The sequence below is a fragment of the Xenopus tropicalis genome, chromosome 1 (genome assembly GCF_000004195.4).
Source record: "Xenopus tropicalis strain Nigerian chromosome 1, UCB_Xtro_10.0, whole genome shotgun sequence".
Classification (NCBI taxonomy): domain Eukaryota; kingdom Metazoa; phylum Chordata; class Amphibia; order Anura; family Pipidae; genus Xenopus; species Xenopus tropicalis.
In genome coordinates, this window is record NC_030677.2 from 61,763,813 (window position 1) to 61,907,991 (window position 144,179).

General features: G+C 38.1%; 1 protein-coding gene across 2 annotated transcripts; it reads left to right on the top strand.

The window, feature by feature from the left end:
- The first annotated feature begins 14,609 nt into the window (after positions 1-14,609).
- On the top strand, positions 14,610-108,322 carry slc7a11 (solute carrier family 7 member 11). 2 transcript variants are annotated; one of them, XR_001924989.2, is made up of 13 exons: positions 14,610-15,250; positions 25,081-25,207; positions 29,353-29,468; positions 38,825-38,950; positions 40,844-40,943; positions 45,806-45,850; positions 80,755-80,878; positions 82,405-82,508; positions 83,521-83,617; positions 86,904-87,053; positions 87,496-87,673; positions 103,506-106,441; positions 106,486-108,322. XR_001924989.2 is itself a non-coding variant. In XM_002932048.5 (12 exons), the coding sequence occupies exons 1-12, from the start codon at positions 14,980-14,982 to the stop codon at positions 103,568-103,570; spliced, it is 1,503 nt and encodes a 500-aa protein (XP_002932094.2). In that variant the 5' UTR covers positions 14,610-14,979; the 3' UTR covers positions 103,571-108,322. The 2 variants fall into 2 exon arrangements, 1 of the variants encoding a protein (XP_002932094.2); XM_002932048.5 differs by having other exon boundaries at positions 103,506-108,322.
- The last annotated feature ends 35,857 nt before the right edge of the window (positions 108,323-144,179 follow it).

Here is a 144,179-nt window from a genome sequence, read left to right on the forward strand (position 1 = left end):
ATATCTTTTTGGTCACTATGGTCAACTACACATGGGCAAAATGAGTGCCTTTTATTATGTATGGGGGATTTTCAAAAACATATTTATGGAGTAAAATAGGGGAAACAAATGTGCAGAGACTTTGCATGAGATGTTCAGCATCTTTCCGGTTAGCTCTGCCTTTATAGTGTCAGTTGCATTTAGATTTCTAACAATGGCATTGCAGTCTATGAAGAATGCTGAGGCCTAGTTCCCTTTAGGGAAGATGCAGGCTTTCTTTACATGTATTCTGCCAGTTATACCTTTTTTCTAAGTAGAAGGGAGAATATTAATAGAGCTACATGAAAAACAGAATTAAATGGGAATGTAAGACTTTTGCAAAAATGAAACTTCCCTAAGGCCAAAATTACAGGGTTTCTAAAGTCTGTTTCATTGTGTTATTTCAATAGAAATCAAACTAGTTAATGATCAGAGCATGTAATTGGCAGATTTTCCAACATGATGCATGGGATACTAAATAGTGTTATTGGGAAAGACTTGAGTGAACCGATTGCTTTAATTGAATTAAGTTAAAATAATATAACACTGAATAGAATAGAATAAAATAGCATTACAACACTAAAATACCTCTATTCTAACGCATTCTAATGAAGGTAAGATGAAATAATTAACTTCTGCTACCTTGCAGAAATTCCCATAGGGGTAACCTATGCCCTGAGGGGAGGAGGTATTCCCATTGGCCCATGTAAAAAAAGGGAGAAAACAGATAGTTTGACTATGGAGCACCAATGTAGGCACCAATAGTGAGAACCCAGGCTATTATTCTTATCCCTGGAAAGAAGCCACAGTGGAGAGCCATTGCTGGTGAGACCTTACCTTCTTACCTTACCTGCATTCTATCTTATACCCCAACTGGGTTTTGGTGTATAGGTATCTTAAATCTGTCTGGATTTTCAATAAACCCACATTACATGGTTAAGAGCTACTGGTGCCCAGTTTATTTCTCTGTTTATACTGACATTGCATATGAGAGTTGCAGTTCCTCTACAAAACCATTTCTTTCATCATTGGGGGTTCAGCTGAGAAAGAGGGCCTCATGTAACAGATGTTGTACTTGGAAAACAGCTGAGGCAGGAACTGATTCACTTGATAATCTTCAAGATTGTTACATTTATAACATTTTCAGCAGAAAGTAAACAATAGAATTCTATTTAGGCACATTTCTGAAGATTTTCATAGAACATTAGCAAAACTAATTTTTATTTATTATAATATTTTTTTTAAGGTAGCAAACCTCCAAAACTTCACAAAGGTACATAACAAAGGTAGCAAATGGGAAGATAGCTGGATAGGTCAGAAGTGAGAATATCAGACAGGCCATCGGTCAAAACAGAACAGAAGAACGGAAAGAAAAGAGAAAAAAAACTCAGAAAAAGACAATAGACATAATTTACAGATGCATTTGTTTAAACTGACACCATTCATTTAAAAGGGGTAGTTCCCTTATATGTTTCAGCTTTCAAATAGGGGCCACTGACCCCGGCAGCCTAAAAACTATTAATCCGTGAGGCTATTTATGTTTCTATTTAGGGCCTCTCTTCATATTCCAGTCTCTCATTCACATCGCTGCCAAACTAGAGAGTATCTGAACAAAAAGTGAAGTAATTAAAAAAAATAACTAAACATGAAGACCTATTGCTAATTGCCTCAGAATATCACACTCTACTTCATACTTAAAGTCAATGCAGCCTTTTTAGCTCTGTCTAGGCTGAAATGCAGGCTGGGTGTGTCCTTTCATTCTCTTTCAGGAAATAGTCATAACTGTGAGTGACAAACAGAACTCTGCAGCAGCAGCCATAGCCCAAGTCCCACCCCTATGATACCCTCCTATGAAACTGTGGTTAGTGGAGCTGCAAGTTTGTTCCAAACTGTCAAGTTTTACTGTGCCACAATATCAGATGTTAGATCTCATTCCCAGCAATTTTATTTGCACATTGTATAACAGTGTCCATTAAAGCACTAGCTTTTGGTTCCTATGGTGTGGTCCTCCTGCTACTACTAGGGACTCGCTTCAACTTTAGATAATGCAAAGTGTGATTAAATATCAACAGCTAGAGGGCCACCCCCTGATGCATTATTGTTACTAGGTGCACTTCCAGCTGTCATAGAACAACTAAGCAGCTTTAAATAGAAGCATTTGTAGCTTTCTGATAGATGGAGGGCTACCTGCTCTACCTGGAGGAACATTCTTTCTTCTCAGTATTCAATAGCACATATCAGAACTGCCTACTCCCTCGCCTCAAAGTAGGTATTCAGAGACAGCCGGAGGGCTGCTGTCTAATATGTACTATTAGATAATAACATGTTCCTGCATGTGAGCAGTGCCCCATAGTTGTATCAGAACAAGAACCCCTGTGAAGGGGGTTACGGGGGCTCCTCTTGGGGGGGGGGGCTATGGGCGTGGGCACCTGCAGGGCCCCTGGGGCGGGAGAGTTTTTAGTGTATGGAGCATATTTTCAGCAAGCGTTTTTTGGCTTAGTGAAAATATGCGCCATATGCTTCATGTGGCATTAGCCTTAAGTCGCTTGTATGCTGTGCACTGGTGCATCCATCCTACCTCCTGTTCTGAATCACTTGCAAGTGCACTTTTTGACACTGGGGGACACTGGAACTGCCTCCACCATGAAGGTGGCTGTAGCTTCAGTGATCTTATAGCAAGCTGTATCAATACACTGAGCCCCAGAAACGAAGACATATATCACAAATGAATTTGATTCATGTGAAAATACAAGTGCAGTTGCAGTTGCAATTGTTTTGATGCATTGGATGCAATTGTGCTAAATGAAACTCCACCTTGCGGCCACAATTATGCTGAAATTGTGGGAATAACTCTAAAAAGTTGGGAAACTGCATCTGACATTGTACTTTGCACTTTGGACTTGCGTAAGTTAATGACCCTTAGGGCTGCCATCAGAAACTTTGGGGCCCCGTATAAAGTTATTTATATGAGGCAACATGAACACAACATGTTGGCCACGCCCCTTGTGTGTGCCATATAAACAGCTGATGTTACTCTATAATAAGCAGTTCATATAAAGTGTTCCATTGGTTAATGTGCTAATTAACAGTCAGTTCATTGGGGGGTCAGTGGAGTTTGCTCTAAGTTTAAACCCTACATCCTTCTTGCCCCTGCTTTGGCTGTTTTTGCTTGATATATAGAATCTAGAATATAGACTGTGTAAGTTTAGGGGCCCAACATTCTTGCTGTGGGGCCTAATAACTACTCAATAGTAGTTCTTAAAATTAATAAATAAGTCAATATTTTAATTGGGGGTCAGTGGAGTTTATTTGTAAGTTTATTTAAAAGTAACTCAAGTTTTTGCATACGTTTTATAAATTGTGAAAGTGTAGAAGCTCAATGATGTTACTATGGGGCCCAATAACTAGGCAATTCCCCTGCAGGAAAGTTCATGTAAGAGATACTCATATAATTCAGTAAATAGATCCCAGTATAAACAGTTTGCATAACTATCACAATGTGGTTGGGCCCCCTTAGAGAAGAAGATTTCACCAGGCACAATACTACCTTCACTTCCCGTCGTTGGCAGCCCAAATTTTAAAGGAAACAATACACAATGATTCAGCAATGGTTGCTGAATCATTGTGATTTGTTTCCTACGACATGTGTCAGGAAATGTATACATAAAGCAGTGACGCTGATGCAAGAGTTCAACCAATAAGAGGTAGCTAGAGTTTATTACCAGCAAGGAGTTCTCCACTCAACTCCAACAGAAAGCATAGCTATGTGTCTAGGGTCATAGCACCCACCACTACTGCAACCTAGGCATGTGCCTCTGTTGCCAACCCCTAGTTCCAGTACTGTGTTCAGCACAAATATAAATAGATTAGAGGCTATGGGGCAGTTTTTATAATGCATGATTATCACGACTGATACTGTTAAAAGTGTTATTAATACATAAATTACATAACTTCTTTAGAATTAATATTTGGTTAGGGAAATAAGTTATTACTGCTGAAAATTATTTGTGTAATATCGTATAAGTAGCAGATGACTTTAACTTAACTATCAGTAAAACTTTCCGCTTGTAGCCCAGCAGGGTATTGAATGTTGATATTTTGATATAATTCTCTGCACTTTAAATGTTTCAAACCTAGATGGATTTTCAAAGATCAGTGGCTTTTGAGTGACATCATTAAATCTTGTTCACACAGAAAGGTTTATGGAGCTGGTTTGATTCAACCTGAGCATCGTATCTAAAATCAGTTGACAACTCTTTCTAATCCTCTGGGATTAAACTGGAAATATGGTGTATTACAAAGCCATAGTTACGAAGCTCACTTTAGTAGAAATAAATGACAATGTGTGCAAAGTAAAAAAATGGTGTTTAGCAGGGGGTCAATCTTTCTCTTTAGAACCTCTAGGCATCCTTTATTTTGTATATTTGCACAAGTGAGTTGGAGTTGCACTACCTCAGCCTTGATCTTTCCAAATAGCAAAGGCCCATCCTGTGTGTTAGAGGCAAGTGTACCCCATGCTCTATAGCCAATCTTGCTGGTTTTTGTCTGTTTTACAACCAAAAAGGGGTTACAAATAAATGATTACAGTGATGATTTAAGTATATTGTTTATATGTACAGTTTTTTGATTATTTGTTTTAAACATGCATTACCTTCATACTAAGACCTCTCTAGCATCATCAAATATTCAATTTAGTGCTCACTAATGTTGATAAGCCATTAACTGAGAGAGATGCATGATAGGTAATTGTGTCCTTGTATGCAATGATTGTAACTGTGGGGTTTTTTTGTTTGCTGAGGTGACATTTATGCAGTGTCTATGTTTCTCGTTTTGGCTGCATATTTATGTACTTTGTAATGTACAACAAGGTTATTTGCAATCTAATTGTTTTTTGGAGTTCTTCCATTACAAACTCCTCAGCACATACAGTTATATAGTGTATCAGAGAACTCTTCCCCTTGTTCAGCCAACATTTATTTTATGCCAGCAAGCTCCTGTGCCTTAGCTGCCTTTGCCGGTGACATCATCCAGCCCGGTTACAGACAGGGAGCAATCTCATTGGCTGGGAGGTGGGAGAAAGGCCTGAGCCTTGCTGGGAGTCCCACAGGACATTTGAAAAAAGAGAAGGGCCCAGAGCAGAAGGGACAGAGGCTCCATTTTGTATTCCTTTTTGCTCTTCCAGGCTCAACCAGTCTGTTCTATAACTTGCTCCCTGCTCTATAGGGTATGTGATGTGGGGGCAGTTCTGCAGTTGATACTTAAGCTATAACTCTCAGGATATCTTAGGGCTTCTGAGAGTTGTAGTTTAATGCACCCATATGTATATCATGTCTGGGGCTAATACAACATTCTGAACCATCAAGGTGGTGGGATATTGGAAGGAGTACAAATGTATGGCCTATGTTTAAGGACAGATTTTGATTGCCACATGTACCCAATGCAAGACTGCTATTTTTACTAGATGCAATTGCATTCTTCTATTTCTATATAAAGTTTATTATTGCTGCATATCTCTGTGTATTTAATTTGCTAGTGGGACCCCCCCTTCCCCCACCAGGTGTATTCCTCAGTGCCCACTAGATGAAGGCACTGCATTAGTAAATTCCAGTTTCCCAGTATTTTGCACTTACAAGGTGACCAGGTTTGCCGAAATGCTGCAAGTGCACCATGCGGGAATGTGGTTGTATTCTACAGAAGTGTGCCAAGAGAGGGTTACAGTTATATCTTAGTGTTCACTGCTAGCTCTTTGCATGCAAGGAAGAGTCTACTGACCACATTTTTATGCTTGTTATTTCATTGTTGCTGTACCTAGGCTGTGTGCATTCAGATAAGTACATCATTTAATCCAACTATGCAGTTGTTCTCTTGTGGACAGATGGGAAATAGATACTCTTCCTGTATTGTAGGAGGTAACTGCTTCTCTACCTGATGAGCTGAACACCTTCTATGCACGCTTTGATAAACACCTATCTCAGGAGCTTTTGTTGGAAGAGGCCAGTCGCCCTCTTCAGATATCTCAGGCAGACATGTGTAAACACTTCAGAAAAGTAAACACACGGAAAGCTCCTGGACCAGATAACATCCCAGGTCGTGTTTTCAAAGCCTGCGCCCATGAGCTAGCAGATGTCTTCAGAGACATTTTTAACCTTTCCCTGCTCCAGTCTGCTGTCCCAACATGTTTTAAGAGGACCACCATCATCCCTGTCCCTAAGAAAATGAATGTGAGCTGCATAAATGACTATCACCCAGTAGCACTCACCTCCATTGCCATGAAGTGCTTTGAGCATATAGTCAAGGCTCACATCACATCTTTACTCCCTGCTTCACTTGATCCACTCCAGTTTGCCTACAGGTCAAATAGATCTACAGGCGATGCAATAGCAATTGCACTTCACACTGCCCTCTCCCACCTGGACCAGAGAAACACATACGTGCGGATGCTGTATATCGTACCATCCAGACTTGTCATGAAACTCCGTGACCTGAACATTAGTTCCTCCCTGTGCAGCTGGATCCTGGACTTCCTGACAAACAGACCTCAGGTGTTTCAGATCGTCAACATCACCTCATCCACACTGACACTTAGCACGGGTGCCCCCCAGGGATGTGTGGTCAGCCCCCTGCTGTACACCCTGTTCACCCACAACTGTACAGCAACACACAGCTCCAATACTATCATCAAATTTGCAGACGACACCACAATCATCGGCTGCATTTCTGATGGAGATGAGTCAACCTACAGGGCAGAGGTGAGAGCCCTGACATTATGGTGCCAGGACAACAACCTGCTGCTCAACATCAGCATAACTAAGGAGCTCATTGTGGACTACAGGAGACTGCAGGGAGGAGGCCATACCCCCATTCACATTGAGGGAGCAGAGGTGGAGAGAGTCAGCTGCTTCAGATTCCTGGGCATCAATATCAGTGAGGATCTGAGTTGGTCTCACCACGTTGGTGTGATCACAAAAGCGGCAAGACAGCGGCTCTTCCTTCTGCGGTGTCTGAGGAGGTTCGGCATGGACTCCAGAATACTCACAAACTTCTATCGATGCACCATTGAGAGTATTCTGTCTGGCTGTATCACCACCTGGTATGGCAGCTGTAATGCCTTGGACCGCAAAGCTCTGCAGAGGGTGGTGAGATCAGCACAGCGCATCACCAGGACTGAACTGCCGGCCATGCAGGACCTGTACAGACAGCGCTGTAGGAGGAAGATGCAGCGGATCCTCTCTGACCCCAGCCACCCCAGCCACAGTCTTTTCACGCTCCTACCATCAGGCAGGCGGTACAGGAGCATCCAGACCCGCACCAGCAGATACAGAGACAGTTTCTACCCACAAGCCATCAGGCTTCTGAACTGCTGACATTCTGCACAAACCAACACACACTCCCCATAACTACTGGACTCTTCGCAGTGTCACTTTAAGCAAACCCACTTTAAATCCTCACTACACAATTTCAAATAATTAATTGCATTTTTTTTTTATTGTAAATACTTGTACCTTTATTGCTCACTTTTATTATAGTTAATATGTCTATGTAAAGTTGGTAGGAACACGGGTCAAAAAAATTTCATTACAGTAATGATGCTTCATTGTTATTTGTATATGACAATAAAACTTGAAACTTGAGGTGACATAATGTGAGACGCTTTTCATAATGCCCTCCCTTCCTGCGTAGCAATTGCATTCTTATCCTTTTGGTGGCAAAATACTCAACAGGATCACTGTAGCTGCAGATAAGACCACACTAGGGACAGAATTACTAGTATGAGCAGGTCTAAATGCAAAAAACATAAATTACAAGGCAAAGGCAGATGCAAACGCTGCCTTACGAGTGACGCATTGGGAAGCCATTAACACACACTGAAACGGCAGCGTTGGCATCTGTCTTTGCCTAGAATGTGGTTCATGATAGCCACAATTTGAAGCAGGGAAGCGGAACTTGGGCAGCATATTGATGCGACTCTTGATAGCACAATATTTTACTAAAGTGGCAGAGTCCGCGTTTCTCTCCCTTCTGTAATGCGGCTGGTGGTAGCAGCAACAATTTGTGAACTAATCTGAACATGTAAATGCATATAGAGTGTTCTTATATACAAGAGCGACTTTGCTTACATGCTTTTGTCACTTAATCAACCAGTGACATGAATGCACTAGTCACTAAGGTGTGTGTACACAGCCTGGTGGATGGGTTAGCAAGCTGTAGGGCAGCGAATTGGGGCTAGGGAACAGCTGTGCACCACATGTTGTGACTGTTCAACTTAACTTATTCTGGCAGCCAGGTATCTCTGCGTGTATAATATAATGTAATATAGTGTGCATATATATTAACTTTCGCACCTGTTATTGGAATATGCTCCCAGTGTATTGATTTTGATTGAGGTAATAAACTGTAAAGCTCACTGAAGAAACAATGATAACTGCACTAATTAAATGAATTTGTTTTTAATTATTAATGAATTTGATCATGAACTCAGGTCCTGATTTTCTCCAAACTTTTTTTAAAAATTCCTTTCATTTACAGTTAAGTTTTATGTTGAAAGCACTAAATTTCTTGTATTTTCATTTTGATATTAGTGGTAGACACCATGTGCTTAAAGAATTCCACAACAGTTAGTATTGGGTTCTTTTTGTTACTGTATTATTAATATCACTCTAACCTGCAGCACAGCAGTAAAGTGTATCTGAAGTCACATGGCTGTGGCACCCTGGGAAATGAAGAATATGGCTAGCACCATGTGACATTTTAAAATTAAATATAAAAAAACTGTGTGTGCTTTTAAAATGGATTTCAATTCAGGGTTCTGCTGGAGAAGATCTAATAACTGATGCATTAAAAAACAAACAAGCATGTTTTCCCATGACAGTATTCCTTGAAGGTTGCTCATTTAGACTGATATGACCTAAGGAGAAACTTAGGGCAAGGAAAAAGGGTGTACTATGGGATCATACCTTGCTGTTACTGCTGCTGATTGTGATTGACTGAGGATAAAGGAATGTTAAAATTACTGTTTTCTACATGACCAATTGGAATGTAACACAACCATTTGATACAGCCAAATTCTATAAATCTGTCTTTCCAGCCAGTGATTGAGACTTAGCTAACAAGCATATCTGTTATGTGTTTAGTTAAGTGAGTTATCTATGATGTTAAATTTAACTTAGTTTTTCTCTTCCCACATTTTTTTTATTATGAATGCATGTGGTATGGTGAGGGTTCATGAGATATAAACAGTACTCATTACAAAGAGTACTTAAAGTATATCAAAATCATTTATAAGGCAGAAAAAGTAGGTCAGTTCAAAAGTGACTATAGATGTTGCATTCTTAAGAGAAAGAGGAATACGTGGATAAAATGTAAAATGGATACGGTACTTGATTACTTGATTTTCCCAAACAAATAAATAGGGTTGAGGAGACCCATGTAAATGGGATTTTTTTAAGAGTCTGGAATTCATTCCCAGAATTCCTTTTGCTTGATTTTCCCAGAATGCTTTAGCCAAGGAGAAAAGTTGTATGGTAAGTCATAGAACTGACATAGAATACACAGGTCATCCTGTACCTTTTTATTTCAGTTTCTAATGTTCTGCTGGAGTGGGGGGTGTATTGCATTCATCTTTGGGCTTTTATCCTTTTATCGCCTGCAATAAATCTCTGCCACTGCAAGTGAATCATTTCCCCAAAAGCCTTTTCACCAGCAATGAAGGGAATTGCTAGTGGAAAGTCCTGAGCATTGCTTCCGCTTTACTAAAGTCGCGCATAGTTTCCTACTGTTGCGCAGGCCTTTCCAATTTGTATTTATCCATTAATGTAATAACCTCCTGTTGTTTATTGTTCTACTCTACAGTGCTGTGCATATATAAAGATATACATACGTATATACAACTGCACCAGTTTATAACGTTGCTGTAATCAGGCTTAGACTAGGTCCTCTGGTTTCATATTAATATGTACGTAAGGTTGTTACTTGCCAAGGCCAGTATTATAAATTTACCGGCAATGTAGTTGCTGGTAAATTTGAAAATATCCTTAAATTGAGCCCCTGGGCCGTCCTCTAAAGCCCCCAATAGCAACTGTATGTTGTTTATAATAGCTGGTTAGGCAAGTTTTCCCTTGCAAGTGTCCAGTATTCTAATTATCTGTGGTTAAAACCTTCCCCTGTGTCTCATTAAGGTCTCTAACCCACATACATTTATTCATGAGACTGCATACAGTGGTGTTTGTACTGCATAGGAATACATAAGATAAGAAACCCCCATTCTAGTCTAAAGTCAAAGTATCCACTGCGCCGCCATAAACTGCAGAACGCTGGTGAGCAGCCTATGTTATTTCATGTTGCCACGCAGAGTGAGGAGGAACTAAGTTTACAAAATTCAGAAATGGATCATAATGCCTGATGGCATGGAGCAAGTTTGTGGAATTTATAATTGATTATTCATAATATTAAGCACACTCACATCTATACATATTCTTTGTGCTGAGAACTATCCTTTGATCTGTAATTACTATATATTGGCTCTGTTAAAGAGTTTGGAACCTTTTAAATCAATATTTAGTTAAATAGACCTTTTGTGATTCGCTGTTTTATAAATCTGCTCAATGAGTTATTTAATACGATAGGGTTTAAACATCATATTTAAAGGTAATGTTCATGCAAAAAAACTTTTTTTGCATAATAGGATCTGTTATCCAGAATTCTTGGGACCAAGGGTTTTCCAGATAAGGGATCTTTCTATAATTTGGATCTCCATACCTTAATCCTGCTAAACATTAAACAAACCTATTAGCATAGTTTTGCTACCAATATGGATTCACGGCTTAGTAAGAATCAAGTACAAGGTAGTGTTTTATTATTACAGAGAAAAATTAAACCATTTTTAAAAATCAGAATGGTTTGCTTAAAGTGGATGCTATGGGAGATGGCCTTCTTGTAATGTTCTGGATAATGGTTTCTGGATACAAGGGATTCCATACCTGTAATAGAAATGTACTACCAAGCAACTATCCAGTATAGACTGAAAATACAGAAATTGAACATTATCATTCGTAAACATAAATGCTACTGAAAGCAGCATTTGTACCAGACCATGTATAGCATTCACTTACAATTTCATTTACAAATAATTTTTTAAATCATTACAATTTTTAATTAATTAATATTGGAAAGTGGGCACAGTGTACCCCTTGTTTAACATGAGCTCAATGAATACAACTTGTGTTGAACATACTTTTGTCTGTCTTTTTAAAAGAAATATTAAATTATTTTTATTTCTTACACTTATGATACATTTTACTAATAAGGCACCAGTGCACTGTCTATGTTTAGAGCAAACTTTGAACTGATGTCGAAAAGGGGAGTATACTAATGGTTGCATCTGTCTAGTTTTAAATCGGGCAGCCCGGTTTTCGGAATTTTTCGGATTTTTAATTAATTAATATTGGAAAGTGGGCACAGTGTACCCCTTGTTTAACATGAGCTCAATGAATACAACTTGTGTTGAACATACTTTTGTCTGTCTTTTTAAAAGAAATATTAAATTATTTTTATTTCTTACACTTATGATACATTTTACTAATAAGGCACCAGTGCACTGTCTATGTTTAGAGCAAACTTTGAACTGATGTCGAAAAGGGGAGTATACTAATGGTTGCATCTGTCTGGTTTTAAATCGGGCAGCCCGGTTTTCGGAAGGGCTGTCTGGTTTTCTGCGACCTCACTGCCTGCCCCCTGTCCGGTGACAAACGCCGGCAGAGGTGGCAACCCTAAGTAGCCTGCACATATAATGCCAGTTTAGACCCAAAGCTTCTGGTGTCCAAGGCAAGCCCCCATGCCACCTAGGGTTGGCACCTTGCCTGCCTGGGAACTCTGGGCAGGGAGCTGGGGTGTGATTTTTTTTTTTGCGTGTACAATGAAATCACCAGAAGTGTCATCACTGCGCGGTCACTAGGGTTGCCACCTCTGCCTGCTTTCTGAGCCAGGCAGGGGGCGTGGGTGATGTCACAGGAGGGGAGAGGAGGCGGGGCTGTGACATTGTGGGGCGGGAAGGATACATGCCTGCAACGTCACAGGGGCGGGGCGATCGGTCAATTGGCAATGTTACTGCCTGGTTTTCCTCATTTGGGAAACTGGGCAGGAGGTTTTGACCTGGGCAGCCCTTCCAAAAACTGGGCTGTCCGGGTCAAAATCGGACAGGTGGCAACCCTAGCGCTCACACAACCTGGAGTTGTGCTGTGCAGCCTCTGAATACCCCTCTGCGCCCGCAAACAAAGTAAGGATTGTGCCAATAGACACTTATTGCGCATGCTTTCTGGAAAAATCAGCAGAGCGTTGTATAGCTGGGGTAATTAGGCATAATGACTGGAGACCGGGGGCAGGGGGTGAAAATCAGGTTACTCCCAAAATAATTCAGGGGAGTTGACAGCTCTGCCTATATAATGACTAACTATAGCTAACAATGTGACCCGTTCTTCAGATAAATGTTTACAAATAAAGTGGCAGATTACTGACTTCTGACAGCAGGACAGTAACAATACAGGCAGTACAGTATATCTCTACTGGGGACTATGGGGAAGGGTTAAATATTTATTTAAGGGAGGTAAGTAATGGCAGGCTTTCCAGAGAATGTTATGAAACAATCTGTTCACCAGGAAAATTCAGATAAAAAGCATTCCAAATAATTCATCCTAAAACTGTATTAAAGCTGATCTCTGTTTTTGGGACACTTATCAAGAAAGTGGTCAACCATGATTGCAACTTTTTGTCAATTTGTACAAAATTAAGACAAACTTTACAATTCGAAACAATAGTTTTTGCTGCAATTTTGCACTACCCCCCCAAAAGATGTAACATTACGCAACCCCTAAACCTTTCAGCATTCAACTGAGAATCAAGTTTTTTTCAGCAGTTTTGCAGAATCCAACTTTCCCGCCAACATTTCATGATTGTGATTAACTTTTTTGTGATTTTCATAAATATTTCATTGGAAATATGAAATCACAACTAGACTCAAATTTCTCATTAATTTTGATGAATGTTCCTCTAAGTTTCCCTTAACCATGAATTGTTATTGTCTCCATTTAAATAGGGATCCAACATCAGAGGGGGCGACTGTGGTGCCAAGGTATTTTACTGTGTCCGTATATCCATACAAAACATAATAATCAGATTGAGGGGTGTTAAAATGATTTTACTGTTAAAGCCTCGTGTCTTTAAGTTACACCTTTGTGGATAATGGATTTCCGTCAAACAAGCAGGGCTCATTTATCAACAGTGAGCATTGTACCGGGGCAGTAAACCATTACAGCCAACCAAATGTTTGCCTTCATTGTTCTACTTGCAGATGACTGAGAAAAAATAATTATTGGTTGGTTCCTATGGGTTACTGCCCAGATGTAAATTTGCCCAGTGTTAATAAATGAGTCCCTGTGTTACTGCAGTATAAAGACAGACATGACAATCCATGATGTCCATGATGTTGATGTAATATTGTTTGATTGGTGCCCCTGCTTATGTGCAGCACACACTTTGTGATGGTCAGTCACCTCCTTGGGTCCCGTGACAAATTTTTGCAACCATTTTGCAGAAAAATCTGCCAAAATTCGCTGCAAATCCATGCCTGGCAAAAAGTGTCACTCATCACTACCCACCTTAGCACAGTGCAGCTGGGTGTCTGACATGGCAGGTGCGCTTAAAAAAACTCAAATTCCAGTTATGGTTCAAAAACTTGTATGTCTGATATTTATTAAGTGCAAACAACCCAAAAACTCGAATGTAAAAATGTGCCATCTAAAAGCTTGTGAGTTTCTATAGAAGTTAATGGGAGCTGTCCTAGGCAAAGTCAAGTTGTATGTTCGATTCGAGTTTGTTTCGAGTTTGAACCTCAAGTTTTTTTCTTATTTACGTAAGTTTACCACATAAATAAATAAACGAACATTTCATATGATATGCAATTTTAATCAATTTAGAAAAACAAATTTAAAAATTGATTAATAATTGATAAATAAGCCCATAGGTTCTGTGGGACCACAGTAAATTGACCATTGAAGCCAAAGGATTGCTGCTTGCGCATGCACACATTATGCTCAAAATGTTGTTGGCGAATGCTGAGTGCGCTTTCCCACCTGGAATTTAAAGAAAACTTCAGGAGATGGAGGTAAAATTGGGAGAATGCTATCAATGGACAGGGGGGCTGGGGGAGAGAAGGCCAAATTGGGTAACTCCCAGAAAAATATTGGAATTGACAGCTCTGTGTGTTCTTTCGTGGGGCAAACAGGGAAATGGTAAGTGGCAGTGGGTCTGATGACCACGTTCCTTGACACTGCCCTGGTCATGGCTCTATTAAATGTTTAAATGATTTTTGGTAGACAAAGTATGGTGATCCAAATTATGGAAAGATTCTTTATATGGAAAACCTTAGGTCCCGAGGATTCTTCATAACAGGTCCCATACCTGTATTTAGAAAACTTTGCACTTTCCCAGGCAACATTTAATCAGTTCAGCTGCCAAAGATTAAATATCCTTTGTTCCCCAAGCATTCTGCAAGTCACAATGATCTGCTTAAAACAACAGGAGTTCCTGTCACTCCTACAGATTTGTATAAGCAGATCAGGCTTTGCCTTGTGCAACATGCTGTTTGTGGAAGTGCTGAGTAATACAAAAGTTTTCATGTGGCTGATGCAAACCTGTGAGATTTGCATCATCATTAAGCAGCAATAACCCGGCATGACAGGAGCATAATGAAGTAGAAGTGGTCAGAGTCATACGGAAGTTAGGCTGGTCTGTCCCAGTACATAAGGGGAGCACTGGGAAACAACAGGTGCTGCTGAGAAGTAACAGAGAGACCGCTCCTGGAATTGTTCATTGGAAAGTTTGAGCAGTTCTCGCAGCTCACGCCTGTCACAAACCACCTGCACGGCACTTTTTCTGTTGGCAAGGATCCCTGCTACTGTTCAGCTCATCATGTATAGGCAAGCAGCTGATGATGTGTACTCTGTCACCAAAGGAAAGGACTCACGCCGTATGTTGCCCTCAGCTGACAAAAAGATGTCTGAGAAAGGAGAAAAAGTGGTGCTGAAAAAGAAAGTAACTCTGTTGAGAGGGATTTCTATAATCATTGGAACTATTATTGGAGCTGGGATTTTTATTTCTCCCAAAGGAATTCTCCAAAATACAGGGAGTGTAGGAATGTCGCTGGTTGTATGGACAGCCTGTGGCATTCTCTCATTATTTGGTGAGTGAGCAGCTTGCATTTGTACAGTTTGCTATTTATTGATGATTTTAGCCCAGATGTGCGATGTGGGAATCTAGCCGGTTTTATTAAAGGGGTTGTTCACCTTTAAATTAACGTTTAGGATGATGTAGAGTGCTACTCTAAGACGCTAAGCTAGTGGTCTTCATTTATTATTATTTGTGGGTTTTGAATAATTTAGCTTTTTGTTCAGCAGCTCTAAAGATTAAAATTTTAGCAGCTATCTGTTTTCTGGGGTCCATTTTAACCTAGCAACTAGGCAGTGGTGTGAGTGAGAGGCTGGAATATGAATAGATTCTAACATGGAAACATAAGTAATAAAAAGTAACAATATCAATAGGGTTGTAGCCTCACAGAGCAATAGATTTTTTGGCTGCGGTCAGTGACCTTAATTTTAAAACTGGAAAGAGGCAAATAATTCAAAACCTATAAAAAATAAACACCAATTAAAAGGTTGCTTACAATAGGCCATTGTATAACATGCTAAAAGTTAACCTGAAGGTGAACCACCCATTTAAGGTGACTCAGCACAAATGGCAGTTAGGCAAGAAAAGGTCTGCTAATTGCTCTGCCAACAGTAAAATGTAAATGAAAGGTTTTTGTGAAAAGGGAAATGTATAGAATGTTTCTTTATCTAGATTTATATTTTTATTGCATGCATTTATTTTTAATTACAGAATGCAGTTTTAAGGGAAACTTATGTTTCAAATAAACCTTAGACCTTATTCATTTCATTTTTTTCCCATTACTAGTTGCACTCTGCAACTTAAGTTAGAGACCCCCATTTCATTATTCATTTACCCCTGTTTTTGTAACACAATCCTTCTTTCTCCAATCTTTTTCATGCAGGGCTATATTTGCCCATTGAATTCAAGAATGATGAGCTTCAAAAGTTTATAGTGGTATGAGATTTACTATGTGGAGATCTGATGTCCAAAAAACCTTTTGTGATTTTATATTCATGTATTTTTAGTAGCCTTATGACATGGTGCTCCACTTTACCCAAGTATTCTGGATAATAGATATATATATAATTTAGAAACTCCCACAATTAAAAAATAAAGAACAACTGCAAACTTTCTTTAAACACCAATGTCATGTATTAATTAAACGGGAACTATTCCCACAGGCATTGTTGACTGAAAGTATCAGGACATAGTCCCCCCGCCTACACCTAAATCTCATCTGTGTACCTATGCCAGCATCTGGCGTTGCTCCTTAACAGGCACTTTTTATGTAGTGTACTACCAAAGCCCAAATATTGCCCTGTCTGCCCAAAGGCAGAAGGGTCACAGGGAACCTTGCTTACCATGCATTCCTGCAATAAAATAAAAAGGACATTTGGGTCTGTTCCAGCTGGCAATATTTACTGTTTAATGTGCCAACATATGACCATAGATTCAACCCTACTGGATTTAAAATGAACAATTTTTCTTTCATTTATTGGCTATGTATTAGATGTTCTTTTTTTATGGTCATGGAAGTTCAGTAACCACTGTACCAGCAGATGGGTGGATTTACAAATCTATTACACAACTTCAGCTGTTTGTCATGACGTTGATGGGTAAGGGTGTGTACTGCAATACCTAAGCCTCATCAGTGTGCTGGGTATTTGCATTCTGGTTAGGATATATGACTCATTTGGTTTACAGATGAAACATCATTTTAGTTTGGTGTGCTATCGCATACTATCTGGTTACAAATATATGGTTTATTTTAATCAAAACTCACCCTTACTATTAAGGTGGGAATGAAACCTCTACTTACGTTCTGTTAGTAACTGGGATCTAATAATTGTAGTGTAAGTGACAGGTTGGTGCAGCCTTAAGCACAAAATTTATGTACATGACAGGAGTGGTTTATTGCTTCTAAACATGCACAACAAGAATTAGCGGGGGTATAGTGGTGCAAGAGAGGAAAGCCTATAAAAACACAGGCGTTCTTGTACGTACAGTATAAGGACATATTAGGAATGCCTTTGACTGGGTGTGGAATTTGCCTTAGAGGGATATTATCTTACCTGTTTGGAACTCCCTAAATCACTAAAGATTTATGCAACTTTTCTCATTGTGTAAGACTTACTGCATGTCACACAGGTAGAATTGAAGATGGCTAGAAATGGAAATAATTATTTGTAAAAGAACAGTTTGTTAGCTCATTCATATAGGTAAACACATTTGTTGATAAATTAGCATATCCAAGCAGAAGAACCCAACCTTATATGATTTACTAAACAGCTATTAAAAAAATGGTGGGAATATAAATCTCACTTTTAAATAGTGTATAAATATATATATATATTATATGAATCTTTCCAGTTATAAGAAAGGTTTATATTACATTTATTTTGAAAACAGAGAATTACTGACCCATGTGGCCATAAAGTTCTACAGGACAGGTGCAAATGTGCAAAAAAAACCCCCCATTGTTCATGCCCTTTTTTGCCCTGACTCGACTTTGTAAATGACTTCCATAATATTTTTAAAATATAGTCAATAACGTAAAAATTGTCTGATAACAGGAAATATTAATTAAACCAAGTTGTTGTGTTCCCTGGCTTAATTCCATTCTCCCAAGGGAAAATGATCTGAACAGGTATTTAAATGCACTTTAGAAATGTAGCACTTGGCATCACATTTATTTTTCCTTCATCACTTGACAAAATGTTCCTGTTAGCCTCTAACTTTTCACAAGCAAATAAATGCTTTGGTGTTTGTTTTGGTGTTAAGAACCAACAATGCTTTTGCAAACAAACGTGTAAACTATCCAAATTGTATTCAAAGGTGTATTTACCTTGAAACAGAAACACCGTTTTACATTTTATTGTACTTAACCCATGACCACCCAAAGACTTAACTACACACATTTAATATTTTCACATTTAAAGGGATAGTGCAGTGGAGAAACATGTTTTTTTCAATTTGCTCCAATTACTAGTTCTCCTAACACATCGTGTTGTACAGTTATTTAAAAAAACTAATTGTTTTCATTATATTTAAGTTAGAAACTACCCATGCTGTCTGACTTTCACTTTAAGAGATACAGCACATGGGGGTTTTAGACTCCTGCTGCTGTCCAGGGAATACTAGTACAAGTCAAATTCCCCCTGTCAGCCTGTCATTGCTACTAAATGAAAAGCACTGTGGCTAATGCAGAGGTGATGGACCTCCTCATCAAAAAGCTCATGCAATGTTTTTGGAAGGCGAGGTCTGCTTAATGTGCATCATCTAGGGTGCTTTTAATTTAATATTATCAGAAGTGCTGACAGGGGCATTTAAACTGCTACTGACCACTAGAGGACCCTGGTGCCATAGCCCTAGCTGGAAACTGCCTTTCACTGTTAGTAGAGATGTATATGAATTAATTCATAATTTTAGTCCAAGAATCCCTGTACTAGCTGTGTCGGGCTGTTTCAAAGTACATCCATTAGAAGTGTCATGGTTGGCATTACTCTGATACATAGCTTCAGATTCCAAGAATCAGCTTGTAGACTAAAGGACATATATCTGCAGTATCCACTATACAGTGATTTCCAAGAGCAATATCTCAACATCCTAAATATGTTTTACGTAGTGAGGAGTGAGACGAAGAGGGTACTGATATCTCAAATATATTAAATACAGTGAGAGACAATATCGCATCATACATAGCAAGAGGATACTGACACCTCCTTACCCTTCCAAAAAGCAGGGTACTTGAAGGATGTAGTAGGTTTTAGCATTGTACAGATCAAAATTAAGGGGGTTATTTATCCTTAGGCTAATGTCCCACACGGAGATTAGTCGCCCACGTTAAATCTCTGCTACTTGGGGTGACTAATCTCCCCAAAAAGCGTTTCCACTGGCAAAAAAGGGTCTCTGGTGGATAGGCATACGCATTGCTTAATTTTTCCAAAGACGTGCAAAGTTGCCTGCAGGAGGAAACTTTGCGCGGCTTCTGAAAAATAAAACAATGTGTAGGCCTTTGCCGCGGCCATTCCCTTTTTTGCCAGTAGAAAGGCTTTTCAGGGACATTAGTCACCAGCAGTTGCAAAAATTTATTGCAAATGATTAATCTCTTTATAGGACATTAGCCTTAAATTAACTTGATGTAGATAGTGCTATTGGGAAACAATTTGCAATTGGTCTTCACATTTTTTTTTTCATTATTTGTGTTGAGTTATTTAGATTTATATTCAGCAGCTTTCCAGCTATATGGTTGCTAGGGTCCAAATTACCCTAGCAAACAGGCAGTGGTTCGAAACTGAAATATAAATTGTAGATTGTAGTGGGTCTGAATATAAAGGTAGTAATAAAGTAGTAATAAAAAGTAACAATAGCATTAAAATTGTAGCTTCAAAGGGTAATATCTTTTTTTGGCTTCAGGGGTCAGTGACACTCTTTTGAAAGCTGGAAATATATACACCATTGTATAACGTAAATGGTAGATGCAAGAATTGTCCCCTGCAGGAGAATCAGAGGAAAAGCTATGTCATAGGACAGGAAAATAACTGAAGGGCTGAGGAAGTAGCTGCTTAAAGAAAAATGTAAGCTTTTAGTGGGCCTGCTTTTTGTTATATGCTCAAGACACGAGACAGATGTGTATCAACTCTGTGTCCTGCCCTGTGCTTAAACTTGGACTTTGTGGATCTGGGGATTTTGGTAGATAACAAGTTGTCTAATTCCAAGAAGTGTCATTCAGTGGCTACTAAAGCAAATAAAGTGCTGTCTTCCATAAAAAGGATGTTAACTCAATTTTGCCTCTTAGGGCTAAGGACCCAAAGAGCGAGTTAGTTGGCCGAGATATATCGCTGCTGCTGCAGACGACTAAGCGCTCTGAAATGCCTTTCCACAGGCAAAAATAGGAGTCGCTGGTGGAAAGGCGGATGCATCGATTCGGCTTTCTGAAGTTGCGTGAAGTTGCTCACAGGAGGAAACATGCATGAGTTCGGCAAGCCGAATCGATGCATCTGCCTTTCCACCAGCGACTCCTATTTTTGCCTGTGAATAGGCATTTCAGAGCGGTTAGCCGTCTGCGGCAGCAGCGATCTATCTCGGGCGACTAAATCGATCTGTGGGTCCTTAGCCTTAGAGGGGCTTACGTGATTTCTTGAATAAACATAATATCCAAGGCTTTTGTGATACTAAAATCTACAATTAGTATTGATGTTGGTAAATATAGTTTATGTATGTGAGTGTATATATATGTCAGTATAGGTTTATGTGAGTACTGGTTTCACTTGGAAGGGTTGAACTTGATGGACTTCAGCCTTTTTTTAACCCAACTTAACTATGTAGCTAGGTTGCTATGGACAACTGCACTGGAAAAATTTTGCACCAGTACAACCTGATCCAGATGGCCTTGTAGCAGTCATATTATCAAGGTGCAGCATAGCAAAAAGGAAAGCCAAGGAAAGGGGTTAGCCAGTGTTGCTCAGGAAACCCAGATTTCAGCACTTCCCAGTAATTGGCTTAAGGTGGCCATAAAAAAGTGCCAATCGAGCGGATTTTACCCTATAAGCCCAACTAAGGAGTGCAATATTGGGCTAATTCACTAATTCCCTAGGGCCAAACAATCGAATTACAACAGCAGCATAGGCGCTGTCAAACCAAGGAAAATCAAACTTACCTGATCTAGGTCGCCAATGAGCGGATGTTTCCCCTAATATGCCCACTTAAGGTGAAAGATATAGTTGTAATGTGATCATTTGGCCTTAGGACCATCAGAGAAAGGTCTGCACCAATAAGCTGATGTGGTCCACTGAAAATCAAGCCTGCCTGATCGACATCTGGCCGATATCAGTCAGTAGGCCCATCAGAGTGCCTGTAACATGGACAGATAAGCTTCAGAATCAGTTTGAAAGACTAGAGTCCTTTAGCACAGTTCTTCATTGTCTTATTTCTGGTCCCATTATTCATGATGGTTGTTAATTACCAAATGGGCTTCCTTATTTAACACTTCTAATGAATTGCTTTTGTTTATGAATCTGCAAGAATAAAGCATTTTGGAAACTGATTTATGCTCATGGCTCAAATACTACAGAGCACCTTCTTTGCATTCTTCATTTCTCTGGTAATAAAGATCAAATGCTGTAGGCAATGCATTGTTTTTATTTTTACAAAGGACTTTAATTACTGGCATCTCATTACTAATCTCAGAGGGAAGGATTCTAATGTAGCAAATAATCTAATGCTATCATTTATTCTTCTTTTATTGCTTTTAGTACAAAATAATTGACTCTTATTTGTAACTAAATGTAATATCTGCAATGGTTTTTCCTAATGGAATGCACACATTAGTAAATCTACATCAACATCAAAACATGGTTGTGACAGTATACTGTATGTATAAAGGAGATAATAATTTGGAGCAGCAGAGTGTAAATAACTAGCTTGCTTGGTATTATTCTATTGTCATCGCTTATGGAAGCACAAGTTCGTTTATGGTTGTTTCTGCCTATGTTTGCAACATGGTGCAGTCCATCATGAGAATGAGAGTTATTCTGCAATTACCTTGAAGGGATTCAGTCATTTTTGGACCAAAAACAAGTAAACAGTATATAATTCTAATTCTTTTCTAAAGCTTGTTTACATGTGGATTGGGATTGTTGTAACAGAAAGAGCATGAAAGTGATGTATAAAGGTGTATAAAAGAGTGGTCATATTAAAAAAATATATTTATATATAGTATATTTTATAAATCATTCTTTTACTGAAAGATTGTTTGTAACCAAGGATCATCCTTTCCAATGAAATGGAAAATTAGATGGGTCTTCCTCCCATTTCATTTATATGTGAGAAGAATTAAAATCTTCACTGAAAGTGTATCATACGGTTGTGGTTACTTTACCAGTAGCCCCCAAGCTCACTTCATACACTTAGGGGCAGAGTTATCAAAATGTGAGTTTAGAGCTCAATACATAAAAACTCACCCACGTTCTATTCATTCCTATGGGATTTTTAGAAGCATATTTATCAAATTGTGAGTTCTAAATTTCACCCATTAATAAATACCCTTCTAAAAATCCCATAGCAATGAATAGAACATGGGTGAGTTTTTATGTATTGAGCTCTAAACTCACATTTTGATAAATCTGCCCCCAAATGACACAATGGGCGTCAATGTTTTTAAATTTATGTTTTAATCAGATTAAACACATGCTTTTGAATTCATACAATAGATCCCTGCTTTTATTTACCCGGAATTTACGCCATTTATTTGCAGTTCAGTGCAAGTAAGCAGTGTGGTTTTCTTCTGTTTTTCTGAATAAAAGCGGGTTTCTACTATATTTTGTTAATTGTGTAGAATAAGCATAGTCCTAAAATCCTTAAATGGATGAAAAGTTGCTCTTTAAATATTCAGTAAATATACAATGAACTTGCTGTTTATTCCTGAAAGACAAAAGCTTTTTCACTGGGTAAATGAGTGTTTTATGTGCAAGTAATAAAAAAAACAGTTGGAATCCATTCCTATTGCAAACCTACAATATTTTTAAAAGAAAAGAGTGCAAGGCTTTCTTCAAGCCTTATTTCTAATCTACATTAATCTGTTCAGGTACTAAGGGTCTCTACCTAATCCTTTGGAAAGTTTTACTTTTCAAGTAGTGCCTTAATGGCATTTGCACAGTAATTTCAAGCTTTGTTAGAGACATAACATCAACAACGTTTAGGCCCTCTTATGCTTATTTAAATTCTACACATCTTTTAGATATTCCGAAATTCAGGACAAGGCAGAAAATGTGAAATGTGACAATGAAAATATTATCTGCTCATCCTGCTTAGGTACAGGCTGGTACAGGCTTTTTACAGAAATACATTAGGCTGGGGAAACATTAGTCTAAATGGGAGGCAGGAATGAAGGAAATCCCATTTTAAATGTTGCACAGCAAGTTATCAAGCAGAATGAACATATGAAAAAGGCCAATGTGAATGTGATACTCTGTTATTACGGCATCTCTAGCTTGCAGTGATGGGGAATTAGTTTTACTTTCTTATTAAAGGTATGTCATTGATATTAATAGGAAACATCATCAATTTGTCTCAGTAAACTGTAAGGATCTTTGATGGTTTATGCCTGTTAATTTTGTTTCCATTGCTAAGTGTTTTGGTTCCCCACTCTTAAAAATAATATACGACTGCCATGTGTTTCTTGTCTGTTAATCTATAAACAGCCTCTGCTGGCTTCTTGCAAAGAGATTACAGCACTCATGAGGGATATGGGAGGTGAAGTTTCTTAGCATATGCGCCTTGCACTTCGGTATAGATGCTTAAAGAGCAGTTGCATACATTCTGCCACTGCTGTATTGTGTGCAAATGCAACTATTAAATACCCAAAAGCTACTGCCACTGGCAGTAATTCCAAATTCCAATTCCGCAGCAGTTTGCATTAATAGGCACAGCTAATGTGCTCCAAAAGAATCACATGCTAATGTTGTTTTAAAGGCAATCCCCATTCTAAAAATCATAGCTGCAACTTGCATTGTAACATTCGCTGCATTGTGGGTGAAAAAACCTGGTTTTCACATGCAGTCATTGGGACAATGGTACCAGAACACTAGAAATGGTCAAATACTTGCTAATGACTTCAGTGATAATCACAATTAAACTAGTTTTAAGCTGGCCACACACGTGGTGATTTTCAATCTCAGATGGTCGCATGAAAGATCGTTCCAACCCTCCACTGACATTCAGGGCTGAATCGGCAGATATGGATGTAGAAACAATAGAAATTCTACCTCCTTCTGTTGATTCAGTCTTGAAGGCAGATTTTGCTCAGGCGCCGATCTTTTAACCCGTCCAATCGGCGAGTCGACCAATATCAGCAGCCTTCTGTGATATTGGTCACCTCGCCAAGTTGCCATACACACACCGAATATCATACGAAAGAAGATTTCGTACGATATTATTGGTGCGTGTATGGCCAGCTTAAATGTCTGAAAACCTGTCTATCTGCATCTTTAGCAGTGATTGTGGTAGAATGCGTTGGGTACTTCCCTAGTACTTCCCTAGTGCATCCCTAGTACTTGTACCAGTTTCTACTAAAGTCAATGGAAAGAATAAATTATTTTTCTTGTTATATTCTTGTCAGAGCTACTATATCTAGAATATGTAGTGACCACAAATTGCCCCTGTATGTCCTGTCCTTCAAAGTAAATAAGGAATGAATAGTGAAATAAAATAATAAAGAATAATACCTTCTATGTAGATTATTAGTGTTTGCATAGAATACTGCTTGCTGTACATGTCATATCTAACATTTAATCTTCCAAGTTCTGAGCACATATCCTTACTATAAGTCAGTAAATATTTCATTGAAAGAATTGTTACCAATGGTATAGACTTTGGTAAAACATTTAACACCCAGCAGATACAGTAGGTATCTTCAATATTATGAGACATTCCACTTATTATGCTGAATTTTGGTTCGTTGAACTTTCTTAATGGTCACATAATAGAGCTTAAGCTGCAGGTAATGATACCCTGCCTACTGAATGGCTGGATCTTCTCTATTTCATGCATTTTGCCTGAAACCTACTCAGAGATCAATGCTTCTTGCATTCTGCTGGATTGCACACTCCATTATATGATCAGAGGTTCAGTTGCTTGAGCAACCAGTCAAATGTAGTCTACAGGAACATCATAAGTCACCTCGTGAATGTTGATCTGCCAGGTTGCCACCCACGGCTAATGACTCAGCATTACTTGCTCATAGCAGAGGCAACTGAGTGTTTAATAACACTATCACTTTTAACCCACTCTGTGATATAAGCCATTGGTTTGCTTTCCTTCTGTTGTCTAGCAAATATAAATTGCCCTTTCTTTCTCCCTAAACAGGTGCTCTCTGCTATGCAGAGCTTGGAACGTGTATAAAAAAATCTGGAGGCCATTATACATATATTCTGGAAGCTTTTGGCCCATTGCCTGCATTCATAAGAGTATGGGTAGAACTCTTGGTTATTCGGTGAGTAACTAGCATCCTTATTAAATGTATAGTCTATGGTAATATGTTATAAAAAATCCTTTTAATGATTAAGTCAGATGTATAACTATTCTTTAACAAAAAAATCTTCCTAACTAGTGTGATAAGATGCACAAATCACTTGATATATTTGATCATTCTTTAGTTGAGCATTTGAGAATCACAACTTTTGGGATGACACAGACAGGGGTGTATTTATATATAGGCACCCAAGGCCTAGGGATGTATTTATATATAGACACCCATGGGCCTGTGCCTAGGGTGGCAGCTTTAGGGGGGGTGTCCCATGGGTGCCTATATAATTGGACAAAACATTTTTTAGATGAAACCTATGGAAATCCGGTGATGCAGCTGGGGGGGGGGGAGAACGGTGAGTGAAGTCTAAGTGAATAAGTTCATGTCATAGTATGGGCTGGTGCAAGTGTGGTACATAGCTGGTTCCCTTAAGCTCCTGCTACATGGGGGGGGAGCTTATATCAGTTAGATTTTTTTAAGCCTAGGGCTGAATTTTAGGCCTGTGGTACCCAAAGGCTGAGAATCTTCTCCATGTTCCATGAGTCTTAGAGCACTGTACACACACATTAACAAACATATGCAGCTGCATTGTATAATAAATAGGTGTACACAGTGAACATACAGATTACATACAAAAATACAACAAATACAAGAGGTAAAGTAGTCCCTGCCCAAACCAGCTTACATTCTAATTGAGTAAAAAATAAATATGAAGACTACGAACTGTCACATATAGTCACTGCAAGCAGAGGTGCCCCTGGTAGAGAGCACCTGACTAACTGTAACAAGCCGCATAGATAGGGCCATGCTGAGTCACTCCGCAACTATATTTCAGATGATTTTCCTTGAAGATGTTGTTTACATTTGAATTAACTTTTAGTATGATGTAGGCAGAGAAATTGTAGACAATTAACAATAGGTCTTTATTTTTTGTGGTTTTTCAGTTATTTAGTGTTTTGTTTAGCAGCTAGCATCTAATTCATAGGGTTTTGTTTACCTTAGCAAACAGGCAGTGGTTTAAATGAAAGCCTGAATATGAATAGGTGAGGGACTAAGCAGAAAGATAAGTAATAAAAAGTAATAATAATAAAATTGTAAGCTCTAAAAGCAATTGTTTTTGGCTGTTGGGGTCAGTGATCCCCCATTTGAAAGCTGTAAAGAAAAGTAGAAGGCAAATAATCTGAAAACTATAAATAATAAAGACAAGTTTATATATATATATATATATTATATATATTATATATTAGACTAGCACACCCTTTTTAAAAAGCTTTATGCCTTTTTAAAGCACTCCTTTAACTCAAACTGGCCACACACGAGCCTACACTGATGTCCAGATTGCTCACTCATGTATGGGGCCAAAAGGATGGTGTGTCTGACCCATTGTTGGGCAGATTGACCAGCTTTATGATGGCTTTTTGTACGTCTAGTTCCTTAACAACTGAAGGGCTACAGTTTCCCTGCTGTTAAATATTTAGCCACAAGTAATTTAAGAATTTCTTATTTTTGTATGAAATAGCTTAATTTGCATCACTGCCCTAATAAGGTGACTTACAAACAAGCAGCAAACTTTCTAAATGGCTGTTTAATTACAGAAAGGCCTGGCAGTGCCTGTGTTCTGAGTAAACAAACTCACTGCTCTGCAAATCACAGAAGACTAACAAACTACCTACACTTGATCATTTTTCTTGTTCTAATGTCAGCCAAGTTTTAATAAGAAACTTGCAGATTGTCTACTACTTCATGCCAAAATAATAATCCATCCTAAAATGTGTCCTTGGAATGAAAATGTGATTAATGGACAAATACTTAGTTCTGGTCCAGGATTGTGCCACTGTATACTCATTAGGCATCCAGTGCCTGCAGTCAAGTAGCACATTAATGACCATGGGAGTTACTCTGTATACACCAAGGCAAGGCAGTTGCAGTTTCTTTAAATACTGGTTCAAAAACAACTGCGCCAATTTGCTGTCTGTGAATCTTCTTATTCTATTTTGTATTAATTAACATAACTTTTTATATTAGTCCTCATGTGAATAACTCTGGTACATAGAGCTCTTCTCGCTTGCTTTCCCCACAATCTATCTTAGCCTTGCTTGAGAGTTTTTATTCTAACTATTGTCAGTACAGGTATGGGATCCTTTATCTGGAAACTCATTATTCAGAAAGCTTCAAATTACAAGAAGGCCATCTCCCATGGACTCCATTTTATAGAATTATTCAGATTTTTTAAAAATATTTCCCTTTTCTCTGTAATAATAAAACAGTACCTTCTACTTAAACCTAACTAAGATATAAAGCATTCTTATTGGAGGTAAAACAATCCTTTTAGGTTTAATGAATGTTTAAAATGATTAATTTTTAAAATGATTTTTAGTAGAGTTAAGCTACGGGGATGCAAATTTTGGAAAAACCCCTTATCCAGAAGCAAGGCCCTTCTTTGTCAACACTGAAATCAGTGATCCCCAACCAGTGGCTCGGGGGCAACATGTTGCTCACCAACTCCTTGGATGTTGCTCTCAGTGCCCCCAAACCAGGTAGTTATTTTTGAATTCCTGACTTGGGGGCAAGTTTTGGTTGAATAAAAACAAGATTTACTACCAAATAAAGCCCCTGTAAGCTGATAGGGTGCATAGAGGCTACCTAATAGCCAATCTTAGCCCTTATTTGGCACCTCCATGGACTTTTATGATGCTTGTGTTGCTCTCCAAGTCTTTTTACATTTGACTGTGGCTCACGAGTAAGAAAAGTTGGGGACCCCTGCTTTAGATCTTGTTAAATTATGCTATAGAACTGCAAGCAGGGCATACTGTTACACACTTGCTCTGCTATATAGTTATCCCCTAGCCACATTCTATGATGCCCACAACAGCTGTAGGGCCATAGCTTAGATCAGTGCTGTCCAACTTATAACATGTAGTGGGCTGATTATTCCTCATACATTGTGTTCAATTGCTGGATGATATTTAATATTATGATGTCAAACAGTGAGATCTGTAAAGCGTCTAAGCAGACTGAAGGATGTAAAAATCCTTTAGAGAGGACCACATCCAGTTGGAGAGCCCTGGGTTACATGAACCTACTTCATATAAATGCCAGGCCCCTAAAGCCTTTTTGGCCTGGTCCCTCTACCATTATAGATTGTACTACATTCGCAGAAGGGTTAGTATTTTATTACATAGGGTTGCTGCACAACATAAAATGAGTAACAACCATATATAATTACAACAATACAAAGCCACATAATATTTCATGGAGGTTAGTGGTCCGTTAAAGGAAAATAATTTCACAAAAGGTTTACAATAGAAAGGTTTACCATTGATGGACATGGGATGTGATTTTTACACATCATAAAGTTTCTTACAATACCAATACATAATTTAAGGGTCACTGAAATGTTTATTTAAACTAGCAATGCGAAGTCAATTTAGATGCCTCAGAGGCAATCCTTGCTCAGATCTAAACCTGTTATTTTTACACTGGTGTGGCTGCATAAGCAAATCCTCAGAAGGCTGAGAAGTGGATGAATGCAGAGTGTCTACAGAGCTCGCTGCATGACTGATCTTGTCCTCGCTAATTGCCCTAATACACATCAGTAATTCATATATTCGCCTTTCTCACCCTGTCTCCTGAGGGATATGAGATTACTGACAGTTTCCTTCTGTTTCTGAAGCCAAAAGGCAAATTTTACACCAAAGAATTAGTTTCAACATCATTTCATTTCCCCTACGTGGACAGTTTCAGATTTACATTCTGTCGAGTACAATATTCTTTAAATCTATGGCACTAATCAGCAACTTATGACCATGAAACTGCAGCTACAACTACCGCCATCTTATTGTAGCTAACAGCTGGTCTTTAAAAATCCCATTCCAGTACAAATTGGTTTAGTTTTAATAATTAAATTGCTATAAATATGCATAAAGAACAGCACAATGAAAAAAAAGTTGTATAATCTGCATAATGACAAATATGTACTAAACCCAGGTCCCTATTAGCATTTTTGCTATTGCAAAATAAAATGCATTAATAAACTTATCTTTGACTTTCAGTGAACAGAACTTTTATTCTAATTTCATTGGAATGATTGTCTTTTTTTCCTTTCTTTTCAGCCCAGCTGCTACAGCAGTGATATCACTGGCATTTGGACGGTATATCCTGGAGCCTTTCTTTATACAATGTGAAATACCAGATCTTGCTATCAAGTTAGTGACAGCTTTGGGCATCAGTAAGTGGCAATATTGTATACAACATACACAGCATTTGTTCTTGTTTATACCAGGTAGAGAAATGATAAAAAGAAAAGGCAACAAAACAAATAGATGGCTTCCCAATATATAAAGATGTGTTTGAGTTGAGAAATCACTATTTATATTGTTTATAGGAAATCTTATTGTCGGAATACAGCCTTTCCCTTTGCTTGTGTAGTTTTCCTCTGGGTACTCTGGTTTCCTTCCACACTCCAAAATCACTTCCCCAGCACTTCTGCTTTGCAGTGCTGGGGACGTAAATTCAGTCCTAGCTAGGGCACTATTTGCAAGGAGTTTGTATGTTCCCCGTGTCTGTGTGGGTTTCCTCCCACACTCCAGAACATACAGGCAGGTTAATTGGTTTCTTACTAAATTGGCCATAGTGTGCATGAATGTGATTGGGGCCTTTCCTCTGCTGTGGAAATGTGTCAGTGCTATATAAATAACAGGAAATAAATAAGGGCTATTAAAAATTAAAACCAATAAGACGTTACTAAGAATAGGCCATTCTGAAACATACAACTGTATAAAGCCCATTTTTGTATTTTAACTGACACCAAGTTAATCTTTCTACTTTTTAATCTTACTACATGTACTCTGGAAAGACCTACTTGTGAATAAGGAATCAGGGAGTTTAGTGTTTGTCATGGCCTTTATAAATCCAATTATGCACCTCTTTAAAATTCCAGCTTAGATAGCCTTTGTGCATAAAATTCTTCATAACCTTAGCTTAGTTATTCTTTTCTCTTTTTAATAATCATTTGAGTAACAGAGCCCAAAACTGAACTGCATATTTTTTGGGGCCTTACCAGTGCTTTACAAAGGGAATGAATGACCCTCTTTCCTATTTGATCCATACCTTTTTTTTAATACAGAAGAGTTTCTTGCTGATGGCTGGCTTTGCTTGTTAAAACAATGAAGGCTATGTAATAAATGGTCTAAAGGGGGAAGTTTACAAATTTTATATAAGCTTTTATATATATATTATATAATTTTATATAATTATATATTATTTCATGGAAATAATTTAAAAAATAATCAAGTTACTCTTTAATAACCCTTCTCAACAATGAGAAAGACAGATTGCTGAGGGAGGTATTGTGAAGAATAACTTGAGTATTTAGACAATTTCTCTGTAAGTGTACTGTCTAAACCTTGTGCCCTTCATCCTCATATCTGGCCATTTACAAATAACTTGAAGACCAGCATTTATTATTTTATAAAGCAAAACTTTATATGGCACTGTATCTTAACCAGTAGCAATATCTAAATGGACAACATGTAAAGGTCCCCATACACGGGCAGACTATAGCTGCCGATATCAGTCCCTTGGACCGATTCGGCAGCTAATCGGCCCGTGTATGGGGAGAGCAGAGCGGCCTGGCCGACCGATATCTGGCCTGAAATTGGCCAGATCTCGATCGGCCAGGTTAGAAAATCCGGTCGGATCGGGGACCGCATCGGCTCGTTGATGCGGTCCCCGAACCGACTGCCCCATTGCTGCCCACATAATCCGATCGTTTGGCCCCAGGGCCAAACGATCGGATTTTTTTTTTTTTTACCTAAATTCTACCCGATATCGCCCACCCGTAGGTGGGGATATCGGGTGAAGATCCGCTCGCTTGGCGACATCGCCAAGCGAGCGGATCTGCTCGTGTATGGCCACCTTTAGTGACAAATGTATTGTCTTTTTATCTACCACATCCTAAAAGGTGTCCTGGTAGGGTACCAGACTTTTTCTGTTCCCTGATTAGCATACAGTATTTTCAGTTCAGTATACTTGTATACATCGCCGGATTTCATATCTGGGCGCCCCTAGGCCTCCCCCACCCCCCGCCGTGAGCACGCATGCGCGAACAATCCAACCCCAAACCACACTGCCACGAGTGCGCATGCGCGGACATTTAAACTTCCAGACGGAGCAGTGGGGAGAAGTCCCCATTGCTCCCTATTTGAGGTAAGTTTCTAAATTTTGTTGCGGCGGGGCGGCATGCCGCCCCTAAATTTGTGCCGCCCTAGGCCCGGGCCTTTGCGGCCTTGCCACTAATCCGGGCCTGCTTGTATATGAAGAAATAATTGGTAATAAATTAACCACTTAGTACAGGACAATTAAAGGAAGACCAGCATTAGATTTTAAATAAGTATTTTAAAGTTCTTAAATGTTGTGCAATAGTTAAACTAGATAAATATGCTCTTCCATTTTTGGGGGGATTGTTTCTGTCTGAAAATTTGAGTTGTTTTTTATGCAGCAATCCATGGTGATAGCCTCATCCACAACAATCATCACAAACATATACCCTTAAATACTCTTAATTTTTCCTTTATGTTATCTCGATGTTTAGGCTAAGAATACTTAAAGATGTGTCTCTGCTATAATGACTAAAATGGCATGACGCTGCTATGTTTAATGTATTCATATCATGGTATTATAACATTATAGCAAGACTGAGGGTGGGGATAAGGAAGCAGGTGCCCTGCTACCAGCAGACAGTAAGCACAAAGGCAAATCAATATATGGTAATCTCTTAATATTTATATTACACAGAAATGAAGTTATAGTAGCTCTTTAATTTACTGAAAGCTTTACAATCTGTAATTTGTGTTATCATGCTTTATTTTTGTGAATAAATACAACAACAAGTCTAATGCAGTTATAATAAAATAGGTAATTCTGTTTTTTGATGCGATTGGCAAATAGAGCACATTCTGTCTTTATATATTCAGATTTGTAAGAGTAGTAGTTACTGTCTTTAGCCTCTAGGTGGTCCTTAAGAGCTTTAAAGGAGAAGGAAAGGCTAATAAAGAGTTAATCTCAAGCTGCAGGCATACCTTCAGTTCTCTCAATAGTGCCCTTAAGTCTCCCCATATTTCACCTGTTCAGATGATCAGAAGCCAAACAGGAAGAAAAACCGCTGAGCTGTGTAAAGAAAGTTCCCATAATGCCTCACTCCTGCACCAAGACCGAGACCAAGTGTCCATGCTCAGTTTGTAAGACTATGAGGAAGCTGCCTGCTGATTGGCTCAGATCCTAAGGGGGGGGAGTTCTTAGCATTCTTGAGGGAGGGGGGAACAGGAGAGAGGAGAGAGCAGAGAGCTGTGTGTCACTGGCACAGGAATTACAGACACAAGAAATCTTTTGACAGAGAACTCAGTGCAGTGTCTCTGTGAGTGCTTATGGCTGTATTTACATAGACCTTTCTGATAAAGCTTACTTAGTTTTTACCTTTCTTTCTCCTTTAATGGCTCTTTAAAAAAAAACTCACTAACTACTGGAATTCATGTTACTCTGCACTTATCATTACTATACTTACCAACAGGAATTTTGCAGCCACACTGGTTACCCTCACCATATGTCTCGCTTCCTCTCCCTCTTAGAATGTAAGCTCTTGCAAGCAGGGTCCTCCTTCTGTTGTCTCCTAAAAATTTCCAGTGATAACTGTAAATCAATATTGGAGAAATATTTGTGTGTATATGTAAACCATTCAGTCTTGTATTTGCATCCCTGTACAGGTATGGGATCCCTTATCCGGAAACCCATTATCCAGAAAGTTCTTAATTATGGAAAGGCCATCTCCCATAGACTCCATTATAAGCAAATAATTCTAATTTTTAGAAATGATTTCCTTTTTCTCTGTAATTATAAAAGAGTACCTTTTACATGATCCCAACTAAGATATAATTAATCCTTATTGGAATTAAAACAAGCCTATTGGGTTTATTCAATGTTTAATTTTTTTTTAGCAGACTTAAATTATGGAGATCCAAATTACAGAAAGATCCCTTATCCTGAAAACCCCAGGTCCCAAGCATTCTGGATAACAGGTCCCATACCTGTACTCTGTAAAGGCACATGGAAAACGAAGGTGCTATATAAATAAAAATATTAATATAAGCCATAACAGCTGAAAGCAAGTCTGAGCAAGGCAGATTTGCCTATTACTTTAGACACGGCTTATGAGAAATCAAATCAGAACAAATAACTGTGTTCAATTTTTTTTTTTTTAAAGAAACTTCTGCAGCTGCCAGGTGTATGGTTTGTTTATGCCGATATGTTGACTATGCAAACCAGAAAAGCACAGTAAAAACCAGGTGTACATACATATATTTGTCATCAAACTCAGCTCTCAAAACTCAATTTCAGCCCCTAATGTCCTATGCCGTAAAAACAGCTTTCTGAGATTTCAGCACTTTCTATACTTCTCTGGGAGAAGGCTGCAGTTTAATTCTGTTCCAATGTTTCAAGCCTCAAAGTACGTGAGAATAAAAACTAAAGTAATGCTTCTGAGGAATGTAACTTGTAGATTGGAAGTTATACCCGGACTCGATGTGAAAACTGCATCATATCTAAATAACAGCTTTGCTCACTGTTCAAACTGAGGACTGGGAAATGTGTAGTTCAGAAGAGATGAAGGTTGCTTTTACTGTGGGGCAGTGTGTGTTAAAAGAGGTAAACAGAGTTAATAAAAGGGTTGTTCTCACAGTTAGGCTGATGTCGCATGGAGAGATCTAGTTGCCCGCGGTAGATCTCTGTTGTTTCGCGCAACTTCGGAAAGCCAAAACAAGAGTCAGTTGCCTTTTTTCTCTGTTTTTTTCTTGCGCCAAATGCATTGGTGTAAGTGGCTGTTTTTCTTATTCCTAGAACCAAACACCAATGGCAGTGTTTTATCTTGTATTAAATGCAAAATAAACAGTGGCTGTTTTTTTTCTTCTCAACAAATGCATTGGACTCAATGGCCGTCCTTTTTTCTTTGCATTATTTTCTCCATTTAATCTCCATTTTTGTTTTCTGGTGAAAAAACATGAATAGCAAAATTCTAGTGCAGATTTGTGAAAATTTTACTCAATCTTGAAACTGAATTTCACTGCAAATCTTTATCAGGCCAAAAAAAGTGCTCATCCCTACTCACAATCAAATTTTGCAATGTAAAAATGTTTATTAGACAGTTTATGACATTAGAGACTTTTTTTGTGCAAAATAGCGGCTATGTATTTTCTTTTTGCTACATACGCTGCACACTGAGCACACATTGTTTTTTTACAAAACATAAATTACCAATTTAGCAAAGGATCAATTATATGCAGGGAATAAAAATGGTCTCCATTGTGCATAATTTTTCCGTTAATGCAATTTGATACATTCCCTTTATAGAGAGGAGGTGATTTCTTAAATAACCTTCTTTTTAAAGAACTCAATCCTCCATTTGTAATAAAAGGCACTAAGTTTGCCCAGGTGCATTAAGTCATAGCAACCAATGCAGGTGACCAGTAAATGCTTCATGCTGATAGGAACCCAACTGGACATGCAGCATATGCACAGCAAGTCTGCACCAATCATTAGCTAGGTTTTATTAACCCAGTGCATTTCAAATGAAGAGGCGATGTGTTTGTATGTAACTGGCATATTTATACTAATATTCAGTGGCGTAACTTGGTCACACCGGGCCCCCCAGCAGAAAAACCTTCTGAGGGGGCTTAGTGCGACCAGTTCCGCCTCTCCTGCCCCCCTTCCCTACCGTACTGCACCCTCTCATGCTGCCCCTCTTGTGCTGCTATATTTAAAGATAGGATAGGAACCAGGGATGGGGGCTACGGTACAGCAGACCCCGCAGTACGGGCCCTTTAATTGCCTGGACTCCCTGTGGGGTCTGCTGTATACATAGTTACACCACTTCTAATATTAGTAAATTAGCTCTATTGTATACCATACTGCACTCAGTCCTACTTTTGCATATTCCTCTAAATGATTGCGCAATATTTCCTTTGTGTCAGACGACTTCTTAATTAGATATGTCTTACATATGACATAAGCTGTGGCCTCTAGTTAGGTTTAAAATAACCTCGACAACAACTGTAGTTTTAGAGTCTTTGCATTAAGAACCCTAGTGAATTCGCAAGATATTTGTCATGCAAGCAGTGGCATAAATGCTAATTATGTCATCATGTTAAAACAAAGGGTCAGAGAGCATTATGCATGAATACCTGACTGCATATTAAATAAATATTATTAAGAGATGTGAATATTTTATCTCCATGTTATTCTAGATTGACAATTAATTAACTGGAAAACTAAAGTCTATTTCCCTTAAGAATCGTATGCCCAAATGTAGCAAATTATTTTTTTTTCCATAATGATTTTTTTTTCACAATTTTCCTTTTTCCGATTCTAAATAATATAATATCTAAATTAGCTGACTGACCACCTGTTACAAGAAAAAATTTTACGAACGCAGGGGCATTAGTAATTAAATGGTGGCTGAAATGCCAGATTGAGTTTTAGAGGTTAATTAATTTTTTCATACTTCTTCTTAAAAAAAAAGAGAGAGAAAATTGGAATGAAGCAGATGTTGTGAAACATCAAGGTCACTGGGATCACAGGAGTGTGAGAAAGCAGCTCCTCCGGCGTAGCTTTACTGCTTGTAAATTCATGACAGAGGGTGACCACATTTGATAGATCTCATAGCAATAATCCAAGGCTGGTGGTGGTAATTAATGAGAAATGAAATGCCAGGGAGGGTGGAGATGCCAAGCAGTGCATCCTTGTGGCAACTGAGAGGAAATGACTCGGACTTAGTGTTATTATAGCAGCGTCATGACTTCCTCTTTCATAGAAATATTTCATCACTATGTGTCTCGTCAGCTAAGGAATCTATGACACAATTTAAGCTGTAAATTCTTTATACGGAGCCTTATGGGAAACAGACTAATGTTACCTCTGTTTTCATCTGTAATCCTGCAATACTCCTTGAGGGTATTTTCACAGCAGCGTTTTAAAGAACAGGCAATTATTCGAACTCTTTGTAAGCAGCAACGGTAAACGGTATCGGTAAAAGCAGCCAGGAACCAAGAGGGACCATACCTGTCTTTATAAATGCTGGATTACAGAAAATGATCCTTTTTTGTTATGCTATAAATTTTGCTTGCCTGACACTTCAAACTTCCAAATCACAGATTTGCTGAAATCTGAAAAGGAGTGTGAAGACATTGCTTTTTTATTATTAATACCATGTCTTTGAACTAAAGTTATTAAATCTCATATCAGAATGGCTAGAAAAAATATCTACAGCTCCTTGACCTTATAACATCCCATGAGTTCGATCTTAGAATGCTGAGTTGGCAGCAAAATAGCGAAGGATATAAACAGAATAGAAAAAGAAGGGAAAAGGGAATAAGAAAATGAACCCACATTAACTACAACAGACCTTGTAATGTAGAAAAGGCAAAAAGAGATTCAAAAGGTCACCAGCATATTCAAGCTATATAAGAGTAAAGCACACTAGCACTATTTATAAAGGAATCTGTTATTTATGCTTGTTAAAATGAATTTTTTTTTATATGTCCTAAATATGATAAAAAAAGCACAATGAAATATCTGTACTGTTATAGCACACAGTTGTTTTGCTATCAGCATAGGATTTATCACTTGATTCCAAATTTATTTAATTATTGATGTTTGGGAACTTGAATTGTGTGTAAACCTATGCAAATCTGCATTATTGTTCACATCATCCTTGTATTTATATATAGACATATTTTTCACCATATAGTGCCTGCCCCTGTGCAGCTTGGAATATCATTTACAAGCAGGAAGACAGTGTGCAAAGTTAAAACAAAACAACAGGCTCAGTCCACCATTTTTTTGCATTTTCCACCTTGACTAAATGAGTTTGTGCAGATTTTGCTGTATGTGGTCTAAAAAATGTATATATACTTTATGTTTCTATAAAGATATATTTGGAAGTTAAAATAGCATTGAAATACATTCTTTACTGCCTGCTGCCTGCTCTATAGACCGGTAAGGACAGTGCCATCTTGCAGGCTGCACCTCCTAATGATGCAAAGTCTAAAGGTGGCCATACACGCACCGAAACCTCGTTTCGTACGATAATCAGTGCGTGTATGGCATGTCGGCGAGTCGACCGATATCGCAGGAAGCTGCTGATATCGGACGACTCGCCGATCGGACCAGTTTGAAAATTTTGATCGGGCGCCATAGAAGGCGCCTGACCAAAAATCTCCCTTCAGAGCTGAATCGGCAGAAGGAGGTAGAAATCCTATTGTTTCTACCTCCTTACCTGCCGATTCAGCCCTGAATGGTGTGTGGCGGATCTTACGATGTTTCGTGCGACCGATGGTCGTACGAAACATCGTCAGATCGCCACGTGTATGGCCACCTTAAGGCAGTGTGCAAAAAATGGCTGCTTGCATCCTTTTTTGCACATTTCACAATGTCTTAAGCTTCACAAATGATCCCTATGGTGTTTTTTAATGCTGCGACGGTCTCAGGGGGGATCATTTATAAACTTTGCCCAGGGCACATTAATTCGCATATGGTTGCTTTGCACATCTTCTTCCCTAAACATTTCAATAATGTACTGTTGTGCCCTTCTTTCCTTATTATGAAAATAGCAGTTAGTAAATATATTCACAATATATCCACCAAAGTTGTGGAAACAGAGGGTGCACATAAATATTCCCAATTTGCGATTATGCCATATTTAAAAACAAATTAAGGACAATCACAGGAAAACAACTATGTTTGCATATTAGATACACTAGTCTTGCCCAGCTTTATAAGTATAAACATGTGCAGGACAAATATGTTCACTGCACAAAATATTCAGTAGTTCGGTAGGAGTTTTATGAATGAGCATAGAGAGAGCATAACGCCCTTAATCTCCTGTCACAGCTGGAAGCTGAAAGGTGCGGAATAAGCCCTTAGTCTGTTGGTATATAATTTTTTTTTATAATATCAGGTCAAGGTGTGTGGTCTAATGACTAGTGATTTGGTCTAATGAAACTTGGGTGTGGTTAGATCATTCACACATTTTTTTTTATTGCCAGTGTAACTATGTATCATATGCATACCCCTGTATGAAGCACAATTAAAGGCCCAATAATATTTTTTCCTGCTAAATGAAAAATATTTGCATGGTTCCTGCACAGGCTATGAACACATTGCACGCTAATATATACAAATTCAGCCTGTGATCACTGCATCAGTACCATACTATTGTGTGTCTCCATTTAACTGTTTACAGGATGCAGCTAGTTGTAGCTCAACCACTGACAGAAGGATGCTAATTGTTCTAATAACCTATACATATACGTAACGGTCATCAATCATATAGATATGTGAGCTAGAACTCCTGGAATGCTCTGCAACACAATGACATTGAGCCATGGCCATTCTCTTTACACCACTTTTGTACAAAGTTTAATTTGGTTCAGTGTGTTTTGTTGTACAATCTACTTGTTTTTCTATGCATGTTAAAAACATACTGCTTGTACAATAATTTCATTATAAAGAAACCTAATCATCTTTTTTTCATTTTAGCTATAGTTATGGTCTTGAACAGTGTGAGTGTCAGCTGGAGCGCTCGGATACAGATTTTCTTGACCTTTTGCAAGCTTATAGCAATTCTGATAATTATAGTCCCTGGAGTTCTACAGCTAATTAAAGGTATGAACTAACATTTAGTTACAGTCATAGACATTAACTTCCATTATCATATGCTTCTGTGAGTCATCATCCTTTTGTTTCAATTTAACTTTTTACCATGTCACAATACACAAGTATAAAATAATATAAGATAAAGTATAGCGCATTTGGAGAACATTGTTAATGCCTGTGGAGACTCTGTGAAATATTACAATCAGTGATCAAAGAGTTTGTTTGTAGTGCTTTTTTCCAGCTTCACTGGATATAAACAGATGTGAATCATTATACTTCACAGTAGGTGGATTGAAGCAAATTGAAGTAAAAACAAAAACAACAGTCTCCATTTCATGTAAAGAAGAGTTTTTGTTGCACCGAAGAAATTTAGAGAAATTTAGGTGCACCAAAATGCACTGAGAAATTTAGGGGCACCAAAATGCACTGAGAAATTTAGGGCAAATTTATCAAAGTGTGATATAAAAGCTCATGATAGAAAAACATACCCTCTTTCTATTTATCAATAGGTAAAAGCTAGAGTTTACCATTTTATACATATGCTTCTAATCCCATAGGAATTAAAAGAAAGTGCCTGATTTTTTTTGTATGGAGCTACTGCCCCACAGTCTTAAGGCTATGATAATCCAGTCAAAATGCCCCTAACTGCAGCAGACTGCATTTAGCAGACGTTGTCATCAGTGGGGACAGTGTGAGTTGGCCCATAGTAGCAATTGTTTCCCTAAAACATACACTATAGAGCTGGGAAACCATAATAGCTCCCATTAATGTGTAAGGAGTAGCAGATGTTTTGATACCTTCTAGTAGTAATCAAACTTTTTACCGTAAAGGAACAGTAACACCAAAAAATTAAAGAGTTTTAAAGTAAAAGAAATATAATGTACTGTTGCCCTGCATTGGTAAAAGTTGTGTGTTTGCTACAGTAACACTACTATAATTTATATAATAAGCTGCTGTGTAGCCCTGGGGGCAGCCATTCAAGCTGGAAAAAAGGAGAAAAGGCACAGGTTACATAGCAGATAATGGATAAGCTCTGTAGAATACAATAGTGTTTTATCTGTTATCTGCTAAGTGCCAGTACCTTTTCTCCTTTGAATGGCTGCCCCCATGGCTACACAGCTGCATTCTTTATATAAACCATAGTAGTGTTTCTAAGGCAAACACCCCAGTTGTACCAGTGCAGGGCAGCAGTACATTATATTGGAATTTCTTTTATACACTTGAATTTTTTGGTGTTACTGTTCCTTTAACAGTTAAATTAAAAAAAAGACAGTATATGGCATCTTCGTAGAATTCGTAGATTGCCAGTCCAGGTCTGGGCTGACCATCCAGACCTTTGCTTCTATTTTCTAACTTGTAGTCAACTGATCTAACCAAATCAGGTATTGGTTGCCATGGTAACTTAATCAATGCAGTAGTTAATGAGTGCCAGTATGTCTTTGTCCATGTTTAGAGAAAAACCCCTTTACCATACTATATCTGATTAACAATTACAAACCTTGCATCAAGATACTGTATCTAATCAGTGTTATCAGGTATCTTGCTGCTCTGATCTATTTCAGATAAGAGAGGAACACAAAACCAACTGGTTTGCTACACTGATTTATTGATTGATTGGCAAGTACATTTAGTGCAGGTGTTGCTTAAGATAGATGTTTCTTTTTCCCTGAAAATGTTAACACTTTATGACTTCCTTTTCGTTATATATTCTTTATATAAGGGTTTTTTCAGAGTTTTATCAGAAGCAAGATCAACACTTCTTTTCATGGTCTTTGACAGCTACATCTTAAATCTTGACTCATGCCATACTTTATAAAATAAGTGGTTCTGTGTAAACAAGACCAACTGACATGATGTATTAAATCATATCAAAACAAACCAAGTCTGAAATCTGCATTGCAGGAGAGACACAGAACTTCAAAGATGCCTTTATTGGAAAAGACGTCAGTGTTATGGGGTTACCCTTGGCATTCTATTCTGGAATGTATGCATATGCTGGATGGTAAGTAAATTTGCTTATGTTTAACAACATTTGCAACATTCACGTGAGAAAACAAACTAAATCTCTTTACAGAAATATATATTTAGTGGTCCTTGACATTTGATTATCACTTCATACAGTATGTGCCATAGTCCTTACCAATGTGTCCCTACATCTGTAACTGCAATTTGAATTTCTATCCACATGGTTAAGGGACATTTAGTACACATTAAATATTAGAAAACTGTACATTTTGCATATCATATCATCTCTATGACAGATATAAAAGGGAGAAGCTTTTCATGGATGTGCCGCATACTTTCTTAGGAAAGGAAAGACCATAGTTCTTGCATAGTTTCCTTAGTTAACTGAAAGCTGTATAACCAAGTTTCATTTATAAGGTAGTAATTTTATGATCTTAAATGGCACCAAGACTCTGACTCCTACATCTCTCCCCTACAATCAATCTTAAACTCTGCAGCTAGAATCCTCCTGCTCTCTCTTAAGAGGGAAACTCTTTATCCACTGGTAAAATCCTTGTCATGGTTGCCTGTTAACCAAAGGGTAGCATACAAAATCCTTCCGCTAACATCCAAAGCCCTTAATTCCTCTGATTCTTTAGACTCCTGTACTTTCCTGGACGTCTCCTCTGCTCATCTCAGAGCCACCATTGTTTTACACCACCTATATTCATCTCTTGTCTTAAACATTTCTACCTTGCGGCTCTTACCTCAAAAATTCTATCCCTGGATTCCTCCTTACTCAGTCTTTGTCAAACGAAAGTTAAATCCTACCTTCAAGAGCACTGGAACATATTTTGTCATCTGGTCCAGTCCTGGCATTTAGAGGCCAATGCCCAAGCCTCTGTGCACTCTTTCCCTTCAATTGGTGTACGTATGTTTTCCATTCCTTAGCTTATAAGCTCTATATGGTAGGGACCTATTTCTTACAGTTTCTTTTTACATGGCACTCTGTATGTTTATACTGATTTATTTTGATGTTTGTTACTTTTTTACTATTTATTATTATGCTTGTACTCCCTGTATGTATTTTTCTGCTCTGCAAAAATGAACTGTGTATGAATGCAGCACTTTATAAATACATTTATACATACATACCAATTTACACTAAAACCCCTATCCTCCATTTTATATTCCCACATTAAAAGTTTGCCTGCATTTTACACCATTTTTTTGTAATCTCACCAATTCATAATGCTTTCGACTGGGTGCTTTTCTTGGAGTTGGCACCATGTTTTCCCACAGTTTACACTAAAATTGTGGTCTGGTTTCCCAAAAAAGCCTGTTTGTCCTCTGTGAATGTTAATTTTTAGACAGATTAAGCTGTTTAGAAAAACAGGCACATTTTACTTATATAAGTTATAAATGTTTTAAAAGTCTTAGCTTCCAACCATATTTTGCCTGACGCAAGCAGTTACTGTTATTTTCCGCTTTGCACTTCCTAGATATCAGTGAATTTCTCTAATTCCCCCTCCCTCCTCAATGTCTATAACTGTGTATTCTGTGAATGTATATGTGTATCAGGTCCCCCATTCTGGCACAGAAACAAGATTTTGGGATGCTGCAAATCAACACATTTATTTTGGCCTTTTTTCAGTATAGGTGTTTTGGAATTGTTCCTTTAATCTTAAACTATTATTTCTTTAGAAGCTACTTAAGTAAAATTTCAATTGTAGCCATTCAGAATAATATATATATAACAGTGAATAAGCCTTTAGTGTTATATTATCCTGACACTTCTAAAATGCTCTTGTGACATAGATTCATTTGTGCTTATCCATCCTGAAAGCAACTTGTATAATATGAGAATTCAAAGTAAAACACACATCCAAGCTTTGCATCTCTATACTATTTAGGATGCAAATCTCTTTAAATTCTCCTCTTTATTCCTCTTGCGTACTCTTTAAATCAAGTGTGCTGCTGACTATTGAACTAGCTATCAAGCTGTCTGCATTCATCTCATGTAATCTATCAGAAGCTTAGTACTCCGTTTCTTAATAACGCAAAAAATGTAATAAATTTGTTTTCAAATTTGATGGATTTGATGCTACATCCAAAGACAGTGCAAGGTTAGCAAACATTAGATAGCTGATGACGAATTAAAAGAAAATGAAGTTTTTATTTAAGCAAATGAACAAACCAAGCTCTTGTTTTCATCACTTGCAATCACACACTGAAATGATCATTTTATTCGGTAGGATGGAAGCAGTGGTCTAGTTTGAAATATGATGCCTAAGTCAATTGATTTTCAGCTTGTAGTGTGCAATAATGAGCAAATTTAGCCTTACCTGAAATTTTCCTTTTTTGTAGTCCAAAAGGCAGCACATAAACTAAGGTTAACATGGTCTGGTACACCCCTGGCAGGACAAAATAAAGGAGTGCCTATTATAAGGACAGCATACACCTTTGCTAAAAATGGAAATAAGAAATTTCATTCTGCCTAAAGTTTTTATTAATTAAAAAACATATTTTTCAATTTCTTTGCTGCCATATAGCACTAATTTAAAAGTTGGGCTATTTTCACTGAACTTTCCCCCCCCAACCCCTTCTATCATAAACAGGCCAGTTTATTCAGAGCTTCCTATCTACCTTTTAATAAGCAAATCCCTCCCTTTATACAGTTCATTATCAGGGACTTTGCATTGGACTGGTAGTTTTTTTTTCAGCTTCTCTGATATTCTGCGGAATCTGGAAGAGCCAGGAAGTACTAAAATTCTTGTTTCATGCCAGGAAAAACAGAACCATAGATATTTCATAATTAAAACAATAGGCAAAAAATATGCTCAGCACAAACCTATTCATTGCGCTCATGTTGAAAAGCAAATAACAACAAGACACCACCACCCCCCAGTGTTGGTTTTCAAGCTGACCAATATGGAGATCACACTGATAATGCCTAGAAATTTTGTGCCTGTTTCTCTAAATAAATCCATCAATGGCAAATGCAGAATTTTGCCGTAGAACCATGTCTGGTGAAAAATTTCTCCCCTCAATGCTGTTACTATTTTGCAGATTTTTAAAGATTTTTCAAATCTTATAGCTCTCAATGTAAACAGAAGGCATCTATGCACACCTGGATTGTGCAATTTTTTCTTAATGTATATATGTTATATTGTTTATGAAGCGCTACAGGGATACACAGCGTTGTACAATCTTATACGGTATGAAGGCTGTCTATCGACCTGCCAGAGACTTAAGTTCTCTGACTCGTATAGCTGATGTAATGGCACCTAAAAAGGCAGTTTTTCATGATAAATGTTTAAATGGAATCAGTGGCAAAGGCTCACAAAGAGTAGCTATTATGATATTCAAATCCTAAAGAGAAAGGAGCAATATCCCTGGTCTCAGGGTGACTCTGATGAACACCTAATTAGAGGGTTGGCAGCTACATCCTTGTGAAAAGTTAAAGGCAAAGCAGGACTGTGAACCTTAAGGCAGTTTGGTCTAAATGTGGACATTTAGGGACTGTTAGGTCTTGAAGAAAATCAACATCTTAAATGTCAAGGATTTCCTGGAACATTGTAGAGTCTGGACTACTACACTAGACAGACTTTATTTTTAGCAAGCAATCCCTGTCAAGTTTCCAGCTTTCTGATTCAGCTTCCTGAACTACATTTTGGTCAGATTAATCAGATTCCAATACCTTCGGTCCACAATGAAGCAACCATAATCACTGCTGCTTCATCTTTCCTTAAGATCAAGGATATTCATGGACATAAGCTAGACTGTAGTTCCAGGGAATTGCCATGGCATCCAGATTTGCATTATTGCCCTGCCTTCTTCAACAACAAAACATCTGAACTTTCATGTTCTACTGGGAAGTATTTGAAGTAGTCCCCATTAATCCACCAATTGATTGTGGGTATAATTCCCTTTCTCCTTGATATAAGGAATGTCAGCTTAAGGCAACCGCCAAAGAATTGTTTACACCTTTAATAGGAACTGCTCTGAAAAGAAGAAGAATGTGCTGTGCCCAGAACATGATCTTTTAGCATACCTTCATCGATGCCCTTTAAGCTGAAGTGATCCCAAAGAAAATGACTTTAATGTGCAGATGATGGAGAGAAGAGTTAAGAAACAAAGTCATCCTGAAAAACTTCCTGCTAGCTGGCAACATGCAAATATATGTCTTTTAGGTTTAAGGTCTTCATAAAGATCTCTATCAAGTTATCCAGTGCCTCAGAACAACATTAATAATAAAAACCAAAATATAAATTCATAGTGGTCCTGCCTTGCCTTGCTTTTATCTTTCCCATTTCCTTTACATGGAGAATTTATGCGGTTTATATATTATTTATCACAACATGTTTTAGACTTCCATTGCCACTCCCAAGACTTCACTGACAGTGATATCTTTCTAGCATCATAGCAAGATGCAATATTCAAGACGACCCATTCCCTTTTTGATGTATCAATTGAAATGTCATGTAAAATGCATCCTGATAAATGGTGCTTAGTGATGTCATCAGTTATAATTGTGACCCATTTATATTGGTTAATATAATATAAATTCTGTTTGTCTGCAGTGTTGTGCCTCTTCCTAATATACAGGATTGCTACATTACGGTTATACTGGTGTACTGTTACTATAAATCAGCAAATAAATGTGTTTTTTTTTTTTTACTAAAATCTACTCACAGCAGTTCATAAAATGAAATTTTACCACCGTTTCACAATAGTTCCTGAGTTGGAATTTCTGAACCTAATAAGCCAGAAACATCATTTTTTGTGTTGATGGGTACAGCAACTTAGGCATTGGACACAAACACTGTATCATATAAAAATCATTGTAAACACATTGTTTACTTATTATAGTTATTGTTCCTAGTGACAGTGATGGGTTTTTTTTACACTCGCTTACAGGTTTTACCTCAACTTTGTGACTGAAGAAGTCGAAAACCCAGAAAAGTAAGTAAATATATTCTGATGATACTTGGTGACTGTCTCTTCTGATTTTACGAGGGCATGTAAACGAAGTATAATACTTTACACAGAACTGACAATTTTAAAGGGGTACCATTGCTATATATTATGATGTGTTCTAGTAGTGTATTGTAAATTGCGGAGTCATGCCAGAATCAGCAAGTTAGAGAAGGTAGAATCTGTCAAAATATTAGGTTGTATAATTCACTAAAAAATCATTACATTCATACATTTTAATTTATAAATAAGTTTTAGAAAACCCTTATTAAAAGTAACTGTAAAAAAAAAAAGATTTATTAAACATTCACTACTCTTTTGTGGGTTTATTTTATAGTAATGACACCACTTTTGGATATTCTGGTAGCTACTCTTTGGTGGGTTCTTTTATAATAATCACACCACTTTTGGAATTTTGGTAGCTACTCTTTTGTGGGTTTGTTGGTGTTTTTGTTTATAATAATGACACCACTTTTGGATATTCTGGTACCTACTCTTTGGTGGGTTCTTTTATAATAACGACACCACTTTTGGATATTCTGGTACCTACTCTTTGGTGGGTTCTTTTATAATAACGACACCACTTTTGGATATTCTGGTAGCTGTTTGAAAACATTTCTCATTTATTCATTCCTTTTTTGGATGAATCCATTAATCAGACAAAGGTCAAACACAGAAGTCAGCAGAAGCACACAAGTCACCACCACCAGCAAGGCTCATAACCAAGCAATGACTGCTTTCTTCAGCGTCCTTTTAAACCCTAGTTTTGGTGCCAAAATGTGCACAGTGGCGTGTGCATGCTGCCATGAGCAACGTTGTGCATGTGGGCATATACCATCTGGAAAGGACCATATTGGGCTGAATACCAAATAAACAGATCAGTTGCTATTGGGCCACTACCTGGTGTGCATGGCTAGCTTTACTTGCTGCTCTTGAATGTACTTGACATGTCAGAAGGAAGTTAAAATGCCAAGATGGTTAATTAAGAAATATGAAATTAAAAACTGTAATTACATGTGTATGTTTGTGTGTGTCTGTGTATGTCCATAAACAAAGTTTTGCAAATAGTAAACATTATTTTACTGCACATTCAGTAAACTCTAAAAAGTGTAAAAGTAATTTTCTGAGCATATGCGCCCAGTGCTAACATTATCTCTCTTGCTGATCACAATGCAAGTTCCAGAGCATTGTTTCTACACTCCAACCACCTGCACATAATAATGAAAATGAGAACAAATAATCATAATGAAGCTTGATAAATATCTTTATCAAGCATATCGTCTTTTGTACAAGAAAATTAAGGTCTATGCCTTCTCTTTGCTCACCAGCCCATACAGAACATGTTTATTTAATTTTTCCCAGAGAGTGTGATTGTTCACTAATCACTGAATTGTTTGCAGGAGTTTTAACTTTGTTGCTATTGTAGTTTTTACATTAATTGCTTAAATGCACAGATGCTATTATTGTGCTTCTTCCAGCTGCTGCCACTTGGAGCAATCTGCCTGTATTATTGTCAAGCTCTTTGGCAGTATTTTTCTTCCTGAAGAAGACATTTAACTGTAACACCATAACCGAAATTATTCATTTTCCCTGACATACAAGTTTTTCCTCGCTGTATTTGTGAAAGTATTTACTTGGTGCAGTGAATAGTTGGGCTCAATTTGGGCTCAATTACTGAAGAGCAGTTTGCAAAGGGCAATTTTGGACACAAATCACTATGTTGTTTATTCACTGCAGCATTGTAATAATTCCAAAGTCACTGTGTCCACCATGGAGAGCTGTGTTTGACATGATTGTGTTTGATGTGTTAAAACACGTGCAGTTTTACTTGTCTTATAATGTAAATTGGTCCAGTTGAAACCCAATTCGTTAATCACTTTTTCGTTGTGCACTTTGAAACAGTGCCATGGGAACCATGGAGCTACTGTTACTTTTAAGAATTGTGTCAATTCAGGTAACAACTGCACAAACATTGTGCACCTGTACTTGCGCTTAGTAATGAGCCATAGTAGGTTTTCTGGATAGGATTGCTTACCCAGTAAACATTATTTGTACATATTTTTCCATCCAAATATGAAATGAAATGGAACTGTATCTTACATCAGCCTCTGTGGCTGATGTAAAAGTTTAAGAAATTGGCTATCTCAGCCTGGTAATCAGTGAAAAACCTTGTATTTACATTGTCCATTGCATACAGGTGGAAAGGGCCTACAATGGTGGACCATTGTAGGTAGGGTTCATTTATAAACACTTGGCAAATTTGCACCTGGGCAGTAACCCATGGCAACCTTGCCTACAGCTGTCTGAATAAAGCTAATCACTGATTGGTTGCTTACCTACAGAGTTTTTAGATAAGTAGTAGAATTATTTAGCATGGTAAAGGTGGCCATACATTGGCCAATTTGAGTCCTTTAGACTGATTGCTCAGCTTATCTGCTAGTGTATGGGGCCCCATGGTTGATATCTGGTGGAAAATTGGCCGATCGGGAAAGTTTGATTTTCTTATCGAATCAGGAACCAGCTCATTGATGTGGTCCTCAGTCCGACGGTGCCTATGCCTGCCCTTGTAATTCAATCATATGGCCATAGTGCCAAACTATTGAATTAGCCTGATATCGCATATAGGGAAAAGATCTGCTCGTCTGGCGATCTCAACATGTATGGCCACCTTAACTGAGACAAGAAAGCTTTAAAAGGCAAATGAAAACTCCACAAAATTTTAAAATGTTAAATTAATCAGGGCCAGAACTAGGGGTAGGCAGAAGAGGCACCTGTCTAGGGCCCAACAGTGAGGGGGCGCTAGGCAGGTACCTCTGTTGCCGGATCTCTTACGCCAGTGCTGTCCAACTTCTGTTGTACCGAGGGCCGGAGTTTTTCCGAACTACGTGGTGGAGGGCCGATAATGGAAGCCAGTTTTGACCACTCCCCTTTTTGAAACCGCACCCACTTGAAACCACACCCATGTTATCACATGACCATACCCATATTAATGGTTGTAGTACAGCAAAAACCTTCCATACTCTGCCTGCCCTACCCTGCCTGTGTGTGCCATACTCTGCCTTCCCTACCCTGCCTGTGTGTGCCAAACTCTGCCTTCCCTACCCTGCCTGTGTGTGCCAAACTCTGCCTTCCCTACCCTGCCTGTGTGTGCCATACTCTGCCTTCCCTACCCTGCCTGTGTGTGCCAAACTCTGTCTTCCCTACCCTGCCTGTGTGTGCCAAAATCTGCCTTCCCTACCCTGCCTGTGTGTGCCATACTCTGCCTTCCCTACCCTGCCTGAGTGTGCCATACTGTGCCTTCCCTACCCTGCCTGTGTGTGCCATACTCTGCCTTCCCTACCCTTCCTGTGTGCCATACTTTCACTGTGTGTGCCATTCTTGGCTGGTTTGTGCCATACTTGGACTGTGTGTGCCATACTCTGCCTTCCCTACCCTTCCTGTGTGCCATACTTTCACTGTGTTTGCCATTCTTGGCTGGTTTGTGCCATACTTGGACTGTGTGTCCCATACTCTGCCTGTGTGTGCCATACTCTGCCTTCCCTACCCTTCCTGTGTGCCATACTTTCACTGTGTTTGCCATTCTTGGCTGGTTTGTGCCATACTTGGACTGTGTGTCCCATACTCTGCCTGTGTGTGCCATACTCTGCCTTCCCTACCCTGCCTGTGTGTGCCATACTGGCACACACAGGCAGCCTACAGTGACACAATGCTGGCACTGCTCCTACTGTCTGCACAATAACTATATATTAAAAAACTTTTTAATTGCAGTACCACTTCAGTATATGTCCTTTTTGTAGTGTGTAGGGATTATTTGTGGGTTTCTACTGCTCTTGAGGTGTGAACAGGGGAACAATGTGGGTGATTACAGCCTGAGCCTGAGGTGTGAACACTGCAGGGGGTGAACAATGCATAGATTAAAAGGTGTGAACAGTACAGGGGATTACATATTTAAACAATACAGGGGGATTACAGCCTGAATCTGAGGTGAGAACCATGCAGGGGGGGCAGTTAATCTCAGTACTGATACCATTTAAAGCTTACACAAGAGTAAGCCATCAAAGCAGCCAGACAGGTGGGGGGCCACACAGAGGGGGGTCGCGGGCCGCATGCGGCCCGCGGGCCGCCAGTTGGACAGCACTGTCTTACGCCAACAGCGGATTTCCCGGCACTCCCCACCTGCATTGGGTCACCAAGGGTAACAGGCCGACTTGGTCCGCCTCTGATATTAATGCTTAACCACCTACAATAATGGATTTGTGTGTCCATTCATTCCTCATAGTTTTTGTTCAAGTCCATAAATAAACTCTAAGGATTTCTGTAAGAAAAAGATATTTATGCCTAAATCAGAGAATTAAAATGTATGGCATTGATTTAGCTCTTTTCTTTTTAAACCATTGGCCATGATAAGTTTTCTCATGCAAAGTCCCCAAGTTAAAAGAAAGTCAAGCTGATTAGTGGCATGCATGTTTAGATATGCACCATAATTCATTTATATATAAGCCATTAACAATCTGGCCATCTGACCAGTGGTGGATGTTATGGCATTAAGATGTCCAGTGTAAGTGTAGTTTCACATAGTCCTAGTGATCCTGTTTCCACCGGTGCTGCCCCCTCAGAAAACCATAAATTAGCCACTACCTAAACAAATATATTTTCTGGTGGGTGAATCCCCTGAACAATTTTTACAGTTCTCTGTGAAAATATTGTTTTCCTGTTTATCAGTATAGTATTGAATAATATGAGTAACAGACATGCATTCCCACAGGATCAATTTGAATAACACTGACTGAGAATGATTTGTTCTGAAATGGTAGTAAGTTATTTTGGGCAAACCCTCTTTACCTTTTTTATTGGTGAATGGATGCTTTGTACATAAATCTGTTTAATATATATACCCATTATTGTACAGTGCTGCAGAACATGTTGGCACTTTGTAAATACTTGATAATATTATTGATCTAATTCAACCATGATTTTCTTAATAGATCCAAATATTTTTATAAATAGGTCAGAACTGGTCAATGCATAACCCCTAAATCATACAGCCCTACAGCTTTTCATATGAGGTCTAGCTAATGACATTATTATTTTTTAGCTGTTCTATATCTCTCTCATATTCTTCATGATATGAATTTGCATTCATATTTTACAAATATATTCTATACACAGTACTCTTTAAAGGCTTTGTTCTTATTAACATTTTCTCCACCCGTCAGGTTTTTGAAAAGAACAAATAATCCTTTGTTTGGGTAATTCACATACCTAGTTCACAGTGAAAAGGGTTTGTCGCTCTAAATTGTTCTTCTGTTCTCCCACTAAACATTAATTTCCAATTTTGCTTTTGTTCCTACAATAGCAACAACCCTTAATGATGTGACAGTGACCATTTAAATGACATACTAGTATTAAAAAATACAATAGCACTAAAAAAAAAGATCAATCTAAAATCTATCTCATATATAGTCATCCACTGAAAAATGAATGCTCTGAGATACCTTTCAACTGGGCTTATGTGTTCATTAATAAAAATAACAATGCTATAGAATGTATGAATTATGAAATACAGACACTGCCAAGAGGCATGCACTTCCTTGCTCATTATTAACAGCCACTATCATGAACTGGAGATAGCAGTTGCAAATCAATTTTTTCTATTGAATTGCATTTTGTGAGATCATCAGTGAGCACAGTTGCGCAACAAAATTTATCGTGGAATCAGTGCTGGCTACAATACAAGTAACAAACAATGCAGAAAAAAGAGATAAGAAAAAAAACCCCCCAGGGCTTTTCAGTGCCAACAATTAAGTTGCTTCCAAAGACAGAAATGAATCATATAACAACTTGACTACAAAGGAGATCAGTTGTAATTTTGACAGTAGGTTGCAGTCAATGCCATATTTAGTAATAATTCTGGTTGATTTAGACCATAAGTTATTGGCCCAAGTCAGTTACTGAGATCAGGAGACCTCATTTATGGCTTTCGTTAAATTGGCAGTCCTTTACTGAGAGGGAACATAAAAACATCTACAAAGCCTGCCATAAGCAAACAGTAAGTTTTTTTTTTTGCACCTCCAGCGCTCTCAATAAATAACATAAAAACTAGGGGTCTTATCGGGTACACCCATGTGTGATGAGCAAAATGCAGAAAACACGCACTTAAAAAATCAGCCATTAACTTCAATGCATTTTGCATAAAAAATGTATTAAAAGACTCCCATTGATACATTTTGCTGTAAAAAAAACACCCATTGACTTCACTGCATTTTGCAAATATTTCACTGTTTTGTAAATTTTTCAGTAGTATCCATCTCCTTAGATAAAGCGGCATTATATTATATGAAAATTAAATAGCTGAAATTTTTCAGTGAAGCAAAAATGGGAAAGATTCACTTATGACTAGTCTCTAACCTACTGCTCTCCTGTACGCAGAGATAGCACAAGAAGTAAATAAAAGGGAGGGCAGAGAGAAAATGAAATGTGTTGCTATGTCGTTAATTAGCTAAAATTCCAAAATACAGGAGCACATCCCAAAGACATTAGAGCTTATTGATTAAACACAACCATAGTTGTGATCATACCACATTTGCTGAAGTCATTGCATTAATTTACAGCATTCATTAAAAGGAACATATGGTGTTAAAGTCTTCTTTTCCACCATATGTTCCCTTTAATAAATGGTGCAAATGTGCCAGTGCATTATATTATAGAAGGTGCTTTAAAAAAAGTTGTGTTTTGTGTGGATTTATTGACAATTTATCCAAAAATTCTGCCCTTCTGTTCCACTTCTTGCTGTCTACTTTCCCGGGCCGTGCAGAGGAGCTGGTGGCGCTGTAGAGTAGGAATCAATCAGCAGCTAGACGGACCTGTCTTTGCTTGTGTGACTGTGAAGATTTAAGCTATGAGGTTAGACTGTCGAGGTTGGGGTTGTTTTCTCTGGAAAAGAGGCGCTTGCGAGGGGACATGATTACTCTGTACAAGTACATTAGAGGGGATTATAGGCAGTTGGGGGATGTTCTTTTTTCCCATAAAAACAATCAGCGCACCAGAGGTCACCCCTATAGATTAGAGGAACAGAGCTTCCATTTGAAGCAGCGTAGGTGGTTTTTCACGGTGAGGACAGTGAGGTTGGGGAATGCCCTTCCTAGTGATGTGGTAATGGCAGACTCTGTTAATGCCTTTAAGAGGGGCCTGGATGAGTTTTTGAACAAGCAGAATATCCAAGGCTATTGTGATACTAATATCTACAGTTAGTATTACTGGTTGTATATATATAGTTTAAGTATGTGAGTGTATAGATTGGTTAGTATAGGTTGTGTGCTGGGTTTACTCGGATGGGTTGAACTTGATGGACAATGGTCTTTTTTCAACCCTATGTAACTATGTGACTGGCTATCTCTCCTTAGAACACACCCACCCCTCATTTAAAACGTTAACAGGGATCGGAGCAAATATATAGGGAGCTCCAAGGGGCCATTTTAAAGATAATTGTAGTTTTTATTGGAGATTAAAAGCTAACTTTTATTATGTTTTATTGACTACAATAGTAGGGGGTTTTCAGTTATGTATCTAAAGACATTATTCGGACTTGTGCACTTTTGTGCCCCACCAGACTGCTCTGATGAATTACACACAGTGTGGTTATTGATGAAGGGGAGCTTTCTTCCACCTTGATGCATTGTGTGTCAAAAAATTGGGATTTGCACCCAAAATTGCACACTGCACTTGAGGTCATAAATGTGCACTCTTATTTTTGGCAAAATTAATGAAAAAGTTTACTAAAACATTCATACTTTAAGGGGGGAATTCACAAAAGTGATGATATTGAGACAAAATAAAAGTGGAGATTTTTCGGATTTTCCAGCTAATTCACAAACATCTATCTCCACTTTTGTGAATTTGTCTTTTAAACAGACAGTTTTCAGATTTTGTCATTTTCCCGACATTTTATTTATGAATTTGCCTTTAGCTGTTAGTAAATCTGTTGGTGCCATCAAACCCAGTCCCACAGCTCCATGAGCCTTGGGGTAAGGATTTTACCAGCAGGATTTTGCATTTCATAGGCCCTTTGTCATTTCACTTTGGGGGTACTTCCTGAAGGGTCATTTTATTTTGCCCAGGGAAACTATACATCATTCTTTTCAGGACAAGCTGGGCTTTCTAATGTTTTCTATATTTCTGTGTAATTCCACTTCTGTAACAAGATTTAAGGGTCTGAATACCGTCTTCTCTAGCCCCTACTCATTACTGGGCAGCAGCAATCCGGCCCCCACACCTACATGCCCAGTGAAAACAGGTCCAACAGGACTAGGACCCATCGGGTTTTTATCCAGTGCCCTGTTTGGCCAGTCCAACCCTGTACCCCAATATCCCAGTTTGGATGCCAGTTAGCATGTGCTGTTTGCTGATCACCAAGATGGCTGCTGGGAACAGGTGGGGACCAATGCTGTCAGGCAGCTCTGTAGTTATGGACATGCTATGGGGGCACAGATAAGTTGGGGCAAAAGTCAGTGAAGTAATTAAAGAGGGGGCACTGCTGCTGCTGCTAAAACTAAAAATTTGCCTGGGAGGCTTTACTTTTCCTTTAAACAAAAATGTTTACAATATATTCACACAAAATGTTATTATTGCCTCATTCATTAAGCTAAAACTAGCACAATCATGCAAATGTGAGGCAAAAACTTTTTCTACATAAATTACAGTTACAATTTTCCAGTGTTTTACTTGTTTATAAAATGTTAATGAGGCTTTTTGCACCTAACAATAGTCTGCTAATCCCCATTAATGTCTTAATGATCCCCCCAATGGGGCCCCTACCAGAGGTGGGAAATGGAGACTGGGTGAAACAAAACTGAAGAGCTTAGAATTGATCTGACAATTACACTGAGCTTTACTCCATTTTGTGAATCTGGAGAAAGTGTTTTCCACCAGATTTTCCACCACTTTTACTCCAAAAAGTGGCTTTCCCCACTTTTTTGAATCCCCCCCTAAGTGTATCTATGTAAATGAAGTAGAATTAGCATGTCCAGCTGGAGGGCTTGCTACTCTTGTTAAGTACAATTAATGTAGTCTTTATAAATCGTTGGGCCAGAAATGTCACTGAATCTGGAGAGTCTACTGGGGTTGATAATAAAAGCCATTCAAATCATAGATTGACTGTACTTTGCTATTAGTAAAGGTGATAATCATTTCCATTACACTGTTTACCTTGTATTTAATATAATGCACTGCCCGCTGAACACTTTATCTTAAAGAGATGGTTAGAAACACTGAATGGTTTTCCCTTCCTTTTGTGATCCTGATCATGCGTTTAAGAATAATCTGTGGCCATACACAATAAGATTTGCTCGTAAAGAGGATCTTTCTGCTGATATTCCCACCTAAGGTGGCCGATATTGGGCTAATTGGATCATTTGACGCTAGGGCAACACAATCAAATTACCTGTACATAGCAAGGGCTGGATCAATGATGCAATCCTTGATCCAATGGGAAAATCAAGCCCATCCGATCTACATTTGCCAATCTTCACCCAGATATTGGTCGGGGGTGCTAAGCTGCCGAATTGGTCTAGAACTGACATAGACATAGATTGATATAGAATTTTTATGAGTGTATTTATCAAATTATGAACTCTTTCACCCATTGATAAATATGCTTCTAAAAATCCCATAGTAATGAATTAAAAGGGGGTGAATCCCTCTGTAGTGAGGGATTAAATCTGCCCCTTAGTTATTACTTGTGTATGTCAATTACAGTACTGTATAGGCATAATAACTTGGTGTCAAGAGCAGGGAAAGTTTTTCTGAATTTATATCAATTTAATTTAACAGAATGGAGTTGTAGCTGTAACCTATGTGTAAGAATCTGTATTTAAAATTCCTGTTAGAGTAGGCTATAAACTCCTATCACTGCCAAAATCTAGTATAATTGAATATATTCCACTGTGCAAACACTTAGGGGGATATTTATTACAATTTGATCATCTGTTCAGGATAATTGCTGCTAAAAATGCAAATTAGTTCCTTACCTGTATTTTTGACATTGATAGCTTGTTTTATTTTGGGCAGGATTTTTTTGCACTAGGTTTAAAACAATAAAAAAGCTCACCCTCAAAACCCACCAGTTTTTTTTTTTTTTTAAATCCATCGGAGATTGCACTGCTTCATATTAGATCTCCTGAGCCTGACCCTCGAAGGTAATAAATATGTGTTGTTATCCTTAACTTACCATACTAAAAAATCATATATATATAAAAAACTTACTTGACGGCAAGCCTGCCTGGGCAGTACAAAAGTTGTCTAGAAACACAGCAGCTAGGCCTTTTATGTGCATTCTCCTGCCATACACACCCTCAGGTCACGCTGCAACCTAAAGAGGTCTATGGTGTCAGTTTGCTCCAGGGTATTTTTGCTTATTTAAAAGGTAGAAATAAAAATGTCAAAAAGATTCAATGTTTCCTTGTGCCTTTGAACCAGAGCCTTTTATCTAAGGATTTTAGCAGAGAATTTGATCTCTGAGTCCAGAATCTGTATTAATATGATATTGCATATTCATTTATTATGAATATTATATTATAAATTGCATGAATAAAAAGTCAGTGAAAAAAATAAAAGTGATTGTGTACCTTAAAGGAGATGTCAACGCAAATTTTTATTTTAATTGTAACGCATAGGTTGCTTTACCCCCACCTAAACCGCATTAGTTGCACTCCCACAATCTCCTTGTACAGCCTGCACCGCCACATTCTCCGTTTTGTTTGCTTCGCATTTCATCCAGCGGCCATTTTGCTGAGGTGACGTCATCAAGCGCTCGTATCTCTTGCAAATGTGCATGTGTGCCTAGCCCCTCCTGCCTGATGACCTCTTGAAGAGGTTTTTTTTTTTAACAAACCTTATTAAAACAAAATAATAAATAATAATAAACATTAAAAATGGAGTAGAAGTACACATGTGCCCTACACCAAGAGACAGAACATGCAGGTACAGGAGCTCCTGCTCTCCCCTTTGAGGTTTGCAGCTCTCTTACAGCAGGGGGGCCCGGCTAATCAAGTAAGTGCAGCACAGCCAGGCCTCTCTTAGGGAGGGGTTCCTAACTGGGGGGCCCCTGAGGTGACAGGCCCAGACACCCCAGTCCGACACTGACTGCTCTAGTCACCAGATCTCAGCGCAACCCTTCAACCCATGTGCAGTACAGAAGTGGCGTACCCCCGAAATTCCCCAACTTAGGCACATGCCATCATGCCTATATGTTAAACACGGCCCTGCTCTTAACATCTGTAGGGCCAGTCACCATATGTAGTAAAGCTCAGAGATTCAGTGGACATTGCCATTCTCCACTTCCATTAATAAAAGGTAATAATATGTTTTCCCTGCTGCTTACAAGCTTTTTTCCCACTATTATAGAATGTTATAGAATGTTCACTGTGAAGTCTTAAGCTATGAAGTTATTATTGCTACACCTGTATTTTTTCTATTTTTGTGCTTTGTATCGACACTTATTCACTTCTCAGAGGAATGTAGCACATTTATCAAGAGTATTAACCTAGTGATTAGCATGGGTAGCTGTATGGGGTTATTTATAAAGTGATACAAGGATACGCAGTGCTGTACAATCTTACAATATTCAAAATTACACACATAAAGGACAAGTGTTGAAATTAGTGATGAGCGAATCTGTCCTGTTTTGCTTCTCCATAAAATTTGTGAAATGGCAAAAAATTTGTGAAACGCATTTGTTGCATTTTTTTTGTCGCTCGCGTTTTTTGACGTGACCGCGTCCGTTTTTTGATGCGACAGCACCCTTTTTGCCACACAACAAAAAAAATTTGCCAATGGCGAAATGCGAAAATTCGCTGCGAATCCATGCGTGCCGAAAAAAAACGCTCATCACTAGTTGTAATAAATACGATAAATAAGTATAAATACACAGGGAGTAAGTGCCATGTTGTATGAGACACAGTAGGAAGGAGGTCCCTGCCCCGTAGAGCTTACAATCCAAGTGGTTGGGTAACATACAGCCACAAATTGGAAGGTAAGAGTGCACTAGGTATTTGATTCAAGTCTTGCTTTGGAAAAACGCTTTACACATTGTGTTAGGAGACAGGACACTTGTTCTTATGTTTTTAGTGTGGACCAAAAGAAGGCAGAAACTAGGGCAAAGGGGGGGGGGAGTATTTCTATATGGAGCACCCTTTTTACCAAAGGCACTGGTAGGTTAACAAGGCAGGAAGATATGCACAGGAAGTGATCAAGGCAGGGTCAGGAAACATGCCAAAAACTATACCAGGACTAATAATCAGAAGTGTAAAGAGTAAATTTACAGGCTTAACAACTGACCCAACAAGAAAGCAGCATCCACTGGTGACAATGCTTTAGACAAGCCATAGATATTTGAATTCTCTGCCATTCTGTGACATGCTGATATCACAACCAGCACAGACTGACTGATCCTAGAAATGACACTGAGCAGTGGAGCTCACTGGTACCTCACTGAATAGATTATGAGTTGAGTTTTATGACATAAAAATTATCTAAAAATAAAGCCCACAAGTCCTATGATTTCCAATCTGATTGTAACACACCACAGTGGTACTGAAAGTACTTTAGAGAACTATGTTTTTAATTCTGCCTTGCTGCTTTTTTATGGAAACTCGAAGAGCATTTGACCATCTAGCATCTAAAGTGAGCAATAGATGACCTTTGTTCTATGATACAATTCTAGTCCTTGACATACCATTAGTTTTTCTAAATGTTCCTAATTGATTTGATTTGCTGATGCTCTCTGCATTATTGTGAAAGAACAGAAGACTTCATTTTGAGTAGTGCCATTTGATAAAATAAAAGAATCACGGGTGCAAAAGAATTAAAGTGGCATCAATGAAAGTAGTCTTCTCTGAAAAATCAATTCCTTTGGGTGCAATTATCCTTTGTAGGCCCCTCTATACATTAATGGCCTGTTATCTTTCTAGCAGCAGGTTGAGCATAATTTCTGTCTTTATTCCCCCTCCTCCTACCTCTTTGTGTTTTTTTAACCATTTTCTAATATGTTATTTTCTGGGGTACAGAGGTTTATGTGCATGCAGCTAATGGTGGGGGAAAGGAACAGGTTTGTATGCACTGGGGAATAGCAAATAAATAGATTTAATGCTGAGTTTGCAGGCATTAATCTTTAACTTTGTTTCAGACAGTTTTATTGTGTATAGAAGAATGGCACAAAAAAGGAATAGGTAACAAGCTAGGCAAACAGCACATATAAGAATATGAATTGCTTGCCTGTGTAGATTGTAATCAGTGGTAGGTTGTACTATATTAGGGACATTTTTTCTACTTTTAAAGTACTTTCTTCCTGAAAACAATATCTCATTGCTCAAAATGTTAAGGTACATAGTGCAAGGAATATATTATTGAAATACATAGTCTTTCCAGCATCAGCACTGATAAATCACGTTTGATGCGACTGTGAAGCTGCAAATGAATTACCTCTCTGTGACCTTGAGTGTGAGAGCTGAGCTTTTTTGCTTTCTTTTTCCACTTCTACTCTTTTCCCCTTTAATTTGTTATTGATGTGTTGGGCAATTCGCTATTTGGTGTTTTCTTTTTAAAGGAAAACTATACCCCAAACAATGTAGGTCTCTATAAAATATATTGTATATACAAGCTCATATGTAGAACCAGGGTTTTACATATGAGCTTGTTTATGCAATATATTTTTATAGAGATCTACATCTAAATAAATCATTTTCATAAAATATACTTTTTAGTACTATGTGCTATTGGGTACTCCTAAATAGAAAACTGCCATTTTAAGAATTAAGGGCCACCTCCTGGGATCATAGGATTCACAGTGCACATTGTTGGTTAATATTCATTCTGGGGTATAGTTTTCTTTTAAATGTTATGTTATAGGTACATATTGACATTGTGAATGAGAACAGTGGCTTAAACATATGCTTGCTAATTATTGTGTTCACAGATCTAAATAGGGAGGATTGCAAAACATATAAAATCTGGTTAATAAGTATCATAGGTGAATGTATAGTGTCATTGGCTAACCAGGGAAATTGGATATTGATAATGCTGCATTGTAATCAATGAGATCAGCCCAATTTGTGTTGTTGCATCAAATAAAAAATAGCTGTCTATAGCTACAAGTTTCCCTAAGCTTTCTATGGTTTAAGAAGGTAAGGGGCCCATTCATGAAACCATAACTTTTTTTAGAACTTTTTGTTACGACCACGATAATATTGTTAAAATGGCGCAACTTTTACGTGGTTCGTTAACTTCCACAAAAAAGTCGTATTTTCGCAAAGCCTACGACCATTTCATTCAAGCTTCGGTATTGTGACTTTCCTTGGACCAGGTTGGAGCTGCAGAGTGCCATTGAGTCCTATGGGAGACTTTCCTTGGGCCAGGTTGGAGCTGCAGAGTGCCATTGAGTCCTATGGGAGACTTTCCTTGGGCCAGGTTGGAGCTGCAGAGTGCCATTGAGCCCTATGGGAGACTTTCCTTGGGCCGGGTTGGAGCTGCAGAGTGCCATTGAGCCCTATGGGAGACTTTCCTTGGGCCAGGTTGGAGCTGCAGAGTGCCATTGAGCCCTATGGGAGACTTTCCTTGGGCCCGGTTGGAGCTGCAGAGTGCCATTGAGTCCTATGGGAGACTTTCCTTGGGCCGGGTTGGAGCTGCAGAGTGCCATTGAGCCCTATGGGAGACTTTCCTTGGGCCGGGTTGGAGCTGCAGAGTGCCATTGAGTCCTATGGGAGACTTTCCTTGGGCCAGGTTGGAGCTGCAGAGTGCCATTGAGTCCTATGGGAGACTTTCCTTGGGCCGGGTTGGAGCTGCAGAGTGCCATTGAGTCCTATGGGAGACTTTCCTTGGGCCAGGTTGGAGCTGCAGAGTGCCATTGAGTCCTATGGGAGACTTTCCTTGGGCCAGGTTGGAGCTGCAGAGTGCCATTGAGTCCTATGGGAGACTTTCCTTGGGCCGGGTTGGAGCTGCAGAGTGCCATTGAGCCCTATGGGAGACTTTCCTTGGGCCGGGTTGGAGCTGCAGAGTGCCATTGAGCCCTATGGGAGACTTTCCTTGGGCCGGGTTGGAGCTGCAGAGTGCCATTGAGCCCTATGGGAGACTTTCCTTGGGCCAGGTTGGAGCTGCAGAGTGCCATTGAGTCCTATGGGAGGCTTCCAAAATCATGCATTGAAGTTTTAAAGCCAGAAAGGTTTTCACATCATTTACGATTGTTCAGATCTGAAAATTTTGTGACTTTGGGATTTCAATTACAATATTTTCGTACATCCAAGAAAATAATTTTTGTGACATTTTCGAACATCAGAAATTATTGTGGTTACTCCAAAGTTTTCCAATCGGGCTTTTAACTAGTGAAAATTTGTGCTTTAATGAATGGGCCCCTATGAGTCATTTACATTTCCTCTGGGCAGATGTTCAAGAGTAGTGATGAGCAAATCTGTCCCGTTTCACTTCGCCGAAAAATTCTCGAATCTTTCAAAAGATTTGCGAAACGGTGGAAAATTCACGAAACGGCGAAAAAGTCGCGCATCAATAAAAATTGTCGCCCGCGACTATTCTTTTGTCGCGCTGCTATTCTTTTGTCGCCCGCGGCTATTCTTTCGTCGCGCAGCTATTCTTTTGTCGCCCGCGGCTATTATTTTGTCGCACGGCTATTATTTTGTTGCCAGCGGCTATTATTTTGTTGCGCCGCAAATCCATGCCCGCGAAACATTTTGCCCATCACTATTCAAGAGCACTGAGAGACACAAGTGTGTGCCCCTTAATTCTAGGCAGTAGGTGCAACTGTGCAGGCCAGACTTGTCCTTACTGCCTATCATTTGGCCGTCCCCAACTTGCATGTCTATCTGGCAGCTGCCAAATATGATAGAAGCATATACAAAAAAAATACTTTCATATTCTGCAAACTATTGTTGTTACTGTTCTATTATTCCCTGTGACTAATGCTATCCTTTGCCTACTGCTGATTTCTTGCCTAAATCAATCTTTTATGGGGAAGAAAGCAATTTAAATATAAGTTCTTGTGACTGGTTAAGAAATGCATTTGTGAAAGATGTTTCCTAGGATTAAATAAATATTTCATTTCTGTGCTCTCTTAGTATCATTATCTAACCCTGCTCTTTTTTTTGTTGCTTTGGGGAAAATAAAATGAGCACTATTCAGTGAATTCTGTTCCAGTCCCATCAATTGTGGGACAACATCACCATGACATTCCACAGATGATTGTTACAGATGTCATCCTACTGTAGGCAATGTGTCACTATACCCTAAACTTGAACTTCTGACTTGAACTTAATACAAGGTAATTGGAATGCTGGTATTTATGATGCTTAAAGTGGTTCATTCCCTGTATTTGTTGTTAGTAGCAGGGCACTGTTATGTCTATTGTTAAGATAGTCCACAACATATTGAGGCGGCAAACAGCTTTAGGTTTGTATCATCCACAAGTTGTGGATGCAAAAAGTGATGGCGTGGTCCTTTTGTTAGACAAGATACAATTACTTATTCACCAAAGTTTTATATTAAAGCTGTATGGGATCTCTTATCTGAGAACCCCATGTCCAGAAACCTCTGAATTATGGGAAGGCAATTTCCCATAGGTTCCATTTGAATCCCATAATTACCTCCATTTTAATCCAATCCATATTTCCGTTTTTCTCTGTAATAATAAAACAGTGATTGATCCTAACTATAATAGCATATTCACATACAGATATCTTAATAACTTGGGTGCAAGTAGTTTTTAAAACAAAAGTTAATGGTTTACAGGCCGGTTACAGGTTACTTCATGATGTAAAAAATGTAATCACTCTGTTCAAATTTGTATTTGTCTTAACTATATTTTGCACAGAAAGAATAGTTTTTCCAACTTGGGCATGCTACCTACTTGATGCCCCAGACTGTTCAATTGACAACCCTTAGCCTATATTTTACACATGATACCCATGTCCAGTAGAGGAGCTACCAGGGAAACTTCACCCCGGAAAGAGATTCACACATGAAAGAACAGACTGGCACTCCGGACCACCAAAATGTAGATTGGTGGTTTACATTAAAAACATTCTAAGTTTTATTAAATCCATGCACAATTTTCAAAAAGCCTTATGCGTTTTGTGCCACAAGGGGCACTTAATCATAGGCAATCAAAGAAATTTCTTAAAGGAACAGTAACACCAAAAAATGAAAGTGTATAAAAGTAATTACAATATAATGTACTGTTGCCATGCATTGCTACAACTGGTGTGTTTGCCTCAGAAAGACTACTATAGTTTATATAAGTAAGCTGCTGTGTAGTCATGGGGGCAGCCATTCAAGCTGGAAAAAAGGAGAAAAGGCACAGGTTACTTAGCAGATAACAGATAAACCCCCATTATATGTGGCTTATCTACTAGTTATCTGCTATGTAACCTGTGCCTTTTCTCCTTTTTTCCAGCTTGAATGGCTGCCCCTATGGCTACACAGCAGCTTATTTATATAGTAGCTTTTCTGTAGCAAAAACACCAATTTTTTGCAGAGCAACAGCACATTATATTTTAATTACTTTAAAACACTTGATTTTTTGATGTTACTGTTCCTTTAATAGAAAAAAGCAACAACAGGGAACAAAAATATCCATACATATCCATATTCTATATTTGTAACAGTAGAAATAGATATCAAACAATCACTTCAGCCAAACACATTTGAGTAACCAAAAACATTAGTTAAACTGCCCCTATTCTCTAAGATATCATTGCATTTTAATCATAACATTAACTTTCCTACTCAATTAAAAAATCAGTTTTGATAATGTATGCAGTAGCTCCGGAAACATCAGAATAAAAACTTCAGAACCTTACTTTTGTCCTTATAGAATTGCAACATTTATTTCCATATTACCTGTAATTCTTTTTTGCAAGCATGTAATGAAGGCATCATGTCAATTCAGTTATCTGAGAACAAAAAGTAGACGTATAATATTGGGCAGATATTGAATATTTTACAAGTAAGCAGAACAGGGCTTTGAATGCCATTCTGTCTGATCAGCTCATGTTAAAAAAAATCTTGGCTCTTGATCAGATATGTGACTAAATTCTTCTGGGTGCACATCCAGACAAAACTGTACTGTAGAAAATGTGAGTGGAGAAATAAAAGATCTACAATAATTCCAGCAGGGGAATCAGAGGAATAGAGTTTAGAGTAAGGTATGGAGGAAGTTTAATGGTTAAAATGCAACTTTTACTCCTACCTATTTATTTGTCCTAAATGTGTTTCACATGCAAACCTTCTGTAGATTTATAATTAAAATACAACTAAAGTTGCTGCTAATAAAATGCAAAATAAGGATTCTTACATTTGAAATCATTGGCGTACATATACACCTTGGGGCTGATTTACTAAGACACAAATTCCGACCGAATTGGAAAAATTCCGATTGGAAAACGAACATTTTGCGACTTTTTCGTATTTTTTGCGATTTTTTCGGCGCCTTTACGACTTTTCGGAAATTATCGCGACTTTTTCGTTACCAATACGATTTGCACGAAAAAACACGATTTTTTCGTAGCCATTCCGAAAGATGCGATTCTTTCGTAGCGTTAAAACTTGCGCGAAAAGTTGCGCTTTTTTCGTAGCGTTAAAACTTAAAAGGCGCGACGTTTTGCGCAAGTTTCAACACTACGAAAAAAATCGCAACTTTTTGCGCAAGTTTTAACGCTACTAAAAAATCGCAACTTTCGGAATGGCTACGAAAAACTCACGTTTTTCCGAAAAAATCGTATTGGTAATGAAAAAGTCGCGATAATTTTCCGAAAAAATCGCAAAATACCGATCATTACGAAAAAAACGCAATCGGATGCATTCGGCCCGTTCGTGAGTAAGTAAATGGGCCCCCTTGTGTCCTGCCTTGTATTGGAACATTTGTAAGAAGCCGCACACACTCAATTTATATGGACATTTATTGTGACCACCTGTGCACATTTCAGACGGTGCAACTCTCCCTTTATCAGGATGAGCATGCAATTGCAAACAACACCTTATTTTAACAAATCTACCTTGTTTTGGCACATTAGCAGCAGGATAAAGCTTATAGCCCTTGTGTGTCTGTCAAGAGATAAAAACTTGATTGCATTCATACATGGAGCAAACTCAGATACATAGAAGATCACATTTTTCGATTCATGTTTATAAATTTGGCTGTTAAAGAAAACTCATTAAAATTTTTGAGATTTTTTTTTATTGAAAACTCATGTTGAAAAAAATGTTATTATTGAATGAGTTGGGGTAATTATGAGCATACATGCTTATAATTATCAAGCCATAATTGTTGAACAAGAATTGAAAAATATTAAAATATATATTTTTTTTCTGTAAATCCACCAGCATACATCATAATAATTCTTTAAACCAAGTGTTCTAATGTTATCATACCTTAAATAAAATAGAGTTTGTACTATTTTATAATTATCTTTAGCTTGACCCACCATTATATCAATGTGTATACTTAAGCTCCAAATTATGGGCAGACCATCTCCCACAGAGTCAATTTTAAGCAAATAATTCACATTTTTAAAAATTATTTCCTTTTTCTTTGTTATAAAAATATGTATCTTGTGCTTGATCCCAACTAAACTATACATAATCCTTATTAGAGACAAAACAACCCCCCTGGGTTATTTAATGTTTAGATGATTTCTTTTTTATTGAAAGTATAGTGATCCAGATAATGGAAAGACCACTTAATCGGAAAACCCCAGGTCCCACACATTCTGGATAACAGGTCCCATACCTGAATTAATTAAATTAGGAAACTAGTTCATGAAAATGGTACAAATGCAAATCTAAATCATATTTCCTATTAATACCACAAAAGAAAGGCAAAGAGTCCTATGAGCTGGGATATTTCTGTGCTATTCTCCCTGATGCTTAGGATACATAGCTAAATCTTTCAATATCAGAAGCTACATGGGTGTCCTATTGTAATCCAGTTTTGCTCAATTCTCGAGTTGCTTTGTGTCATATTGGAAGCTCAAGACTTAGCAGAGGTTCATTTACTGTCACACTATGGCAAAGGAAAAAGAAATTACATGCAGTTTAGACCTTAGTAATTTCTGCCACTGGAGGCTTCTTTCTGACAATTTATATGACCTAGAATTGGATTTCTCAGAAGTGCCAGCTGTCTGTTCTTTAGAAGTAGATGTCTTTTCTATCATGCTGTTGGATACCTCTACAGTATTGTCTCTGTCTTAATGTGAAAGAGACAGAAGTGTGAAGCTCTGCGGTTGTATTGGCAAATTGGAAACCATAAGAGACAGATGATTTTAATAACATACCAGGGTTTAGATTCCACAAGTTCCTTAGAATTTGATAGCCCTGTTGAAGCTAATAACAGAATACAGTGGGAATAAAGGAATCCAAGGAATATAGCAACAGTGTGACTATCAAAGTAAATTAAATTATCACAGGGGGCTTGCTCTCTATGTATAGCTTATATAATAAAACATTTTATAACTGAACTGTAAATGCCTTATCGGTAAAAGAAGACAGGAGCAAGAAAACTTTGGCCCACCTGCCGATATCTCTGAGCAACTGAAGGCTTTGTTATTAAATAAGGTTAAAAGGGCAATATCAATCTGTGTTCTGTACAAAACTAAAAATGGAGCTTGCGCATTAAATACATTTTGCTTCTTTTAACCATTAAAATCTGTCATCTTGATTAAATCAGTGTCCACATGTTGATTTTTAATTCTTTGCTAGTACTGAAGATATTCATGATGATATCTGCCCACCTAGATACATATTGTAGTAACATAAAATTAAAGATAATGTTTTCTGGGTTATTAGTTACTTTACAGTTACAACCATATATATTAGTCTATGCTTGTGTATAGGGATTGTCTGAAGCAACACACTGCTTAAGTTTCTTCAACATTGTATCTCTTATTGGAACCAAAAGCTCTAGGGTTATATGTCTAGGAAGAAATAATGATGATTTCACTGAATCAACCTGTTACTGCAAATCTTTTTAAATGTCAGGCGATAAACAGTGTATAGGTACACCTGTCCAATGTCAAAAAAGTCAATCATAAAGTCCAAGTGACTGTAGCACACCAAGCTGTTAATGAAATTGCATAAAGTGGTTTCTTAGCTCAAAAAGGTAGATACCAAATCATGGCAATATTTTGGGTCAAATTGGGCTCTTAATTAAAGAGGAAATTATGATGATGACCAAAGGGACAAATAACTGTTGCAGGGATAGCCTTCTCCCATTGTTATTTGGCACTGGAATGACCAAATAGTCAACGGAAGTCAAATGCCTGTCTACATATAACTGTATACAACTTGTTATATCTTGTTTTCTGTATATTTCCAAGCAAGGCTCCCACCCTTGTAAGCTCATGTTATACTTTTGTCTCTAAAAAAATATTTCAGTCTTCTTAGACTACAAAATGCTTTTACATGTAAATAGATAGAAAAGATGTAATGTCATAGGTGATATCCAATTCAGTGGTTGGTAGACTAATCAAAGCCTGGATAGAATTTTGTCCATATTATGTATGCACCACATTTACTTTTCTTTTTCTGGTACTTATATAACATCTCATCCCAACGAATGCCTTCCTGTGAGTCTATGGAAATATTATATATGAAAATACTTGCATGGCCCCTAACACAAGGATGAGTGTGTCAGAGCTTGAATGCATATGCAAAAGGGCTCCAAATGCACCGGACACAGCGGCTTGCTTAAAACTCGATTTTTATTACTCCATTTAAAAACAATACGCCTGACGCGTTTCGTGTAAATATACACTTAATCATAGGCATTGGTCTATGCTTGAGCTTGAAGACCAAATGTAACTTCTGCTAAAACCTACATTTTCTAACTATAGCTACTTTCTAATACTGCCTTCTATTGCAAGCACAATACAAAGAAACAGACTCGTTAATAATGACCTGTCAAAAAGGCAATGTTATTCATATTAAGTAAAAAAGGTATTTTTAATGCATAAGAAGTGCTTTGTTCCAAAGGTATTTTTGGGATATTCACTTATGTGTTGTATTATTTTTATTATAACAAATTTTACTGGAGTCTTTGAGGATAATCATTATTATATTAGAAAAATACAGTAAGTAGTAGGTTTTGGTTATTATTCACATACACAAACTCATCAGTGAATTATTTTCTTTGTTTATAGAATTATCATGAATCCCTTTTGAATTCTATTACCTACTAGAACTAAAGCATGTAAATAGGTGCTACCTAACAACTGAGGATGCAGAAATTTAAAGGGTTAATTATGCCAAATCATTTAACTGCATTAACAAGAATCTGAATATTTTGCTATAGAGCATGTTATGCCATTGCTTGTGTGTCCTGCAACAATAAAGTTGACAAATCTCAATGACAATGCTGAGGTATACATCCTTTGTGCATTAGAAAGATTCTGAGAAATCAGAAAAATACTTGACATACTGTGGGCAGAAAGTAGCAGTTGTCATTCCTTTCACACTTTCTCTATATGCACAGCCCATTCATCAACAGCCATATACGATATATGACCTAACTGTACATAATCAAAACCTGTGGCCAAATGAATACCGATCTAGGCTTATTTGTGACAAGCTTTATATATATAACCCAATAACTAAGATTACCTTGATTTAAAGCTTGATTTAAGTATTTTAAATTACGGCTCTATGGCAGAGACATTATGATCACAGCAGTACCCTCAGCCTTTCGCTGACCATAGCGGTCCACAGCCTAATGCAATAGAGGAAGAAGATGCTGTTAACAGCTTGGGAAGCATTGGTAATAGACAAGCCAACAAAACACAGTTGTTTTGCATAATGTAAAACGCTCTTTTCTTCTTCAAGTACTTAGTAAATTACACTACTTACTATGTAGACTATTTTGTAAATTACACTTCTTCAAATGTAGACTACTTTGTAAATTACGCTACTTAAACAGTAGAATACTGTCTGATTTGTGGGAGGTATTGACGATATGCTCCCTTTTGGATGATTTGAGTAGATCTACAATACGTATTAAAAATACCAACGACACATATAAAAAGATTTGCTAACATTTAAAAAAGGAAAGTTATTCAAAAATGAAGTACTGAAATTTGCTCTATTTTTCATTGCTTCTTAACATAATTAAGAGAGGACAAAACACCCTCCTAAACGCTACTGCTACTACCAGACTGATTTAATAAAGGACTGTTTGCCCATTGTACAAAAACAACCTAGAGCAGGTGATTTATATAATCACTGCACTCAACTAATGTTGTTTTAAAAACAATTATAAACCGTGCGTTGCCCTGGAAACACATTCATAGGATAATTTAATTGATTTGCTAAACTTTCTGCGTTGCCTGCAAATGTATCATTCCAAAAGCATCTGTTTTCACTTATGACTTTCTTTTACTATCGCCTTTGTCGGTTAATGATATTCTGGTTTCCATGGTGTTGCAGTGGATACAAGTAGCTCTATTCATCAGTGAATGGTGCAATTCCTATTATTACTGTAATATCATTGGTAGCATACATCAGCAAACTGTTCCTTTATGATCTTTGACGTTGTTAAAATTCTCCCTTTAGAAATTAAATGTCAAAGATTCTTGATAGTATTAAAACCTGAGCTGAGTCTCATGCTCTTATGAACTTTTGTAAATCATGTTTTCTTATTAAAGTTCTTATACAACTTCACTAGACAAAAATTAAATAGTTTACAGGCACATTTTTTTTCTATTTCTAGATGTTTATTACACAAAACAGAACTGACTCATACATTTCTTCTCCCTTTGCATAATTAAGCAATTATAACAGCTTCTATTTTTTCTCTCCTGCTGTCTGATGCAAATATTAACAGTTTGATGTATACCTAACTATATTTCTTTTGGGAAGCTTCCCAAGCTCATATAAAGGTATTGCTGATTGTAATATAATGTAATATGGATTCTTCTTTAACTTGTAGCTCTGCCATTTGCTACATTTTAACTGCTTATTCATGGAGTGTCACAGATATACTAAGGTATATGTGTTTGCTTCCTGCCATTCTTTCCAGCCATTGCCACACTAATGACTAAAGTTGGCCAAGTACTTTAAGATCTGGCCATGTGGTAAGGTTACAATCAGGCAAAACGTATTAGAGACTAAAGAGTCTCCTGTTAAAAACTATCCTCTATGGGGCCCATACTAACAATGAAGTTGAGACTGTATGGCTAAAATCAGACATTTTGCTCATTTAGTCCTTAAGTAAATCTGCCTGATTTGCTCATTTGACATTTTGTAACGTACTAGTAAAACTGAATCTTTTATCTTGTACATTTCTTTCTTTGCCAGATGGTGAAACAGATCTATAAATTGTAAATCACAACGACAAGGGTGTGCAGCAGATTTGATATAATGTTTGGCTATATACTCACTAAACAATAACCCAATAGAAACATGAATTTAGACCTGCAGCCTAAATTACATTTGTTGTGCTCTCAGGGACAAGCAAGCTTTCCAAACTAGTCCCCACCTTTACTTACTTCCAATGTCCGCCAAACGTTTTAGTAGGAGGCAGTGACAGGCAAGAAAGGACTTTTGACCACCATAACTTTTCCCCAATTTTTCCCCATTGCAGTAGTCAGGAGAGGAGCAGTCTAGACTCAGGTCTTTGTGGCCTTTCTGTAAATCTTGGCCTGGTATGTGTCAAATGCTCTGGTGGTGTGCGTTAGCACTTATAGAGAAGCAATGGGATGTAATAGGAAACTGATCATTCACTTTCTTCTAAAAGCAAGAAAATTTCTATCCTTCAAATTCATATCAATTTGACCACATAAAAGATTGTTTAAAAAAATGGGTCAAGGTACAGTACAAAATGCAACAAAAAAGAGCTACTTATGGCAGATGATTATATATCAGCCTAATGAGTCCCTGCCACAGTAAAGCTTCCAATCTAAGGTCGCTATGACATTTGCACACTATGGTCAATTTTAGGAAGAGCTTCCTGTATATTCAAAACTACAACCTTAGTGCTGCAAGGTAAAGCTAACACTGCATGACCATACTATCTACTTAAGTGCAGCCTAAAGTTAATACTTTTTGGGCAATTTTTAAAACCTGCAAATGTCAGCTTGACAGACATTCTCTGCTTGTTTTCCAGGACACAATTTTTTACTTCCAGTGCTTCAATCCTTTAGTCCTCTAAAAGAGGGTTGATGGATTTGCCACATTATTATTTTTTTTTTCTGATTGGTTGTACTCAAGTGGGGTAATGTAAACAATGACATATTAAAACATTTTCAGTTGTTCGGTTTGTATAAACAGATAGTTGTTACATGTATTTCATGGCATTGAGTTGGTCATGTAGAGAATCTAATTTTTATTCTGATGGCCAAAGACTTTAAAAATCCAATTTGAATTTGAGTCTAATTAATTTGGTTACCTTATTAAAAGCTTAAGTTCTCCTGTATCTTATGATCATATCACATATTACTAGTTTTGAATCCTTGTTTTGTTCCTAAAACACTTAATTAGTATTTCATTATTTTACAGTCCATACTTATTTAGACAAACAACTTGAATTAAAATGCATTATCAAATTGAAAAGCATCATTAAATTGGATCTTAATTACTGACTATCCACTATGTACTACATCAAATGGGATTTGAGGTAGTTTTCAAAATACGCTTCCAAGATGAAATCAGTGAACTGTATATACCGACAGTGCAGGCATTTTCAGTATTATATTATATTGTAAATGAACTTCGGGAGGTCTGTCTTGTTTTATTAGAAATGATTTGGGCTTAGGGCAGTATTATCCAGCTCATAAATCAGGTATTCAGAGAAATTCAATAATTCATTCGTATGAGAACCTACTGGGATAACATACATATATTCTGCTGTGGCTTAAAATATCTTTCAAATATACACTGAAATAAATAAAGTCACATAAAGTGAATCTTCTATACGGAACCTGTCAGAATGGAAAGACTCGTTCTGACAACTAGGTGGTGATGCCGTTCTGGAATTGAAGTAATTTCTGAGCCATCCTCAATTAAATATATTGTGTACTCTGTCTGTATATGTTATTTTGTATTTATATGTTTATAAATAAAAATGTTACATCATTTATTTACACGGTGGTGATTTAGATCAAAATGATAAAAAACAGTAATAGTTCTACCACAGAGATATCAGTTTACAACAGTAAAAGGGGAATAAATAGTGCAGGCTATCAGTCATTAATAAGCCCAATAATAATTTAAGTTCAAGGAAGATGTAAATGCTTTTGTAAAGTCCGACCCATACTCAGTCAGTTGTTAAACTAATTTGGTTGTTTTTGGCCAGATCTATGGGACCAAGTGGACCATATTCCCAGTTAATTATTATCATAGTTTTTACAGATATCAATAGGTCTGAATGGAAAGCCCTGTCCACCAAGAACTATATTCATTCATTTGTACAATTCATGGCAGAGGGTATTTCCCTGGCACCCACCAACTTGTACACCAACTTGTTGCATGAGGGCTGTATTTTAATATTAGCCTGTTAGGATAGGATTGTTTTGCCTCCAATAATGATTAATTATACCTTAGTTGGGATCAAGTACAAGGTGCTGTTTTATTAATACAGAGAAAAAGGAAACAATTTTAAAAAATTAGAATTAATTGCTTACAATAGAGTCTATGGTAGATGGGTTTCTGTAATTCGGAACTCTCTGGATAACGGGTTTCCGGATAAGGGATTCAATATTGAAATCATTGTTATGCTATTTTTTAAATTTTTTCCTGTACACCGTAAATTTCACTGATTTCACTCAGATGCTCTCTAATCTGCAGATATCTCCGATACATGATACTGTATATGCACACTGCACTTACATTTTCCCAGTTTCTGACTGATATTGGTTTGTGCTTATATTCTGTATACTATTCAAAGTTCCTCTGGAATTAGGTTTTATACATGAGAATTTGTCCCATGAAGGCACTCTTGCCCTTGTAAGTTTCAGTTAAAAGACAACAGAAAACAATGACATAACCACAAAAAACACAGCAATAGTTACTGTATGTAATATTTTAATAAAGGTAATGGATTAATTATCCATAATGGTTAGGACCTATGGTTTTAAGTCTGCTAAAAATCATTTAACCGCTAAATAAACCCAATTGGATTAATTTGCCACCAATATGGATTTATTCAGCTAGTTACCATCATGTACAAGCAACTGTTTTACCATTGAGAAAAAGGAAATAATTTTTAAAAATTAGAATTATTTTCTTACAATGAAAAATTCAGCTCTGCTGAAAGAAGCCATAGAACTGAACAGAGATGCTTCAAGAGATGCTTCCTGAATCAGTAGCTTAACTGGCAGATGGGTGGGCCTAAAATATTACAACGTGGAAACTGAATACATATGCAAGCAACCTGCTTATTTGTTAAATGTTGTTTCCTAACATAAAACAACTATACAATAAAAACCATTGCTTTAAACTAATGTCACAGAGAAAATTATATTTAGAGAAGGGTTTGTACAATGAGAAATGGTCTTTTGCAAGGCACTGCATTTACAGTTGTCCTGAAAAAAGTTTGGCAGAATTTTTTTACATATGAAATGATAATATGTCAGGCCCAATGGCAGTAAGTACAGCATAAACAGATTTTGGAGAAAAAAAGAAAACACTTCTGTACATAAAAACGTTTAATGGCTGCGATGTTTAGTGCACTGTTAGTGTTGCATTATCTAGAAAAGAAAAGAATTCATAGCTTTTACAAAACAATTTCTTTTACAATAGCTGAGTGTCTCAATGGAACCTACACCAAGGACATGCATAGACAAGGTAAAAGTAATGAAAATTGATTTAGTAAAACACATTGCATAAATAACCTTGATTGTTACCTGTTCTCTGCTGACGATTAGGTACAGTGGATGCATACTTACACAAAAGAAACTTGAGGCATGAATAGCATGTTTACACAAACAATACGGTATTACTTTAACTCTGAAAGTATGCATTCACAAAGCCATTTCTAAAATTTTAGAATTCTTTTTAATATCAATCCTTAAGGCACATCCATTTATTCATAAATTAATGCTGTGTTTCATTGTATTAAAACGATTACTTATTTTCCACATAAGCCCAAGGGAGGTCAAATTCCTGAGTTTCTATGTTGATTAACAAATTCTATAGAATTAAACCATTCCTTTTTAAAAAGGCTTTTTCAGAATAGTTTTGACTGTAATAAAGTTGTTTAATCCTTTTGTCACTTAGATGCCCAGTAAAGTGGCTGCCTGCCAACAACATTACACCTATGTATACAGGTCTTTGTTTACCTTGCTCAGAATAGACTAATTGTATATAATTAATTGTATAACAAAAAAGAAATTGTATATTTATTTTTGTTTGTAAAGGTTCTCATTCATCCAGGTCATGGTATTTCTGTAGTAATAAGTCAAATCAACTGGACTTGCTGTGGTTGTCTTGAAGACATTTCAACAGTCATCAGGTTTTCTCAGTTCAAAAATTCAGATTGTGAAATGTCTTTAAGAAAAACACAGCAAGTCCAGTTGATTTGACTTATTACTACAGATATATTTCTTTTTGTTAATTTGCAGAGGTGTCCAACTTAAGAACTATAACAATACAGACCTTTTCAAATATCAACATCAAAGACTGATGTCAACATGAGTAAACATGTCAACATGTAATTCCTTCCATGTTGCATCCATGCAATCCACTCCACATTGTTGTGTTTAAATCTAATGTAATATCTGACTAAAATCTTTGTTTACTTTCTCTGAAGATCCAAGGGGTGGGATCAAATATAACATTGAAATGTTCTTTATTTACATTATTAATAACAAAATGACGTGAGTGTATTTGAACCAGCGTCATTTTATGTTAAACCCTTTATACTACTACAGTGTAAACTCTCAGACATGGGCTCATTTTCTTTTCTGCATGAGAAAGAAAATGTACCTCATAGTCCGCATCTTTCTGTTTCTAATGAACTCTCAGTACCTTTATTTTTTTTGTGTTTGCATTTTGCCCCAAAGATTTTTATATTTTTTATTAGTTTCATTAGAGACTACTGCTGATCATTGTTCACAGAAATCAGAAAACTGTCTCACTTCCAGTTTCTGATCAGAGAATATATCTTCCTAATCCACGTGTCTGTGTGTTGAAGCAATGTTCTTCGAAATGTAAGACCTGCCTTCTTGAAGATTGTCATCGCTATTGATCCAATTTATCTTTTTTTTGCAATATATATCAAATTAGACAGTTACCAAGGCATTTCATTACTTGAACACTTGTAATGCTTTCTGTGTTGTTACAGATCACCACCTACAACAGACTATCATTTCTGCTTAGTGCCTCCTGTCATGAGACATGAAATGTTTAGGCATCAAATGTAAAAACCTTGTTTTCTGTTACTGTGGTGGCAGTGAGAGATTTATTGCTGAAGGGACATTAACGTATTAAGATAATGCCCAACACATTTCAACCCCTGCTGGGGTTAATAAACAAAGCACTAAAAATATAAATAATGTATGGTAACAGTTCCATGCTGATGGCCGCAGTACTGCAGAAAACTATGGTGTTTTACCAAGCGTACCCAAAGCAGATAGTCTAGGAGGAAGCTGATGCCACCATACAGGTCATAATAGCATGCAGAAAGGAAGTGCCCAGTGGGTACAAGCCAGAGAATTACTAGCCCCCCTAACCAGTAATAGCAATAACATAAATATACAGTGTAATATGACAGTGTGTATAATAATTCATAGAGAGAAAAAAAGCAGACTGTATAGGAAACAGCAACATGTGAAATTTTAGCCATAAACAGGTAAAATTCCTCAAATGTGGTCATTTATGTCTTTATTTTTTTAGTGTGTCATGCTTTTTCAACATATGCAGAGGAGGGTTAAAAGGAAGTTGACTAGGACAAGGTGAAACCATTTTAACATTGTTTTTCAAGACTCATCTAACACCGAGAAGCTTGTAAATGTACTTTATAGCATGGTTTGGATAGAAAAACTTCTCCCACCTGTGCTAGGATTTTCTCTATAAATGCAAACAAAATTATTATTATTGGTGGCATGCAGGAAATATTATTAGGATAAATAAACTTTAGAGCCAGGACTGGTGTAAAACACACAAAGCATAGTACCTTACCCAAAGCAAACACAGTAACAGTTAAAAACAAATCAGTATGCTGCCCTGGATGTGTACACTGGTATCCGTTAATGAGCCTAATGGCACACAGTCATTCTCTGCTGGCTTAGAAAAGTAGATCTTCTGCCTTTTGCACCTTCTATGTATGTCCACTGACAGTCAAGGGAGAAGCAGAATGGATTTGGGCACAAATTCACCAAAGTATGCATTTTTTGCACCAAACCTTGCTCTGTCTGCAACCTGTTACTACTACCACTACGGCAGAATGGAGCAAACCATCAGGATAATAAGGATAAGGTGGATAAGGAAAATAACACATATGGGGTAGCTGTCTAGCATTGGTAAATACAAATCTACTGGACTTGGTAAGCAATGTTAAAAACTTGAGTCATGAGCGTGGCATCTAAACTACGAAAGCTGTTATGAGTGGTGAAATACCAATATTAAGATACATTGATTGGTTAACTGTTAATACACTTTGTGCCAACATTGGCAATGGCTGAAGCCATTGTATCACTCTGGGAATGCTGTCCTGCAATTTTGACAGATGACACATTTATTAAGGAATACTGCAACCACATTCTCACCTTACAGATCTATTGAATGCCATTATGTATCTTGCTTCAAATAAGTTCTATGTGAGAAGTTGTGATGCTATAATAAAACACAATAAACCGCTTCCAAGTAGGAAGGAGTACAGTATTCTGGCAGCACTACCATTATCATAAAGGTTGCCTCATGTTTTTGTTTTCATAAAACCGTCATAAAGCCTTTTTAATGAATCTTCAGGGAGATGCTCAGATAGATTGAGATTAGTCCTGCATTTGGAAAAGCAAACAGGAACACATGAACTCAAGTAAAAATGTGTATCACTAAAGAGGTGCTGATACAGTGCGGAGAAATGGCCAACTACCAAGTACATAGCCAGGGAAGATGTGTGTCTAAACTTACATTATATCAGATATAATACATACACTCACTGAACGTGAGTGGATGTATTCTAGGTTGGTTCCCAACTTTGTTACTGTCACTGTCCTTACTCTTTTTATTCCCACCATACTAAAGGGTCACATGTTGCATTGCCACTTCTTAACTAAACAAACTGCATGCTGAATCTCCTGTAACATTTTAAACCTCGGAAGTGTCATGCTGACATTTCCGGCTGATATAACCCATGTCATTTATCACAAACAAAGAATGCCATACTTTTGGATAGATGCTATTTGCAATTAATTTATAGCCCACAATCTTGTTAATCTTCTCTTAACTAACACATTAACATCAGGAAATAACTGAAAGCTGCAGGAGTTTAACTTATTGCAGAACTACAGCTTCCAGCTGTGACTATAACTTCACACACTCACATCCATTGTGTGTCCACAAGTTACAAAGCCTTGTATTAGGATGACCTGTACGGCTAGTGCAAATAGGAGACATGAGGTGGAAACTTAGAAAGTCTAAGGACATTCTCTGTTTATAATGAATGAGTTAATGCTTTTGTTCGCAATGCAAAAGGCGTGCTTCTTTAGCAGCGCTTGTCAATTTCAGACTTTTGGCTAACATGTTTCTGATCAAAGCGCTTGGAAACAGTATGATCTGTTGCCTTATCAAGCCTCCAGACTCCAGGTGAATGCCAGCTAACTGATGCTTTCAGCTATTAGCAGGGGTTAGTCCTTCTCAGCATACATAATAGATAAAAGCACAGCTGGCTAAATACATCCGTGTTTGAAAATGGTATTTTATTTTTTTTCCCCTTCAATTTCACTTTTTTTCAAGGAAGCCGGATGGGTAAGTACTTACAGAAATGGTACTCCCTCGGGGAGCTTATAGTCTGCAGCTAGAATATCTAACCCAAGTTTTCTTGTAATCACAAAGGTCACTTGCTTAACAGCTTTCTGTGCTGCGTTACTTAATAGTCCCGCACTTACTAATATTATTCTTTATTTTTCTAGCTCTTTCATAAAAGGCATTATTACTAAAAAAGTGTTATTTAACACAAAAGCATTATTAAACCCTTCTCATCCACCAGCTGCAATTTAATTCAGAGTAGGTTTGACAAAGGGTAAGAACATTGCATCAGCATTTTAAATGTCATACGCCTGGCCTAAAGAAGTTCTTTCTCTGAGTTCGATGGGGCTCATTTTTAAAGGTTATATTCCTTCTTGTTCCCCTTTCAAAACTGTACAGATATCAAGGAGTAAAATATTAACTGGTACAATTTCATCTCTCAATACCTTCAATACGTTTTTGTATAAATAGATATAGATATATATTGTAATTATATGTCTTTAAACATTTTCGTATTCATTGTATTATGCTGATTTCAGAAATCCTATGGTTTTCTTTGTTGCTATAGTACAATAGGCAAGCAGCCTAATCCCATCGGGGACAATGTAAAGTAGATTTAATTGATGCAATGGCTAATGACATTACAGCAATATATTTATTGAAAGTAATTTAACTTAGCAGCCATGTTAAATCACTGTTAATGGCTCAATGACATGCGTGTGAGCAGCAATGTGTTGTTATATTGTACATCCTTGTAAATAATGGAATTGTTTTGACTGCTTTATTAAAACGCCTGCAACTGGCCTGCATTATTGGGGTTTTGTTTGCTAACTGCCATTAATGTGTTTGGATAAATACCGAATAATAGAGAATAACAAAATGCTAAACTACAATGCCATGAAAGCAGTGTAACAACAAGGGCCGGCATAAACCTTTCTGCAGTATAAAAAATTATTTTTTTTCCGATGCCTTCCTTAAATGAACAACTACAATCAAAGTTTTCTTGCTGTGGGTGTTCTACTACCCTGTGGGTGTTCTATTACTACCTGTTGGAATTCGCTTTAAATAACAGAAGAGGTAATACTTGTTCTAAAGAAGGAGATAGTGACAACATATGTAGCTTTATGCAGGCATGCTTGTATTGTATTCATAGCAGGGTTATCCTTATCATAGGGCATTTTTTTATTCAGACTGTTGGCAGACTATATACATTAGCAACATGCTTTTGGCTACTAATAGCGCCATTTACATATGAATATTTGCTTATAAATTTCCCCCTCAGTTTTGCACAGTTGCATTAACTAAACTCACTTCCTACTTCATGAGAAGGGGGTTCACCCATAGTCACTTCCATTTTCCCAGGTGGTGGATTTATGCCAGCACATGCACTGGTTCCCCAAGCCCAAATGAACATAGTCCGTTATTCTCCCTATCTGCTGTGTCTCATAGAACATTCTGAGAAAACATCCCTTCCTTCTAGGGGTTTTCCCAGTCCCGATGCCACATGCTGGCATGCATGGTACAAGAACACTAACAAGAAACATCGCAATCTGATAAAATACACAATAGTTAATAAACGTTTTATTACAAGGGAACGGTATGCCCCTGTTTAAGGATATAGTCCCCAAAAAAACTCCAAATAGGCAATAATAAATGTAGTTGTCCCACCCTGAGTTCTTATTAGTCAAGGTTATGCTACCTTCCCCAAATTTTTTTAAGGAATAATGGCATCTAATTCCACAAAGCAGGTACTATATAAGATATGTCCCATTAATTACCATTATGGTGAGTAATAAACCTGTACAATGCCAGGGCCACCCTCTTGGGTACTGATATAGATCATCTCTCTGACATGGTTCCTCTGGGTGGGTTCTTTCAACATCGGTCACCTCCTGGGCTTCAAACAAGATCAGTGTGAGCTCTCCTCCTTCAAGCTCAGCAGTTTCTCCTTGAGGTTACTTTCTATGTCTATACAGTGGGCTATGGTTTTCAGCAGGCACCTACCTGTCAAAACCTTACACCTATGCTTGTGGCAGTATCCAGTTGCAAGTAGGAAGGTGACTTCTGCAGACTCTCATTATGTCCCTGCAAAACTTTGCCACAAAATAAGTTGTGGGTATGAAAAACATGATGATAATGCCAGGGGACATTGGTTAAGCTCCAGGGTGATTTGTAGTACAGCTAATTTCATCTCTACAATTTTTATTTTCATAAAACTTTACAGCATTCATTCCTGATTAGAATAATGTTTAAAACAGGTATTTATCTTGGGATATTATGCACAGCTATAATTTGCAAAGCAAAATAATTCTGAAAGTTAACTGACTACACATCTAATCAGTTTGATCAAAATCATGGCAAAAGTGTAATAAATGTGATTTGTACTAAGTTATAATGGTTTCAAGAAATTGCTCACTGCTGTTAAGGATAATATTGGGCAATTTATTTTATATGCATATATGGCCAGGCAACTGGGAGATACATTTTCAAGCCCTTATAATTTATTGTTCTGAGATCACGATTCTATTTATAGGTATTCCAAATTAGCGGATGTGTTGTATATACATGCTGTCACATAGAAAGTATTATAATTCAATATTTACTTTGATACTTTTCATAACTGCATTTACAGAAGATCACTAACAAAGCTAACATAGCTTGCAACTAGGATCGCTTTCTGTAATCAGCTAATCCAAATATTTTGCACTTTTTTGTGAAGCAGCAGTTATTAACACACTGTTATGGAGAATACATAGTTCACTCGTTTAGAAGAAAAGAGGGATGTTATTTTAAAGACTTTTGAATCAACCCTGTAATGGTTTGTTGTTTCACTTGGACACATATCAACATCCTCAATTACTTATTAAAGATATTAAGCATATATTAAAGATATGTTTGAAAACTTCATAAAAATATTTCACTAGTGACTTTTTCTCTTTCAGAAACGTGCCTCTTGCTATATGCATCTCAATGGCCATTGTTACAGTTGGCTATGTCTTAACCAATGTGGCATACTACACAACAATAAGTGCAGAAGAACTAGTTCTCTCCAGTGCTGTTGCTGTGGTAAGAAAGATAAGAGTTAACTTGGTCACAGTTGCTCTTTCAATTTTTCTCTAAAATAATTTGATTTGGGAGATTGATATGGTATGCTGGGCTCAGAAATATAAGCAGTGATCACAAGAACAGTAAGGATATTATTATAAGTGTAATCTCTCAATCAGTTTAAAAGCTTAACTACCTATTTGGTCTATTGCCTTGGAAATCAGATTACATTTTTATGACATACCTTCAATTGCTTTTCAATGAATGAGTAATATTTAATATAAACCTTAATATTAAAAAAAAGTTAAATAAGTAGAGCAAGTAAAAAATGTTATCACAAAATATTTCTCTCCAACTTTAGGATAACTATACGTCTGACATGTTTCTTTTTTTAGGTTTGATTTTTTTTTTTTTTTTTTAAATCCTCTCAAAATTTTACGGTATGGAGCCATACATTTTAGTAAGGCCTGGATATTGGTGTAACCTTGAAGGAAGGCCAGCATGACTGGGGGATTGGGTAGTATGTATGATACTGGGATTAGCAGAAAAGGAGGGAAAGGGGTCTCTTAGGTTAGGTATAGTTATGGATGAAATCTTTCATCATTATCCAACTGATAAAGGTTTACCACCCGCCCTCCCTTAGGCTGGGGGAGGTGGTTTGTTATTTTAATTAATTTGTAATTTGTTACACATGTGGCCTTGAGGGCTGGGATACAGTAATCCAAAGATAGTTTTAGTTAGCTTTGGGGTGGCAGTGATAGTCCCACACCATTCACTTTAGTCACAGGTCTTTTGGAAGGTTCCCTGGCAGTCTGCTGCGTGTTGTGGTGTGGTCAGGGTATCAGTAGTTATGGGTAACCCCTATGGTGGGTGACCAGTGGTGCTCAATTGTGCTTGGGCTTCATTATGGGCTTGATACCTTGGAAATTGTCTGCTAATAGCAGTGGAGTTGATAAAGGACAGTGACATGCACCTACACTGAGCAAGGTGTAACCGGCTTGTGAATGTAGCTGGCAACTGGGAGGGCAGACCATCAGAAGGCACCCTAAAGATTCAAGGAATTATTTCTGTTGTAATGTTATATGTTATCCAGGGTATAATAATATACATCATATGTTGTTAAACCAGGTTCTATGAGACATTTGTTCCTTGCATGTCACAGGACAGGTCATGATATCATGTGCATTTTAGAATAATTTCCTTATTGGGAAAAAGGTAGAAAGAATGTATTTTCTAATGGTAGTGTTTAAAAAAAACAAACAAACATAAAACAACTTTCTTCCAACAAACTTTTGTAATATACTGTACTGCAAAGACAGTTTAGTGATTAAAAAATGCTCTTTTTAACACATATAATTATCTTCTCAAATACCATTGGGGCGTTAGACCAGACACTGTAATGCTAGTAAAATTTGACTTTTTAATTTTTCTTTGACCCTAAAATTTCCTTAAAATGTATAGTTATTCTAGTATATAAGTATTGTTGCTTTAGAAATTTTATTTATCATGTATTATTAATGATGTTTGATAATGATTCTATTTTGCAGACGTATGCTGAGCGTCTCTTTGGGAGCTTTTCCCTTGCAGTCCCAATCTTTGTCGCTTTGTCTTGCTTTGGCTCTATGAATGGTGGTGTTTTTGCAGTTTCCAGGTAACTCATTTTGCTTAGATACGGTAAAAAAAATGTTTTTGCTCCAGCTGTAGCAACTTCAAGAACTGTCAGTAGGTACCATTTACTGGTTTCTATGCACAGCTATAACGGTACGGGTGTGCTTACAAGAATACCTTGCTGGCTGTGGGCTAGAATAGGGGGCTACATTACAGTTGAACTTGTCCTTCACCCTGATATTTATGTAAATCAAGTTCTGATACCAAGTCCATGACTGAGAAGGCTCACAACATAAACACATATTCTCATTTTATTTCTTGATTAGCTGAATGTCATTATGGGGCATTGACAATGACCCATGCAGTGTGCAAAGTGCAATAAAAATCGCAAATCAACGTTTTTTGCACTTTGGCAATTGTGCAAATAGCTGCAGGCCTCTGGGCTCTATCAGCAGGTGGGGGTAGCACATAGCCTGCCCCACCCCTTAACCGCGCAGACGCCCAAGGTAAGGGTCAACAGCAAGCAGAGGCCAAATAAGGACAGTATAGCACACCCCTGGGGCTTTGGAAATGATCTCTATTAATATTCCTTGTTTTAATTTCACAAACAATGGCACAAACCTTGCATCTAACAGTAACATACTGCAAAAAAAGTTTTATAAGGATATCAGACTCTTCTGACTTACCCATAAATAACACGGGCCACACACAATAGCCAGTATAGTGCAAAAATCAATACGGGAAAAACCACTTCAGAAACAGGTTACTCACATAGATATAGGTTGCACTTCTTTAGGTTAGTACCACCTTTCAGCCTCACCCCATGCTGACTTATTTGTCAGCTCTAATAGTGTTATAATTGCCATATAAGAAACAGAAAGGGAGTGTGCACTAGTAACCAATGGTATGTATGATATAATTAGGTCATGACTAGATAAATGGGGCTGTAATTAGTAGTTTGCAGCATTTAATTAAATGAATTGCATGTGTGTGCCAGTTAAACAATGATAGATAACACTAACTCATTGGAAACACAATGTTTTTTACACCACCAGAATGTTTTATGTTGCGTCCCGAGAGGGTCACCTTCCTGAAATTCTCTCTATGATTCATGTGCGCAAACATACTCCATTGCCAGCTGTCATTGTTTTGGTAAGCCAAACATTTATTGTGAATTCATATTGTGCTCATATAGGAATCATTTCTTTTTTTGCAGGTTCTGAAGAGAGGTTCTATTTACATGGCTCATTATTTTTATTTATTTCACGTTACACCAAGATAAATAATTTTTCCAATTATCAAAATAATTTCACAGATGCTCACAGAGGAGAACAGGCTGCTCTATAATGAGGTGTTCATAATTTAATTGACTGTACATGTCCATGTCACAGCTATAATTTGAACAAAAGCATGCACATCATAGCTGAACACACAAGCGCTCACTGCTCCAATTTGAAGTGCTTTGTATCATACAGGCACATTTCTACTACAAAATCACTTTACAATAGTTGCATTTGTTTTCACTGTTCCTTATAAGACAGCAGTGTTATTTAAAAGGCAACTTTCCAAAGATGCAAAGGAGAAAGCTATTCGCGGGAGGGCACTGTACATTACACCAGATATTAGTGAAAATGATAAAACACAGCTCATAGATTTCAGGTAATTCTTATACTCTAAGGGGCTGATTTACTAAGACGCGAATTCGAATCCGAATTGGAAAAATTCCGATTGGAAAACGAACATTTTGCGACTTTACGACTTTTCGGAAATTATCACGACTTTTTCGTTACCAATACGATTTGCGCGAAAAAACGCGAGTTTTTCGTAGCCATTCCGAAAGTTGCGCAAAATCTGGCGATTTTTTCGTAGCGTTAAAACTTGCGCGAAAAGTCGCACCTTTCTTCGTAGCGTTAAAACTTGCGCGAAAAGTCGCGATTTTGCGCAACTTTCGGAATGGCTATGAAAAACGTGCGTTTTTTCGCGCAAATCGTAATGGTAACTAAAAAGTCGCGACAATTTTCCGAAAAAAATCGCAAAATACCAATCATTACGAAAAAAACGCAATCAGACGCATTCGGCCCGTTCGTGGGTTAGTAAATGTGCCCCTAAGGGTCACAAAGTGCAGGGCAGGGTGCAAAGTGAAAAAAAAAAACAGTTGCATGGAACAATGTTTTCGGCACATTTGCACCCTGCCTCACTACAGAATGGAGCACAAGGACGTGAGCTTACTGAATGCAGCCCCATGTTCATGAGAAGTGAGCTGGGGGCGTCAGATATAGTAGGTGTCTTCCATCATGCCTCCTAAGCACTTAATTTGCACGTATTTCAGAAGCACAAGTTAGGGAGAGCTGGTAGGCACATAGTGCTGTCCTTTGCTTCAGTCCTGCACTCTGTTCCTGCCATGTAATAAATGCCCCTTCCATGCCTTCCCTATGTAATTGCAATCATAGCAGTCCAAGCTGTTTATATGGTCAGTGAGTGCAACATTTGAAGGCACCTCACTTAATAGGATTCCAATTCTGTATACTGAGAAAGGAGATCAGGCGAAATGCAGACTTAATAAAATGTGCAGCTGTACTCATGCCCTTGGATTTTGCAAGATGCCACCAAATGTGTAATGTGGGTCTAGTGTTTTTATGAGCACGTACCATTTTACTGACTGGGTTGCAGTTAGTTGCTTTGGGCATGGGTTTGTGATGCCCTTAAATGCAGCATAACTTAATCATATATTAAAAGAGTGCTCATATGTACATAGACAATTTTTATTTTTTTTACCCTAAGATAATTTCATAGCATATATATATATATACACACCGTATATGTTTTATGGCTCATATATTTGGTGTTGGAAATAGTTATAGGCTATTCAAAAGAGGAGAGGGATATATTGTCGCCTTTTTATATAATCTTTTTCATGTGTTCAAGATAAAAATTAATTAAACACACACTATGCTTCCCATGTGCCAAGCATTTCTTTATTCATGTTTTGAACATGACCATATATCTTATAAGCAAAAAGATACATCATTATTATGAACAGCATTTCTTTTATAATTCTGTTCCTTTGCAGTGCATTATGTGTTTCACTAGAAAATTTGTGAACTTGCTTCTGGTATTTAACTCTCTAAGGCAGAAGAGTAAATCATTTCTTATTAGACTGTATTTCCTGGGAGTGTGTGGATGGAAAGGGACTGATTATTTCAGCCTCTTCCTCAGACATGAAGTCTTTTGAAACAGAGGTATGACTAATAAAAGCTAAATTTGCTTAATTGGAAGTGAAGTAAAACTCTGTCGTCTCAGAATTCACAGCGGACTCATCACAGGCACCACTGTAATGAAGGACACAAACAAGTGTACACATTTATAATGGAAAAAGACTAGTCAGTAAATTGATTCTCTGGTTAAAAAGCTGTTTTACAGGGGATAAAAACAAAGAATGACAATAAACAGTGAGCTATGGCAACCACATGAAACAGTTTAACACCTTCTGGGTAAAAGATACAGTTCTACACTAAAATGCACTTGTCACATGAAAAACTTGTTCAGCAGTTATGCCGACTGCATATTCTAAAGATTCATGTGCAACTTAATGACCATACATCAGAATTAGATTTTTTAAAAATAAGGAGACCCTCAAGCAGGAGAACTTAAATGTGTTAATAAATAAAGTAATAGCCTTGACTAGCCATGAGATCCAGGTGTGCTGGCCTGAATGCAAGCAGGTGATCCATAAGCACAAACAGCAGCATTTCATTTAAAGAAAAATCCCTAAGGAACATTTGCTCTTATATAAGTAAATAGAAATAAATTAAAGTAGATATATATAAGGTAGTTATATTTAGTGTAAGTCAAAAGTTATAGCAGTTGAAAGTTTGGATTGTGGGCCCCCAGTCCTGGTGGGTCCTGGGCAATTGCCACTTTTGCCCATTTAGTAAAATGGCCCAGCATAACACTTCCCTATTGGTGTCATGCAAGGTGTGTACTGTAGTTATTAAGTGTTTAGCAAAAGATAGTGAATGATTTTCTGGCTCAATGTTCAGACCTGTCACACCTAAGGTCATCCAGCCACTTCTACTGCCTGTACTTTCTGACTCTTAAAGGCTCTTGAAGCTCAGGAGAGATGGAGAATCCTAGGCTTAATAGTCCTGCTACAGTCTATTGTAGTCTTGGTTTCTGACACATGCAGTTTCCCATATTCCATTAATGGATACAGACCCCCTGTGTTTCCCATCGCAGCATTAAAGAAAGAGATCTGAAAAAAGCTCTCACAAGACAACTCTCAGTCATTCTCTAGAGCTTTTACAATGGGCACATTTCAAGTGTCTGTATTAATGCATCTTGTATAGAAAGTACACACGATAATGTATTTTAACAAAGGCATTTAGCAGAATTCTACCCTGGCAGAGAATATGGATCACAAAATCCTTTTCTTTTACAGCTTCCACTAACAATGGTAATGCTTTTCACCGGGGACATCTACAGCCTCCTGAATTTTTTCAGTTTCGTTAGGTGGCTTTTTATTGGCCTGGCTGTGGCTGGACTCATTTATCTGAGATACAAACGACCCGAGATGCATCGCCCTTTCAAGGTACATTCACCTCTGTGTCTGTTTACCATTAATCATTATATGTTGCAATGAACCTCTCAGTGTCAAGACATATTGAGGGAAATGCTTTATTACAAGCTCATAACAATTACTTGTAACTGTACTAAGTAAAAATAGATGACTGCCCCTTTTTGCTTTAGTAAATGCAGCACTACTAGAAAATTTTAAGGCACTGACTGAAATATTTATTTCAAGCATATTATACTTACCGTAACTCATTTTATTTCTTTGCATAATTAATTCAGGTTTGCTAATGTATTATGAAAAAAACTTATGTAGAATTGATACATTCATGGTTTATGGCTTGTCCTAAAACATCATGGATGCTTGATGCACTTGTATTAACATACTCACTGACATATTTCTTTCCTGGAAAACAATAGCCCAGAGAATACAAATGTTGACCATCTTTTTCCTGTTTCAGGTGCCAATATTTATACCAGCTTTATTTTCTTTCACCTGCCTCTTCATGGTCGCATTGTCACTTTACTCAGACCCCATCAATACAGGAATTGGATTTGCCATCACATTGACTGGAGTGCCTGCATATTACCTGTTTGTCATATGGGATAACAAACCAGAGTGGTTTCGGACATTCACAGGTATCATACAATATTTCATAATTTAAGAAAAATGTCTTCCTTCCCTGATGTGGATACATGTGTGTATTTATTTCTTCCATTACAGTATCTATACTACATTGAATAAATCAGACCGAACCTTGGTTGTTTGAGAATGTAACAGCTCTGTTATTGTTCAGAGTTACTGAGATTATAAGTCAATTACTTTCATCTCTACTGCACCTTTATGGTTAGAGCACATCATTCATTCCAGCTAGATTTCCCTTAATGGGATTACACATCAGAAGATCTGTACAATGCTTAAAGCGAATTTTAGCTATATTTGCTTTACATCTTTAGCTGTAGGGTTATATTAATCACAATACAAAATGTGCAAATATACACACATTCATTCATGTATGCATGGACGTTTCTTTTTGGAATTTTTTTACCCTTTTTACCAGGGTCTATAAGGGCTTTTAACTAGACATTAATGACAACAGATATATATATGTGTGTGTGTATATTTGTATATATTGCTTAGAAATATAAGCAAAAAAAAAATATATATTTTTGTTGCACCTGGTAAAATACCAGCTATTTACCACCAGTTGCCAGTAAATTTGTAATACCTTGTTCTCCACCCCCAGCACGCCTCCTATACCCTCTCCCAGCTCCCTTTCTAGTCCACCCTCAAATTGTTTTTCCCAAAAACATAAAATAATAATTTTGCAAGTACTGTCAAGATTTTCTCTGCTGGATACAGCTTGCTCCAGCCAGTAAAAGTTAATTTTTTAATTTTACTCTTCAAGTTTAAGTATCTTTTGCAGCTTTTTGTTAGCAATTGTTGAATTCATAAATTGATCCTTTTCAATGCAACATTTTTTCACCTGCTCAGGTGGTTGAATAGTGAGGGGTTATGTGTAATAACATTGCCTTCAGTTAGGTTCTGGACTAAGCTAGAGGATAGTCCAGGCCAAGGTCACAGAGGGACAGAAGTAATATGCGTTATTGTTCTTCCTGTTTAGCCATTGTGAAAAGAAGTAACATCAAGCATTTGATTAAGAAGAACAGGGGGTTACTTTGATTAGCCAAGATAAGAAGTTATTGGGGTGGGGGGCAAAATGCATGCATACAGGGTTGGACTGGGGCTACTGCCCCAGGGGCCCTGCATCCCCAAGTTTCCCCCGCTGGCCACCGCCCTAACATCCTCCCCTAAGTGTTCATAAGTGAAACACATCAGGAGAGGCCAAAATAATGAAGGGTAAATCCAAGCGCACCGGACAGCAGGAGATTCTCTTAAAACTTAGTCTTTATCCATCCATTTAAAAACAAGCCACGTCTAACGCGTTTCGTGCACAGATGCACTTAATCATAGGCAGGAAATGCACAGACATCACAAAGAATTTAAGCAAAAAATAATGATTGACAGAACTACAAGTCACACCCCTAGGGATAAGATTAAAGGAGGGGCCCAGTTTGACCCTGCATGCATATTACAAGCCTAATTCTGAGGCAGAATACCAAATACCACAAGTCATAAGACATGTGTGACCAGCACTAATGATGGGCGATTTTTCCCACCAGACATGCATTAGCTGCCAAATTCTACATTTTGCCATTGGCAATTTTTTTCACCTTGGTGCGAAAATTCACAGAGATGAAAAATTTGCAGGTAAAAATTTCCATTGACTTTAGTGTATTTGGTGTGAGAAAAAGTTGCACGCATCAAAAAAAAGTCACGATTGCATAAAAAAAGTTGTCCCGTTTTTGGCGTAGTCAAACTGGACAGATTCACTCATCACTAACCAGCACCAGGCCTATGTGTGGCCATCTTATATCAACTAATGTCACAAGGTTAGTCCCAAATCTTGTCAGTATCCAAAGTAATCTGTTATAAGGACACCTGAAGTTTTGATAATTTTACTACCCAAGCACCCAAACAGGGACAATGTACTGTATATTGGAGAGAGGTTAATTTTGCAGTTCTTACAGTGCACTTATTGTAAAATATCAGAAAAGCCACAATCTATACATATTCAGTATTGTTTGGTGTTTTGCATTTGGCAAGCATGAACCCTAGTAAAGTTCTATCTCATAAATAGTTAAATGAAAAAAGAAAAAAAAAAAGAATTGTGCAGCACATAGATATTACCACTATTTACAAATAAGCATGAATCTTGCAAAATCAATAGATGAATCAGTGAGTATGAGCAGACGACCCTTATTTGTTATCAGAAGCATCATTAAAGACAATAAAGAAAGTGACAAATTAGTCATGCAAAGCCTGTTATCCAATAGCTGTAGTCAAGTTCAAAGTAGTTGGTTTGTTGTCACTGCGGCTCATATACATTTGTGTAACTGAGCATTGGGAATTATATTTACTAACACTATTATGAACAACAACCTAAGGTTAACTAGCAGAAAGGTTGAATTTATACAAATGTAAGGCATACACAGTATATTGCTGTAGGAAGCCTGATTTATAAAACAAGCCACGTCTAACGCGTTTCGTGCACAGATGCACTTAATCATAGGCAGGAAATGCACAGACATCACAAAGAATTTAAGCAAAAAATAATGATTGACAGAACTACAAGTCACACCCCTAGGGATAAGATTAAAGGAGGGGCCCAGTTTGACCCTGCATGCATATTACAAGCCTAATTCTGAGGCAGAATACCAAATACCACAAGTCATAAGACATGTGTGACCAGCACTAATGATGGGCGATTTTTCCCACCAGACATGCATTAGCTGCCAAATTCTACATTTTGCCATTGGCAATTTTTTTCACCTTGGTGCGAAAATTCACAGAGATGAAAAATTTGCAGGTAAAAATTTCCATTGACTTTAGTGTATTTGGTGTGAGAAAAAGTTGCACGCATCAAAAAAAAGTCACGATTGCATAAAAAAAGTTGTCCCGTTTTTGGCGTAGTCAAACTGGACAGATTCACTCATCACTAACCAGCACCAGGCCTATGTGTGGCCATCTTATATCAACTAATGTCACAAGGTTAGTCCCAAATCTTGTCAGTATCCAAAGTAATCTGTTATAAGGACACCTGAAGTTTTGATAATTTTACTACCCAAGCACCCAAACAGGGACAATGTACTGTATATTGGAGAGAGGTTAATTTTGCAGTTCTTGCAGTGCACTTATTGTAAAATATCAGAAAAGCCACAATCTATACATATTCAGTATTGTTTGGTGTTTTGCATTTGGCAAGCATGAACCCTAGTAAAGTTCTATCTCATAAATAGTTAAATGAAAAAAGAAAAAAAAAAAGATTTGTGCAGCACATAGATATTACCACTATTTACAAATAAGCATGAATCTTGCAAAATCAATAGATGAATCAGTGAGTATGAGCAGACGACCCTTATTTGTTATCAGAAGCATCATTAAAGACAATAAAGAAAGTGACAAATTAGTCATGCAAAGCCTGTTATCCAATAGCTGTAGTCAAGTTCAAAGTAGTTGGTTTGTTGTCACTGCGGCTCATATACATTTGTGTAACTGAGCATTGGGAATTATATTTACTAACACTATTATGAACAACAACCTAAGGTTAACTAGCAGAAAGGTTGAATTTATACAAATGTAAGGCATACACAGTATATTGCTGTAGGAAGCCTGATTTATAGGGTAGTACTGAATTTAGCATTAGGCTTGGGATTTAACCTAATCTCAGCAGTTAGATAGCACAAATTCTGAGTGTCTTTGGCACTAAAGGTGACAATTATTTGTGATGATGGTAATTTTTAAAAATATTTTTTTGGATTGATTCAAACCTTTTTTTTAAGGATTAAATATCTGCTTAAATCCAAATATTTTAGATTCAGTTCATTCCTGATATACAGTATATTAGAAATATGTCCAATCTTAACCATAGTTTGCTTTACTCATTCTAACAAATTTAGCGTTAAACAGCAGACAGGTTAGATTTCTTTAAATCAATGTTGTTGGCCCATTTTTGGGCAAAGGTAAAAAAATATTTAAGGCCACCCCCCTGGATTACTGCCCTCAAAATGTACCTCAGTTTCCAAAACCTTTCATGCAAGTGACTGCAGGCTGCAATATAGTTCAATGGCCCTGTCCAACCTGACCCCCAAAAATATACATGGCTATTACCCACTCCCCCAAAAATGCATCATGTTGAAAAAGCCCACTATCACCCAATGCATATGAAACAAAGGCAAACACGTCCTCTCCTTAAGAAGCATCAGTTACTTCTAAACCACGTGTTTGCAGTCCTTCAGACCAATTCAGCAGCTTATCTGCCCATGTATGGAGACCCCCAATAGGCCTCCTTGACCAATATCTGGCCAAAACCTGCCCAGGTGTTGATTGGGCAGGTTTGATTTTCCTGTTGGATCGGGGACTGCTTCGGCTCCTTCACTCTTCATTTGGCCCTAGGGCCTTAGGTAGGCATACAGTAGAAGGATCACCAACAGTGGATCTTAATGTGTATGGGCACCTTTACTCCAGGAGAATCATTTTGATCACTGTGTACAGACAATAAAGTATAACAATATAGGTGTGTAAGAATTAATAAAAAGATAATTGTGTTCTTTAAGAAGCACATGTCTGAACATGTGTAATTAGGAATAAAGAGTATTTATTGTTAATAGCAGTTGGAGTGCCCTAAGTATTCCTGTTTTATATAATAAAACCCAGGGCAACCTGAACAACTTTTTAACCCCTGTTTTGTTTCCTGTTCCTGGAGAACGCTTTTTGCATTCTTTTTTAGTACTGGTTATGCCCCTACAATAGTCTTAACTATGATTGTTCATGGATATTTCCTTTTTTTTATTCTAATCATACACAGTTTTTTCACGGTTTACCTCTCCTACCATAGAGCGCCATCAAGCAGACAAATTAGTATCACATACGATTTACACTAGAGCTTTGCAAGGAGGAAAGAATATGTTCTCTACAGTGGCCCCTACAAATACAGATATAAAGAGATAGAAACCTTTCAACGGGAAAAATATGCATTTATCTCTAAACCATATCAAATGAAAAAGGGCAATTGAAAGTGTCAGTGTGCCTTTAAGCATCAGAAGCCATTGTTAGCCTTATGGAACATTTCTTTCAATCCATATATTATGAAGAATCCGAAGCCTTACATTTAAATGATTCCTTGGTTTAATGACCCAGAGACTCTGTTGCAAGTGACCACAAGTTCAAGACTTAGAAATCTATAAACTTTGAAAGCTAGAAAATACATAGACCTTAAACTCTATAAAAATGATCTCATGCATTGCACAAAAGATGCCTATTGGCAGCCAAAAGAAATAAACGTTTGCCTAAAAATACTGGTAAATAGTATAAACGTTATTGGAAGCATTTATTAGGAAGACTTAGCACCACAAGTAGGCTGATGTGGCTCATTACCATGGTTTTCCATGCGTGGTACATATTACATCCTGCAGAGGTGCCTGAGAGGTGCCCGACACCCAAGGAAAAATTGTCTTTGCCCCCCTGACCGCTCACTACCCACCTCTGCATCTGCTGCCCGCTAACCACAATACCACTCCTTCAACTCACAAACCCCAAACTACCTATATTGGTCCTGAAACATAGTGGAGTATTTTGGAGTCATTTTTCCCACCAAATTTCACCCCTGACTGTTATGCCCTAGATAGCTGCCAATTTTGTCTACCCCTATTCCAGACCCCCACATCATGCCATTCTGTGGTGGTAGCTCTGGATATGTGTCATGCAGAAGTGGTATGGTCTGCAAAGGTAATTTCTTTACACACATATTGGGGTGGGTTCTCTATTGGATTAGAGCACCCCCTTTTGAGTAGGAGCACCCCCTTCTTTGTGCACATCTTGGTGTGTACAATTGTTTGTCCTTGAGTGGCAACCTTAAGGACTGTGCTGGAGTGGTGCACAGTTTAATGGTTCTGAATGTGTTGATCGCTATGACACCGATCAGAGGCACAGTAGTAGATGAACCCATTGTAATCGAGCCTCCTTAAGGTAGAACCTTTAGGACTACTAAAAGCCGAGCAATTAAAACATCTAAAACTGACCTATGTGCTATTGCCATTAAGCATTCCTGGGCCAATATATTCTTTGTGTGCAAGACTCCATTTGTAATTCACACATAGCATAGAATCTAAGGTATAAATGAAGATGTACACTTAGGCAAAGTGCAGGCACATTTCAGTTCTCGTAGTCCTTGGGCACAAGTGCCATAAAAGCATTTTAGTAATCAAAATGCGAAATAATATTTTTCTTCAAATGCCTCTTAGAGATAAGTGCTGGAGAAAGTTTTGCTTAGTATTGTAATTCAGCTGTGATTTTATTGCAGTAAACATCATCACAAAGCATCATTAGATGTGAATTTAACAACCACTGCAGACCAAAGCAATGTTTGGCACACAGGATTAACTATAATTAAAACTCATCTAATTAAAATATGTTTTTCTAGCAAGCTGTTCTTTCTATACAGGTCAGAACACTATTGAACCCTGTCAGCAAGGGAGGAAGGGGCACCTTAAAAGAACAGCTTGCATCTTTTAGCAAGATTTCCATTGACTTGCATTATGCCTTCCAGCTTGTTAGTACACACAATGAGAGTACCTCTGCACTAAATGCTTTTTATTGCCGCAGCATTGTATGCTTATATTGTAACAGACAATGCACTCTAGCGTGCACTATGTTCTGCCTGATTAATGTATACAATATACACTTATTGGGTTTTACTTTCCATTTTGTGGCTTTGAAAGCAATGCGAAAGGATCAAAGAGGTGGTTTTATTTAGAAAGGGTGATGCACAATTTTGCCTGCCTTTAAGTGTTGGGCAGTATGCTTAGGTTGGGAATGGCATTTAAAATAGGTCCTGGCATTTCAGGTACACAGAGGCTCAAACAGACTCCCACCAGCCCCTTCAATAGTGACTGTCTATCTATGGCATCTTACAGCAGCCCCTCAGCCCCACAGATTGCCAGTCAGGGCCTGAGTATGCTATAACTGGTTTTAAAGATCACAACCTTCAAGTGTTTACTGGCTGAAAAGCCCTATTAGAGCTGTGTATTATATTCTAGTGCTGTTGTCAGGCAGTCCCCATGAGGTTAGGTTACTGCTAAGTTACCTGTATGTTCATGAGAATAGAAAGGATTGACTTTTCCGTATGGTTCTACCAGCTAAGCTTTATGTTTTCTGCCTTGTAGCTTAAAACTCAAGCAGCTCCACTGGGTATTAAGTAAATTGAGTGGAATATACTGGTGGTATAGAAATAGTCCATTAGATGGATTTTCCAACCACTGCTAGGCTTACGCACTGGACAAGAGATACACTATTTTTTGCCGTGTAGAGTAAAAAAGAAAGCATTTTCTACAGTGAAGAGAATACAAACTGACACACATTTTAAAATCCAAATCAGTGAAACCCAGTTAGGTTTAACTCTGCTGCATTAGAGGATTTTAAAGGGGTCCCTTTTGTCTAGAGAAAAGATATAGAAGGAAAACTATAACCCCAGAATGAATACATAACCAGCAGATAGTTTATATCATATTAAGTAGCCTCTTAAAGAATCTTCCCTAACTGGAATATTGCCCTTTTACATCTTTTTCCTTGATCCACCATTTAGTGATGGGCTGTGAGATCACCCAACAGGAAATAATGCAACTCTAATTGTAACAGGAAGAAGTGTGGGAGCAAAAGTGTGCCCATTAATTGGTTGGTATGTATGTATGTATGTATGTATGTATGTATGTATGTGTGCCTTGGCTTGTTTGTGTGCGCTGTGAATTGTATGATCCCAGGAGGAGGCCCTGGGGTGTAGTTTTCCTTTGAGCAACTTGCTAATATCAATTGGTTAAAATGAATTTGTAAATATAAATGCAATGAAAAGCAGTATCTGGCTGTTTGTTTCTCTCTACACGACTTGGTTCATTTAGGGGAGAGAGCTTATGATTACAGAGGGTGAATTGGATTATTTTAAGAGATGTATAAAATTAAAACTTTGTTTTATCATTAGGATCATTAGGATCTCTTGGCCATGTGCTAAGGGCAGGTTCAAACATTTCTAATAAGCTTGTGATCCAACATTACACACTCCAGGAGGTGTCCGACTGAGCCACTGATTGTTCAGCATGAAGTGATTGGTCATGTTACTCAGCAGGGGGCTTTGTACAGTACTATGGTCAGCATTAGCCTTCAAGCCTGCTGTATAGCAAGACTAGAAATTGCTATAGTGTGGCTGAGAAGAACAGGAGATCCTACCCGCACACCCTTAGCTCTCCAAAAAATTACCGCTCGGTGCACACTGCTTGGAGGGATCGGTACCCTCCCGAATTCCAATAGCCACAAAAAAAGCACTGGCACTCAAAGCTGCAAAAATGGGACAAGCCCTATAAAAATCTTTAATGCGGAGGTGCATTATAGGGCTTGTCCCATTTTTGCAGCTTTGAGTGCCAGTGCTTTTTTTGTGGCTATAGTGTGGCTGAGTACAGCAGCATTGGTAGATTTTAAAAATGGAAGACAAGAATGTCTTGTACATGTTATTGCAATATTATGCACAAAACTCCTGTCTCCTGGTACAGGATAGCCAAAATGGTCCCATTTTGAATGATTGTGACCCTGAACCTCAGACTGCATCCTGGGGAAAGTTGTTTTAGCTGTTTTAGGGGTACTACAGGGCTGTAACTGCAGATCTAAGGAGTGTGGTATCCTCTGCCTTTATCTATCACTTGGCAGTATATAACTACTCCTCACTGATATGTCCAAAAGTCAATGGAAATGAAAATATCCCCAGTGCTAGATGTATGTAAGCAGCAGTGCAACACTGTGGATGCTGTTGGACTACATGGCATCCGGTAGCCTTCTTGCTATCAGTGAAATGTGCTTTAGATGTGCTTGCCTGCTTTAGGAACGGTTTTGCTGTTACACTATTCAGCGTCTCTTAAATCCGCAGCATAACGTTTTTTTGTTTTGAAAGGTATTTTCTACAATTCTTTTCCTTTTTTCATGTTTTTCCTGTCCTTTAAATAAATATGGGGTTCTGAAAGCAAGCATTTTTTAAGAATTAGTTTGTGCATAATATCATTGGTGTAACACAGAGAAGATGCATAGTTGTTCTCTTTCCTCTCAGAATGCAGAAGGCTCACTGTATCAAGCTAGCGTGCATTTCCAAGCTGTGTGTTTGGCCTCTAGATGGCAGTGTTAAACCAGCTTTGTTGCATATTGCTTCTCTGGCAAATAGTAAGCCTTACCCTTAAAGGAGCTTTCACAATTTTTACAGCTATAGATTTGAAACTATCAGCTGCGTTGTATTTTTTTTCTAAATGATAAAAGATTAATTTAAGCTAATGAGTCACTAAGCTTTTATGAACTGTCTTCTAGGTCTAACTAAACATTTTCCATCCCCAGACTTGACGTAAAGAAAATGTTGCTTTGTTAGAGGTCATCTCACATGGCATGTGTCAGTTACATAATGTGTATTTTAGCACACAAAAGTATGAGTTTGGAGCGCTTTGCAAGCACAGGCATTACATATGGACATATTTACATTTTTACAATGGGGTAGGTGTTGGGGAACAGATTTCATTAATAGAGATAAGAGTAAACACCTCTTCATAGGGAACAACAGGGTCAGACTGGGGGGTGCAGGATGCCCCCGCCGGCCATGTGTGTAAATTTAACGCATCAGGGGAGGAACAGGCTGAGAATCTTGAAAGTTTTGGCTAATGCCACACAGGGATGGTGTGCGCTAAACAGGGTGAATATGGAAACTGAAGCTATTCCGTGTTTAATTCTTGTAAAGTAGATAATTATATGCACAGGTAATCCCCTTGCTTAATAGACCTCTGCTATACATTTCTAGACATAGAGTAGCTTCTGTTAAGCTCAAGAAGTAACATAGATGTTTTTGTGACAACAGGCAAAAAGTATGTTCAGCACAAAACCCTATTTATTGAATTCATGTTGAACAAGGGGATATAATTCTCCTTTTAAATCCTTGTTAATCAAACTTTATAGTATCCTGTACCTGGCTAAATACTGTAAATAGGGAAAACTTTTCCCATTTGTACGTTGTAAATATTTGTAAGAGTGCTTCCTTGGGTTTTCTCGTATTCGTTCTAACTGATTCACACTTTAGACCAGTGCTGTCCAACTGACCCCCCTCTGTGTGGCCCCCCACCTGCCTGGCTGCTTTGATGGCTTACTCTTGTGTAAGCTTTAAATGGTATCAGTACTGAGATTAACTGCCCCCCCTGCATGGTTCTCACCTCAGATTCAGGCTGTAATCAGGCTGTATTGTTTAAATATGTAATCCCCTGTGTTGTTCACACCTTTTAATCTCTGTATTGTTCACCCCCTGCAGTGTTCACACCTCAGGCTCAGGCTGTAATCACCCACATTGTTCCCCTGTTCACACCTCAGGAGCAGTAGAAACCCACAAATAAACCCTGCACACTACAAAAAGAACATATACTGAGGTGGTACTTCAATTAAAAAGTTTTTTAATTTTTAGTTATTGTGCAGACTGTAGGAGCAGTGCCAGCATTGTGTCACTGAAGGCTGCCTGTGTGTGCCATACACACAGGCATCATAGGGCAAGCAGAGTATGGCACACACAGGCAGGGTAGGGAAGGCAGAGTATGGCACACACAGAAAGAGTATGGCACAGGCAGAGTATGGCACACACAGGCCAAGTATGGCACAAACCAGCCAAGAATGGCAAACACAGTGAAAGTATGGCACACGCAGGCAGGGTAGGGAAGGCAGAGTATGGCACACACAGGCAGGGTAGGGCAGGGAGAGTATGGCGCACACACAGGCCAAGTATGGCACAAACCAGCCAAGAATGGCACACACAGTGAAAGTATGGCACACAGGCAGGGTAGGGAAGGCAGAGTATGGCACACACAGGCAGGGTAGGGAAGGCAGAGTATGGCACACACAGGCAGGGTAGGGCAGGCAGAGTATGGCAGGTTTTTGCTGTACTACAACAATTAATATGGGTATGGTCATGTGATAACATGGGTGTGGTTTCAAGTGGGTGCGGTTTCAAAAAGGGGAGTGGTCAAAACTGGCTTCCATTATCGGCCCTCCACCACGTAGGTCGGAAAAATTCCGGCCCTCGGTACAACAGAAGTTGGACAGCACTGCTTTAGACCATAACATTATCTCTTAATTTGTATCCAATATTTTTCCAGCTTATATTGTGGTCTTTATTGCAGCTACGACTTCAATCTCTATATTCCTAATACGAAATAGGTGACAGTTTTGTCACCCTGCTTTCTGTACTATTAGCAGAATGTAGTGGAGTGTATGTCATTGCTTGACCCAAACTAGCATATATTGGGACAGTTTACACTGGGCCCCAGACACTGAAGGTTAACTATCACAGACAGACCTGGGCAACTCTAATAAATCATCAAAAGAGTCATTTACCCAGGGACAGTGTGTCTTTCCTCTATAGAAATGTAGTGCATTTCCTCCTTGCAATGGCACAACACCACACGGCACCCTGTGTAAATAAAAAGCAATGAAAGAGCTGTAACCTCATTTGAGCAAGCCCTAAGCAACAGGCTGGGATTTGTGGCAAGGCAACAAAGGCCCGCCCTAGGAGGGCAAAAATTTTGCTTACATGCGGAGCAATGGGGACAGAACGTGCAGAAAACTTCAGCACGTCCTAACCCCAGTGCTCCATATGTGAGTGGAAAGGGGAATGGGGGCGGCCTTGGGGGTGCCAAATAAGGGCTGTGATTAGCTATTTGGAAGCTCAATGTAGATTGACAACATACAGGAGGCTCTGTTTGCCAGTACATCTGTTTTTTATGAAATCAAAACTTGCCTTTAAGCCATTAATGCCACTGGGAGAAACATCCAAGGGGTTGGTGAGCAACATGTAGCTCATGAGCCACTGCTTGGGGATCACTGCCTTAAGTCAACATTAAATTAACCCAATTGGATTGTTTTGCCATCAATATGGATTGGTGCAACGTAGTTACCAAGCTACTGTTTTATTATTACAGAGAAAAAGGAAATCATTTTAAAACATTAGAATTATTTGCTGAAAGTGGCTTTATGGGGGGTGGCCTTCTTGAAATTCAGAGCTTTCTGGATAAGGGATTCCATACTTGTCTTATGGCACAATGTTTCTATCTACTACATATGTATTATTAATAGCATCCTTCTTCTATTAACATTTCTTCTTTTTTCTTCTTATGCTTTTCCCCCACCTTAGCTTTTGCCTAAAACTCTTTGGAAACATTTTAAGGACTTTGCATGTGGCCCTCAAAAGGAAACAGATTATTATGAGTGAATGGCCCAATATCTGCACACTGCTTACAATCTAATTTCCTGTTGCACTTGCAGTCAGTTCCAAGCACATGAAAAAGTGGGTTACAGATGTCTGTCCCCATACAAGATATATAGCATTTATTAAGGCTAACCCATAGCTGTAGCTTATACACATGATTCTTTATTCCATACAGTGCACAGGGACATCACATAATGAGGATACAATATGGGGGCCAGAGGAACTGTGCAGCCCCAAGTTCTTTCTTTTTAATTATGTCTGTCTGCCTTTCCATTTGTGTCAGAAGTAGTGAGAAAACTCAAGTTTTTCTATCTGATATACTAGGACATCCAAAAATGTAATTATTCTCAGGAACCATTTGGGTAACAAGCAATGTACACTGCTGTTCTTGAGAATTTATTTTCCAATAAATTCCTTGCACTCAAGTGCCGATTACCGTCAGCTCTAAAATAATAAAGTCTGTTCTTAAGAAAACAGTATCTCTATCATATTAGGGTGGTTGATGGGCTCCTTTGAAAAATGTTCTCCACTTCACTGTCAAGTTCACTTAGGCTGAATCTTGCTGATCTCAAGTACAATGTTTCACTTATTGCAGGCAACTCTTGCTGTCTTTTTGGAAACTAATTGAGCAACTGATAGATGTGCAGTTGTATATGATTTGCTTTACATGCTTTTTTCTTTTTGAGTCATTCAAAAACGGAACCCAGTTAGAAATCAATCCCCTGCCTTGTACTAAGCTCACAAAGGAATAGGACCTCTTGGAAGTTAGATTATAAAAACTGATGTTTTAGGTGAAAATACATGTCACATTTATACCTATGCTTTTAAATACATTGTTCATCATAAAGTGTCCAACTGACTGGCAGACAGAAGTACCTCAATAAGGACTTTTTTTGATTGTTCACTGGGAAATCTTTCCTGAGCCCTTCTAAATAGAAATCAGATTTCTCCATGGACATTCATAATTGGACTAAGAACTGTAACTCTGTATACCCTTGGGAGCGATAAAAATGCCCAGTCAGTACTGTAACTTGACTGAACCTGGCAAAACGAACTTTAGGTTAGTGAAGTTAACATTTTCACTTCTCTTTAAATTCCTGTGTTCCACATGGAGCCTCCTTAGTGCTAATGTTAGTGTAAATGCAGATGTAGTTGCAGCATGAAGTGTAGTCCCTGTATGAAGTGCCTTCCAAACATCCTTTACAGTGTCTTTGAATGCATGTATCTAATCTCAAACTAGAGGTCCACAGGCCACATCCAGCCTCCAGGTGCTATGTTTTCACAGTTTTTAAGCAATATTGATTCCTCTGCAGCTAATTCTGTGCTTAAGATATTCAAAGTTACCACAGCTTACTTATAAACAGCCAAACAAAGGTGGGTGGCACATGAGGACTACATAAAGGGTGAGATTTTTAAAGACCTGTTATTATACCCTGTGTAGCTACCTCATGTAGTGCTGGCACTAGAACATAGAACAAAGAATGAGCTGTGGAAGGGGGCAGGGAAATGTGGATGGGGCAGGAAATGGGTGGGTTATGGGTGTAGCAGAGGTGGGCCCATAGTTATAAAGGGTGATCGTCAGCGAGAGGGTCAAGGAAGGGAGGGATTTATAGGCATTACTAATTTATCGGCAAGTACTTTGGTAAAATTGTAATGCAAGTGCCTACCAGTAATTTACCATCTAGGCCAGTCAAATACCTGCCAGGTGGCAACCGTAGAACATGGCGGTATTAGAGGAAAGTAGCAAAAAACATGAATGATTTGATAAAAGTGGAATGATGAAAAAAAGGGAAAGAAGTTGAGGACCAGGAAAGAGAGGTGGGGGGTATTATAAAAGGGGAGAGAATGAGAGATTAGAAGTAAAGAGGATAAATGGAAGCAGAACAAGAATGGGTCTGAAAGAGTTTGGGCATCTACAGAAATCAGGAATTTAGGTTAAATCAAATATTGTGCAATTCTCAGGTCACCTTTCATATGCCATTTCCGACCCTTTTTACCCTTTGCATGTACCATTATGTTCCTGTTTAGTCTCTTTCCCATATGCCCTTCTCTTTAAACGTACCCCTTTCAATTATGTATGTATGTATATCCTTATTTATAAAGCGCTATTTATGTATGCAGCGCTGTACAGTAGAATACATTAATACAAACAGGGGGTTATTAATATAATAACAGATAAATACAAAGTATAACAATAAATACAATTAAGTACAAGATACAGTTACAGTTGCAATAAGTTAAGAGTCAAAGACACAAGAGGATGGAGGTCCCTGCCCCGTAGAGCTTTCAATCTATATGGGAGGGTAACTTACAGACACTAATAGGCAAATATAAGTGCTGTAGGTCACAATGGGTGACACTACAATATAAGTGCTAGTTCCCAGATCAGGTGATGTGTGAGTGCTCAAAAAGTTAGTCTATAAGTTTAGTTTTAAAAAGACTGAGGGAGGATTCTCACCGGAGGAAATCAGGGAGGGCATTCCAAATGTAGGGGGCAGCAAGGCAGAAAGGTTTAAGGCTGGAAACAGCAGTAGTAGTGGGGGGGGTGCAAACCAAGTGGTTGCTCTACAAAGAACGAAGGAGTCGGCCAGGAACGTACGGAGACACGAAAGGATGATGTAGTGAGGAACAGAGGAATGGAGGGCTTTGAAGGTTAAGAGAAGGAGTTTGTAAGATGTTCTTTGTTTAATAGGAAGCCACGATAAGGACTTTAGCAGGAGAAGGGCCTGAACTCTCCTGGATGAGAGGAGGAGAATTCTGGCAGCAGTATTTAATGTAGACTCTAGGGGAAAATATGGGAGTTAGGGAGGCAAAAGCAGCCCTAAATTTATTTCTAACTAATATTGTAGCTGATAATTTAACCTGACAATAAAAAACCCTTTGTCAGTCTTACCAGATACCCAGTTAGGGCTGTTGCCTGTTTAGCTTAGCATGTGAGCTTATTTCATTAAACAAAGAAGGGACGGGCCGACACAGTGCCCTATGTAGCCTGTGAAGAGAGATTGAATACAAAACTATGGATTGCACTATCCACTAAGACCACAATAATGATATTTTCTTCCACAACAGCATATATTCTGCAGAATTTGGAAATTTCCAGGAAAGACCATTATTTCTATTATAATCCAAATCCCCATATCTAACATTCATCTATAAAGACCACTTTCTTGTTCAGGTATTTTGCTGATTATGGTTGTGTTGTGAATTCATGGGCTTTAGAGCCTAGGCCACACAATAAATGCAAATGAATCTGCAGTAATAATTATGCATCATTCTGCTGTGATGTGGTGTCTAAGGCTTTACATCTAATGCATTTCAGAAGCCCCTTCTTAGCATCAGGCTTTGATTTTCTGTTTCGTTGGTAGTCAGTTGCAATGAGAGCATTGATTTGACCTTCCTTGTTATTGAAATAAAACATTTCATGGCTGGTGAATGTCATTGAGAGATGGCATGTAAAATAAAAATGCATTATGTATATTACTCCTATGACAGGTAAAAAGCTTTACTTGATGATGAATACTGACCTATAAATCCTTCCACAAGTCCCTCCTTTGCTACTTTTCATACTGTTTTATTTCTTTTTACAGACAGAACAACTTTGATGCTGCAAATACTCCTGGAAGTTGCACCTACAGACAAGAATATTTCTTGAATGGAACCTCTAAAGTGTTGCCACAACAAATATTTTGTTCTTTAAGTTTTGAATTTAGTTTCCTAATATATGAATTCCAGAAGATGTGCCAGAAGACTTTACAGTGCACTGCCGGAATGTGTGTTGCACCCCTTTAATACTTGATGGATAGAATTTATCAAAATGAAAGAGGGGTGTGATACTTTGTAAATATGCTAGAATTTTTATATTATTGACAGGGCAATGCAGTCAGCTAGTTTATCCAATCCAATACAACTATTTTACTTAAAATAATGTTTCTTTCTTTATTAGGCCATTTTGGCAGGTGAGCCAAGAGGTGGGCAATATCTCGCTCAATGCAATAGACTTCATGCAAAATGATGTACTGTGGTGAGTGTAGCTGAAGGAAACATATTCAAGCATCTCAGCTTATACTTGCCCATGTGGATTCAGCCAAAGGAGGCCATTAAAAGTATTTTGCTCACTTTATTGTTACATTTAAGTTTAACGATGATAATGATGAGTGCTATGGCCTTGCTACAGCCAATAGTAAGTGTCACACTGCTGAATACATCAATCATTATAATCCTATTAAATGTAGCTTACTTCTATGGGCAATAGTGCTATAGTAGCACCTGGCTTGTACAGGTTCTTTGTTCCAGATGCTCAAATGGACTGATAAGACACTTTGATTTCACCGATGACATGCCCTTGATGCTTGAAATACAGGATGGCACCTTATAGTATTAAGGTGGAAAGTATCTAACAATTCATAGATGTCAAAGGCAATAGAGAGCTTTCTATTTTCCTTGTGACTAATGAATGTCAATGGCGTACCAAACCCTTCAGCATTTTGTGCCGGAAGTCACTAGTTTTGGCTGCAGGCTGGTGTCAGTAACGGTAAACCATTTATAGTATTTTTGGATTCTGGCCAAACACACAAGAGTGCCTTCTATATTTGCTACTAATGGGAGGGATAGCAAGAGTCAGTCAACTTAGGAAAGCATGGCCTTGCACACCCTCTGGCTTAAAGACAATCTCCCTGTGTTACTGAATGAGGGAAAAAAGAATGTGTTACAAGTGGCCTCTTTTAATAAATGGAGCTGAGCCAGGAGTGTGAGGATGGTCAGACACAAAGTGGCTTGCTTATAGCTACAATGGCAGTAATCAAATTGGGTCAGAATGTTATTATAGGCCCTTGCAGTAATTAAATACAAACCTGGATGGGGGGGGGGGGATGGTTTTATCTTTTGTCATAATTATATGCCACCCAACAGCCTGTCTGGTGATGCAGTAGTTATGTTTACTCTCAGCATTCTGTGCAAGTTATACAACTCCAACTCTGCATCTAGCATTGACAAGATTACAGCCATTTTACTAAAAGAGCACTTGGAACTTAGGTGTTGCTCAGTTCTTTATGAAACTGAATTTATAATTATGAGAGGATGTGCCTTATTGATTATACTTGCTGAAATAATTCCTATAGATTTAGAATAATCCAAATGCTTTCTGGCTGGGGTATATGGCAATCCCTCTGCAATGAAAATAATGATAGCCGTAAGTAAGAACACAAGTGTGCAGAGTTAGGGTGTTCTTTTATAACATTATAGTTTACAGTGCATTTCAGGGAAAAAGAATTCAAGCGGGCAATTTCTAATGTAAACTTTTAATATGGCAAAATTAAATACACAAAGATCAAATGGGCACAAATATGGTGCAAAACTAAAGCACTCTTGTTGCATTCAGCAAAAAAATTTCTGAAAACAAATTTTTGAAATGTTTAAAGTTTTGAACTGCATAGCAAATCGTTATTATTATGCCTATTGTATTGCGTTCTTATTTTATGTACAGTTGAATAATGTAATATTTCTGTTATCCATTATTTGTATTCATTTCTGCTAAGATGGACATACTGTATCACTACCCCTCAGATTTTAAGTAGCACAATCAATAATGTTGCTTCTTTCTGTTGTAATGTAAGGAACTGGGTTCAAAAAGGCTTTCACAGTTGGCTCAGTATCATTCAACATTGTTGTGTTTTTCTTCCTTCAGTTATAGTTCCTCGGTTTTATATTACACTTTGACCCAGGTTTAGCTTGTCGATAAACAAGATGGAAGTAATTCTGTATTTGGATAAAAAAAAGGACTCTGTATTCATAAACTTGTGTATCCATTCAGCTGCTCTGTGGTGTTTGTTGCACAAAAAAATCCAGGTTCTCAATGTGCCAATCTTACTTTTTTCCTCTTTTTGATTCTGTATTACTCCAACACCCTATTGACACAAAATAATGTCAATTATAAAATAAATCAAAGAGAAGGGCACACTCCCTGGTATAGTATTAATTCAAGTCAATCTTTGATGAAATGCATTGGGCATTGCTACAATAATGTTCAAGAGCGAGCTTAAAACTTTAGTTTTGTAAGTGCAATTCTAACTATGGAATAAATTCTTTTAAATGTACTATGAATGGGATTGTGCCCTTCTTTTTGATTTCTCTTGTAGATTTTGCCTGGTTTAACCAACCTTTGAAGTGACACCTACTGGTTTAGGCAGCTGAGATTGGGACTTGGACATTATCTCCTACTGGATATTATTCAATTGTAACATTCATACATTTAGTACTTCTCTATAACATGTGAATTATCTAAAGCTCTCCCACTTGCTCTGATATTATTATTATTACATGCATTAATTAGCAACAGATTGATACATTAGGTAATGAGGGTCCTGCCCACAGGCTTATAATCTATTGGGTGGGGATAGTTGACTCACAGGGTACAAAATGATGTGGCTGTGGGGAAAGTATATTTTGAGAAAACATTGACAATGATATTACAGTGTTAGTGAAGAGGTAGTGTTTAATGTGCTATGGGATATCCCATATCTGCTTGGTTAGCAAGTTAGTGTGTATGCTTCATGGAAGAGGTTAGTTAAGGGAACATTTAAACTAGGGCAGAAGAAAGTTTAAGATTATTAGAGTAGCAAAGTGGTCAAGTTGGAGTTGAGCCTTGAAATATAAGGTGTTATTAAGGGCTTTGTAGGTGAGTGTTAGATGTTTACATTTGATTTGGGATTGTATTGGTAATTGGTGGGATAAGTAAAGCCCATATTGTTGTATTTAAGATATATTTGTAAATTCTTAGATTTCTCTAATCTTACATGGATGACATTTCATAACTCTAATTAATATCATTATATAAAATAAATGAATACCCATTTTACTTCGTAGTTATTTCGCTCTCTTTAAATTATCTTCCTAGGCTTAGTTTCCCAAGCTTACTTTTTGCTTCAAATAGGTTCTAGTTAAGAACTACCAAAGTGCCTAGTGTGGTGGTTTTGCTGAGCCTTGTATTTAAATAAATGTACACAGGAAACGATGGATCATTACCCAAATGATTTAATCTGGGTTTACATATCATAGATGGACTTCCTTAAATAAAGAAATTATTCCATATCCCTTTCTATCATGTTAGCTGAGCAAAATAACTTTATTTACACTATATAAATTATTTAAATTTTGTTCCATTTAGTCTTGGAATTCGCAATCACAACAAGCAGGCAGGTGCCATTTTGTGGACACTGTTATTAAGGCACGTTTTGCCCCCCAAAACCTTGTTTATATGCCAAAATGGGGACACAATTACAGATTTTAAGGAGGGAGGGGAAATGTGAGAAGTGCAGCGACAATCTACAACTAAATAGAAAGTGTCTATAAATGAGCTCATGTCATGTTGAAGAACCTGGTCTCAGATTAAAATAAAATAACTCATTAAAAAAGGAAAACTACTAGTACCTGGAGATTTTCCCTAGCCCTGCCAAGAATCAACAAAAATGTTAATTCATACTGTGTGAATATACTTACATTAAATGAGCGAAGATTAAGCAGAGGCCGCTTAATCAGCCTTTGATCTGCTGGTGGTCCACAAGGAGTGGAATTTGCTTTACATTTAGTACATGGTTGCCTTAGTGACCATCAGTGAAGATGAAACTTTAATGTAGTTTATAAGACACTCCATTCTTGATTAAGAACACTCTCACTGCATATTGTGGGTAATATAAAAGAACTATAGAAGAGCATGATGTCCAGCAATTCAGCAGATCAATCAGTACAAAGGTATCATATTTAGATATAAGGTCATCTTATAGATTCTCCATAAATGTATTCTTCACATCCCCTGCTGTGGAACCCATTTTCTTCTATGAAAATGTCAGTATTTTTTATACTTTTATGAACATTTCAAACACCGCACAGAGGCTGAATATTTTAAAGATAATACTATATACATGTATTCCATTTTATACTTTATATTCTCGTGTAAATGACAGTAATTAATAGACACGTTACTGCACTCTCAGTATTTCGCTGTCATATGCTCTGAATGTTTGAAACATAAGGAAGCTGTACCATTCTGCTGTATAATGCAATATTTTGTGCTATTTAGGGTAAATTGTGTCTGCAAAACCAGTAATTGTTTTTTTACAGCTCCATAATAGCGAATGTCCAAAATAATTCCGTTCATTTTTTACATGATTTGCAGTTTAGAGCGCTTCATTAGGACTTTTGTGTATCACACAGAACAGCATATACTATATGGGGATGTTCTTTGCTGTTGTGGATTCATTTATTGTTAACAATTCATTAGACTGCGTGTTGGGAGCTGAAATGTCACCGTAGCATAAAATAAAAGCTGCCGGTTTAAATCAAAGTGCAATAAAAGGAATCAACACTGCATATTTGGTATCATGCAATAAACTATGATACATTGAACTAACTCGTGCAATTTTGAATTTTCAATTGCGATAATTGAACAATGGATAAAGAAAAATGGGAATAAAAAAAGACAGCTGCAAAGTTATTTTGTAGAACAAAACTGGTGCGTAACATTTGTTACACATTTATGATTCTTAAATCATGACTATATGTGATTCATTTGGGATTTTCAATTAGTCAGGGAAGCATATAAGTAAATCAGACTGTCAGATTTTCACTTTTAGCATTTATTTGCTTATCGAGACATGATAGCCAACCGCAGAAGTTGATGAAGTAAATGAACGGCACTAATAAGCTGGGGTAGCAGGAGGGGAAGCTGTTGGAGTGCTTGCACAGTTGGTGCAGATTTTCACTGTTAGAGTTTGACAGCCATACCACTGGAGGCAATAGCACGCTATTTATGATATTGCTGGTAGCAAAGGAACACTGCTTGGGAGAGTGAAGAATCGAAGCAATTATATACTGTTGGTGGAACCATGATGCTGCTGGAGGGAATAGCGCCCTGATTATGGGAAAGGCATACTGCTGAAGGCAATCATTCAGTGCTTGTAGTGCTATAATAATGCTGGACATACTCCTGGTAGGACAGACAGATTTCTGAAAGCAGTAACAGTTTGAAACAGTACTTTGACTCACAAGCAATGCTGCCAGAGATTTGCCTTTTAAAGGACAAAGAAAGGTTAATATAAATTAAAAGTAAGTCTAAAGGCATTCTTTTTAAGTACTTACTACATATGTAAATTCCCATGTAGTGCATGTAGATGGGGATCTGTAGAGACATGAGACTAGTCTTCAGTTTCAGTAGATAGGAATAGCTTGTTGGTGCCAATATAATTTGAACACAAAAATGTTGTGTGCAGTGTAGAAGATTTCTTCACATACAATCATATGAACATAAGCTACTGCTATGTCTCTGGGTATCCTGGAACCAACAAGAACTATAGCTATTAATAGACACAGCAACCCTAGAAGCTGCTGCGGGACCATTAGTGTTAATGGCCAAATAGTGGGGGATCTTGGTGCCCTTTCAATATGTGTTTATTTCATAAAGCTTGTGATATAGGGATCCTTTAAAATGTGTAACTTAACTAGAACCAGTGGCCTCTTTTTATAGGGTATACTACTAAGACCATTTATTACAGCAAGTATCTCCCACCAGTAGTGATGGGTGAAATAATTCGCCAAACATGGATTTGGGGCGCTATCGGCGGCTTATTTCGCAAAACAGGCAGAAAAATTTGGCACGTGCAACAAAAAATTGTTCCCTGCATCAAAACATTGTTTCTGCATGTGTAAGAAAATGACACACAGCAAAAGAAATTGTCGCGCATTTCACAAAATTAACACAGGACAATTTTTTTTCTTCACAACATTTTCGCTGTTCCGCAAATCTTTTCAAACATTCGCAAATTTTCCAGCGAAGCGAACTGGGACTGATTCGCTCATCACTACCCACCAGTGCATTTGTAACTGTTGTTTTTCATTGCCCGCTGCCTGTTTTAAAATGTACATACTATTTTATGTTTGATATGCTTAATTAATCACTTTAAAGGTGAAAGTTCTGCTTGCAAGATGACAGTGAACTCTACAGTGCTGTTGATTCAGTGCTGACCTCCTATTGAAAACAAGGTGAAATCTGTCTGGAGTTGTCGATAAGAAGGAGTCTGAGATATGCAAATGTCTGAACTTTTCTCCTCCACTTGCTGTCGCTGATGCCAATAGAAGTCAACAAGATCTAAAGTATAGAGATAATTGATTCAAAGATGATAAGTACAATGAGAGCGTGTCAATAATATAGGAAGAGGAATATATTAGAAGAATGGCTTTAGACAGTGAAGTACATCTAATCAATCTGAACCAGAGAAGTTCAGAATACAAACACTGAAGGCTGAACCTTATCAAACCATTTGGTCTCCTATTAACTCATTCACCGTGGCAAGGGTTCAAAACAGGTATTCTTGCAATGCAGGTTATTTAGACATTACTTTTCTTATACTGTAGGTAGAAAGTATAAAACAGCTATGGGATCTATTATTCAGAATGCATGGGACCTAGGGTTTGTGGATAATCAGTCTTTGCATAATTTGGATTACCTACCATAAATCTGCTTAAAATCATTAAATAAACTCAGTACGATTGTGTTGCCACCAATATGGATTCCTGCAACTTAAAGTCAAGTACAAAAAGAAAATTAATGTTTTAAAAAATTTGAATTTGTTTAAAACAGACTGTTGTAGATAGCCTTCCCATAATTTGTAGCTTTTTGGATACCGGGTTTCCAAATAAGAGATCTCATATTTGTACAATGAAGACTTCACAGTCCATTAAATATACATCTGTGTGTCATAATAGGGCAAAGGGCAACATAGGTGTGTATTTTCCATATTGTCCATGAACTAGCTGTAATAAATACTTTTTTTGTGAATTCAGAATGTCTTAAAGTACCCCCTTGTGAAATTCAGGACATTTCCCAAACAAAATTTTACACTGAAGCTTACATTTACATTGAAGGTAAAAAGTGCACATCTGCCACATATAGCCATGATGTTATACTCGTGGGCAGTGGGATCCAATGAAGAAGGAATGGACAGCTAGAGTTTGTAAAAAGTTCTTTATTAGCAGAAGATAATTAGGCTTGTGTAGCCAGAATCTTAAGCTCTACCAAAGAGACTTAGTAGAGTAGTACCCCAGTGATATCTACCAGCCTTAAGGTGGCCAAGTTGTCATCTCTCTGCCCGTTTATGGCCCCTTCCCAACAGCCTCACTGATGGATATCTGGCTAAAACTCACTAACAGTTATAAACCTCCATGCTTACACAAATATGAGCCATTCAGTGTACATGAGTAATAAATTATACAGATAAGTGAAATAATGCCAGTATGCATTTGTTTAGATTGATGAAAATATATTTTCTTCACGCAAAGTTTTTTTTTTGCTTTGCAGATTTAAAAATATATCACCAGCGTTTGTCTTTTCTATTTTTATTCTTAATTCAACAATGAAGGTTCCATTACCCTGCAAAGAGCAGGTGCCCATCTGCTTATGATAGCTAATGGCTTTGTGATTGATAATTCACATGCAAAAGCAGCCTCCAAATGTGGCCTCTTGCCGACGGGAAACTTCATCTTTTTTCCATTAGCAATAGTACAATTGTGCAAGGTCCTGTTCTTTAGCATTTCAGGTCTCTCATGCCGATGATCAGGGCACTTGCTCTGGCAAAACAGACGCTTTTAAGGATACTGTATAATGCCGTTGAAAGAGAAAGAATGCAATAACAATATATATAGATATTCTGAATATGGTAAATAGGATTCAAGCTCTACAGCTGTTGTTGAACAGCTAACCGAGTTAGTATCCCACTGATAGCTAAAGGACAGCATCAATAATACAATACTAGTATGGGATCCATTATCCAAAAAGCTCCGAATTATGTGAAGGCCATCTCCCATAGACTCCATTTTAATGAAATAATCGATTTTTTTTAAAATACATTTTTCTTTTTCTCTAGAATAATATAACAGTATCTTGTACTTGATCCCAACTAAGATATAATTAATTCTTATTGAAGACAAAACAAAGTGGGTTTATTGAATGTTTAAATTATTTTTTGATAGACAAAGTATAGGGATCCAAATAACTGAATATGCTTATTTGCTTATAGAAAACTCCAGGTGCTGTGCATTCTGAGTAATAGACAACACATATGCATGAAGATAATACACAGACACCCACACTGCATGTATGGAATTCTGCTGTTCATTCATTACAGTCTGGTTGGAATTAGAGCATTTAGACAATGACAAGGGGACTCCTAAATTGACCCTTCGCCTTGAGGCACCCCACTGAACCCCTTTGTTACATACCTTAATGAAACACCAGGAGATAAAGGTGGAGAAAAAGGCCACAGCATTTATTCACATTTTATCAAATAAATAGGACCTTGCAAGCTAACCCATGGCAATATTCAAAGCCATATTTCCATAAGAGATCGCTACTATGCTCTGCTGTTCCTTGCTGAAGACTTGAATGAGTATTAGACTGCCTCTACCTACAGAGAGGATGGCCCCAAACTACCAGCAGATGCTGCATTACCAACCATGAGTGAAGTTCCGCAGCCCTGCTGCCTGTCCTGGATCTGCAGTGTCTCGATGATAGGAAATCCAAGCAGGCTGTCACCTAGCACAAGCAGTAGTAGCGTCTGTATCTATCAATACACCAAGCAGTCACAGGAGAGATCCTCCCTTTTCCCTCTGCTAAAATTACCTGTGCAGTACTCTGGCAAGGTCCTACCACTGCTGTGACAAATAAAACTTAAAATATATTATCATTTATCCACTGGTTTGATCCAGAGGAAGGCAAAAAAACCCAACCTGAAGCTACTGCCAATTATGCCTCAAGAGGGAAAAAATTCCTTTCTGATCCCCTTGGGGATTGGAAACATTCCCTGAATCAAGTAAGCGTAGTTAACATGAATTAAGTACAATGCTGACTCTTAAGTTTATACCGTATAAAGATACAGAAAGCACAATATAGCAATGCATTCAGGAAAACATCCACATTCAGTTATTAATAGATAAAATGAAAACAAAAAGAAGAGAAAACTCCTGACATTTTGCAAAATATGCAAAATATGCAAAAAGGGGGAGGGTGGGTGGGATGTTTCTGCCCTCTCAGACGATAAGGAAGTTAGTGCTTCTTTTTCTGACATCACATCCTTCTTTTTCTCCGCCCCCCCAGGCCAGCCTTCTCCTGCCTTAACTCTTTCCCTCTCACTTAATCACAGTTGCACCTAGTTCTGCCAATCTCTAAACATAAACCAGTGTAATTTGGCTGCTGGTTATTCGTATCCCTTGTCATGCAGCCCCTGTGCTTATAGCTCCAGGGCTTTCCTTTCTGTGGGGCAAGTAACCAAACTACAGTACATCAAGACTTTTTCCACCCAAAAATGTATTAATTGTTTTACCAAAATAAAGGTTAGGAAGCAGACTCTAAGGGCTCTGGCACACGGGGAGATTAGTCGCCCGCGACAAATCTCCCTTGTCACAGTCGACTAATTTTCCCGAACTACCATCCCATCGGCGAACATGTAAGTCAGCGGTGGGATGGTACACGCTGCGCAGGCGATTTTGGCAAATCGGCGAAGTTGCCTCGCAAGGCATTTTCGTCGATTTGGCGAAATCAAGCCGCCGCGTGTGCCATCCCACCGGTGACTTACATGCTCGCTGGTGGGATGGCAGGTGATGGCAACTCGGGGAGATTAGTCAAATATTGACTTTTTCCACATGCAGTTTAAAAAAAAAATGTCTAAAATTAACATTGTAAAAAATAAACTGATATCCATCTTTGATGGACTGATCATTGATTGCCTAAACTATTAAAAACTTGTCAGCAACTGAGGAATCGATTTATAACAGCTGCTCTCTGTACCCAAGCAAAGACTTGTGCCGAACATACTGAAATATGCAATAGCTATGGTGTTTGTTATTTATTGCACTAAACAAGAAAATGAAACCACTTTCACTTCTTGAAATTTTTGGTTCTGCTGAGTCACTGTTTCAGAGGAGAAACAAGGAAAACAAATTACCAGTCCACAGACCAGCCCTTTATATAATGAACTTCCCCACATCGCAAAGCCAAACGCAGGTTTCAGCTTAGGGTTTGTTAAGCAGAGATTATTTTCTCCCATTAAACAAATTACTTACTGCACAGGGAATTGTGTTGGTTTATGGAACAACAACATTTCCATTAGCACTTTATAATGACAAAAAAAAAAATTAAAAATATAGATTTTTTTTAGATTTTTAATGTAAAGGATAGTCAGAATATATTTTCAATACTAGCTCTATTTATGTGACCCTATGTGTATATTAAGGTTACAACATCATTTGATATTTGGCTAGAGTGCACTGATTGGACATTGATTGTAATCAATAATGAAAAGCACACAAACTTAAATGTAAATCTATATATAACTCTACACTGCTGGAGTATAGTGCTTTTCACTGTACATTACAACATTGTTGGTAGAATTTTCCTTATACAATTATTCCTCCTCTACCAAACTATTGTTGGCATTATGCATTCAGGTTAGTTGCATTCTCCTGATATCAGCCAAACCAAGACTTTTCTGTCAGATGATGAAATTCCATTTATCACCTGAGGGATCCCCAACCTTTCTTACTTGTGAGCCATAGTCAAATGTTAAAAGGCTTGGAGAGCAACACAAGCATCATAAAAGTTCATGGAGGAGCCAAATAAGGGCTAAGATTGGCTATTAGGCAGCCTGAATGCACACTATCAGATTACAGGGGGCTTTATTTGGTAGTAAATCTTGTTTTTATTTAACCAAAACTTGCCACCAAGTCAGAAATTCAAAAATAACTACCTGGTTTGGGGCCACCGAGAGCAACGTCCAAGGGGTTGGTGAGCAACATGTTGCTCACGAGCCACTGGTTGGGGATCGCTGCCTGAGAGGATGCATTTCCATTAGCAGGGATCCTTTACACCAATTCAGCCCATGCTTGGCATTGCCTACGGTAATGTTAGCTTTGTTTAACTCTGATCCTCTATAAAAACCTCATGCTACCTATGAATAGTTCTTGTGCTAACCAAGGCTAACTAAAGAAAAGTGTCAAAAGCCAAAGGAAATTGTGAAAGATCTGGCAAAAAAAGCAGATTAATTCATGAACACAGATGGCGTGATGGGTGACCATTTGTATGACCATAAACTACCTAAAAAAACTCGTTTTTGAGAATGTATGTACTTATTAAGAAAATATTACACGTAAAACATGGGGCTTAAATATATGCTTTGTGGGTTACACGTAAGGAGAGGTTGGGTAATTACTTTCTCCCCTGTGTACAAGTGTCTAACCAAGTGTAAGAAAAAAATGAGCTTTAAAGTCACTCAGTTTAGCTGGGACAGCTAAAACTTTTATTAGGTTAAAGGAGGCCAATAATGAATGGTAAAAAAAAATCAGACAAACTACAAAAAGGAAAAGTGAAGGGTATTGCAGTGAGGAGTAAATTAATCCAAGATTATTTTTTAAATATGTGAAGAGTAACGAAAAATAAAATAAGAAGGGGTGGGATAGAGCAGTGTAGGTGGTTTTTCACGGTGAGGGCAGTGAGGTTGGGGAATACCCTTCCTAGTGGTGTTGTAATGCCTTTAAAAGGAGCTTGAATAATATTATAATATCAAAGGCTATTGTGATACTTAAATTTCCATTCTTTAAGGGGTTGGTATATAAAGTTAAATATGTGAGTGTATATATATTCAGTATATATATATGTACACTTGGATTCATTTGGAGGGGTTGAACTTGATAGATTTTGGTCTTTTTTCAACCCAACTTTACTATGTAAGTGCAGACAGAAACTGGTTCCAGCTTCACTGTTCTGCACTACTGTACTGCTCAGTGCAACAAATTATATTAAAACAACAAGCAGAATATTTGGTAGAATTACCCTAATCCCTGGCTGATGTTAAACAGAGGTGTATTAGTGCTGTCAGGCACACATCTACTGATGCCTACTGGGAAATATGGAATAGTCTCAGTTTTTGTATTACTGGAGCTGCTCTGAAATGTTTCCATGGGATAAGTATATTTCAAACGTAGTGGACACCAAGCGCTACGGACTCCGGGGTCTCTCATAAAATCAAATCTTTATTGTTACATTAAAAGAAGGAACGCCTAACGCGTTTAAGCCTAAAAAGCCTATGAGTAAGTGTGCTTCGCACACAAAACGCGTTAGGCGTTCCTTCTTTTAATGTAACAATAAAGATTTGATTTTATGAGAGACCCCGGAGTCCGGAGCGCTTGGTGTCCACTACGTTTGAAATTGGCTTTTTTCCCCTTTAGCTACGGGTTCGGGGCCCCGAGCACCCGGACCAGCCAGGGATACCGGTGAGCTATTTTGACTTGCACTGACTATACTTGACTATACTTGACAGCATTTGCGATCCGGACCTCACTGTTTAGATTGGTACGGATTGTATTTTGTGAATTGGAGCACTTATTATCATATGTAGAGAAATTTAATTTTGTTTTTCGTTTTACTTTATATGATATATTATCTTACCTTTTTTTCTTTCATGGGATAAGTTTAGTTACATATAGTTGCATAGGGCTATTCTAACTGTATTATTTAGTATCACAGTAGCCTAGCAAGGAATTGCTAGGAGCTATATGAACTGTTGTTCTTTCATTTCCACAAAGCAAGTTTTTGTTTAGTTTCCCTTTGTATTGGTCCAGACTTTAATTTTAAACCTTTCTTTAAAAGTCAAGCAAATCCACTTAGGTGCAGATAAGATATAAGAGAAAGTAGTACACAGTGATAATGCTGCCGTTCCGTGAGATCTGACATTTTTCATGGCTGTCACCAAGCAGCTGGAGCTATGTTTGATTGTACAAATGTATGTCTCAGATAAAAGTGCTCAAAGAGTTTATTTAGGATACACCACTATTCCATTTATCAAAACACACTGCAAGCTCATTGTTTTAGCTCCCTTCACATCAGAGACTGGATTCCTTTTATGAATGAAACATATGGTGTACATGCGACTCTTGAGAAGTCTCTTCCCATTTCTTTTGCTGGTAGAAGGCTCTTGAGTGTTACTGAAAATACAAAGGATGAAATGTGTATCAACACAGACATCATTTGTTGACTTTTCAGCTTCTTTACACCTCAAAGGTTACCTGACAAAGCTTTATCTTGCATATAATTCTACCTGGCTAAAAGCACAGGCATTTTTCTTGTTTTTACTGTCAGTTTGCATGAAAGTAGTTTTGTAATAAAGAAAAGGAGGAAATGTTATTGCACCCTACAAAATGCTGATTTGGACAAGGACTGACATTTCCTCAGCTGTTGTATTTACAGAAAATACATTAGGGGGCCATTACCAAGAGCAGGACAGGGTGCAATGTGTAAAAAAAAGAAACAAAACAAACAAACAAACAAAAAAAACCAGGAGCAAACAGCATGGTTTTTGCATACTTTCCCCTCTGCGCTTTTCTGAATTGCTGTAGGTCTCTGTGCTCCAATATAGAGTGCATGTCCCACATAAATACATCGATGTCTGCATATTCTTTAGGGGTGGGCAAATTTAAGGAGTGCTGGGTGATACAGTCCACATCAGAGCCCTGTATTCACCTGCCCCATGGCAAGTTGTAAGGAGAGGGCTGCCTCACGTCACTTTGCACTGCTCTCTCCCCATAGCATCTCCAGACCAGTGGTAGGTGCAGGGTGCAGTCAGACCCCACACACATGTACTTTATAAACAAGCACATTTTTGTGCCCCTTAGTGCTATAGCACTTGCAATGTCTTCTCTTGTGTTCTTATTGACCTTAATGTGAAAGACCAATGGGTGTTCAGAGAACACACTGAAATATGTTCTTATTAATCAGAGTAGTTAGCTGGTTTTGAAAATAAAATAGTGTTTTAAATAGCAGATCTGCTTAACTATGAATAAACATTTATGTGAAACAGAATTTTAGAGGATGTGTAGCTTTTTGCATATGCTGTACCTTTTGGAAATCATTTGAAAGAACTAGAAATGAACATGTACTTGCTCTAGTTATAGTTGAACAATAGTGGAAGGATTGAAGGCCTGCTATGAAGCATGAAAACTATAACTTTAAGCTATAATACAGTATTATATCAATATCAAACCATCACGGAAAACATCAAACACATCTGTGTTAACAGTTTGCTACCCAAAGACCATTTGATATTTAAACAATTATGATTTATTGCAATGAAATCCATATAGGAAAATGGGATTGCAAAAACTATGAAAATGCAATTTACTTTATTATACTTGAATGTCTGATTCTCTCTGACCTTAACATTTAAGAAACGTTGAAAGCAAATGTCACTCCAAGCACGTTTACAATAAACATTAATTATACATTTTCAGTGGACTTAAAGCTATTTGTAAATGTAATTGTAATCGAAAAGTAGTATTTGTCTGTTCCTTTCTGCTCTGTTGGTTCTGACTCTGAAATAAGTGTAGCAGAAGTCAGCAGTCTTTCAGCCAAGACTCCATTTCCCACAATGCACCTTCACAAGTCAATCAATGGCAATTACATTTACTTTGAAAACATTGTAAATGTGTAGTTAATGTATTACTGTAAATTTGCATTTTCTGTCACTAGATAAAATGTTATAGTTTGGCTTTACAGCCCTTTAAACAAATTTTAGATGAGCAGAGCTGGGCTAACCCAGAGGGGCATGCAAGGCAAGCCCCTGTAGTGATGTGTGGGTCAAGAAAAACTCGACCCGCACCCGACCACTCTCAACCCGAACCTTCCTGACCCTTCTCCCCTCTATCTATAGACCCGCCCCTCCCCGCAATGGCACAACAAAAGAAGTGGGCGTGTCTGGCATGAGGGGGTGTGTTGGGCACGCTTCTATAAATACAGAAGCTGGAAGAGGAAGTCGGCAATATAAGGTTGCGGGTATGGAGGACAAGAAGAAGAGCTCAACCCGAATCTGCCTGCAACCTGCAAGTGATGTGCTGAGGTTGGCCTGAACCTGCCTGACACGCGGGTATCGGGCCGGCCTGCACATCACTAAGTCCCCTGGCCTCATCTGTGCCCCCCAACTCCTCTTTCTCCATTTGGCAAATTCCTCTCTTCTCCTCTACCCCCACTGCTTTTGCGACCTATATAGCATAATAGACCCTATAGCCCAGATGGAAGAAAAAAAGTTTGCCCAGATGGCTCAAACATTAACTTTAAACTGGTGGCTGCTAACTGCTTAATGGTTGCTATTGGTGATTAGACTTTTAACACACTTTTTCACCTTTAATTGCATAAACCTAGGGGAATAATTATAGAGGAAACTGACCCTGAAACTGCTGAGGGACCCAGGATGTATAAAGGCCCAGTTGGACGCTCAGCAGTTTCAATACATCTTTAGGGAGCCTAAAAGTGATTTTGCATTGGGGCCCAGTAACTCCCAGGTACTTCCATTAGACTCAACTAAACTCAGAGCATATTGTATTTCAAGGGTAACTTTGAATGTAGATAGTGTGTGGCCAGAGTTGCATTTTGATCAGTGAGACAAGAACTGGAGGTTCATGCGAGAGTAAACAGAAATCTTTAGTTGTTGTGGCATAGGGGCGCTCATGTACCAGAGCTAGCATTAAACAGCAGGATTTGCATTTATATGAGTTCTGTGCTCCACTGATGTACTTTCAGTTTTCCGGGAAAATAACATGAGGACCTTTAAGGAAATTAAAAAGAAACTAATGACAATGATACAGCGTGGTTATAATTTTCCCTTTAGATTGCATTATTATTCTATTAATATTATTTCCTACTCAGTTAGAAAAATGGTGTTCATTTTGGCTCTGACTAATATACATGATGTGGGCATTGCTCTGAGACAAACTTTATGTTGTGGATATTGACTTATGCTTACAGTGTGGAGCAAAGGTTTGCAGCTCAGGCTTCACTATGGATTTTATATTATCTCATCCCATAAGCCCTCCTTTGTCTTCATTACCAATAGCAGTCCTTCATTATATGTTTTCTGTGATTTTGATTTATGATTCTGTTATGTACAAAATTGATTACAGTTAGCCTTAGACTTTTGCTGGCCAAACAAATACTTTTTGGTTTAATGAATGCGAGGCTACTATTTGAATAAATGCCATAAGATTTTATTTTCACCTTTGTTATGTCTGAATCCCTGTTATAAAACTGGGGGGAAGGAACCCAAAAATTCAGTTTCTCCTAATAAGTCATTTTAATCCTAGTTTGCAATATACAATAATTAAACATTTTCAGTGTTACTTTTTACAGTTTACTTTTTGAAATGTAACTGTACTCCTGGGTCCAATGATTAAAAAAAAATGTAGCAGCTTTTAAGGATGCTAACATCCCCCCCCAGCAGGAGAAATGTTGGTGAAATTTATGGAATATATATAAAAGGAAGTAACAACAACACCTAGGGACATGTTTTTCCCTGTGTTATTCACAGCAGGGCTTACTACACTTCAGATTTAAACAGCATATGCCAGAACAGACTGAGCCACCGTTAGTCTCTATACAGAGGAAGTTCTGGTAATGAAATGCATCAGGCGTGACATCACTCCTGGTAGCGAGTGGGTGGAACGCAAGGTGAGTAGAGATGCTGGCAACTCCATTACTCTAAAGCAAGAGAAATTTCCACTGCATTGTGGGCTATACCAAACTGCTAAGTGACTTTATAATGTGCTCAAGACACTTGTAAGAGGAGTTTTGGCACATGCTGGTCGGGATTGATCTGAAATACCTTTCCTTTGCCAGGTGTCACTAAGTAGGCATTTCTGCTATACAATAAAGAATTAATTTTTTATTACAAAAAATCCAATAATTTGAGCAGAAACAGTGCTCTTCCTCAGGTTTGTCCCTGAGGAAGAGCACTGTTTGTGCTCGCAACATGGTATTTGTCCTTCTCTCTGTAGTCTTTGCCACTGATCATTGTTGTCTGAAAGTATGAGTGACTATATATAGGAAACCTGCTCTTTGTATTGTGCCTCAGACATTGTTAGGGCAACTTTAGCCATCTAATCTAAAGTCTACGACCCAGCTCTTTTCAAGCTGCCACAACTTGGTTCCCCCACTTTTTGCTTCTCATTTCCTGAACAGAGAGCTCACTGCTAACCCCATCCCTGTATCACAGGTGATCATTAAACGAAGAACCTGTACTGGCATTTCAGCCTTAGTGAACACAGTCCCTATTATTCTTCACATCTGCTTTCTGGGAGAGAAATACTTGTTCTCTAGTGTATCTGTGTTTACTTATAACATTATGTGGAACGATGTGCATGATGCTCTGTTATAAAGTGCTCTGTACAGTAATGTAAAGTGCTATACAGGTATTTATTTTTATGCCAAAGGGAGTTATATAATATCGTTGGGTAAGAAAGGATAAAATTATTTGGATATTTGAAAAAGGCACAACGGCCTTTACTTTGCTTCCTGTTTATTTCCTATATTTGCGTGCATCTGCATGCAGAGCTATACAAAAAGCACTGTTTGTATTGATGTTCAGCTTTGTTTTTTAGACAAACCGCTTGTTTTAGTTTTTATTGTGCAATTATATATGTTAATGTGACCTAGATAATAAGAGGAGCTGTTCAGAAAAGAACAACAAATTTCGTTCTTGAGAGAGAAATCTTGGAGAAGTGACTTATTTGAGATGAAAAAGAGATGGAGCTGAAAGCATTTCATTGCAATCATGCGCTAGTACTTTCAGAAGTACAGAGAATTGCTATCTTGTTTTTAGAGTACATTTGTTTGGTAACATATTGCATCATTTTCATCTTCCCTACCGAGCGAGCACTAAGCAGGCTCATATTATTTGCTCTGGAACCCTACTTTGAATTAATCTTATATTAGACTTTCAATGAACTGCAAAATCAATAGGCAGTTTGGTTCATTTTCTTTGTAGATTCAGAGAGCAGAGGCATTACAGACTTTTATTTCTTTGGAGAATTGAGAGCAGAACTCTCCGTCATGGATGTTAATCTGTGATGTTATATTAAAAGAAATTGATTGGAGGCATCACTCAAACTAATTTTCTTTTAGACTAAGATTGAATGCAGGATTGACAAGTAATCTGTTTATTCAATGGGTCCAGATTGTTTGGATGCTATGACTATTTCTCTTAGGAGTGAAGTTGGAAACTGCCGAAGTTGTCTTATTGCTGGAATGTGATATATATGGTTATTAAGGGCTTATGAGGATTATGATGGCAGTGTCTCTGAAGCAGCAGAAGTATGTAAGTGAGTTCTAGACAATCAATCTGTATAAAAAATGACTAGTTTATAAGGATTATAGAATCAAATTCAAAGAAATATTTATATTATGCAGTATATAATATTAGTATAATATAAATGTATCTTCTTTTCATTTCATTATTCAACACCAGTGCTGGGCCAAAGTTTGCGAGGAATGCAACGCGTGTCTAATATTCTCTATAAAAATGTGCATTCTGGCAAGAGTCTTGATGTAATATCTTTTTCCCACTCTGGTTGTTGTAAGAAGAATAAAGTAGCAGCCATACTTGTAGCAAGTTCTCAGTAAATAATGTGACTATAAAATAAAAGTGCTGCTAATCAGTGAAGGAAGTGTATACAGGAGGTCAGACCAGCCCAGCCCACAGGTGATTGGCTAGAGAAAGATCAGAAGGCATCATCTCTCTTAGCATAGACCAGGGATCCCCAACCTTTTATACCTGTGAGCCACATTCAAATGTGTTGGGGAGCAACACAAGCATAAGAATGGTTCCTGATGGTGCCAATAAGAGCAGTAATTGGCTATTGGACTATAGCCAACTATTGGACTGTCAGCCTACAGGAGGCTCTGTTTGGCATTATATTAGGTTTTAATGCAACTAAAACTTGCCTCCAAACCAGGAATTCAAAAATAAACACCTGCTTTGAGGCCACTGGGAGCAACATCCAAGGGGTTGGTGAGCAACATGTTGCTCACGAGCCACTGGTTGGGGATCACCGGCATAGACAATGATCAATCAGGTTGTATATATGTACAACTTTAACATAGCAAAAGAAATGTGGGAGGAGCTAGAGCACACAAGGACGCAAATCTTAGCAATAACTCGTACCTAATTAGCCTAAGCCAATGAAAGGCCAGCATAGGCAGGATCACATAAGGTGCACCATAGAAACACCTATGTGGTATAGGACAGGAAATAAAAAACATTTTAAAAACACTGCACTGCTGATCAGCAGTCGTCCAGTTATGAAACACTTTTTACAGAACTAGATGCATGCCCAGATGATGAGGTTTCACTGGAGTATGAAAACATCAAGCTTGTGGATAAATACAAGCATGAGGAGTGATGACAAAAATGCTACAAAAACAGATACTGTATTAAGAACTGAGGAACAAGCTAAAAAATCCAAGGTTCAGCATTAAACATTGTAGTTTTCAAAAAGGCAGGTCATTTAAAGGCAAACTGCAAAGGCTGTAAAGTTAGAATGAAGCAATTAAAGAGACAAGTTAGCCAGCTTAAGGATAAATGGAAGACAAAGGAAAACAATCATTACAAGAACAAAGTGGAATTACATTCCAGCCTAAAGCACCATACAACCCAGAACAAAGTGGTGTTGCAGACAGAATAAACCTCACATAGGGGCATATTTATTAACATTGGAGACAAACATCACCTGTGATGTTGCCCCTAGCAGCCAATCAGACCTTTGCTTTTGTTTTCTAACTTCTAAGTGATCGTTCAAATCTAATTGTTGATTGGTAGCCATGGGCAACATCACCGGTGATGTTTGTCTGTAGTGTTAATAAATACTCCCCTAAGTGTATGGAAGAAGCATGCTTTTTTGATGAAGAGATGTCAACCATTTATTGCCTGCAATCTCCAAAACCGCTTACCCATTCCACGTGCTACTTCCTTTAGTTGTGCTCAGCATTGCTACCTTCCTCCTGCCCTAGGCCCACTGTACCTCAAAGTGGCCCTGCATGTTACATCATAACTGAAAAGTCAGGGACAGCTGGTCCATTAGTCCAAAAATTAGGTACAAGGGATTATGCAAAACATGTAGCCAGGCAAAAGTTAGGGCAGGCTGCATTCAGGAATAGTGGGGAATCAAGTTACTAGCCTTACAACAGGTGGGCATGAGAAAAAACACACTCAAGGACAGGCATTAGCATTGATGTTTCCATGTGAGCATGATGACTTCAGTCTCTCTTATCTTATTCTACACCCGAGTCATCCCATTACATATGACAACAGATGGGGATACTGCAGGTGTCATTCCCTGAGATACAGTTACTGTTGGCTGTTTTTTTATTGGAGAATGCAAGCAAGGTGATATATGGAATAACAAAATAAGGAATATGGAAATAACAAAATAAGGCATTGTAATATAAAACATCACCATCAAATATGTGCCAACCACGCACCATCTATATTTAATAAAATATTTTCATTTGTAAAAACTGGTATATAAAGTTTCAAGTACAATAGCTTTTGTCACTCAACAATAAATAAAAATTATAAATGAAATGCCCACTAATAATAATTGTCATTCACTCATTGGGTGACATATAAAAGCCCTTCTAACATTAGCCACATTGCTTAGAAATTACCACTAATAAAGGCCCACCTTGTTCAGTCTACAAGAACCAACCTATTCCTGGTTGTTGTTCTATTTGACATAAAAGTCATGTTCCTAAATGCCCAGACAATGCTGACCCCACAGAGAGAATATACCACAATTTTCTTTAATTCACTCCGCTGAGTCACTCAAGATGTCTTTTTTCTTTCACTCTTTTTGAAACCTTTTCAGTTAACCCTGGTCCTTATTCATGTTAGTTTGGACTTTGTTCTGCTCTTTTCAAAGCACTTGGATAAAAAGATGTAAAATGAAACGATGGCTATTTCTCAGTCTGTTTCACCAACAGATCAAACTTAAATCTCTCTTTCTCCTTGTAAACATGAGTTGTATATGCTCTCCATCCCATTACTGTGGCCTCCAGTGGCCAGTCCTGGACATCAAACAGGTAAGCAGTGACTGTGATTCTCATTGGCTCTGCCTATCATAGTTACCCTTTCTACAATGTCAGTGATAGAAGAAGTAACAAAATGAAAATTATCAAAATTGAAAAAAAATTATTAGGCAATGTAGTAATGTTCAGTCATGAGTCCAGTCGGCAGAAATGACCAGCAGGTGACACTGTTTTCACATTATAAAATAGCAATGTATAAACTGATGATATCTTGAAACAAAAACATTTGTAAACTTTTCATAGCTAAGGTTTATACCTATTGGGTTTTGAACCAGATAGCCCATTCTTTTTTAGGAGGCCGTCTGGTTGAAAACATCCCCTACGGTTAAAAAAAAAAAAAAACTGGCAAAATTGTATGAGCAGCACTGGGGTGATGTCATAGAAATGTCCCCAATGTCATAGCTCCTCCCTCTGACATCATTGCCCCACCACTCTGACCACATCACCCACTCCTTAGTCTGGCTTTTATTGCAGCATAGTTGGCAATCCTATTTGTAGCACTTCTTTATGCAAGCACTGTAAAACAATATGTTTTTGAAACAGTAATTTTTTTTCTTTAATTTGCTAAATATTATTTTCAGGCACAAACTGTTTATCTGCAGCTCTCTTTCTGGAGATGAAACTCTACCTTGCAAGTGCACTTCTTAGTAGCCTTTACATATTTTGTATTTGATTATGTGTTTATTTCCTTCTTAATACTCTCTATGTAATGATGGATTATTCATATATGTACTTTTAAAGAAGAGGGCAAAGAGGCCAACTTATGCCACTTCTGCTGCTACTTCATGCGCCGTCCCACTGTTCAAGTCAAATTTGCGGGTTTATAACAGATACTCAAAACAATGGCTCTCATGTTGAGATCTTTAGCAGCGGTGAATATTTCACACAATATTTGCTTTGCTTTGATGTAGTGGCACAAGACATGTAGATGAACTATTTAATCATTAGAATAATTGCTGAGTTGTTCCTAAACTAAAATCTGTGAGAGCTCTTGAATTAATGGTGTCGCAGGCAGGTAATATGTGACTATGTAGCAACATAACTTACTGCCTAATCACCCTCAGTTTATATATTTTTTATATTTTTATATATTACTCTCATTTATAATCTTTCTCATTTTTGGTTTTTATTTATTTCTTTGCCCATTTCAAACCAGCGCTCCATATTTTTTTTTTTTTTTAGCACACATTTGACTCTTCTATTTGGCTGAAATATTCTAATTATTTCCCTGTTTATTACAAAGCCACATGGGTTTTAATTTGCTTCTCTGACATTTGTTCCCTTACTGTATACACTGATGAGTAAATTGATTTAACAACATTTTTAAGAGAGCCAATTTCTCTTCTATCCCAGTTAATGGGCTGTAATGATGCTTTTAGCCGTGTAAAATTAGCTTTTCTAAAATGGAAGGGTTATAGTTTACCCCATCTGACTTTAGTGTTTTAATAGAAGAACAGACGATATTGTCAACAAAATTTCTGAGAAATGGCCTCACTTGAATTTCAAATGTTTCTGACTTTTTTTGAAATTATTATATCTAACAAAGTTCCTTTTAGTTTTATCCTGTACAACCTGTGACAGAAAATCATTTTTTACAATTGAAATTGCAACATTAGGCTACCCCCTATAGGTTTAGCCAGGTTGACCACTCCCCTTGTGCCAGACACTATATAGTCTGCACAAGGGGAGTGGTCAACCTGGCTAAACCTATAGGGGGTAGCCTAATAACTGTAATCTGAGTGTAGAGGGCTCTGCCCTATTACAGCACAGATAAGGAAAAAGGTAGGGGATAACACCATAGGGAGCTTAACCCTATGGGTCCCTACATATATATATATATACAGTTTAAAATAATACAAAGGAAAGGAAGTTAATGTGCATCAGTAATGTATGTCTTGGGTATCTATTTCCACTCCCCCCTGTAGAAGTCGCAGATAAGCTCATCCCAGGATTTAGTTTAAATACAGAGAGCTGTTTTTTTAGTTGACAAGAAACAGCAAACCAGTAACTTTGGCTCTGTGTCTCCATTCATTTTCTTTATCAGAATAACTATTGCTACGGCCTCACCGTGGGCCTGTAACAGATTCTTGGGGGCTCATCCAGGATCGGCGCTACCTGCTGGTGAAGTGCTGATCCGCTAAACCAAGGGACATCAGAGACTAAAAACTGTGTATCCAGAAAGGACTATCTGCATTACAGAGCTGGGAAAGGAGTCACCATGGCAGCAGACAGTGAGAGGAGGAGCCTGGTGTGGAGCATAAGGAAGAGCCTGCTCACCTTGCCAGCAGAGAAACAGATTGCCCAGAATATTGGTCTGGTACCGGGTAAAGACCCATCAATGCTTGAGGTGGGAATTAAAAAGGATGCTTTGAGTACATTCATTCATACATGTACAGTAAGTATTTGTTAGAATCAGAGGATATGGGAATGGTTGAACTGTTAATATTAAAAGATGCTATTGATGCTATGATTTCTGAGAGCAATGTCAACCTATCCAGTAATGTATATGCTGAAGGGGTAAAACCACAGAGTGTAGCTGCAACAAGACAGAATGTAGAGGTAGCTGAAACAGTAACTTTTAGTAAAATTCCATATGTCTTTCCCTCCAGTAGCACAAATGTCCCACCAGCAAGCACTACAAATACCAAGTCATTAGCTGATGCCCCGGGAACCCAGGCTTGCTTAGACAGTACATAGGCATCACCTACAGTCTATGAGACTTCTCCAGTGTATGCACACACTTTCAGCTCATTACATGCAGTGCTCTCCTCAAATCTTAAGCCCAGACAACTCTTATAGCAACCAAGCAGACCCCAAACACCAGAAAACTGAGAGAGAAAACTCCATAAGAGACCTCCACTACCTTCATCGCAGAAAGTTTAAAGTACAGGGTGGTCAGATTAGTGATGACACATTTGATATCACTTACAACAATATCTGCAAACAAATAGATGAGACGATGAAGGAGAACTTCAGTGAAACAGAAATTGTTTGGGGGGTGCTTAGGATAATAAAGCCTGGTCATTTCAAGGATATGCTCTTGAACAATGATGATATGACGGTGGCTGGACTCAAGGGTTTCTTGCAAACACACCTTAGGGAAAAGAATAGTACAGAGTTATTCCAAGAGCTAATGTGCACCCAACAGAAAGAACAGGAGAGCCCACAGCAGTTCCTGTACCAGGTCATGGGGAATTCTTTTCACATCCAAGCAAGCAGATGCTGGCAGTAAATATCATCCAGATACAGTTCAGGATGTATTTTTGCATACACTCTACCAGGGCATAGGCTCTAAACATAATGACATCCGGCGGGAGCTAAAACTCTTGTTGTCAGACAGGCATGTAACTGATGAGACAATATTGAGGCAAGTGACAAAGATCACAAGTGTGGGAGAGTGGGAGACAAAGAAGACTGGGTGCAATAACTCGCCAAAAGCATGCAAATGCACAGAGTGCTCAACTAGAATCAGAGAAGGTGCACGACAAACAAACAGAAAAGGTCAGTCATGATAGTAAAATTGAAGTTGATGTCATACTCCACTTGACAGAAAAGATTGACCAGCTTACTAAAGTAGTAAATTCAATGAGGCAACCACCTAAACAAACAGATTTGACTCACAGTTGTGCCCCAGGTCAGTTCAGTTCTTCATCAAGGGGAAGAGAGAAAACTTATGGCTGCACAAAGTGTAGTGAACAGCATCTATCAAATTATAATAATTGCTGGATGTGTGACGGAGAGGACCACCAAGCTGTTGTTTATAGAACCCCAATCAGTGACCGAGCCACCACAACAGTCCCAGCCTGACTACAGACAGTCACCTCTCCCAAGGACTAACCCTGCCATAAATCCATTAGATCCACCAGCAAAGAGAAAGGATCAGATCATCAATCTTATTGGAAAGAGAGCCCTGGAAAAACATAACTTTAATGGTCTCACTGTCAGTGCCTTATTGGATACTGGTGCTCATGTCAGTGTTATTGATAGGCAATGGAAAGATAAACACCTACCCAATTTGCCAGTCAAACCACTTACTGAGCTCTTTAATGGTGAAGTAGAAGTTTATGCTATAAATGGAGAACTAATACCATTTGATGGTTGGGTAGTGATAACCGTAAACATGCTAGGAAATGAAAATCCTAATTTAGCAATGAATGTTCCTTTTCTAGTGAGTAATCACCCAATGGACCCCTGCTTGGGTTCAACATAATTGAATTATTAATACAAGGTCAGCTGGAAAGGGTAATACCTACAATTATTAGCCTTCTCTGTAACACTATCTCTGTTCCAAGTGATAAAGCCAGGAACATAGTGAACTTGATTCAGATCAGAAGGGATGCAAACCCACACAGATGCTTAAGAACTGGCCAAAAATAACTAGTCATTCAAGCTGACTTGGGAGTTCCTCCAAACTTTAAAATATCTGAACCAGTAGTTCTGTTTGAGCCAGAGGAATATAGTTTTACCCTAGAAGAATTGGACATAGGTGAGGGCCTTCTAGAAGTTCAGAATGGCAAAGTTCCATATGTGGCAGTACCTGTGGGAAATCAAACAAAACATAGTTACATAGGGTTGAAAAAAGACCATTGTCCATCAAGTTCAACCCATCCGAGTAAACCCAGCACACAACCTATACTAACCAATCTATACACTCACATACATAAACTATATATATACAACCAGTAATACTAACTGTAGATATTAGTATCACAATAGCCTTGGATATTCTGCTTGTTCAAAAACTCAGTCTGCCATTACCACATCACTAGGAAGGGCATTCCACAGCCTCACTGCCCTCACCGTGAAAAACATGATGTTACGCTTCCACGCAGGGCAGCTATTAGCAGCATTCAGCACATCCAAAAGATTATAGAGACAGGCACGCCACACCAACAGAAATGGGAAATAGAGACGAGCAACAGTTCTTCTTCTGTGTCCCAAAAGCAGTTTATTATTACATTGGCATCCACCAGTTGACCTTAGTCATCTCAGTGAAAAACAACAAAAGACTGTTAAATGCATGCTATATGAGCAATCGGCAGCTTTTGCAAGAAATGATGATGACATAGGCTGCATACCAAATTTGCAAATGTCACTGAACCTTAAAGATGACACACCAGTACAAAAAGCGCATCAATACCAAAACCTTTAAGGAAGCAAAAGACTATATTCAAGACCTCTTGGCAAAGGGATGTCAAAGTCACTATATGCTGCTCCTGTTGTATGTGTTCGAAAGAATGATGGATCACTCCGGTTATGTATAGCTTATCGCCTGTTGAACCAGAGATCTATTCCTGATCGCCATACACTGCCAAGGATTCAGAACTTGATAGACACTTTGGAAGGAAACAACTGGTTCAGCATTCAAGGGAAGGCTTACCACCAAGGCTTCATGGCTGAGGGGTCCAGACATCTTACCGCTTTTGTTACTCCTTGGGGCTTGTATGAATGGGTATGAATTCCCTTTGGGCTGTCCAATGCTCCTGTTGCTTTCCAGAGAAGTATGGAAGAAATGCTTGACTCATTGAGAGATGAATGCCGCACTTAGATGATATCCTCTGTTATGCAAAATCCTTTGAGGAGCATGGGGAAGGGGTCCGTAAAGTTCTTAAAGTACTCCAAAAGTATGGTGTGAAGTTAAGGCCACAAAAACATGAACTGTTTTGCCATCAAGTGAGGTATGTAGGCCGACTAGTTTCAGCAGATGGAGTAAAAATTGACACAGAGGATATTGAGGCAGTGAAAGCCCTAAAGGAAAAGATTCCTCAGACAGTTGGTGATGTGCAAAAATTATTGGGGTTTCTCAACTACTATCGCAGCTATGTTCAAGATTTCTCACAAATTACTAGACCAATTTTTGAGCTTTCAACATTGCTACCAACAATCAGCTATGATGAAATGGTTAGAGCCCAGCAAGAGGAACCAGTGATTGGTGAGGTCATCAGACTCAAAGAGGCAGGAAAAGTGCTACATTGAGATGTAAGACAGGCAGTCAATGGAGCGACACAAAAACTGTTGTATGAGTGGAGTAAACTACATTTGGAACAAGGGCTCTCATACAGGCATAGACAGACAGAAATATCTCCATGATGACATGGGTCACATTGGTACTGAGCGAGTGGTATGGCTAGCAAGAGAAAGATTTTACTGGGCATTTATGAGAAAAGAGATTGAAAATGATGTCACCAGAAAGTGCCCTTGTATCAAACAAAAGAAACCAGTCACTCATGTTAGAGCCCCAAAGGGAAGCATTACATCCTCATCACCATTAGAGCTTGTTTGTATTGATTTCCTGCATCTAGAGAATAGAAAAAGTGGATATGAATAGATCCTGGTAGTGGTGGAACACTTCACAAGGTTTTCCTAAGCTTACCCTACAAAATACAAGTCTGGTCATACTGCTGCTGAGTGTAATTTCAATGACTTCATTCCAGGCTTTGGATATCCAGCAAGGTTGCACCATGACCAAGGGCGAGAGTTTAAAAATGAGTTGTTTTGAACTCTTTGGAAACTGCCAGGTATCAGTCATTCTAGAACATCACCTTACCATCAGCAAATGATACATGCTTATAATTGTACACAACATGAATCTACGGGTTATTCACCTTTCTACCAACTGTATGGACGTCATCCCCGTCTGCCAGTGGACTTACAATTTGGACTCATAAAAGGGACAGAATCTGCAAGAGGCTATGCTGAGAACTGGGCTACGAGAATGAAAGAGGCATATCAGATTGCCAGAGACAATAGTAACCAGTCAAGTTTAAGGGGAAAATCCTACTATGACCAAAAGATGAGAGGAGTGATTCTTTATCCAGGAGATCGAAAACTGGTGAGGAAGAACAGTTAGCGAGGAGGACCCGGCAAGCTAAGGTCATTCTGGGAGAAAAATATTTATATAGTCAAAGAACAGGTCAATGACAATCCAGTATATGTCGTTTATCAGGAAGCTGGGGATAAAACCAAGATGAGAACACTACATAGAAACCTGCTGTTATTAGTGAATGATTTGCCTGTAGACTCACCCAACTGAATCTGAAAAGATAAAACAACCAGAGAAAAGGAAAAGGTGTTTAAGAAACAGAGACCTGAACGCAGAGACTTACAGTGACAGTGCAAGTGACTCAGGAGATGAAGGGAGTACCACAGGCTACTGAGTAAGAATACCTTCATCAACACAACAACCAAAACCAATAGAAAGATTATCGAAGTACGTGCCTGTTGTGACCCATCTGGGGCAGGGAAACACGAACAACCACTTGCAACAGAACAAGAACAGTACCAGTTGGAATATCCACTAGTTTCAGAAGTTTTGCCTGAGTCAGTAAACCAGAGCAAATATTGAGACCCCAGAGCTCAGCTATGACACATTTGCCTAGTGAGGTTAGACGATCCAGCAGAGAGAGAAGGCCAAAACAAATATTTACATATGAGACTCTAGGCCAGTCATCAATACTCCCACATCCCACAGTTAACATGAAAATGACTCACACTCAACCTAGTATGACTTGGGGAAATGTCCCATCCTATGTTCCTTACATAGAACCTTATTTCCCATACACCTATATGTCAAACGTACAATATGTACCTGCTTATTGAATGTTGGGAAAAGGGAAAAAAATGTTGTGTGTTTTGAGTTTTTAAGTTATGTCAGGAGCCATTCTATTTTTGTCAGGGAATGTGTGACCCCAGTAAATTTGAGGTCACATTTACATGAATAAATGTATGGATATATATACAGTTTAAAATAATACAAAAGAAAGGAAGTTAATGTGCATCAGATTGTAATTGTGCATCAGATACCATAGGCCAGTAATGTATGTCTTGGGTATCTATTTCCACTCCCCCCTGTAGAAGTCGCAGATAAGCTCATCCCAGGATGTAGTTTAAACACAGAGAGCTGTTATTTCAGTTGACAAGAAGCAGCAAACCAGTAACTTTGGCTCTGTCTTCATTCATTGTCTTTATCAGAGCACCTGTTACTACGGCCTCACCAATTGCAACGTGCACATTTGCTTTCATGATGTTTTTTTCTCAATAGTCATAAGAACTAGATTGCACCATTACCACATTTACTAGTGTTTTCATTTGTTTAGTATCTTTGTCATAATTAGTCTGCTTTATACTTGTGCCCCACAAATCTTTATTCATCATGAATCTTCACCAGTATAATATATATCTCATTTAAATACTGACATACATCTGCAACTTATTCTGCAGAGTCCTGAACTTTATTTCTATGAATGCTTTTCCTTTTGGAGCCATTCTCCAGCTCTGACACCTGTTTTTTTTGGCAGTGAACCAGTTCTCATTTTAGGCTCAGTGCCCTGAGTTCTTGCCGTCTTCCGAAGTTAGAAAGAAAAGTTGACTAAAATTTGACATCCTCTTCTATATCCCCTGCTTTATACCTTTTAACAAAAACATTTCTGAAAGTGAAATCCCTGACAGTTTGGAGACATAGTTGCCTTATTAAGTTACTGCAGAATATCTGAACTGAATTTGTATAACAACTTTTGTTTTCATTATTGCAGAATCAAATAATTTAAAACACACTATATAAAAGAAGGGTTTCAAAATCATGATGGCAACTAGATTCTTACTTTTGTAATGTCTAAGGGCTCCTGGTTGGGGAGGAGGAAGAGAATGAGCTGGGACAGATTAATGGCACACAACAACATTAACAAGACAAGGCTTATGGTACACACATTGTATACTCATAAGCAGGGTTGAACTGGGGGCAAAGGGCCCACCGGGGCTCCCGCCCCAGGGGCCCTGCAGGTGCCTGCGCCAGCCCCCCACCCTCCCTCAGGGGCCCCCCTAACCCCCCTCGCAGGACCCCCCACCCAATGTCCTCTCCCGAGCACGTACATTTAACGTATCAGGGAATGAGCGGTTGGGCAGGGGGAGCGCCGGCAAGGGTCGGGTCTGGGCCGCCGGGGCCCACCGGGATTTTTCCCGGTGTACCGGCGGTCCAGTCCGACCCTGCTTATAAGCAAATGGCTAGACCTGGCTGGTATTTTACTGGGCTGGCCAGTAAATATGTTGATTGGACCAATGTTATTAATAGGATGCCATTTTTTGGGGAAAAAGTGCAAACTCTAAGGCTAGGCAACCCCCAAAGCAAGTTCCCGCAGGCTGTAAGGATTTATTTTATTTTAGTGTTATTAAAGTTCCAGTTACTAGATGGCAGTGTGTATTAGGAGGGAGGGTATTTCCTAAGGAAGTCTGAATATGGAAGTGGGTAGGGTGCCTAACCCTCTGTGGCTGCTGAGGGAGATAGAAACATGGGATCAGATCCTGTAAAGCTCACTTTAGTTGTTAAAAGATAGGGCAGGTGAGTAACTGAGGCTCCACAGAACAGGAAGAAAGGGATCATTGCAGCCCCTTGTGTTGTGTGCTGCATCCTAGGCCAAACACCAGTGTGCTAAAAGCGAAAAGGGAAAAAGTAAAGGGAAAGTGTCAGGAAGGTTGTCAAAGGAAAAGTTAAAAGCCCTGCAGTCTTTGTACTGTTTTTATCTGTTTATATTGTTGGGGGCTACTAGCGACTGTAAACAGGGCTGCCATCAGAAACTTTGGGGCCCACCATGAACAAAGTGTGCAGTACAAAAATTATGGCCATGCCCCTTGTGTGTGCAATATAAAAAACTAATGTTACTCTTTAATAAGCTGTTTATTTAAAGAGTAGCATTCATTTATGGGCTAATTAACAGTAAGTTCATTGGGGGTCCGTGGAGTTTGACCTAAATTTAAACCCCCTACACTCCTTCCTGCCCCTGCTTTAAACTGTCATTGATGTGATTTATGTTGCATAAACTGCATAAGTTTATGCCGCTGTGGGGCACGATAACTAATCCGTAGTTGTTTATAAAAACAGTAAAAATAATGTGTGTCAGTCTTTTACTTAGGGATTAGAGGAGTTTCATACTTAACCTACTTCGATGAAAGTAATGTGACATGACCAGCACTAAGGCTGACTATACAAACTGGTAAATCATCTTGGCAACAATGGGTCTTTAAAGAATTGAATTTTGCACCAACACAAAAGGCTACATTTGTACATAATTCAATTAACCTGTAAGGAAAACCAACCAGCCTGTTGAGTCTGTATTTGTGTGTGGATGCAGACTTATATGACGACTACTGACTACCAGAACACCTACAACATTGACATAATTCCTGGTAAGAGCCACCTTATTGTTTAAGAGAACTATTTAAAGAGAAGCATTTGCATAAATAAACTGTGATCTGTTAGCGAGTAAAAATGTAACTACAGTATGATTCCCCCTTGCCTAAATTAATAACCGTTCCACTATGTCTCCTTGGGCCCCCATGGATCACTTTAAATTACACTGATAACTTTTCTGGCACAATTATGGCTTAATAAGTGAATCTCTTACCTGGGCCAGAACAATTTTTCGTTAATTTAAAACTTGACAAACAAAGGAATTGACTCAGAGCACATCCTAATGCACCAAACATAAAAATTAACTTCAGTAGCTATTTTTCAAGCAGCCTTCTGTCTGCACAGTATATTCAAAGTGCATAATGCAAGAAGTCTGAATAAATGACTAGCTCATTCCTAAACCTGTTATAAACACTCACAGGGTAAGATTAGTGAATAAAGGACTCTTTCCAAAACCCTTCTCTCAGCTTCCAAGTAATCAACGCTTCTGTACGCGTAGGAATCCTATTTAAAATCAGATTGATGCGACAAATCTTGGACAACCTCCCTGCTCCAATTCTTGGCATGAATAGCACTACGGAACGACTTTGGCAGAAAGAAAATGTGAGTGAATGTGCATATGTGATAGAGTTGCTGAAAGTACTTTGGCTGGGTTAGTAGGGAAAAGATAGTAGGCATCTGTGCACGGGGGAATCCCACTTGGAACTATGAAATATTATATGAGACGCAGTCTCCCCTACAGATTAAGTATCCAAAGCTGTTTGTACATACACAAAAACAGAGATGTGGAATAGTCCCCAACGATCGTGTAATGTTTTCAAAATGCATAACGGAGTACAACTGTTTATTATAGTACTGAAAATCACTTTGAAAACTTTACCGTCCCCCTAAGGTGACACAAACAAGAAGAAAAGAGCAGGCAGGGAAGGAGTTCAGTATAATGTGCTTATATAAAAAAAGATATATCAGCTCGGTACCTTAATTTAGAATTACTCAGTGTGGAAATCAAGCGAGATGTGTTAGATTTAATTTAGCACAGGTAATTTTAGACCTCAGAAATGGCTAATATTGTCTCTTAAAGAAAAAATTTATGGGCATTAATTAGAGGAAAGAGAGAAGCCTTTTGCCTCAAAGAGCCCATCAGCAAGCTGTCTTTTCTGTTTTATCAGTAAGCAAAGCTGAAAACAAATAACAGATGGGGCTGTCCCTCAGCAGTAGCAAGGAATGCTTATGAAATATAGCACAATCTCTCTTCAGTATATAATGCCTCCAGTAGGTGAAGATCAAAGGAGGAGATGTGTGAGGAAAGATGAATGATTGCTTCAGATCAAAGATGATTTAGTTCCAGTAAACTCAATGTTGTAGACTGGAATCGGTAACCATCTATGCTGTGTTTTATAAGCACTGCAGCAGTAAAAGGTAATGCTTGATGTGATGCATTAGTATTTGAAAGAATTAGAAATGCTGTCACTGTCCTGATGCACTGTGGATTCCACTTGTGGCACTGTGCGGATATTATGTGGCTGCACTGCTGTGGGGAACGGAATTAATAGCATTTTGCTTTGCACATAGGGGGCATATCTAACAGAGTCACAGACTGTAATTCATAAATCTTGTTTGCTGGGTAAAAATGTATTGCTATATTATAGTATCAGTGCAGGGAGGTACTTTTCTGTAGCAAGGCACCTAACATTGCCTACCTATGCACATCACATCATTTCTCTCTCCCGCCCACACACTTATTTTTTTCCAAAACACAAGGGAAAACTGCCCATAGTTGCTAGCATCAGAATTGATGACAGATGGATTTCTTGGCATCCTATGCAGCCTGGAAATGGAGATTATAGGAGAGGAATAAAAGGCAACATTATCAGTTGTTAGATATATATTGTCTGCCATGAGCAGATTTCCATCATTTGTCCCTACTAAGGCTGCAGGTGGACACAGTATAGAATCCAATCCACTGCTACTGAGATATCGATTTTAAAGAAGACAAATTGGTACTATACATGTATATTTGACAGTGTTTTTATTGTGCCCTTCCCTTGAAAAGCCTGAGAGGAGATGAAAAAACCTTTGACCAGTTTGGGAGTCATGTTCATGTAATGGTGCTTGTCACTGAACTATTGTTGTGCATTATGTTCAGTCTTTTGTGTTTTTTTCATTAACCCCCAAACAGATACAGACACAGATTTTTAAAGGTTGTAATTTTAAAATTTTTACATGTTGAATGAAAACCAGGACACTTGAAGCAAAAGCATCAATAAGCTGTATGGACACTGGGGTGCAGTAATAAAAGGAGGATGATCCGTGTAAAACTTACATATTATTTAAGACAGAACCACTTGCTGAAAGTCTGACAATACTTAGGCTTGTGTCACACAGGCAGATGAATGCCTTCTCTGTGTGGTTGGCTGGAAATAGGATAAATTGTTGTACTTACTAGATAAAAATTGTGATCCTCCAATGAATTGGGAGGATATGCCAGAAAATAACTGATATTCAGTGCTAAATCTTTCATTCCCACACAACGATCTAAAATGTACTTTGTATTGTTGACCATCTGTTCTATAACCTAATACCAGAGTAGTATGGCAAAGGGATTTTTTTCTTTAGTCCTATAAAATCCTATGTGCAGCACTTCTAAACATAATTCAGCAGCATATTCTTAATATTCAACTCAAAGATAACTTAAATATCAATTAAAATGAAATGCCCCATAACAAAACCCCATAAAATTAATATAATCCATATATAGACCAATATACTAAATATTATAATAATATTCCCTGAAATCAAAACTGCAAAACAGCATGATATTCTACCCAAACAGCACATGACCTGGAAACAGTCCTTTTACCTCATTCTATATGGACATAGCTATTATATATGTAGGTATTTTGGACGAACTGTGGATTATCATACTGGGTATAATAAAAGACCTGTTGCAGGCAGCATGTATAAATCTGGAGGATCAATGTCATTAGCAGAGACTGGTAGATCCTGATGTTGTCTGATATTAATTCTTTTCAAGCTAAGGGCTCATATATGAACTTATTCTACAAAATAGTGATTTGTGGCTTTTCTTTAGGTGACAACAATCTATCCCCAAAGGAAAGGTATAGGAGATTAAAATTTTGAGAGAGTGAACATATATTTTCCGATAATGCTTACTTGGTGTTAGGTATCGTGTTGCTCAATAACCATATGCACCTTTGAAAAATAGCCCCGAGTACTGCCAAATTGGCATCAAATTTGTCATTAATAGCATTTTGTTAAATAAATGTCTCCTTACAATATATCTGTGGGCCAAACCAATTTCATAGGAAACACAATACCTTACTAGATTTACAGGATAGGGTATTTTAACCTAAGTGGCGTATAAATAAAATTTACATTTTATGTTTTGTTGCACATAATAACTATGCTGAGGTACCTCTGCACAAAGCAATTTAGCTTGTATATCCCCTCACTTTCTCAATAACATGAGCCCTTAGTAATTCTGTGTTACTATTATTATATGCCTTGAAATGTCTCAAAACCAGGGTTGTCTCGCTCCTAGATTTAAGATTGAGGTGTTCCCTCACCCTTGCTTTAACAGGTGCATCCCACATATTGCTTGCTGCACTCCATGCATGTGAGAACATAGATTACCGATATTATATTACAGTTTATGTAGCTGTTCATAATATACATTGCATTGGTCAAATTACACTTAAAGGTATTGGAAAACTGCACGACTGAACACATAACACATTCTTGCCCCACATCTAAACATACCCCTGCAATGTAATTGAGAATCACTTTTAGTGAATAAATTGGGGGCCAAAATAGAACCTAATGCTTTTCTTTGCAACTACTCAAACTACAGATTTCAGCCTTCATCTGGAAGGTATTTACTAATAATTTGCCTTATTCTGTATAACTGCCTGTTATGTCTAGTGCTAAACACCACTGGACTATCATTATAACTAAATGTATTCCTCTCTGTATTCAACGATGTCTTACATTTCTCACTATGTACAGCCATGTAATATCCATTTTCAATTAACTTGTCCCTTAACTTATAGGCTTCGTTTATACTATAGGCTTCTTTTACAGATTCATCATCAGTATCACAATTTCCTGAGCACGGCTTATTGTTCACAGTTGTAGTTATAATTTTATTTCCTTTAAAGGAGATAAACAGATTGAAATAAACTATCTTCTTTGTGCTGAAGTAGCTTGTAAACCATATGATTGTGCCCACAAACGTCAACCTCTACATGGGCTGGTAATGCACCCGGCCTTAAATGTGGTTTTATTCCATTGTTGTATAGACAATCTGCTAATTTTGTGGGCAGGGTCAGGGGACCAGTTCAATGAATTTATGATAAGTTGATCATAAATCAAGTTATCATAAACATCAATTATTTTCCTCTTTCTTATGTTACACCCTTTAGATGTTAAGCTCTTGTGAGCAGGGCACTCTACTTATATTTTTACTCCATAACCCTTGTTTTTCACAAATTAATGTAAAGTGACACAAAGGGGCTAATTTACTAATCCACGAATGGTCCGAAGGCGCCCGAATGCGTTTTTTTTTGTAATGATCGGTATTTCGCGATTTTTTCGTAAATTGTCATGACTTTTTCGTAGCCGTTACGACTGTTTCGCAAAATGTCGCGACTTTTTCGTAGCGTTACGACTTGCGCGAATTGTCGCGACTTTTTCGTAGCCTTCGCGCCGAGTATGAAAGTTTCGGATTCATTCAAGCTTCAGTATCGTGACTTTCCTTGGGCCAGGTTGGAGCTGCAGAGTGCCATTGAGCTCTATGGGAGGCTTCCAAAATCATGCAAAGTCTGAAAGTTTTGCCCGCCGTTTACGAGCGCTCAATACGAAAAAGTCGCGACAATGTACGAGCAAATCGTAACGGCTACGAAAAAGTCGCGACTTTTCGTGCAAGTCGTAACGGCTACGAAAAAGTTGCGACAATTTACGATAAAGTCATAACGGCAACGGAAAAAACGCAAAAAATACGAAAAAGTCGCAAAATTTTCATTTCCAATCCGAATTTTTCCCATTCTGATTCAAATTCGTGGATTAGTAAATCAGCCCCATAGCTTGCTAGTTTTATATAAATAAATAAATAAATGATGATGATCCTGCCATGTAATGCTATTGCTCTACTTCTAGATGTATATGTAAACTGATGCCAAATTGAAGCAAGAGAAGCCTGCTGTAACTTTGTAAAGACAGATACATGAGTACCAGGAAATACACTCCCCCAGGCAGACTCTTTTTTTATGAGAAGAAATACAGATAAGGCAGAGAATGTGTCTCACTTATTAACATTATGCTTAACGCAGTGTTACATGATGAGTGGCAATGCAAATATCTGGAATATAGAAACAAATTTTGCAAATATGCCTATCTCAATGATCTTTGCTTATTGAGAGGAGAGCAGTCCTCCCACCAGTACAAGTAATAACAAAGGGGCAATTAAATCAAATCTTATAATATAATCTAAAATAAAGGTCAGTTTTGTAAAATAACAACTGCACACTGGTTTAAAGAAGCATACTTCCCAGTTCCATATTGGATGAACAGCTATGTGAATTGTAAGCAGAAAAAAAAGTTTGATTGTGCATCACAGGGAATTTACCATGATGTAAAAAGCCTATGCATGCTGCTAAGAGCACAAATGAACAAATACAAATATAGAACCAGCTATTAAGCCATAATTTCTCCCAGATAGGAGCTGTAGTATAACTGCACTGTCACACAAGTAAAATCAACAAAATGATGAGAAAAATGGCTTGAGGGCAGTGAGAAACTCTGTAACTCAAGCATGGGGTTAGCAAACCTTTAGGAAAGTCCTACATGACCCAATAAATCACTTCAATAAATTCAGTAAGGAATTCCCAGTTGAATTGCTCCAACTTCCCTGAAGCCTGTCCTCAAATTCTGTGCGCATGCATACTACCTCGGCACAGAACAACCTCTAAACTTTTGGACATCCAGATCCAAGTCATCTTGCTATGGAATATTCTGTGAATAACTTTAAAGGGGTAGTTCATCTTTGACTTTTACTATGTTATAGAATAGACAATTCTTAGCAACTTTGCAATTGGTCTTTCCAGCTTTGGGGTCACTGACCTCAGCCGTCATAAAAACAATTGGTCTGTCAGGTTACAATTTTATTGTTGTTTTTACTTTTTATTACATAACTTTATATTCAGTCCTTTTGCAGATTGTTTCAGCAGATCAATGCCTACATCACACTAAAAGTTAATTTTAAGGTGACCAGCCCTTTAAAGAGTAGCTTGGATGACTTCTTTAACAAGTATAGTATCCAAGGCTATTACTATCTTAAGATCTACAGATATTGGTATGTGTTAATGTATGTGAGTATATAGATCTGTATATATGTGAACTGGGGTTTATTTGGAGGGGTTGAACTTGATGGACTTTGGTCTTTTTTCAGTCCTATGTGGCCATGTAATATCACTGTGTGAGTATATGCAGCTGGGGCACTGATGAACCCTTAGGCTCTCATTGGGGGGTTTCTTTAACTCAGTTTATTCAATTCTAATACACAATTTTTGAACCTTTTATTTAAGTGCCCCTTTGCTATGTAGTACAGTTTGCCACAGGCTAATTATTCTTCCTCTTTTGATACACTGGTGGGTGCTGCGGTAATACTACAGCACTTTTTGGAAGGCAGTTTTGGTTTAATAACCTGTGTCTTTACTTGCATTAGTTACATGTATGTAGCCAAACAGGTCACACAAACACAACGGCACTAGAACTTTATCAATAGCAGAGTAAATATAAACTTAAAATACAGCAATAATTTAATATAAATAATTTATTTGCTTGTAAAATATTATATAAAAATATATACATATTTACATATAAAAACATGTAAAATAAATAGGACTCCAATTCCTGTGTAGACCATATGATATCTTTAATTGGTCTATTTCACAGGCTGGTTCTGATGGGACCTCTGTAAAGATGTCTTCTTTTCTTCTGTCAGCTTCAGATTGGTCCCTTCCTTTATTCTCCTCATCAGCTTTGGTTCTAATATTCATCTGTTACTATACAAAAAAAAATATATAAAAATGGATGCATATGTAAAACATTTTTTCCATGGGACACTTTAGTTTCCATCAAGATATACCCCCATTCCACCTAAAATTTCACCCACTCACCCATTTTTGGGGTCATGAATCTGGGCTATCCCATCCAGTGTAAGACAGTGTAAGGCTGTTGCTGACTGAAGAAAAGATAACTAGTGATGGGCGAAATGTTTCGCCAGGCATGGATTCGCGCTTTCGCGAAATGGCTGAAAAAAATTGCCGCAGAAAAATTCGCCGCACGTCCAAAAATTGTCGCCGGCGTCAAAAGAATAGCCAAGCGACGAAATAATAGCTGTGCGACGAAATAATAGCTGTGCGACGAAATAATAGCCACGGGCGACGAAATAATAGCCGCGTGAGAAAATAATAGCCGCGGGCGACAAAACAATAGCCGTGCGACGAAACAATAGCCGCACGACAAAATAATAGCCGCGCGACAAAATAATAGCCACGGGCGACAAAAGATCAGTCGCGGGCGACAATTTTTTTGGTCGCACAACATTTTCGCCACTTCGCGAATTTTTCGCCGTTTCGCAGATCTTTTGAAAGATTTGTGAATTTTTCGGCGAAGCGAAACGGAACAGATTCGCTCATCACTAAAGATAACGTCTTTACAAATGTACAGTCAGCTTCTCAATAAATGTATGTCTAAAAAATATCTGTCATCTGTAATAGCTCAGCGTATATATGTGCACTGGGGTTTATTTGGAAGGGTTGAACTTGATGGACTTTGGTCTTTTTTCAACCTCAACCCTACTTAACTATGTAATATCACTGTGATTATATGGAGCTGGGGCACAGATAAATGTTTAGGCTCCCATTTGGGGCTTTCTTTACTCAGTTCATTCAATTTGAATACATAATACATTATCTATTTAGAACAGTTTGCCACAGGCTAATTAGTCTTCCTCTTTTGTTGTTATACTACAACTTTTTTGGGGGACTGTTATGGATTAATATCCTACGTCCTTACTTGTATTAGTTACATGTACCGTATATACTCGAGTATTAGCCGAGTTTTTGTGCACCAAAAATGTGCTTAAAAAGACACCCTCGGCTTATACTCGAGTATATAAGGCTCGCCTTCGGTTCGCGTATATGATGAGCACAGAGCTAAAGTACGCGTCTATGAGGAGCACGGGGGAACTTATGATGGCAACGCATTTGTGAGTATATACAGCAGCACCCCCCAACCCCCCTCCATGTGGACGGAAGGGTCCTGCCGGTGGCTAGGGAAGCGCATGTGGAACTCACGGCTTTGGGCTAGGGGAGCGTGTATATACGGCAGCATGTGGGCTAGGGGAGCGTGTATATACGGCAGCATGTGGGCTAGGGGAGCATGTATATACGGCAGCATGTGGGCTAGGGCGCTCGCCTTCGGTTCGCATATATGATGAGCACAGAGCTAGAGTACACGTCTATGAGGAGCACGGGGGAACTTATCATGGCATGGGGAACTCACGGCTTTGGGCTAGAGAGCGTGTATATACGGCGCACGGCTTCAGGCAATGGGGCGCGTATATGAGGAGCACAGGGAACTTGTTCGTGCTAGAGTACGCGTATATGAGGAGCACGGGGGCACTTGTCATGGCACCGCATGTGTGAGTATATACGGCAGCACCACCCCAAACCCCCCTTCATGGACGGACGGGTCCCGCAGGTGGCTAGGGAAGTGCATGGGGAACTTGTTATGTGAGCGCTCACTGAAACAGCATGGCTTCTAAAGGAAGCTGAAATGTCAAGAGCTCCTATGGACTTTACAGCAGGCTGATGTACAAGGTATAAGTTAACAGTTATAGCCATGTTATATAGGTATAAGCAAAGCACAGTGATTTATTTACAATGGTAGTGTTCAAAGTGTATAATAATGTATAATATTGGTGCAAATATGTGTTTTAGTAGAGTGAAGCACACTTACATAGCATTATCACACAACTTGCACAAACAATAGTGCTGCCACCCAGGCTCACATGCAGAACACAGTGTGCTATACTCACAGACCAAGCCA

Coding starts and splice junctions, on each gene's coding strand:
- slc7a11 (XM_002932048.5), top strand. CDS start 14,980: ATGTATAGGCAAGCAGCTGATGATGTGTACTCTGTCACCAAAGGAAAG. Junction 15,251..25,080: donor TGGCATTCTCTCATTATTTG/GTGAGTGAGCAG, acceptor CTCCCTAAACAG/GTGCTCTCTGCTATGCAGAG. Junction 25,208..29,352: donor GTAGAACTCTTGGTTATTCG/GTGAGTAACTAG, acceptor CTTTCTTTTCAG/CCCAGCTGCTACAGCAGTGA.